The sequence below is a fragment of the Pelophylax lessonae genome, assembly GCF_965119305.1.
Source record: "Pelophylax lessonae genome assembly, chromosome: 9".
In the NCBI taxonomy this organism is placed as follows: domain Eukaryota; kingdom Metazoa; phylum Chordata; class Amphibia; order Anura; family Ranidae; genus Pelophylax; species Pelophylax lessonae.
Genome location: NC_138776.1, coordinates 236,440,983 through 236,585,161, shown reverse-complemented (window position 1 = coordinate 236,585,161; position 144,179 = coordinate 236,440,983). Strand labels below are relative to the sequence as shown.

Below are 144,179 nucleotides of genomic sequence, written 5' to 3'. Positions count from 1 at the left end.
ATTATTTTGTTCAAGTCCGCTTGTAAGGTTTCCACATCCTGCTTCGAAGATATTGGCATGCTTAGTTTAGTATCATCTGCAAAAACCGAGATTGTACTAGATATCCCCTCCTCTAGGTCGTTTATGAATAAATTAAACAGGATTGGTCCCAGGACAGAACCTTGGGGGACCCCACTTTCCACACCCGCCCAATCCGAGTACTCCCCATTTATCACCACCCTCTGTACTCTCCCCTGGAGCCAGTTCTTTATCCAGGTACTCACCCTATGGTCCATACCTACGTACCTTAGTTTGTACAGTAATCGTTTGTGGGGAACTGTGACAAAGGCCTTTGCAAAGTCCAGATACACCACATTCACAGGCCTTCCTTTATCTAGATGGCAGCTCACTTCATCATAGAAGGTTAATAGATTAGTCTGGCAAGAACAGTCTGGCAAGAACGGTTTTTCATGAATCCATGCTGATTACTACTAATAATACCGTTTTCCTTACTAAAGTCTTTTAAGTAATCTCTTAACATCCCCTCCAAAATCTTGCAGACTACTGATGTTTAGGGATGATCAAACGGTTCGGGTCGACCATCGATTCGACCCGAACATTGACTGTTCGAGGTTCGGCCGAATTTAGAACTTTTTGCTGAAAAAGTTCGGAATTCGGCAACCAGAACCGACCAAAATGCAATGGGACAGGAACTGGGCTTTAAAAGCCCATGATTGGACCAGAACCATTAGTAAAAGACAATTGAGGGGGCAGGAGAATGCTTGGAATGTGATTGGAGTGACTAGGGGGTCCCTAGGCCAATCATTAGTGAATACGCCCCCCAGTATATAAGATAGCCCCCGCCAAATTCCTAGCAATGTAATACAGGGACATGGAAGAGAGTGGAAGCAGTTCTGTTAATTTTGCTTCAAAAGTGTCATTTAGCATTTATTAGTGTGAGGAAAGGGATAGTACATATAATACATATAAGTGTGTGTGTATATATACCACCAAAACAGAAGTTCAGATGTTTTGCCTGCCTCCAAAGACCCCAAAAAAATGCCTAAAAACCGCCTGCTGCAAAAACACACCTGGGCTTTTTTTTTTTGGCGCTGGTGTTTTCTTTGGGCATTTTTTTGGGTTCTTTGGAGGCAGGCAAAACATCTGAACTTCTGTATAGGGGTATATATACACACATACTTATATGTATTTTACACATACACATATATAGGTGTGATAGGAGCGTAACCATATTGGTGTTAATTATTTAATTAGCGCAAGTATAGTGTTCTGCTACTTTCACACCTATATATGTGTATGGGTATATATACATATAAGTGTGTGTGTGTATATATATACCCCTACACAGAAGTTCTGATGTTATGCCTGCCTCCAATAACCCCCAAAAAATGCCCAAAAAAACGCTTGCTACAAAACCGACAAGGTGTGAAAATAGCGGAGCCATATCCCTGTTCTATAAGTGACCTAATACAAACAATCTTTTTTTTATGGTTCTGGACATGCTACAGAGCTGAAACTTCACAGGTACACTTTCTAGACCCCCCAGACACTAAATCCAAAGTCAAAATAAAAAAATCTCTTTTTTTTTTTCAATAATTGGCTCTCTATCAAAAATGACAATTTTTAAGAACTTTTTTTTGTGTGATTAATAGTCCCTGGGGCATGACCCAGAACCCTAGGCACTTTTTAGGGGCATTTATTGGGGTTTAGGGCTTCAAAATGGTGATTTTTGATTACCGAAGTTCGGGTCCCATTGATTTCAATGGGGTTCTGAAATCCGGGCCAAACTTTTGGGAAGTTCGGGTGTTCTGGTCGAACCGAACTTTTCAAAAGTTCGATCATCCCTACTGATGTTAGGTTGACCGGCCTATAGTTACCCGGGATATATCTCGGCCCTTTTTTAAATATTGGTACCACGTTGGCTTTTTTCCAATCAGCTGGCACAAATCCCGTCTGTAAACTATCCTTAAAGATCATGAATAATGGTCTGGCTATCACTTGAGCTCTTTTGGGAACCCTCGGGTGCAAGCCATCCGGTCCCGATGATTTATTTATGTTAAGTTTCTCTAGTTTAGTTCTAAGTCTATCTTCTGTTAGCCATGGGGGTACTTCCTGAGGTGTATTATTTTGTTTAGCATTACAAGCTGGGTTAGTGTAGCCCCCCAATTCTTTTGTGAAGACTGAAGAGAAGAAATTATTTAACACTTTCGCCTTCTCTCTGTCCTCTGTGGCCAGATTTCCTTAGTCGTCTTTTATGGGGCCAATGTGTTCTGGCCTCGCTTTCTTTCTATTTATATACTTAAAGAATTTCTTGGGGTTTTTTTTTTACTCTCTTCCGCTATATGTCTCTCGTGTAGAGTCAGTGGACAGGGGCTAGCATGCATGGGAAGTGAGAAAGGGGTGCCAAGTCAGCCCTGAAAAGAAATTCAGTCAGGAACCAATTTTCTACTTTACTTCAGTGGCATGGTAAAGAAGCGGCCTTGCCGCACTCATTACAGCTAGTGTCCTCGGCAATTGTGCATAGTTCAAGTTGGAGTATCCCACTCATCCCTTCTCCGTCCAAGTTCTAAAATAAAACATAAAAACCAAATCCCCTGGACTGTTCATTGTCTGAGCCATGTCTTAAAGCGAAAATTTGACGGACTGTTACCCCAGGGGAATCCACACTCAGCAGCTCCCAAGTAGGGATGATCGAACTTTTGAAAAGTTTGGCTCGACCAGAACACCCGAACTTCCTGAAAGTTCGGCCCGGATTTCAGAACCCCATTGAAATCAATGGGACCCGAACTTCGGTAATCAAAAAACACCAATTTGAAGCCATAAAACCCAATAAATGCCCCTAAAAAGTGCATAGGGTTCTGGGTCATGCCCCAGGGACTATTAATCACACAAAAAAAAGTTATTAAAAATTGTGAGAAGCCAAAATAGAGAGCCAATTATTGGAATAATTATTGAAAAAAAAAAATTAGATTTCTTTGGATTTAGTGTCTGGGGGGTCTAAAAAGTGTACCTGTGAAGTTTCAGCTCTGTAGCATGTCCAGAACCAGAAAAAAAAAAGATTGTTTGTATTAGAATTGCAGTAGAGCAGGCATAGGGCTCCGCTATTTTCACACCTGGCCGTTTTTGTTGCAGGCGTTTATTGGGCTTTTTTGTGGACGTCTTTGGAGGCAGGCATGACATCTGAATCAGATGTTATGCCTGCCTCCAAAGACGCCTAGAAAATGCCCAAAAAAATGCCTGCAACAACACACCTGGGCGTTTTTGTTGCAGGCGTTTTTTTGGGCATTTTTTGTATAGGGGTATATATACACACTAGAGATTTGGCTGGGCTATCTTATATACTGGGGGGCGTATTCACTACTGATTAACCTCTGGACCCCCTTGTCACTCCAATCACATTCCTAGCATCCTCCTGCCCCCTCAATTGGCTTTTTTTTTTTAACCAAACAAACGTTTATTGAGTTAAGCACCTTATGTAAACGTACAGAAAAGAAAAAGGGCATCGTTAGACAGTTGCACAAGTACAGTAGCACATAGCCAAATACTGCAAGCATTACACCGGGCAGAAAGCAAAAGAGAATCATAGCATAGGAAAAATAATTATAATGAAATATAATACAGCGAGGTACTTGACATGTTAAAATCAGAACAGGACCACGTGACCCAACCAGGGCCGGACTGGGTATGAAAACCAGCCCTGGAAAAAATTACATACCAGCCCCATAGCATTGCGTCGTCACACCAGCACAACGTCATCAAGTATTCATATATGAAACATAATTTAACCACTTCTGGACTGGCCCTTTTTCCAACACGTTGTTTACAATTTCAAATCTTTTTTTTTTTTTTTGGCTTCAAAATTTCTTAGAACCCCCAAACATTATAGATTTTCTTTTAGCAGAGACCCTAGAGAATAAAATCGCGATTGTTGCAATATTTATCACACTGAATTTGTGCAGCGGTCTCACAAACGCAATTTTTTTTGGAAAAAATTCACTTTTTTTAAATTAAAAAAATAAGAAAACAGTTAAGTTAGCCTAATTATTTTCCATAATGTGAAAGATAATGTTACGCCACAAGTAAATAGATTCCCAACATTTCATGCTTCAAAATTGTACAAGCTCGTGGAATGGCGACAAACATTGGTACCTAAAAATCCCCATCGGCAACACTTTAAAAATTTCTAAAGGTTACCAGTTTAGAGTTACAGTTCCCCCTGATACAATGCTGTCCCCCCCACCCTAATACAATGTTGACTCCCACTCCCCCTGCCCCTAATACAATGCCTGTTCCCCCCCCCCGCCCCGGCCCCCTTTCCCTAATACAGAGCTGTTTGGGGGGGGTCAGCATTGTATTAGGGGGAGGGGGTCGGGGGAACAGCATTGTATTAGAAGGGTCAGCATTGTATTAGGGGAGGGGGATCGGCATTGTATCAGGGGCCCTAATACAATTCTGATCCCCCCTCCCCCTAATACAATGCAGTTCCCCCCCTAGCCCCCTCCTCCTAATACAATGCTGACCCCCCTCCCCTAATAAAATGCTGACCCCCCCGGCCCTCTCCCCCTAATACAAGGCTAATCCCCCCATCCCCCTACTACAATGCTGATCCCCCTCCCCCTAATACAATTCTGTTCCCCTTAAGCCCCCTCCCCCTAATACAATGCTGATCACCCTAATACAATGCTGTTTCCCCCCAGCCCCCTCCTCCTAATACAATGCTGACCCCCCTCCCCATAATACAATGCTGTTCCCCCTAGCCCCCTCCCCCTAATACAATGCTGATCCCCCCTTTCCCTAAATTTTGGGGGGGGGGGGATCAGCATTGTATTAGGGGGAGGGGGCCAGGGGGAACAGCATTGTATTAGGGGCCCTAATGCAAGGCTAATCCCCCCCATCCCCCTAATACAATGCTGCCCCCCCCAATAAAATGCTGAACCCCCACCCCTCCCCCTAATACAATGATGATCCCCCTCCTCCTAAATTTAGGGGGGGTCAGCATTGTATTAGGGGGAGGGGGCCAGGGGGAACAGCATTGTATTAAGGGGGAGGGGGGCGGATAAGCATTGTATAAGGGGCCCTAATACAGGACTGACAGCCAGCAGCCTGTGTATAGGGCCCAGGGCTGCCATTGGAGTTGATTTAGGAATGTGGCACCTAGGGGAGAGACAAAAAGTTGCTGCTGATCCCGGGACTTTGCTGTGGCCTGGGATACATGCTGGTAAACCCAGGGCACACTTGCTACAAAGTACTTTACAAATTTCTGTTGCATTGGAAGCCCCAAGGCAATGTTTTCTTTGAGCCCCGGTTCACACTTATGTGATGCGGGAAGGTTGCGAATTCGCAGCGTGTTCCTGCATTGCAAACGCACCCCCGGCAGTTCACACTGCCATATGCGATACGCTGGGGGTGTCAATGTAATCTTAACGACACCCCCAGTTTGATAGCATATCGCAGTGTGATCTTGCAGTTCGCACAGGATGGGATCGCACAAGTGTGAACCGCTGTGCGATCCGATCCTGATGCGGCTGCAAAAAAGGGTCCTGTGCGTGTTTGCTCCGGGTGCGGTGCGAATTTAGCCATACAAAGTGTATGGCTAAACTCGCACCGCACAGCCGATCGCATGTAATGAAGGAGCAGTGCGCTCCGACATTACATGCAAACGCCGCAGCCACGAGAGCCGGTTCACACTGATGCGTGTGCGGGGTTCGCATGTAATGTCGGAGCGCACTGCTCCTTCATTACATGCGATCGGCTGTGCGGTGCGAGTTTAGCCATACACTTTGTATGGCTAAATTCGCACTGCACCCGGAGCAAACTCGCACAGGACCCTTTTTTGCAGCCGCATCAGGATCGGATCGCACAGCGGTTCACACTTGTGCGATCCGATCCTGTGCGAACTGCACGATCGCACTGCGATATGCGATCAAACTGGGGGTGTCGTTAAGATTTCATTGACACCCCCAGCGTATCGCATATGGCAGTGTGAACTGCCGGGGGTGCGTTTGCAATGCGGGAACATGCTGCGAATTCGCAGCCTTCCCGCATCGCCTAAGTGTGACCCGGGGCTCAGTGTGAACCGCCTCTGAAAGACCATATGCCGTATGTGCTATTGCTACAGTGGGAGAAAAGTCAGAGTGTTCCCGGCTAGCCAGTCTTCCCTGGTTTCAGCTATAATGTGATCTAGTATTGCAGTCATCACCAGCTGCTGCAGGTGCTGAAAGCTGGCTTGAGACAGGGACCATTTTGCTGGCCCCTGGGGGACCTCTTGAGACATGGATCAGTGGACACCAGTGGTGGGAGACCTTTGGCCACCATTTTGTTCATCTCATTGTATTAGGGGCCCTAATACAATGCTGACTCCCCCCCCCCCCCCCCCAGCCAGTTTACTCTTACCTGGCTGAACAGGGCAACATAGGGCAGGCTCTGCTTCGCTCACTTGTGTGTCTCAGACGACCTCCCGCTGCCGGCTGCTGTCCGTGTGGGAGGAAAGGGAGAGATGGATGGCGCGGCCCGTCATGCAGGAGAGGAGATCCGCCGCCGCGCAGCTGTCCGCCGGATATGACGTCATGCCGCTCACAGCGGCTGGTGTAGGCATTTGAAAAGAATCCGGCGGCGGCGTTCGAGTGCAGCGGGCCGGCAGCGGCCGGGCAGCGGCCGTCCGTCCCTATCTCAAATCGGCCCCATCTCAAAGCGGCCCCAGGGCCGACGGCCCACCGGGGAAATTCCCGCTATCCTGGTTGGCCAGTCCGGCCCTGGACCCAACCAAGGCCAAAGGGAGGCCAAGGGCATCGACTCAGTGGGCATCCACCACAGCGGGGCATAGGCATAAGGTATCCACCTGACCCTAAGTTTCCCAAGTGTCAGAGGCCTCTAGCCATCTGTCCCATATTTTGTTGTAGCGTTTTGGGCAGCCCCTGTTAGCATACATAACCTTCTTAAAGGGGAGAGTGGCTCCCACAGCCGCTTTCCAGGCCGAAAGGGAAGGGGGTAAAGACTGCATCCATGTCAGGGCTATCATTTTTCTAGCAGCGAATAGAGTCTCCCGGAGAAATTGAATCGCGTGTTTGTCCATGTCAACCTCAGGGAATATCCCAAGGAGACACAGCTTGGGGTCCAGGGTAGTTGGGCATCCCATGCGGTCATGCAGGAAGCGGACGACCTGCGTCCAAAATCTCTGCACGCCCGAGCAGGACCAAATCATGTGTCCGAAGGTGCCCGGAGAGTGAGAACACCTTGGGCACGCCGAGGAGCGGGAGGAGTCAAAGCGGGCCAGCCTCACGGGAGTCAGATATGATCTATGAACAATGTAGATTTGTGTCAGCCGATCCGACAGTTTGGGAGAAACCAGTGTACAGGCCTCCAGGGCCTCATCCCACTCCTCGTCCCCCAGCTCCCCAACATCACCCACCCAGGAGTCCCGCACCCCGTATGCCAGTGCAGTCACCCGCCTGGTGCCCAGCATTTCATATAGCAACGATATGAGTTTACGATGTTCTTGACCCCTAATCACATCAAGGATATCAACTGACTGTAACACAGGGACCGCCTGAGCAAATTGACCTCTCAGGGCATGGGATAGTTGCAGGTAATAGAAGTGCATGGAAGCCGGGAGTTGAAATTCCTCCCGTAGTAGGCTAAAGGGTTTAATAGAACCGTCAGAAACAACATGAGACAATAAATACACGTCCTTCCGGATCCATATCCCCGGGTTGGGAATATGAAGGAGTTCCGGCAGCTGACGATTGAACCACAGGGGAGTCATGGAATGTAAACTCGCGTCACCGGTCCTAGATAGTGCCAGGTCCCAGACCCGTCTGTGATGGAATGAGAGGCTGCCCCGAGGAGCCGTCGATACCGACCCCGTAACTCCTCTAACTAGATCACAGAGCGGGTGGAGGAGCCGCGACTCCACACCCCTGCAGACCAATGCCATATACCTGGTCGAGTCCTGTTTGTCCAGGTGAAAGAAGTGTGAAAGTTGGGCAGCCAAGTAATATCTTGCCAGCTCCGGAACTGCCATGCCTCCCATTTTGGTGGGTTTTTGAGTGTGTTTCCAGGACAGCTTGTGCCGGGAGGAGCCCCAGATAAATGAACGCAACAAGCTCTCCAGAGTCATGAAGTACCTATATGGAATATAGACAGGGGAATGCCACAGCAGGTATAGGATCTTGGGGAGCAGGATCATTTTCACCAGGCCCACCCTGCCCATTACGCCCAATGGCAACCGAGCCCAAACCTGTGTCTTGTCCTTCACCAAGTCAAAGAGAGGTTCAATGTTCAGGGGAATATAGTCAGTAAGGGAGCTAGTCACCCGGACACCAAGATGTTTAAAGTCCGACACCCGCGACAGGGGGAGCGACGCCTGATCCGCTTCCGGGGGGAAACTGTCCAGAGGAAGGATGAGGGACTTATCCCAATTGACCGTTAGGCCAGAGAATCTCCCGAACCGCTGTATGACCTCCAGGGCACACCGCAACGAGGGCCCCGAGTCAGCCAGGTACAGGAGCATATCGTCTGCGTACAATCCAACACGCTCCTCCAGGTCACCACGACGGAGACCACAAATGCCAGCGTCTGTCCGGAGGGCCATCGCAAGAGGCTCGACCGCCAGGGCATACAGCAGCGGGGAGATAGGGCATCCCTGACGCGTGCCTCGGGATAGAGGAAATGACCTGGAGGTCCAGCCATTAGCCACCACCTGGGCCCGAGGTTGACTATATAAGACTGTAAGCCATCTAATAAACCGTGGGCCAAACCCAAACCTGCGTAGACACTGCCAAAGGTACGACCACTCGACAGAGTCGAAGGCCTTAGCAGCATCCAAGGTCACGACCACCCTGGTACCGACACAGTCATGAGAGGCTTGCATGTTTATGAACAAGCGTCTGGTGTTGAAGGCCGTATTCTTGGCTGGCATGAACCCCGTCTGATCTGGGTGCACGAGGGAAAGAATCACCTTATTGAGTCTGAGGGCAAGCACTTTGGCCAGGATTTTGACATCACACTGTAACAGTGAGATGGGCCTGTAGGAATCCGGAAACCGAGGGTCCTTGCCAGGCTTGGGAAGTAAAATGATCAAAGCCTCACACATTGAGGCAGGGAGAGAGCCCGACTTAAAAGCCGCCTCAAACACCGCGAGCAGACGGGGGGCCAGGGTTTCAGAATACTGCGAGTAAAACTCGATGGGGAGGCCGTCAGAACCAGGCGCTTTAGCCTTGGCAAAGGAGGAGATGGCAGAAACTATTTCACCTTGAGCGATCGGAGCCTCGAGCGCCGTGATGTGTTCAAGGGTCAGTGCAGGAAACTCCAGGGTGTCCAGCAGTCCAGTCAGATCCGAGGGATCATAATCCACCTTGGAGGAATAAACCTCACTAAAATAAGAGGCAAATAATTCCGCCACAGCTGTGGGGTCCGAGGAGTCGCCCAACACTGAAGAACGAAGCGTGATCACCACCGGTGGTCTGGCGTCCATATGAGCCAAATACGCCAGCAATTTGCCCGATCGCTCCCCGTGCTCAAATATACGTTGTCTACTAAAAAATTGTTTTTGGTTGGCGTGTTCCTGGAACATATGATCTAGGGCCCTAGACCTCAGCTTAAGTTGGGAAAGTGCATCTGGCGTCGGGGAGCTAGCATATTTAGCCTCCATTTCAGCCAGTTGGCGTTCGGCAGTATGCAAGTCAGTACGCGACATCTTCCGATGTCGAGCTATCCGTGACGATAAAAGTAGGCGCGAATGGCCCTTAAAGGCCTCCCATACAGTCAGTGTGGACGTCGAGTCAGAGTTGGAGCTGAAAAAAAAGTCCCATTCCTTCGTCAAGGAGTCGATGTCTGGGATAGTCCTAAGCCAAAAGGGGTTTAAACGCCAATGTCGCTGGGGAGGGGCAGTGAACGGGGACATGGTAACCACATATGGGGCGTGATCCGAGAGCAATCTCGGGCCAAAGCGGGCACCCAATAGCCTGGACAGGAGGGCCTTGGAGATCCAAATACCATCAATCCTAGACATGGTGGAGTGAGAGGTCGAAAAGCACGAGTAGGCCCGTGCAGTGGGATTCAGGCAGCGCCAGGAGTCAAGGAGGTGGCAGCTAGTGAGTAGTCTATGAAAACAGGTGAACCTATCCGGGTAAGGCTGGGAGCCCGGAGCCCCCGCCCTATCCAGAAAGGGGTTGGAGATTGTGTTAAAGTCCCCCAACCACACCGCTGGAATCGAGGGGTATCTCGCCAAAAACGCCATACCCTCAGTCAGAAGGGCGTCACTAAACGGAGGGGGAAAATACCATGCCAATAGAAGTATGTCATGCCCCCCTATGGCACCCGCCACAATGTAAGATTCTGGTACCTTTGGTACCCTTATTGCCCATTTTCCTTTTCATATTGCGTCCCACCTTTTTAGTTAGGTGGAACGCATATACCTTTAAGCCGGATGACATCATCGCTGAGCGCCGCTCTGAGCGGCTATTTCAATCGCCGGCTTTCTCTCTCACATTGTTCGTTCAAGCCATCTGTAAAGCAGCCATACCTGATGTCACTCGCTCTTGTATCTCGCTACCTGAACTTGTTTCACTATCTGATCCTGTATCTCGCTACCCGATCACTCTTGGCATACTGCTTTCACTCTTGGCTTACTGCATGCTTACAAGCCTTGTCTTATGCTGCCGGAGCCTCCAGCTATTCTCCTTTACCTGGAACAGACCGGAACCTCGCTACTGATCTCGTATCTCGCTACCGGATCACTCCCTCACTACTGGACCACTCTACTTACTAACCTTACTAGTGATCAGTACCCCACAGGGGATTCCTCCATAACTAACTTACACTATCTACTTCTGCACATTAAGGACTGTTACTATCTATGCATACTAATTCTATCATCTGCACTGTTACATAGATTGCTAGCTCTTGAGTCTGCTACCATACATGATTACTAACCTATCTGCATTCTACCTATTACCATCTACTACTCTCCTGAACATTACTATCAAGTGCTTATCATTGCTGTCACTGCTCACACCTGTCCCTTCAGCACATCACCTCCATACTGTCATATACATCCTATCACTCCAGGAACATCTTATTGAGTGTGTGTATATCTGTATGCTGAAGCAGACAGGCCCACAGTGATGAGTCTGGAGAGTTGGATCTGGTATTTCAACACATCTCTACATGACTACTGAGTGGAGATTCTGCAGCTGCAAATCCAGCTTACTATAAAAACGCAGGAGCGTTACACACAAACACATGCCCAGGGGGTCCGTCACCACTTCCCGCACCGCAAAGGCCACAGACCGGGAGATCAGTAGCGACACACCCCTCGAGTGTGAGGAATGTGACGCATGAAAGGACCAACCGACTCACGGTCTGCGCAGGGCCCCCAGCAGGTTGCCCTCGGAATGCGTCTCCACCTAGTGCGATCACATCCCTCTGCTCCTTCAGATAGGACAGGATAACAGTGCGCTTGACCTTGTCACGGATACCTCGCACATTCCACGTAAAAAGGTCAGCCCCGCCATATCAACAAGGAGGAGAAAGTAGTTTGCGGCACAGGATGGTAACGGAGCGCCCGGTCATGCCGATAGCACAACCACTGTCCATGACCCGGAGCCCAGAAGCTCAACCAATTAAAGTATATAGACAATGCAGTGCAATCATAAGGCTGTACATAGGATACATAGCAAAACTCAATAAACATAAACCCCCACCCCCCACCCAGCCCAACACACACCCCAACTCGTGTGAGCATCAACCCCAAAACCAAACAGTTCACGGGCAGCCGTGACCAGCGGCCCCGGGCAGTACCACCAAATGGGGAGGCCCCCCAGGGCCAGCCAGCACACCGCACACCCATGAGGGCGAACAATCTCCGAAGAGGAGCCCCATTACTGGGACAGAACAGTGAGCACAAATCGTGTTTCCAAAGGTTCATAGTACCCATGATGGGCGTAGAGGCCTCCCGGCTAGAAGGCAAAAGAAAAGAAAAATGGGTCCATAGCGGTAAAACAAACGTGAAAAGCAAAAAGTATGGGGCAGTCTTCTCAGGGGGGAGGGGGAGGGGGAAAGCATGGGGGAGGACATCAAGTGGCTAGAAAGGGGCAAAAGGACTGGGAAGTTCATCCAGGCAGCTCTAAGCGGGTTGCAAGCCAAAGTCACCGATGTACCCTCGATTGGCTTTTACTGATGGCTCTGGTCCAATCACTAGGGATGATCAAACTTTTCAAAAGTTCGGTTCGGCCAGAACATCCAAACTTCCCGAAAGTTCGGCCCGGATTTCAGAACCCCATTGAAATCAATGGGACCCGAACTTCGGTAATCAAAAAACACCATTTTGAAGCCCTAAAACCCAATAAATGCCCCTAAAAAGTGCCTAGAGTTTTGGGTCATACCCCAGGGACTATTAATCACACAAAAAAAAAGTTCTTAAAAATTGTCATTTTTGATAGAGAGACAATTATTGAAAAAATTAAAAAAAAAAAAAATTCTTTGGATTTAGTATCTGGGGGGTCTAAAAGGTGTACCTGTGAAGTTTCAGCTCTGTAGCATGTCCAGAACTATAAAAAAAAGATCGTTTGTATTAGGTCACTTATAGAACAGGTTAGTGGCTTCTCTCTTTTCACACCTTGCCGGTTTAGTAGCAAGCATTTTTTTGGGCATTTTTTGGGGTCTTTTGAGGCAGGCAAAACATCTGAACTTGTGTAAACGGGTATATATACACACATACTTGTATGTATATATACACCTAGACATATATAGGTGTGATAGTAGCAGAAATATATGCTTGCGCTAATGAAATCATTTACACTAATATGGCTCCGCTCCTATAACACCTATATATGTCTAAGTGTAAAATACATATAAGTATGTGTGTATATATACCACTATACACAAGTTCAGATGTTTTGCCTTCCTCCAAAGAACCCAAAAAAATGCCCAAAAAACGCTAGCGCCAAAAAAAAAAAAAAAAAACGCCCAGGTGTGTTGTTGCAGGCATTTTTTGGGGGTTTTTGGAGGCAGGCAAATCATCTGAACTTGTGTATAGTGGTATATATACACACATACTTATATGTATTTTACACTTACACATATATAGGTGTTATAGGAGCGGAGCCATATTAGTGTAAATGATTTCATTAGCGCAAGCATATATTTCTGCTACTATCACACCTATATATGTCTAGGTGTATATATACATATAAGTATGTGTGTATATATACCCGTATACACAAGTTCAGATGTTTTGCCTGCCTCCAAAAACCCCCAAAAAATGCCTGCAACAACACACCTGGGCGTTTTTTTTTTGGCGCTAGCGATTTTTTGGCCATTTTTTGGGGTTATTTGGAGGCAGGCAAAACATCTGAACTTCTGTATACGGGTATATATACACACATACTTATATGTATATATACACCTAGACATATATAGGTGTGATAGTAGCAGAAATATATGCTTGCGCTAATGAAATCATTTACACTAATATGGCTCCGCTCCTATAACACCTATATATGTCTAAGTGTAAAATACATATAAGTATGTGTGTATATATACCACTATACACAAGTTCAGATGTTTTGCCTGCCTCCAAAAACCCCAAAAAAATGCCTGCAACAACACACCTGGGCGTTTTTTTTTTGACGCTAGCGTATTTTTGGGCATTTTCTTGGGTTCTTTGGAGGCAGGCAAAACATCTGAACTTGTGTATAGTGGTATATATACACACATACTTATATGTATTTTACACATACACATATATAGGTGTGATAGGAGCGTAACTATATTGGTGTTAATTATTTCTTTAGCGCAAGTAGTGTTTTCTGCTCCTTTCACACCTATATATGTGCAGGTGTATATATACTGTGACAGGAAGTCAGGTAAATCTGTGGATGTAGTCACAGACAGGAGATACATTTCCACCTGGTTTAGAAAATTCACCAATTACTATAGGGTGTCGGCTGCAGAGATAGCCGGGACGGCTTAAGGAAGTTGAAAGGCCTTCAGCTGTTCAGAATGAGGAAGTTAAGGCCTCTATAATTTGTCCAAAGGAAGTCTAAGGATTGCTGCCTCCTGACGCTGTGTGAGCTGGGGAGAGGAGGACAGACAGATGTGTGCCTCCCGACGATGTGTGAAGCATGGGAGAAGGATTGCTGCCTCCTGACGCTGTGTGAAGCTGGGGAGAGGAGGACAGTCAGATGTGTGCCTCCCGACGCTGTGTGAGCATGGGAGAAGACCTCCTGAAGCGATGTGCGCTGAGGGGGGTAACAAGTGTGAAGACTACTCAAGGTGAAGTCTGGACTATTTCTATGTGAAAAGAAATAAATGAACTGTTTGCTATGTGAAGAGACAAGAAAAGGAATGGTTGCTATGTGAAGAGACAAACAAAGGAATGTGTTCTATGTGAAGAGTAAAGGGACATGTTCAATGGACATTTGTTGTGTGAAGAGAAAAACATGGACTATTGAGTGTCTGCTGTAGGATCAACATAGTCTGCCCAACAGTAGGTTGGAGACAGACTTCTTTAGGTAGGTTCCTGTGTGTGAGAAGGTAGCCGCCCACAGTGGCAAGGATTTATTTTGTGTTTTTATTTTATTTTGGATGTTTTTGACGCTTGCAGTCTGGTGAAGAAAATTACATGAATAAACCAAACTGTTGTTTGCAACCACTTCTCGGCTATCTCCCTGTGTAACTAACCCCCCCAAGGGGTCATCCACACCCGCCACCGAGCTAATCAATCTCACATATGGTGGAGGTATGCATTGGGCAGAAGCAGAGATCCCTGCAAAGAAGTGCATATGTTCTATGAACTTTGTCTGGTGCATGAGATTGAACAATCTGTGTGTTCAGGAGAGAAGATCCTGAAAGAGAGGAAAAACTACTTGTTTTAAAGAGACAGTGGTCTCAAAATTTTTTATGGACTTTGTTGTGTCTGGTGCATGAGACTGCACAAACTGTGTCTGCAGGAAAGGAGATCCTGCAAGAGAGAGAAAAGCTACTGGCTTTAAAGAGACAGTGGTCTCAAATTTTTTTGCTGGACTGTGAAAAATTTATTGTGGAGTAATTGAAGATGGGGCAGTCAAAACGCCTGAAAGATGCAAAGATAGCTGAAATGAGAGACCGGATTCTATGGATGGAGGGGATGTTACCGCCTGAACGAGCCCCATCCATGCCTGAACAGAGTCTGCTAAAGAGAAAGGTTGTTGTCCCTAGCAACACTGAGGCAAATGCGGATTTTCAGCGGAGCTTTGCAGCTCAACAAAAGGCTCACCAAGAGAGCATGGCAGGCTGGAAACAGAGACGCCAGCAGCCAATGGAGGCCATCGGTTTGGAGGAAACCGAGTATGTGTGCAGGGCTTAGTTGGATGCCTTGCAACGGAAAATGGAAGAAAAGGAACACGCCCTGGAGTTGCTTAGGGTGGAGCATAGAAACTTGCAGGCTCAGGTGTTTCAGTGGGAAGAATCCTCTGCTCTTCTTTTTTCCGAGTTACAAAAACGTGGAGAGACTATAATGGAGAAAGATACCATCCTCATGAAAAAGAAAAGTGAAATTCAGACTTTGAAGGAGCAAAGTAAGGGTGAAATGTTGGAGTTGCGTAATCAGCTGACAAAAAGTCTTCAGTCTTTGGAAGCTACAAAAATAGACCTGCAGGATGTGCAGGAACAGAATGTCGCTCTGAAAACGAGAAAAATGAGAGAGAGGCTAAATTACTGAGTACTGTGTGTGAGCTCACCACTTTGAGCAATGTGGTAGATGAATTGCGTACGGACTGTGAAAGTTGGAAAGATGAAGCCCAACGTGTCCAGCAGCAGGTAAAGGAGAAAGAAGCCTGTGTGGCAGAATTACAGTCTCATTCCCAGAAACTAGCCAATGAGGTGAAGGCTCTTATGCAGGGAAAAGGAGATTGTGAACATAAGAGGGAAAAAGTAGAGGCACAGCTTCTGGAATCGCAAGTCAAGGTGTCAGAAGGTGACCGATTGTGTGCTAAGCTGTCAGAGAAGGCATACCGAATGCAGGTTGAGTTGGACAATGTTACAAATCAGCTTTCTCAGCAGACAGCAAATCTAGAGAAATTGCCAAAGATTTCTCTATCTTGGAATCACAGCTGCAAGACACTCAGGAACTCTTACAGGAAGAGAGGTGTCAAAGGCTGAGTTTTAGCACAAAACTAAAACAAATGGAAGTTGAGAAAAATGGTGTCATGGAACAATTAAAAGAGGAGGAGGAAGCAAAGAAAAACCTATCAGAGCAAGTCGCAACATTGCAAGCTCAGATAGCGGATATGAAAAAACGCATGGAAGAAAGCGTTCGTTCATTAGAAAATGTTGAAAATGTGAAAAAGAAGTTGGATCAGATGCTTGGTGAGGAGAAGACTGTGTCTGCAAAATATGCAGAAGAACGCGACCGTGCAGAAGTGGAGGCGCGTGATAAAGAGAGCAAAGCCCTGTTCTTGGCTCGCTCTTTGGAGGAAGCTCTAGAGTGTAAGGCTGAACTAGAAAGAGTTAACAAACAGATGTGTACAGAGATGGAAGATTTGGTCAGCTCCAAGGATGCTGTTGGGAAAAGCGTTCAGGAGCTAGAAAAGTCTAAGCGAGCCTTAGAACAGCAAGTAGAAGAGATGAAGATTCCGTTGCTTGAAGAGGAATTACAGGCAACAGAGGATCTGTCCCAAAGAGGGGATAGTGTGCCTGATGCAGTTTATAAAAGGATCAGTGTTTTGGGGTCTGTCCTGAGTGAGCATCAGAAATTTGATGACATGTTGTTTGAATCACCCCTCTGGAATAAACAGTTTCTTCAAAAACTTCAAGCACTGGAAAATGTATCATTAGAACTTCAGCAAACAAAAGAGCTGTGTAAGAAATGTGATGATTTCTCAGTTCAGGCTGAAAACCTAGTGGATAAAACTAAAGCAAGTGATATAAAGCTTGGAGAAAAAGACAAACACCACCTAGTGGAGAAAACTAAGGCTGTTGGGGAAAACGTGAAGCAAATAAATTTCAAGTGCCTTTCAGGGAATATTTCCAAAATGGAACTGGTGAAAGACAGGTGGCAGAAGTTTGAGCGTGATCTTGAGATACATTCCATGTGGAGTTCAGATAGAGAAAAGGAGCTACAATGGAAAAGTAATGCAATAGCAGAAAGTGCATTGAAGAAACCTGTAATAGACTGTGTTGTTGCTTTTGACCCATGTGTTGGTGGAAGGAAAGTTGAGGATGTCTCTGGAAAAAGGAACAGGGGTCACTTTGAAGAAATGTGTGACCGCCTGTTGTCGCAAATGGAAGGCCCTCTGCACAGCATCTTAGAGCAAGCTAAGCTCAAGAAAGAAGATCATTCCCTTTTACAACAAAGAGTCAATGATTGTGTACAGCTATGTGGAGAGGCAACTCAAGTCACAGAGGGACGTCCAGAGTCACTACTTGGAACAAAGCTAAGTGAAGCAGAGGTCCTCAAAGTTTTGTGGAAAACATTTATTGATTGCAGAGAAAGGCGGCTCAAGAATGTTAAAGACTTTAAGACTAGCACAATTGAGTTGCCTATGGATCACGGTCCTCCTTGGTGGATAGGACAGATGGTTATGCAGGACAAACCTGAGAAGGAGCAAAATGATGCCAAAAATGCAGTTGAAGAATGTGTATATGAGATAAGAGACAAACTGTGTGGCATTTATGAGAAATCTGTCAATGAAGATGACAGAAACAGTTTCATCCTGAAGCTTGAAGATACTAGGAGACTTATCAGTGAGAGTCAAGAGCAGTGCCTGACACATGCGTGCCTGGAAAACTGTGTCCCAACCCTAGGGTTGAAACAAGAGGGGGGGGGGTATGTGACAGGAAGTCAGGTAAATCTGTGGATGTAGTCACAGACAGGAGATACATTTCCACCTGGTTTAGAAAATTCACCCATTACTATAGGGTGTTGGCTGCAGAGATAGTCAGGACGGCTTAAGGAAGTTGAAAAGCCTTCAGCTGTTCAGAATGAGGAAGTTAAGGCCTCTATAATTTGTCCAAAGGAAGTCTAAGGATTGCTGCCTCCCGACGCTGTGTGAGCTGGGGAGAGGAGGACAGTCAGATGTGTGCCTCCCGACGCTGTGTGAAGCATGGGAGAAGGATTGCTGCCTCCTGACGCTGTGTGAAGCTGGGGAGAGGAGGACAGTCAGATGTGTGCCTCCCGACGCTGTGTGAGCATGGGAGAAGAGCTCCTGAAGCGATGTGCGCTGAGGAGGGTAACAAGTGTGAAGACTACTCAAGGTGAGGTCTGGACTATTTCTATGTGAAAAGAAATAAATTAACTGTTTGCTATGTGAAGAGACAAGAAAAGGAATGGTTGCTATGTGAAGAGACAAACAAAGGAATGTGTTCTATGTGAAGAGAAAAGGGACATGTTCAATGGACATTTGTTGTGTGAAGAGAAAAACATGGACTATTGAGTGTCTGCTTTAGGATCAGCAAAGTCTGCCCAACAGTAGGTTGGAGACAGACTTCTTTAGGTAGGTTCCTGTGTGTGAGAAGGTAGCCGCCCACAGTGGCAAGGATTTATTTTGTGTTTTATTTTATTTTGGATGTTTTTGACGCTTGCAGTCTGGTGAAGAAAATTGCATGAATAAACCAAACTGTTGTTTGCAACCACTTCTCGGCTATCTCCCTGTGTAACTTACCCCCCCAAGGGGTCATCCACACCCGCCACCGAGCTAATCAATCTCACAATACATACATGGGTGTGTATATATACCCCCTATACACATGTTCAGAGGTCATGCCTGACTCCAAACATGTGCTCAAAAAATCCCTATAGACGCCTGCAGCCAAAAAGCAAGCTGACAGGGGCGAAGCCATATTACTGCAACAAAAGAAACTAGCTTTTCTCTATTCCCTGATATGGAAGGGTTTGGTCACCCTGCCATAGCAGTCAGTGTCAGTTCACCCTACACTACATTACGGTCACCCTGATATGGAAGGGTTTGGTCACCCTGCCATAGCAGTCAGTTCACCCTACACTACATTACGGTCACCTTGACACTTCACACTTTCCCTACAGAAACTAAATTTTTGCATCTAACTAAAGTGTAAAAGAGCACTCTAACTACACTAGATATCCCTTTCCTCACACTAATAAATGCTAAATGACACTTTTAAAGTAAAATTAACAGAACTGCTTCCACTCTCTTACATGTCCCTGTATAACAATGCTAGGAATTTGGCGGGGGCTATCTTATATACTGGGGGGCGTATTCACTAACCTAGTCACTCCAATCACATTCCTAGCATTCTCCTGCCCCCTCAATTGGCTTTTGCTAATGGTTCTGGTCCAATCACAGGCTTTTAAAGCCCATTTCCTGGCCCATTGCATTTTGGTCGGTTCTGGTTGCCGAATTCCGAACTTTTTCAGCAAAAAGTTCTAAATTCGGCCGAACCTCGAACACCCAATGTTCGGGTCGAACCGATGGTCGACCTGAACCGTTCGATCATCCCTACCAATCACAGGCTTTTAAAGCCCAGTTCCTGTCCCATTGCATTTTGGTCGGTTCTGGTTGCCGAATTCCGAACTTTTTCAGCAAAAAGTTCGGAATTCGGCCGAATTTCGAACAGTCAATGTTCGGGTTGAACCGATGGTCGACCCGAACCGTTCGATCATCCCTACTCCCAAGGGGGCAGTGCTACAATAACATTCTTGAGTATATGCAAATTGCCATCATAAAAAAAAAACTGAGGCATCATAAAAACTTTGTGAAAATTTATTTTTGCGTCATTCTCAAAACTTTTGGCCACGGCTGTAGTTCTTGGCTATGTTCGTAAATGTGTGACACAGATCAGCCCCTGTTATACCACCTCACCTTGTGGCTTGCTAGCAAATTTACAATGTACAGTCTGATCATTGACAGAGAGAAGAATGAGATATGATTGCAGCGGACTGGACTGAAACTCAAGGACTGTTTTTTTTTTTTTTTTTGTCTTTTGTTTTTTTTTTATGATAAAGGGTATAGCTTTTTATGTTGTTGTATGTTGTGCCATGTCGGGATATTTTCAGATTAGTAAATATGTTACATTTTATAAAGTCTTCCATTTTATTTTTCAGTTCTAACTAAAGTTGGCAGCTATAGGGTAGAAAGGATGAACCAGTAACTATGATCAGTTAATACTGCATAGAGAATGAGTTCAATGTGTACAGGGTGAATGCAGGAGGCCAGGTGAGGGGGAGGAAGAACGAGTGTGCAGATCAGGCCAAAAAAGGAATGTAATGGAAAACTTAGGATACTTTGGAACACAAACCACTTCCTGCTGCAGGCACAGCTCACAAACGTAAGCCACACACAGATATCTGACCCAGGCGAATTTAATTGAACTAGGTGATTGATTGCAGGTAAGCAGTATATCAGTATATATTAGAAGATTAATAACATTCAGTAACTGATAGCCACCTGTAAAGCAACTGGAATAGGCAGCATGCATTTATTAACCACATTAAGACCGGAAGGATTTGCTCCCTTCCTGACCAGGCCCTATTTTGCAATTCGGCACTGCGTTACTTTAACCACTTTACCATCGGAGGATTTTGCTGTCTTCCGTCCAGGCCACTTTTTGCGATTCGGCGCTGTGCGACTTCAACTGACAATTGCGCGGTCATGCGACGACGTACCCAAACGAAATTTACGTCCTTTTTTTCCCACAAACAGAGCTTTCTTTTGGTGGTATTTGATCACCTGTGCGATTTTTACTTTTTGCGCTATAAACAAAAAAAGAGCGTTTATTTTGAAAAAATAACAATATTTTTAACATTTTTTATATGAAATTCCCCCCAAAAAAGATGTAAAAACCAATTTTTTTAAAAATTTTTGGCCAATTTGTTTTATGCTACATATGTTTGGTAAAAAAAATCGCAATAAGCGTATTTTGATTGGTTTGCGCAAAAGTTATTGCGTTTACTAACAAAGGGAAAGATTTCTGTCATTTTTGGTGTTTTTTTTTTAACGCGTAATGGCGGCGATCTGCGATTTTTTTTGCGGGACTGCGACATTGCGGCGGACAGATCGGACCCTTGACTGACATTTTTGACACTTTTGGGGGTACCAGTGACATTACTGCAGTAATCAGTGCTATATATATGCACTGTTACTGTAAAAATGACACTGGCAGGGAAGGGGTTAATTTTATTGGAGAGGGAGGGGTTAATGTATGCCTGGTGCTTACTGACGTGTAGGGGGGGGAGGTGACTGTGTGAGTCATGGACAGATCGGATGTCCAGCTATGCTGAACAGTCCGATCTGTAACTCCCTGTCACTATGGAGATCCGCCCGCTGTGTTTACACACAGCGGGCGGATCTCCAGACTCGATCCCCGACGATCGGGTAAGAGCAGCGGCAATCGACGCTGCTCCTCCCCTGGCCCGACTCCCGCTGTGAATGAAAACAGCGGGAGCGAGCCTCCGGCGGCGCGCAAGCGCCGCCCAGAAGGGGGAGTGTCTGACGACGTAGTACTACGTCATCAGACGATAACGAGCCACTCTGCCGCAGTAATATTACTGTGAGCAGAGGTAAAGTGGTTAATGGACAATTGCGTGGTCTTGCGACGCTGTACTCAAATAAAATTGATGTACTTTTTTTCCCACAAATAGATCTTTCTTTTGGTGATATTTGATCACCTGTACGTATTTTATTTTTTGCGCTATAAACAAAAAAAGAGCGACAATTTTGGAAAAAAAAATATATATTTTTCACATTATGCTATAGGACATTCTCAAAAAAAAAAAAAATGTAAAAATCAAAGTTTTTTTTACATTTTAGGCCAATTTGTTTTCTGCTACATATTTTTGGTAAAAAAAAAAAAAAAATCGCAATAAGCGTATTTTGATTGGTTTGCGCAAAAGTTATCGCGTCTACTAACTACGGGAAAGATTTATGTCATTTTTATTGTATTTTTTACTAGTAATGGTGACGATCTGCGATTTTTTGCGGGACTTCGACATTGCGACGGACAGATCGGACCCCTGACTGACATTTTTGACACTTTTGGGGGGGATCAGTGACATTATTACAGTAATCAGTGCTAAAAATATGCACTGCTTCTGTAATAATGACACTGGCAGGGAAGGGGTTAACATTATGGGTGATCAAGGGGATAAATGGGAGCCTAGGGGAGTGATTCTAACTGTGGGGGGGGGCGTGGCTTCTGAAATGACCATAGAGACATGTGATCCTATATAGAATGATCACATGGGCTCTATGATGATTGCAGGGAGAAGAACGGTCAGCTGTGTTTACAACAGCCGACCGTCCTTCTCTCTCAGCGGGGAACGATCGCGGGTGTCAGGCGGCAATCGGAGCCGCCTTCCCCCGTGCATCGGCTTCCCCGCTGATGAGTGGGGGCCGGCCGGTGGCGCGCCCTCGCTCCCTAGCTGTGTGTACGAGAGCAACGTACAGCTACGGCGATTTGCCTGGGAGCAACTGCCTGCCGCCGTATAACTGCGGCAGGCAGTCGGCAACCAGTTAAAGAGGACTAACCATGTTAATATTAGCCTGGTGTATCTAGTAAAAATTATTTTGCCTTACACATCAAAAAGCAGTCAAAGGGAATCAGTGAAAACTTATAAAGCCTGTTTCGAATGGGTTTCAGCTTGTATAAGAGCAATGTGAACAGCAAACCTTTACAAAGCTTTCAGCTAAATTTAATAAAACTTTTAATGTACCTTCAACTCCAGTTTGTAAATGTGGAACACAGATTCTAATGGCAGTGCTGATTGCCACTTTAAGCAAGCTGCTAGCACCCTTCAGCACTACTGGAAGCTTGTTAAAAGCCTGCTAGCAACTTGTTTAAAGTGACAATCAGCACTCCTTTTATGATCTATCTCAGTTTTTCCCAACCTTTTTTCAGTCAAGGGACCTTTTAAAAATTATGGACAATCTCAATGCATCCTTTAAAAATTATGGACAGTCTCGAGGCATTCCATTCTAAATTGTTAAAGCTATTCTAGTTTTACATAATGCAGCAACATCCACAAGACCAAGTAGGACACCCAAAGTTAGAGGTTATTTATTCTTCCTAAGCAAATATACTTTTGCAAACTGGTACTGCCTCAGTTTTTCTCTATCACTCAGCTAATGTGATCCCAACACTGATGGAGAGGGGCAGAGGAGGGTCTAACAAGGATGCTATGCAGACGACTGACATCCTCCTATTCAACTGATGATGCCATTGGTCATTAGGATGCTGGCAGCTAGAAGGTTGTAATGGTGCATAATGAAAACCTGTGACTTAGTGTAACTAAAAAGGCAGCCTTCATCAACACGCCATCTTGTATACAATTTTGGGGCAATTTTTAGGCATTTTGCCAAGGCATCCCTGAAGAAGCCTCAAAGCACCCCAGGGTTGCCAAGGCACCCCTGAAGAAGCCTCAAAGCACCCCAGGGTGCCTGGGCACCCTGGTTGAAAAAGGCTGATCTATCTATAACATTTCCTTAACATTTCCTTTAACCTTCCTAGCGGTATTCCCGAGTGTGGCTCAGGGTTAAATTTCAGTGCCGAAAGCGGTAACCCCGAGCCACACTTTAGGGGTACCGCTAGGAAGATCGCTGGATCCTGGTAGAGGGGTTACTTACCTTGTCACCGGGATCCAGCGATGTATCTCGGCAGTGTGTGGCGGCGGATCTTCCTCCCGCTCCTCTGTGAGCCCTGGCTTCCGTCTCCTGCGATGCGACGTTCGCAGGGGGGTGGAACCGGCGGCAAATTCAAAAGTAAAACACACCAAACACACTGATACATTGCAAAATAAAATAAATTCACATTAGTTTGCCCCCCAGTGCCCTTTCCTGCAGTTTTACTGTACTTTTTATGTATATATATATATATATATATATATATATATATATATATATATATATATATATATATATATATACACACACATACATATATTAACTTATTTATAGTTATTTATTATATTATAATTTATGACTTTGTGTTTCAAACTTTATCATACCCGAGATCTTATAAAGAAGAACACACAGTAAAAAAAAAATCATATGTAAATAGTTGGTTTGGGCTGCTCATTCTTAAGAATTACATGCAAAATAATGGTACCGCTTTCAGCACCTAAAATCCGAAAAAGAATCATACCGCCAGGGAGGTTAAAGGCTTGGAGAAAGCTGCTGGAAGCTTGCCGAAAGCTTTGCAAAAACTTGCTGACAATTTCATAAAGGTTGCTGTATTGCTGTTCACATTGCTCTTATAGAAAGTGAATCCCAATAGAAACAATCAGAGGAAAAGGTCACAAGAAGAGGTCCCCTTCCTCCTTTCTAAATATAATCTATATTACAACTTTCCTTTAGCTCTTCATTCACAGTAATGATTTTCCTGACCTGTTCGTCCAAACTGGCTACCCTGAGAAAACTACTGAGCCACAGCTTCCCAGAGTCACTAAAGGTGAGCAGAAATTTGTGGGATTTGTGTTATAATATCTTTGTACAGCACAGAATCATCACAGTTTCCATCCTGCAGGTTTATGGAGCATTGCATTATGTGATCGACAAAAACCCATTCAGACTGCAGGTTCTGGTGGACCAGTGGCCAGACTTTACTTCTGTCATTTGCCGCCCCTTCCTGGAGGTACGTTCCTCGGTGGACGAGAGCAGTTAAAAGGCATTGTATACATTTTTAACCTGACCTTTCACCCCTGTTTTGTAAGATTGATAATGTTTAATAAAAGACCACAGAAAGTTTTTGCTAGAAAACAATATTTTAAGCAATAGTCAGCCCAGATTCACTAAAGACTGAAGTTGTCAAACAAATTTGATTTGTCTTTATGAGGAAGTAAGAAAAACGTAGACAAAGGAGTAGCCGTGCACATAATATACTTGGATTTTGCAAATGCATTTGACACAGTTCCCCCCACACAGCTAATGGGCAATTAAAGTCTTCAGGCTTAGAAAATTCAGTTTATAAATGGAAATGTAGCCGAGTGCTCTGCGGATTGTCGGCCCGCTCTCCCTGCTCACTCTCCACCCACTGCTCTAAGCAAGTACAGATCAGTTGGAGGAGCGGGCTGGGTTCCTCTCTCACCTCCTTACCATTCCATGCAGTGACAGAGCAGGAGATGTGGGCTGGAAGCGGCTGTGCTGAGGGACTCTCTGCTTTCACTTCCCTGTGCCAGAGCAGCTCCATGTGAAGATTCCCCCGCTCCCCCTCCCTACTGGCAAGCAGCGACAGTGGACCAATCAGAGGAGGCAGAAGCAGAATCATGGGACCTGTAGTCCCCTTTGGAGCAGTACAGTCTAAAGTAATTGGAGCTTGTACTACAGCCCCCACCAAACAAATGCCAGGAGAAAGAAGGCCGGTTCCCAGGCAAATTGTCCAGTGAGAGGCAATGCGGGCAGAAAGACAGAGTGGAACAAGCTGTGGGGACCACTCCAGAGGAAGGAGAGAGAGACTGTGCCACTAGAAAGCCCTCTGCTGTGCTGCGGACCGGAGATTGCAGAGATGTGATCCGTGTGCCGGGGGACCGAATCATCACCATCACACTGTGCTGAGGACCGCAGTTGCCATAGGCAATCCAGAATGAGCAGACACCTAACCAGAGAGAGCTGACTGTTCTCATGCACGCCAACAGTACCATTGGACTCCAACATTAGCCAGATAAAGATTTAGGACTAAAGACTGTCCATTACAGTTATAGTACAGGGTGGTACCTCTCAAGAGACATTGCAATTGGACTCTTTTTTTTGGGTGCACTCTAACCCAGTTGTAGTATTAATAATCACATTGCAGTTAATGTTTATATCCACCATTTATTGCTGAATTTGCTGATTCCTGTGTTGATTCCAATGGTACAGAACCTTATTCTAAAGCCCCGTACACACGTACCGATGGTCGGCATACAAATGTTCCTCTTTTCTCCCCGGGATGTCGGTGTCTGTTGAAAAGTGCAAAGACAGCACAAGGACAGCACAAGAATTTTGTCTGCAGACTTCAGCTGACTGCAGAAGTGATGTCATGTAATGGTTAACTTTCCCTGTGTTTTTAATTTTCTGAGCATGCCCAGTCTTGCAAATCTGCGGTCTGTCGGCCGAATTTTGTACTGACAGGCGAACAATCGTCCGTTCTGGTGTCAGCATACAAAAATTTTCATGTTTGCAAGAAAGACTCTTGTCCGCGGATTGTGCGCAGACGTCTGTCGGAGGCACCATACTAACACGCGTACAATCGGCAGATCCTTCGTCCACCGACGTTTGTATGCCGACGATCGGTACGTGTGTACGGGCCTTAAGTTACTTCGGCATACCTATTTCAGTGTGTGAATCTATTTTCTGTGTGCTCATTTATGCTCAAACCACCCTTTATTCTAACCTGTACCATTGGTCTTGTGTCTATTTTCTGGTAGTAATTCACAGCAAAGTTAAAGGTATCTATACTCGTGTCCTTATATCTGCTTGCAGTAACTTTCATTCAACCAGGGGCGTCTGGGGGCTGAGGTTGTTCTTGGAATCAAGGCGCTGAAGAGACAACCAAAAATTACCAAGCAGCTCCTTTGGGGTAGTGCTACAGATAGAAAACTGACTAAAAACTGTATTCAGAGAGTAGTGATTCATGATTCATGCTCTGATTGGTCTGAGTTTATTAGTGGTGTACCCCAAGGTTCAGTGTTTGAACCCGTACTTTTCGTTTCACTATTTTTTTTTTAAGGCTTTTGAGTGTTAATTGAACGTATAAAAGGCATTCACATAAAGAAAAGAATGCAACAACAGTAATAGTAGAGTGCCAAATAAAAACAACATAAATAGGATCACCGATTGGAGCTGGAGGTGATACTGCAAGTGACATCACAAACTGTACATATTCAACGTAAATAGAGACTGGGAGAAGTTCCATCGGTAACATTACCATATGAGAGGTATGCCCTGATGGGGGCAGTAGAGGGAATATGGCACTCTAAAGCCCAAGACAGAGGTGAAAGGTGGGAGAGAAAAGTTAAGCATGCAAAGAAGACGCTCAACATCCAAGTCTGGCGGCAAAGAGGAAGAAGAGCAACAGAAGAAAAATTACCTGAGAAGTAAAGAGGGGAGGGGAGGAGAGTCCTGTGCGGGTCAGTCGGTTACAAAATACAAAAAATGCCCTTAACAAATGGTCAAATTAAGAGTAAAAAATGGTCTAAAATTAAGTGGCCATTATAGGCTATCCATGGATCCCAAATCTTCAGAAATTTGGTGTGGGTGTCAGTAGGCTGTGAGCTTATCGTAGACCATGGTTCCCAGGAACCACTGCTTAACTTTAGTGAAATGAAGGAATGGTTGTTGCCAAGCTCTGACCAGGGTCTGCCAGGCTGCCAAGAACACAAACCCCACCTGCTTCCTCTGAGCTTTAGTCAAGGATGGGATCGACTTATATAGCAACGCTTCCCAGGGATTGCGTGCGAGAGAAACATATGGGACCACGTGATTTAGAACATTGACCCGGGACCAAATTTGTAGGGCTTTGGGGCATGTCCACTAAATATAAAGGAGGGTGCCCAATTCCCTGCATCCCTAAAAACATAGAGGAGAAGCAGAGGGGACAATTTGGCTACCTGTATCGGAGTCATGTACTAACGTGAGAGCAGTTTATAGGAGTTCTCCTGGGTGAATATCTTAGGAGAACATTTAGAAAAGTCCAGCCATATTTGGTTCCAGTCAGGTTGGTCTAAGGTCTTGCCTAGGTCTGCTTCCCACTTTGAAATGTATAGAAGCGTGCAAGATCACATAGTTTCCGTTAATAGTAAACCGCTAGGTGATATATTTTTTTTTTCTCTGACCTGAAGGGTAAAGCCATAATGTGCTAGTATGCAATATGGAGAAGGAGACATTGCCTTTTATTCTTCTCTCCCTCTTCTGAGATATTGATATTATCATGAACCATTCTCCTCTGGCCAGTAGGGAGAGTGCTATTGCCAACCAAGCCAAAAGACTTAAATGCAGGGCACTGAGAATCATGGGAGTTATAGTTTAACCACTTCCCGCCCGCCGTATGTAGAATGACAGCCATGGGGTGGTTGCATTATCCTGACCGGGCGTCATATGACGTCCAGCAGGATAAGCCGCTCGTGCGCTCCCCGGGGGCACGCAGCGCGGCGATCAGTTTTTGTGTCGATCCGACACCCCACATTTCTGATCTAGGCAATGAGCCTATGACGTAGTCTCTTTACCATATGATCAGCTGTGTCCAATCTGATCACATGGTAACCAGGGAGTCCCATGTATCAGCCTTCTTCCATTCGCGCTGACAGGGCGTGTGTAGAGGAGAGCCACTCAGCGGCTCTCCTGACAGGGGAGCTGCGCTGCGCTGGGGGATCTGCGCTGCGCTGGGGGGGTCTGCGCATTGATTATAAGTGAAGATCCATCAGCGATGCCCGCCAGTGATGCCCACCTGTATCCATAAAGGATGCCAATCAGTGCCCACCTTTACCCATAAAGGATGACAATCAACGCCCATAAAGGATGCCAATCAGTGCCCATTAGTAATGCCAGTTAGTGCCCATCAGTAATGCCTGTCAGTGCCTCCTCATCAGTGCTGCCTATCAGTGCCATCTATCAGTTCCGCCCATCAGTGCCCATCATTGACGCCCATCAGTGCCCATCATTGCTGCCTATCAGTGCCCATCAGTGATGCCTATCAGTGCCCATCAGTGCCACCTATCAGTGCCCATCAGTTCTGTGTATCAGTGCTGCCTATCAGTGCTGCATATTAGTGCTGCCTATCAGTGCCCATCAATACCACCTCATCTGTGCTCCCTCATCAGTGCTGCCTCATCAGTGCTCATCAATGCTGCCTCAATGGTGCCCGTCAGTGAAGGTGAAAAGGTACTTATTTACACAATTTTAAAAGAAAAACAAAGAAAAAATTGTTTTTTTTTTCAAAATTTTCTGTCGTTTTTTTATTTGTATCGCAAAAAAATAAACAAGCCAATGGTGATCAAATACCACCAAAAGAAAGCTCTATTTGGGGGGAAAAAAGGTATAAAAAATTTCATATGGGTACAGTGTCCCATGACCACGCAATTGTCATTCAAAGTGCGACAGCCTTGAAAGCTGAAAGTTGGCCTGGGCAGGAAGGGGGTAAAAGTGCCCAGTATTGAAGTTGTTGGGATGGCAGCCATATAATGGGGCAGATTGACTCCTTACACTACAGATCCTGATAGGCACTGTGCAGTAGAAGGAGCGAGAGATGATTTTTATTAAACTGCCCAGGAAAGTTCTTCCTGAGGGAGTTAGAGAAAAAGAGCACCTGAACATCCGCCTGCCAGTGGGAGATCTGAGCCTGAGACTGGGAGTGAGGACACCGAGGGACAATGCAGCACCACCCACATCAAAGCACCTGCACCACTGCCACAGGGAGCATTCACTCACCCTTTGCTTTCCACTTCTGATGACTGGAGGCCTTCAGAGAGAGACTGGGGGGCCCCCCTTCTACAGTGAAATGTCACTGCAGCATCCCAGGGACTAATGCAAGGGCTATTTGCTGTCACTGTGCACCAACACTCCTAAAGGACCCCAATGATAGCTAGCAGAAGAACTTATTAAAGAGCTCCCCTCCTGTAATAATTATTCTGCAAGTCCCCTGTGCTCCCCTGCTCCTCCCCTACTCTACCATCCTCTATATATTTTGCACAGTGCATACCCAGTCAGTCTAGGACAAGCGTCTCTGGCATAAATGTGCTCAGGCAGTATAATTCCAGCACTTGGTAAAGTTAACTTTACTACTGCTAATTGCTGCACTTGAGGTGGCCTTGCCACTGTTTATGCTGATCTGGACGCCAAGGTTTATCTCATGCCTAGTCCCTACTGTAACTTATTGTCACTTTGTATGCTAAATTGTGTTATTACCATTGGTAATCCAGTTTATGCTTGCCTAATCACCAAACATATTGGGTGACAGTATATTAAGTTTGCCTTTACACCTGGTTTGGTGCCTGCTTTCTTTGATATAGTGCTACTACTGGATACTAAGTATTACTTTCAGTGATTACCTGTGATTTTTTATACTTGTACACTCACCCTAGTGTGCCACAGGGCGGAGGTTTTTGGAAAAGTGTGAGGCAAAATATGGAGAACCCATCCTAATCAGCAGCTTCTATGGGAGTAGCTCTACATGTGGTGGCGCATCTGAGGATTTCTCTGTTCCAGTAACCTAGATAACCAAAAAGTGAACATGGACCCAGATGCAGCTGTCGAATAGAGCCAAGAGCAAATGGTCGACCAGAATTATGTGTAGTGCTTAATGTGCCGGGAGATGAATGGACTGAGGAGCGGATACACCAAGAGGTAAAGAAGCTAACCCCAGAGTAGACATGAAAGTGGATCCAGCTTCTGCTTTTCCCTATGTGGTACTTGGTTTGGTGCCTATTTTCTTTGATATAGCGCTACCACTGGGTACTGAGTATTATTTTCAGTGAGTTTCTGTAATATTGCATGTTTGTACACTCAGCCTGGAATATGCAGTTCAGTTTTGGGCACCACTTCACAAAAAGAATATTGGAGAACTGGAGAAAGTGCAGAGAAGAACAACCACACTGATAAGAGGCATGGAGAATCTCAGCTATGAGAAAAGACTAGCTGAACTGAATGTATTCTTTCTTCAGAAGAGGCTCTAAAGGGGATATGAATATCATACACTGTTCAAGAAAATTAAAGGAACACGTTGAAAACACATCAGATCTCAATGGGGAAAAATATCATGCTGAATATCTATACTGATATGGACTGGGTAATGTGTTAGGAATGAAAGGATGCCACATCGTTTGATGTAAATTAAAATTATCAACTTACAGAGGGGTGAACTCAGACACTCCCAAAAAAATCAAAGTAAAAAAATGATGCAGCAGTCCATTTTGCTGAAATTTCATTGCAGCAAATCATAATGGTACTCAGAGTTTGTATGGCACCCACGTGCTTATATGAATGCCTGACAACGTTGGGGCATGCTCCTAATGAGATGACGGATGGTGTCCTGGGGTATTTCCACCCAGATCTGGACCAGGGCATCACTGAGCTCCTAAACAGACTAAGGTGCAACCTGGCTGCGTTAGATGGATCGAAACATAATGTCCCAGAGGTGTTCTATTGAATTTAGGTCAGGCAAGCGTGGGGGCCATTCAATGGCATGAATTCCTTCATTCTCCAGGAACTGGCTGCATATTCTCCCCACGTAAGGCCGGGCATTGTCATGCACCAGGAGGAACCTAGTACCCACTGCACCAGCATAGGGTTTGACAATGTGTCCAAGGGTTTCATCTGGATTCCTACTGGCAGTCAGGGTGCCATTGTCTGGCCTGTAGAGGTCTGTGCATTCCTCCATGGATATGCCTCCCCTGACCATCACTGAACCACCACCAAACCAATCGTGCTGAATGATGTTACAGGCAGCATAACCTTCTCCACCGCTTCTCCAGACCCTTTCACATCTGACACATGTGCAGGTTCAAGGTGAACCTGTTTTCATCTGTGAAAAGCACAGGGCGCCAGTGGCAGACCTGTCAATTCTGGTGTTCAATGGCAAATGCCAATCGAGCTCCACGGTGCTGGACAGTGAACACAGGGCCCACTACAGGACGTCGGGCCCTCAGGCAACCCTCATGAATTTGGTTTCTGATTGTTTGGCTAGGGAAATTTACACCAGTGTCCTGCTGGAAGTCATTTTGTAGGCATCTGGCAGTGCTCATTTGGCTCCTCTGTGCACAAATGAACAGATACCAGTCCTGCTGATCGGTTAAGGACCTTCTACGGCCCTATCCAGCTCTCCTAGAGTAACTGCCTGTCTCCTGGAATCTCCTCCATGTTCTTGAGACTGTGGTGGGAGACACAGCAAACCTTCTGCCAATGGCACTTATTGATGTGCTATCCTGGAGGAGTCGGACTGCCTCTGCAACCTTTATAGGGTCCAGGTATTGCCTCATGCTACCAGTAGTGACACTGACTCTAGCCAAATGCAAAACTAGCAAAAAACAGTCAGAGAAAATGAGTAGAGAAAAAAAATTTCAGTGGCCTCCACCTGTAAAACAATTCCTGTTTTGGGGGGTTGTCTTATTGTTGCCCATCTAGTGCACCTGTTGTTAATTTCATTAACACCAAAGCATCTGAAACTCATTAACAAGCCCCTTCACTACTTAACTGACCAGATCAATATCCCAGGAGTTTAATTAACTTGATGCTTTATTCTGATTAAAAAGTACTTCTTTAATTTTTCTGAGCAGTGTATATAAACACATAGGGGGTCCATATAGCGAACTTTGCGTAGAGTGGTTCACTTTAAGGTCATCACAAAGAACAGGGAGGCACTCTTTACGTCTGTAGGAAAAGCGATCCATCTACGAAAAAGCTTCTTTATGGTAAAAGTTGTGAAAATCTGTAAAACATGAAAAGGATCTTAAGGCAGCTTTTGCGTTTGATGTGGATAAGGGAATCCTTACCTCTGAGTTATTGTATTCTAACAGTGGGGAGACTTCCTCGTCATCAGAATACACTGATCAGATGGTAGTAGATAGCAGGCAGCACTGATCAATTGGGAAAAATTAAACAGGGTGGTTGTACAGAAGTCGATTGGTAGATTGGCCTATGCATGGATCGAAATTTGATCAGTCTCTGCTGAACCAGTGGAACTTTGATCCATGTATGGCTGGCTTAAAGCCTTCCCTGCTGGCTAGGTATGAACTCACGCACTTGAGAAAATCAGGGTGCTTTTCCATCCTCCTCTCTCGCGTATGCGCACATCAATGCCTGAATCATGCGGAGCTGCATGTGAAAAGTCAACATTAAGATGGTACCCCTGCTTAGAGATAAGCTGTTCACTGTGTGCAGTAATGTTCATACAGAGTTCCATTGTGAAACGTTCCAACCCATGTCACTACACGCATTCTGCTGTTTAATGTTGCAATTAGGAGGGACACTGCAGAGCTCATGCCCTCTCCACCAGTCCATTATGACTCTGCCGCCTCACTTCCAGTGACCGAATGGGGTTACACTCTGCACTAGCACATACCTCATGCATGCACATAATTAGCTCCTTCTCTCTTTCATACTATGTAGTTAAATACATGGGGTCTACATACCGTGGGTTCAGTCTCAGTTACTTTTGGGGGAACTAGGGAAGGAGGCAGTATACCGTCCCCCTCTCTACCTGAGGACCTGTCACCCGAGCCTGTCTGGCTGCTATTCACGGCCCACTAGTTCTTGGTTACCTGTGATAACTATTCTCCTCCTCCAACTTTCCTGCTGTGTTAACCCTTTGTGGTGGCTTTTGTCCTGTACCCCTTGTGTGCTTTAGGGGCCCTGTTATTCTGACACGCCATGTACCACCATGCACTCCTATTAATAACTTCAGACCAGGCTTAGAACAGTTAAAATACTTTACTAAAGTCCTAATGGCATCACAAACTCATAGTACGAGGACAACAGTCTCATAAATAAGGTTCACAGCATTTTGCTAAATAATCTTGAGCTGCCCAGGATTATCTTTGCAGGTAGAGGTCCATAACTGTCAAAAGATCCTGTAGGTAGATTCCCTTAGGATGGTAGTCGAGAGTTGCTCCAGGCTACATCTTTTGCTTCTTCCCACGCAGTCCCGTGGGCTCCCTGAGCCTGGCCTTCCCCCTGGTTTATAGGCTGAACAGGGTGGAGGTCTTAATGCAAAAAGCCTGCAAAAACAGCAGACCCAGAATTAACCCCTCCCTACCTGGTTGGCCCAGAAACAAACTAAAACAGCAGCACACCAAGTAGGTACTTCCCTACAAACATGCGTTATTATTGGTGTAGCACCCTCCTAGGTAGGTGCTAGGTAGGTAAAGCCTAGTGTCTCCATCTGCTTATCAGGGGAGCCTGATTAATAGTTATGCCTGTTGCATGTGTCCAGGGTGTGATTCATCTGGGCTAAGGGAGTGTCCCCACTGTATCCAATAGGGGAGCATGTTGGACAGTGGAGGAAACACAGCCAATGACACACAGGCTTTTGTAACTATCCCAGTGGGTTGGCACAAACAGTGGTGCATCCTGGGATATGTTATAAAAGCCAAGGACACATGTAACAGGGTGTCTTTGGGGGGGGAAGCCAGGTCCCAGAAGGAGGGTGACATTTGTCTCTCCTTCTGCTGCTGTGGATGGTGGTCACAGGCGGTCGGCCTTGTGAGCCAGGAGTGTGGAGCTGAGTCAGGAGGTCCAGGAAAGCTGACTGGTGGAGTTGAAGGCAGAGCAACCTTGGGAAAAACAGTGTCCGTGAGTACCGGGAAGCTTGCCGGGGGTCTGCCCAGGAAGGGGACCACTCCAGTGGAGAGTCAGTGGACAGGTATCATCACACACAGCAAGTGAGAAAGGGAGTGTCAAGTTAGAACCCTGAAGAGTAATTCAAGCAGGAACAAATTATCTATCTTCACTTCAGTGGCAGGGTGAAGCAGCGGCCTTGCCGCACACTACAGCTAGCTGTCCTCAAGATTGTGCATAGTTCATAGTTGGAGTATCCCACTCATCCCCTCTCCTATCCCAGTTCCAAATTAAAAACACGAAAACCAACATCCCCTGGATTGATTATTGACTGAGCCAAGGACTTTCAATTTAATTATCTGCTATAAGTTGCTAAGGGTAACCCAGGGGAATCCAAAAGGTGTAATTTTCAGCAGTCCTCTAGAGGGCAGTGCTACATTGGCATTTAGTGTTGGCCCTTCTCTCTATTTGCCTGCTGGTGTGCAGAGGAGCATATAAGGTTGATAAAATGTCAAATTCGGCTACTTACACTAGTTTTTTTAAAATACACCTAATAATTTTCTTAATAAATACCAAACTTTATTAGCTGTTTTTTAAAACTGTTTGGAGTTTAGCTTCAAATTGTCTTAAAACAAAGGTGAAATGTAAATTTTTATTCCAGTCATCCAATCATTGAACTAGTTTTTATTTCCAGCTGGTTTATATTTTTACTGAAATTTCATTTTTATCATAAAGATGGTGAGATGCCCCAAAAAGGTGGAGAAGATGTCTTTAGGTCCTTTTATGTGGATTTTCTTTGCCTCTAGGAGATGAAAAACCCATTAGATCCTTACACCAATACCTACTTTGTGTTCAGTAAAGACCCACAGATCCTAAGTCACATGCTGCAAGATCCACAGACTGTGAACTGGAGTCAGAGGTTTCAGATACAAGGTGAGAACTATACAAGGTATTCAGGAATAAATATAAACCGGCTTGTGTTGTATTGTTAAATTGTATATCTAGGCCAATAAATTCTCTGGAAATCATGCACATTTTCCAATGTGTTGCCTATTTAAGGGCCAGTGCAAGAAACCTGCATTGAGCGCATTTCCCACACCACGTTCAAAACGTACCGCAGTTGCGATCTGCAACGGTTGTCAATGTTAAATTAATGACCCCTCAAATGCAGGTCGCAATCGCAATGCAGATTGCATGGTACAGAAATACCATGAGGTCCTGTAGCCCTGCGGTTCTTAAAGTAGTGCATGCACTACTTTTGCTGCTGTCTGGTGCGATTTCAGCTCATTCACTCAATTAATCAGCTCAAATTGCATCACACTGAACTGCATGTGAATTGCACAGGGATGCAGAGTGTGTTCTTGCTCTGCCTGTGTTTTGCTATGTTGGTCTATGTGGCGGGAGTCACTTTGGTTGGATGGCCCGTGGAACACAGCTTACCTTGGAGAGGTTGGGAAATCCCTCTCTCTGCCCCCTAGGCCCCTCTTATGTGTAAGTCACCCTGTGTCTATTAGGTACACAGGGTGACCAAGAAAATGATGGACAGCTACTTAATGGACACTGAAAATATGGTTTGGATTGCTTCAAATGGGACAGTTATATTTATCAACCATATATCTCAAGAAACATATGAAGACACACTTCACACAGTCAGACTCATAGCGAATGCTAATATCATCAGCTCAACCACCTGTCTTCCACACAATGGTGAATTATGCTGATTTACTCACCTGTTATCTACTGTGGGTTCTGTGTTTACACTTATGATAATGTGTATTGTTCTTCAGGAGCTTGAGGAGGGCAGTCTGTTAGTTAATTGGCTCAGGTTGATTGAGTCACTGTCATCTGTTAGTTACTGGTGGAAGTAGAATACTGTTTGTGTTGGTGGCTCCTTAGATAATTCAGGTTAATTATATTTCTGTACACAATTTCATCTGCATATGATATAGTAATCAGGCACCTGACCTGGTGGGATAATTTAATCAGGAGGGTGATATTTCCCTGTGCTGTATATATTCTGTGTGAGACTGTTCAATAAAGTTGTAGGTTCCAGATCCATACAAGCTATTCTCGGCTAGTTCTGTATGGAGGCGCTGTAATATCTAATATCTATGCTCAAGACTGGAGGAAGATGTATTCTGACAGAAGCTCACAAACACAGTGGGGGTAGCGGTTCTGTTACAGTCTACATTAATGGAGTGTTAGGAGGAAGCAGGGAGTTGTTGTATTTTACTCCCCCCCCCCCCCATTTGAGGCAAGCCACTATCACCTATGTTGCCTGTAAGAGTCACCCTTTTTCTGGTGATTGGAGAATATACTGTATATACAGAGGGTTGAGTGGAGTGGGTGGTCATAGGAAGTAGAGGGTTGCGGCAGTGCAGTACTCTGGTGTAGCTGCAGCCCCCATGTGAGCTCTTGGAGCCCTTGACAGGAGACTGTTGCATTTGTTTAGATCACAGGTGTCAAACACAAGGCCCGCGGGCCGAATGTGGCCCCCCTGGCCATTTCATGTGGCCCTCGCACCTCTCCTGCAGCTTCGGCACCCCCCTTGTCTCTGCCCCCACCTTGTCTCTGTAGTCGGCAGCAGAGAGGACAGAGCTCCTTTGCCATATCCTGCACTCCTCTGTGCAGCTGCAGAAAGGCTCATCTTTGCCTACCACCCCTTCTCAGCAGTCCGCAGCAGAGAGGAGGGCAGAACTCTCTGTGCAGCCACAGCACCACCTTGCATTTTCCTCCCCTGGTCTCAGCATTCAGACTTTGGAAGCTGACTCTAGCCCTCCTCTGGTTCTTCTCCAGACACTGCACTTCTTCCCAGATCCATCCGCATCTTCCTGGCAGCAGCACAAGGTGGTGCATTGTGATATAAGAAAGGGTGGGTGACTCTCGACTTCTGATGGTGGGGGGGGGTTCTTGACATCCCATGTAAGGGGACGTGGGGTGCTCTGGATATCTAATCCTACACATATAACCGGCCCTTTGAGGGACACCATAATGCTGATGCGGCCTGCGTTGAAATTGAGTTTGACACCCCTGATTTAGATGATCTTTCTTAGGTGGGAGATGCCATGCCACCCTTTTTGGTAGACTAGCAAGGCCTGCTATTATAGTAAAAAAATGATTTAAGTAAAATCTCTGTTTATACAGCATCTGTTATCTACACCCAGATAAGTGAATACACACCTGACAGAGCCAGAAAGATGCTGGGAAAATGTGAGGCATCAATAGCTTGGTCACAGAATGTATAGACATTTTCAAATGAGTTTGACATGTATTTGGGACTGTTTCTACATGTAAGCAGGTTGCTGATTTGCCACCAGCAATGGCCATTCTAATGGATGCTAAGGGCACCTCTTACCATCCTCTTGCAACAGGAACAGATTAAGAAACATTGAATTACCTATCTCACACCTGTAATAGGAGAAACTCTGTAGTTGGCTCTGCCTCTCTCAATTCCTGGGAGATCATCTAGTTGGGGTGTCCACATCTGCACTGCACCCCGGGCACCTGCATCTCCCTTGTCCCCATCATGCACTCAGTAGGAGCCACTCAGAAGATCAGAACTGTGGATGCAAATGGAAGACAAGCTGTCACTTGTAAACACAGAAGCTGGACTTCTGTGTTTACAAGTGATAGTGATGAGCAAGGAGCAGAGGGCTGAGCCAGAGGTGGTGGAACTGAGTTCCACCAAGTTCCAGCTGAAAAAAAAGCCCTGGGCAGAAGCATATTAACAGTTTCCTCGACCTTCACCTTCACCTCCTTCACTTCAGGTCAACAATTCACCATAATGCAGTCCCAGCATTAACATAGAATGACCTCCCACTCTTTCATCCTCCTTACTTCTGGTCTTTCATTGGTGGATTCTACACAAGAGTCTGTTGTGGCCCTACCCTAGAGGTTCCATTGACCCACGCTACAGGCTTACATCATAGTATGCCTTCGGTAGCCCTTTCCCATTACCCTCTGCCCCAGGCTCTTCCTGCTTTAGAATATACAGGGATGAACAACTCCAGCCACCATACCCACCCAGGTGAGGGACCTCTCTAAAAAGGATACTAACCCCTGCCTACATACAGTATTCCTTCTGGAAGTGAGGGACCACAGAAGAAAGGTTCGTTGTTGGAAGCTTGCTGGTGGTTCCCCACATGGGAACATTTGTACTTTGTTCACTTGGCCCCTTCGGCATACATAGGTAGGAGATTTTCTATAGCTCAGCAGATAACTGGCCAGGAATTAAAACACTTCTTAGAATTTCAGTATAGCAGAAGCAGAAAGTTTGTTGTTGGCTAATTACAGAAAGTAAGGAGATTAATAGGTTTATGGAGGCTGCAACTGCCAATATTCTCTTAAATATGCTAGTTGCCTGGCTGACTACAATACGTTCTCAGACACTGATTCAGAACACAAATAAAGCAAATTAGTTGTCACTATCTGCAACATTAGTAATAAAAAGTGATGAAGCCAAAAGATTAACATGACAACTGATATTTATGGAAAAATAAATCGGCCATGGCAGCCCTATTTCCAGCAAAACAGATTTACTTGACGCCACATTGACCATCTGTCTTAGTCAGAGCCAAGTTGTCTCAAAACATGCAGGCAGTGCTTCCTTACTATAAGGCCTAGCATGCTTTGGAAACTGAGCATCATTGATGAAAACTTTGCTAAAGGGAAACTCTAATGTTTTGGGGTCATTTTTATTTTACCTTTAAAGTAATATTAAAGGCCCTTTTTTTTTTTTTTTTCAAAATAACAAACGTTATAGTTTACCTGCTATTTGCAATAGTTTTGGTTAGAGCAGCCCAATCCTCCTGTTCTTGGGTCCCCCTGCTGGCGCTGGTACCCCCGGCTCCCTTCCCTGCCAAGTGCCCCAATAGCAAGCCTATGGGGGCACTCAGGCATGCTCACTCCCGAGCTGTGCTCTGTGTTTCCACAAGACCCCACCCCCTGCTCACTCATCACTGGCTTTGATTGAGAGCAAAGTTGCCAATGGCTCCTGCTGCTCTATCTGAGCCAATGAGGAGGCAGAGAGCCTCGGCTCTCATGCACATTGCTGGATCTGAATTGGGCTCAGGTATGTATTTGAGAGGGAGGGCTGTAAGGAGAAGCTGCATGCATACGTTTTTTTCACCTCACTGCATAGAAATACAGTAAGATAAAAAAAAACTTCTGCTTTGACAACCACTTTAGGTGGATCAGCTTTTACCCTATGTTCACATCTTTGCACGTGGCTACGGATGGAGGAATTACAGCAATTCCCCCTCCCGCAGTGAAAACGCACTGCTCTGTGGAAACGCGTGGTGCTGAAATTAATTCTGAATTAAACCTCCACCCATGTAAAATCACAGTGCGGGAACTGCAAGGAAATCGCGTGGTCAAAAAGATCACACGAGTTCCTGGGGGCTGTGTTTTTGAGAAGGTGCATGCACCTTTTTATGGCAGCCCGCATAGAATGCAGATATGTGAACCTAGGGTTATAATATTTGTTTTCTCTTTTTTATTCCATTTACGCAATGTCTTAACTTACAGATAAACATTTAATACAAGTCATACCCATGACGTCTCACAGAGCCCTATGGGTTTGCAAAAGAGTAGCAACAGGTTGCTTTTAGATGTAAATTTGGTGGAGAGTAATTATCTATGAAAGAAAAATGCCGGCACAGTCCCCGGAGAATAAAATGGCCATTGAATTTTAGTTTGGTGTTTCTATTGAGGGTGTATTTATATATACTTTGAGAAAGCCTGTGACAAATCTGGATCCCGAGGAAGCCCAAAGTGTGCGTGAAACGCGTTGATCCATCACATTACAGGATGTGCTGCAATACACCTTCTAGATACTGTATTCTCGTATGATGTTTTTACTATCTTGCTTTCAATAAAATGTATATTTTTATAATCTACATTTTATCTAATTGATACTCCTGGGCACACTAAAATCCCCATCCACCTCCTCCACAGGGTCCACCTGTAAGACTTGGTTTACTTTTGCCAGGTTGCTTTTAGACTCTCTGTAATTGGTTATCTTTAGGCCTCTAAACAAAGCAGGCATGCAAAGAAAAAGTTACATAGTTAGTGAGGTTGAAAAAAGACACCAGTCCATCCAGTTCAACCTATGATGTGTGTGTGTGTTTGCTTTTAACCGTACATTGTATACCCCTGTATGTTGTGGTCTCTAAGGTGCCCATCTAACAGTTTTTTGAAACTATCAATGCTCCCTGCTGATACGACTGCTTGTGGAAGAGAATTCCACATCCTTACTGCTCTTACAGTGAAGAACCCCTTACGCATTTTAAGGTTAAACCGCCTTTCCTCTAGTTTTAGTGAGTGGCCACGTGTCTTATTGCATCTCCTTTCTCTGAATAGTTTGTTCCTTATACTAGGGTCGCCAGTACAGTATTTGAACATTGATATCATATCCCCCCTCAGTCGTCTCTTCTCCAGAGAGAATAAGTTCAGTGCTTGTAGTCTTTCCTCATAGCTGATGTCCTCCATTCCCCTAATTATTTTTGTTGCCCTTCTCTGGACTCTTTCCAGTTCCAGCACATCCTTCCTGAGGACCGGTGCCCAGAACTGGACAGCATACTCCAGATGTGGCCGGACCAGAGTCTTGTAGAGTGGGAGAATAATCTCTTTATTTCTGGAGTGAATCCCCTTTTTTATACATCCCAGTATTCTGTTGGCTTTACTTGCAGCGGCTTGGCATTGCATGCCACTGCCAAGCCTGTTGTCTACCAGTACCCCCAGGTCCTTTTCCATCCTAGACTCACTCAGAGGCTCCCCCCCTAGTGAGTAGCTTGCTTTCTGGTTTTTGGCCCCCAAGTGCATTACTTTACATTTTTCAACATTAAACCTCATCTGCCATGTAGTTGCCCACCCCGTTATTTTGTTCAGGTCCGCTTGTAAGGTTTCCACATCCTGCATAGAAGATATTGGCATGCTTAGTTTAGTATCATCTGCAAATACTGAGATTGTACTAGATATCCCCTCCTCTAGATCATTTATGAATAAATTAAACAGGATTGGTCCCAGGACAGAACCCTGGGGGACCCCACTTTCCACACCCGCCCAATCCGAGTACTCCCCATTAATCACCACCCTCTGGACTCTCCCCTGGAGCCAGTTCTCTATCCAGGTACTCACCTTATGGTCCATACCTACCTTCCTTAGTTTGTACAGTAAGCGTTTGTGGGGAACGGTGTCAAAGGCCTTTGCAAAGTCCAGATACACCACATCCACAGGCTTACCTTTATCTAGGTGGCAGCTCACTTCATCGTAGAAGGTTAATAGATTGATTTGGCAAGAACGATTTTTCATAAATCCATGCTGATTGCTACTAATAATACAGTTTTCATTACTAAGTCTTGTATGTGGTCCCTTAACATCCCCTCCAAAATCTTGCAGACTACAGATGTTAGGCTGACCGGCCTATAGTTCCCCGGGATACACCTCGGCCCCTTTTTAAATATTGGTACCACGTTGGCTTTTTTCCAATCAGCTGGCACCATACCCGTCTGTAAACTATCCTTAAAGATCAAGAATAATGGTCTGGCAATCACCTGGCTGAGCTCTTTAAGAACCCTCGGGTGCAAGCCATCTGGTCCCGGTGATTTATTTATGTTAAGTTTCTCTAGTTTAGTTCTAAGTCTATCTTCTGTTAGCCATGGCGGCATTTCCTGAGGTGTATTATTTAGTCCGGCCTTACAAGCTAGGTCCGTGTAGCCCTCCGATTCTTTTGTGAAGACTGAAGAGAAGAAATGATTTAACACTTCCGCCTTTTCTCTGTCCTCAGTGGCCATATTTCCTTTGTCATCTTTTATGGGGCCAATGTGTTCTGGCCTCGCTTTCTTACTGTTTATATACTTAAAGAACTTCTTGGGGTTCTTTTTACTCTCTTCCGCTATATGTCTCTCGTGTTCTATTTTAGCCGCCCTGATTTCGTCTTTACATTTATTATTACACTCTTTGTAATGCTTAAATGCGGCCAATGACCCCTCAGTCTTGTATTTTTTGAAGGCCTTTTCTTTAGCACTAATATACATTTTTATGTTGGAGTTTAGCCACCCAGGGTTTAGTTTTGCTCTTTTAAATTTATTTCCTTTTGGAATGCACTGGTCAATCCCCTTGTTAAGTATGCTCTTGAAGCACTCCCATTTTTCCTCCGTGTTCTTTGTTCCCAGGGTTCTATCCCAATTGATATTTTCTAGCAGCGAGCGCAGTTTTGGGAAATTGGCTCTTTTGAAATTCAGTGTCCTTATATTACCCCTCTGCTTCCTATAACTGTAATTAATACTGAAACTTATTGACCTATGGTCACTGTTTCCTAAGTTGTCCCATATTTCTATATCCGTGAGCAGGTCTGTATTGTTGGTAATCAGTAGGTCAAGTACCGCATTTTTCCTCGTCGGTGCATTCACCATCTGACCCATGAAATTGTCCTGCAAAACATTTAGGAACTGCCTAGCCTTGGCTGAGTGTGCGGTTCCTTCTGCCCAGTCTATATCTGGATAATTAAAGTCCCCCATTATAATGACATTTCCCATCCTGGCTGCCAATCCTATCTGTAAAATGAGGTCCGCCTCCCCCTCCTCCCTCAGGTTGGGGGGCCTATAGCATACGCCCAATATTACCTTCCCCACCGTGCCTTCCCTTTGAAGTTCTACCCATAGGGATTCTGCCTCATCCATAGCTCCATTATTAATATCATCCCTCATATTTACCTGTATACTGTTTTTAATATACAGACATACCCCTCCCCCTTTTTTACCCTTTCTATCTCTGCGATAAAGGGAATACCCCTGAATGGTCGCCATCCAATCATGAGAGCTGTCAAACCAAGTCTCAGTTATCCCCACAAAATCTAAGTCCTCCTCAAACATCAGCAGCTCCAGCTCTCCCATCTTGTTGGCCAGGCTTCTGGCATTGGTATACAAACCTCTTAATTTTGATCGGTTACATATATCCTCGTTTGATGTTTTTAGGCTGCTCTCCTGATTTTGCCCCATACCCACCCTGGGTATAGGAGCTCCGAGCTAAAAGTAACTATGAGCTATTGAGCTTTTCCTAACAGGCTTTTCAAAAAGCAGCTAATAATAAACAGGTGAAAGGGATCATAGATCTCCAACTTTTGGTATTTTTTTTCATTAGTAAAAAACAATAATACATCACAGTAATGACTTTTTGTTACATCCCTATCATAGGTTGTCAGGCAGCATTGGGGGACGTCATTCACACAGCCTTCTCCAAGCATGGAGGCCATATGATGACTCTGAGTAACGTGTTATACATCAGAGACAGGAAGATAAGTTCGGATGAAGTGGAAGCAGGCTGCAATACAAGGTAGCTTGATGGCACATATCTGCTAAAAGCTGAATTCTGATTGCTTCTTATTGGTTACGCTAAGAACTGTTATTTGCCCACAAAATAAATACACATTATGCATCACCTACCTTTGAAGGAGAACACGGTGACAGCTGTTATCTTACAGAGCCAATTTGGCCACATCATTCTTGAATATTTAGCTGAAGGAAAAATATCGGAAACCAATGCAGTAAGAATATATGTATGCTATTATTACTGACCTGTCCTGAAAACGCTACTTCTTTGGTTATCATGCTCAGGGCCCCTGATAGGGGGGGACCACCAGCCCTCTTGTAGGGGGCCTGAGCACACAGGGGGGCCCACACAGAGAGGGGGATTAGTGATGGACAACAAATACAGAAATCTTTCTCCAGCACCTGAATCTGATCTGTCCCCCTCCCTGCTATCAGCTTTTATCTGCTGAGAAAGAGACAGTTGTCCCTCACTAATCCCCCTCCCTGTGTGGGCCCCCCGCCCAGCACTTGCTCTAATGTTATCTCTACTCAGGAGTTTATTTGTAACTTTGTTTCTCTATCTCTGTCTCTTTGATCACTGAGCTCCAACTGCCCAGCCTGTGTATTTTTCTCATCTCGTCTTCATTTTTATTTAACATAGTTTTTTTTTTTTTTAGATTTAGCAGGAATTATGTGAGTTATGTTATATTTGTGTCTGCAAATAGTGATTTTGTTGTAATTTTAGCTAAATATATCTATAATATTTTCTTGGGGTGGGGGGTCCTGCCAGGTAGTCTGTACGGGGCCCCGCAATTTCTAACAGCAGCCCTGATCATGCTGATCCAATGACATTCCTAAGCTGTATTTTTAGTTCCAGGTCAGGCCTTAAATCATTTAAGCCAGAGACATAGAGGGAACTATCATTTTCAGATGGAAGTGAACCATGGATGTCTCTATATTTCTCTCAGCATAGATTTATGTTAACCCTGAACAATGAAGAGAGATAACACCGTTCAGGCTAGTCAAAGTCCATGAATCAAGGTGGGTGCTGAACATCGGCTCGCCACCAGGAGAAGCATGAAAGAAGAAAATGGTTGCACACCACCACGGAATCCAATGAAGAAAAGTTCATTTATTCACCTAAGTGGTGCAAGGTACAGCAGGGTAGGACAGGTACAGCAGGGTAGGACAGTAGACACGTTTCACACGACTGCTACGTGCTTGTTCACTGTGAACAAGCACGTAGCAGTCGTGTGAAACGCGTATACTGTCCTACCCTGCTGTACCTTGTACCACTTATGTGAATAAAGGAACTTTTCTTCATTGGATTCCGTGGTGGTGTGCAACCATTTTCTTCTTTTATGTTAACCCTGCCATTGTTATTCTGTCTCATAGCCAGTTGAGCACTAGCTGAGACTACATTTCAGGCTGACTATTGTAATGCCTCCTCAGGTTACTGAAAAAAGAAAGCAAGTTTTAATTGACACAAAGCATTTCATTTACTTGAAGTTTAGATGTCATATTACATGTAATAGAGATCGGGGCTGTGGCTGGATAAAAAAGAGAGGTCCTAAGGTCAGGATGCAGTTAGCCTCAAAGTAGAACTATAGGCAAAACTTTTTTTTTTTTCATTTTGGATACAGTAAGGGATGCGTATAACCTGTGTAAGGTTTATTTTTGCCCTCTTTGTCCCATTAGAGAGATTGAGAAGAAATATCTGCATATTAAGGGAATGTCTTGGGGAACCCCAGGTCACCAGAACTAGTGACCCCAAACCCCTCCTCGGCACTGAAAAGCATTCAAAACGCCAAGTTTGGCTGGTTTAAATGCTGTCAGTTTTTTGAATTTGGCACCGAGTACCCGGAAGTGATGTCATGACATCACTTCCGGGTTTTTTACATGGAGACCCAATCAGAGTCAAATGCGGCTTTGATTGGGTCTTCTCTTCGGCGGCGGTGGCGATGGAGGTAGGATGCCCGGGTCTCCTGGTGGGACGGGAGACCCAGGCGAGCTGCGGAAGGCGTCGGGAGGGGGGGGGATGTCCCCTCCCGCTCCTTGTAATGAAAGCCGAGCGGCTTCTCAGCCGCATCGGTTGTCATTACAAGTCAGTCGACTGTCGGCTATGGACACCGGTACCGGGGTGATGCCTCTAGCTGCAGGCATCACCCCGGTACATGCACTTCCCCTAAAATATCTGCAATATCGGCAAATCCAAATGCCAATACAGATATATCGGGGAAAGTGCATATCGGCACCCGATATATCGATGTTGCTGATAATCGGTCGATCTCTAATAAATAGAGAGGGTAAATCTCTTTAATGGGGGGGGCACAGACTGCAATAAAAACTGTCAGGGATTCTAATCATTCTCCACTCTATCCAAAACTAAAATAAAGTTTTGCCTTTAGTTCTATTTTAAAACTGAACTCTGGGGGAAAGAAAAAAAAACCCTTAAAATGGGGCTTCCCCCCCACACTGCAAGGGTTAAATGCTAATTTTTGCCTAGGGTACCAGGAAAAAGGTATTTTTCTTATCTTATTCCCCACCCCACCTGCAACCCGTACTCACCACTTTTCTTGGACACTCCTGGTTGTAGCAGGCCTTCAGTGTCCTCATATATACAGGGCCGCTGCTAGACTATTTTCTGCCCTAGGCAAGACCAGCTACTTGTGCCCCCCCCAACAGTGGTGGAAAGCCAGGGCCTGGTAGTTCCGCCACTGCCCAAGACACCTGGCATATTCCTCTGTCCCTTCTTTCTCCCCCACTGCCATCCCTCCCCTCAGCTCACAAGGATCATTTATGATGGAGAGAGAGTGCTGACTCATGGCTGCGCCCCTAGGTGGCAATACGCCCTAGGCGGCTGCCTAGTTTGCCTAGTGGAAGCACCGGCCCTGCATATATAGTACAGTACAATGGAGGACTACTGGTCCTGCTTTGTAGTTGATGAACTAAGAGCTGCAATCGCAGGACAGATCACCATTGAGAAAAGACCTTGGGAAACAAGTCACATGGAAGAAGGTAAGTTAAAGTCCTTTTATTTCTCACCCCAGGCAAAAGATATTTAGTCCTTGAAGTGAAGGGGCAGCACTACAGGGGCATTTTTTCATTTCTAAAGTTCATCTCTAAAATATTTGCCCATGAGGATCAAGGGGATATATAGCGCATTTTTCTGTAAAGTGTTTCCACCCATTTTAATCTCACCCTATTTTGGTGGACTCCAAAAGAAGCAAGAAGAAGCCATTGTAATTTCTTACAATTATTTTCTGTTTAAACTGAATTTTCCCAATTAATGTCCACTCTCTGCTTCCTCCAGCTACAAACTAAGTGACCTGCAGTTCTCGCCATTGAACCCAGATGAAGCACCCCTTGTAAATGCACAGTGGGCAATGGGCGGTAATGAACTAAGTGAAAATTATATCAGACGATGTATCCAGACATTTTCCACCTTGTGTGTCAGATTACCTGGAGTGCCGCAGCCTTTAGGCTGGACGCTGAGCGAGCAGTCAGCAGAAATACGCATGGGGTACATTGAAAGTTCCTACCGTAGTCAGAGACTGTTTGGGAATATAGCAACAAGACTGATGGCTATACAAGAGTCAAGAGGGGCCCCAATCTACTGCCATGTGTCACCCGACAACAAGAAGAGCCAATCTGCATGTATGGCAGTTGGATATGTTCCAGTGGGAAGATGGCAACAGTGGAGCTTTCAGCCCAGCTAATTAAATATTTAATTGATTCCATGTATATTGACTTAAACATTGCTAGCCATCAAACTGTGGAAATTGTCTTTAGTAGCCATATTTGTTAATGCTGTACTCTGCCAAAGATCTGCTTTTTATTAGTTATTCAAAGAAACTTTGTCACCTTGCTTATTCAGGACAAAGTGGCAGGATCTCTTTAAAGTCCACCCCCTGACTTACCTATACAGCTCTATACTGTTGCCCCTTGCTCTGTCACAGCCGCCCCAAAATGCCTACTGTCTTCTGTTGACAGAACTTACACTGGGCAAATATGTCTTGGCCTTTGTCACATTGACACTGTTCAGGCCTAGCATTTGACCACTGGACCCAAGCACTGCTACATGGGTGGCAATCCTTGCTCCTACCCAAAAGTACTGGTCATTTTTTGCTTATTTCAGTTGAAGGTGGGGTCAGAGAGCGCTGTAATGTTAACTATAGAAGACCAGGCAGTGCTCTTCAAAGAGACCCTGTCACTTTGCCCTAAATACTCAAGTTGGCAGGGTCTTAATAAGATCAGTTTAACAATGCCAAACACAGAGAATAAAACCACTGTGTTTAGTTGTTAATTAATTTGATTTCATGTGACCATCTTTTTGAAAAATTAACCTGGAAGACACCAAATGTATAAGACTAAACACTAGATAAACTTGTCTCTATATTACCGTTGGTAGTGCTTCATGTAAACCTTTCCTAAAAGCCACCTTGCCCATTTAGGTGGTGTTGGACACCAAGGGAAACTGTGACATCACTCTGTCATGTGCCTAGCAACTGGCTACTAGACCAGAGTACTGTCACATGGTAGGTGGTCATATGCCCTCCTATTGCAGGTATAGGGGAACATATGACCTACATTGTTCTTGAACCAACCTGTATACTAGTACCCCTCACCCCAAGTTCTTACATACCTCTGTACCAGCTAGGGGTGGACAGAGTTTCTATGGGGCCCCTGTGCAACATCAATATGTGGACCCTTGCCATTTAACCACTGGCCAAGTAAAGTGTCCACCACATAGGTCGCATAATAGGACACTTTGGTTTATCAAAAAACAGCTTTATTTGAAAAAAATAAAATAAAATATATATATATATATATATACAAATTTAAATTGCAGAAATGCATAAGCCTTCACCGCACCAATGTTAAAATAATGACAACGTTGTCAAAAAGGGGATAAGCAGCTGCGCATGCAATGCATAGTACATAACTCCTCTCTTTACTCGAGTAAGCCCGTCTATCTCTGTTACCCTCTACTACATCCATCATCCATGACTGGCTCTCTTAGCTGAAACATAATCTAGTTACTCACTCAGCTGTTGAATGTAACTTTTTTCTTTTTAAAGCGGTTGTATCCTCAAAAAACAAAAAAAAAAAACAAACCTTGCAGGACAAAGGCATAATGACCTAGTAAGCATCGCATACTAGCACATTATGAAATACTTACCTTAGAATGAAGCCCCTACACTAGGGATTGACCGATTATCAGCAAGGCCGATATATCGAGGGTCGATATGCACTTTCCCCGATATATCGGAATCGGCCCCAGAGGTTACCGATATTGCGGTGACGTCATTGCGTATGTTGCGCCACACACCTCCCCGCACTGGGACAGCTTCTGCCTTCTTAGGCCACCTCCTCGTCTGGAGTCGGGGAGTCTCGGGACAGTAAGTGTACAGTGCACACAGTGTGTTTAACACAGCTGCCATACATACACCCACCCACAGTTGCCCGGAGCCAGACAGCCACAGACCCTGCCTGTACCAGCTAGCCAGCCACAGGCCCTGGGCCTGTACCAGCCAGCCACCCACTACACAGGGTGTCAGCCAGCCACCCACCAAAGGGTGCCAGCCAGCCAGCCACCCACCACAGGGTACCAGCCAGCCACCCATCACAGGATGCCAGCCAGTCATCCACCTACCACAGGGTGCCAGCCAGCCACCCATCAAAGGGTGCCAGACAGCCACCCACCACAGGGTGCCAGCCAGTCAGCCACCCACCACAGGGTGGCAGCCAGCCAGCCACCCACCAAAGGGTGCCAGCCAGCCACCCACCACAGGGTGCCAGCCAGCCACCCACCAAAGGGTGCCAGCCAGCCACCCACCACAGGGTGCCAGACAGCCAGCTACCCACCAAAGGGTGCCAGCCAGCCACCCACCACAGGGTGCCAGACAGCCAGCCACCCACCACAGGATGCCAGACAGCCAGCCACCCACCACAGGTTGCCAGACAGCCAGCCACCCACCACAGGATGCCAGCCAGCCACCCACCACAGGGTGCCAGACAGCCACTCACCCACCACAGGGTGCCAGCAAGCCAGCCATCAACCACAGGGTGCCAGCAAGCCAGCCACCCACCACAGGGTGCCAGTCAGCCACCCACCACAGGGTGCCAGCCAGCCACCCACCAAAGGGTGCCAGCCAGCCACCCACCACAGGGTGCCAGACAGCCAGCCACCCACCACAGGATTCCAGACAGCCAGCCACCCACCACAGGGTGCCAAACAGCCAGCCACCCACCACAGGGTTCCAGACAGCCAGCCATCCACCACAGGGTGCCAGCCAGCCAGCCATCCACCACAGGGTGCCAGCAAGCCAACCACCCACCACAGGGTGCCAGACAGCCACCCACCAACCACAGGGTGCCAGCCAGTCACCCACCCACCACAGGGTGCCAACCAGCCAGCCACCCACCACAGGGTGCCAGCAAGCCAGCCATTAAACATTAAACAAAAATGAACTTGTTTAGTACCAGATTTGTGTCAAAAATTGTCTTTATTTTTCAAAACGTTAAATGTACAAATTATCGGCCGATACCGATATGCGATGGCCAAAATATCGGTAATGGTATCAGCAACGAAAAACCGATATCGGTCAATCCCTATGCCACACAGTCGCCCAGACACCCATGAGACAGCTGACATGTTCCCTCGGCGGCTCCGGTGCTGTGAGTGGCCAGACCTGCGATGACATCACTCCCGCACATGCGCCCGAGAGTTCACTTTCCGGCAAGGAGCTCTGAACATCCGGCAAGATACACCTGACCTTCAGAGCGCATGTCAGTGGCTGCATACAGGGTGAATATCTCCTAAACCGTGGAGGTTTAGGAGATATTAATTTTACCTACAGGTAAGCCTTATTATAGGCTTACCTGTAGGTAAAAGTTAAAAAGCGGAGTATACTACAGCTTTAAATGTTTTGTCATTTAGTGATAAATGACATGAGGGTGAATGAGAACGCATTACTGGCCAAAAAATTTCATTACACTGACCAGACGTTATTTAACCACTTCTGGACCGGAAAATTTTCCCCCTTAATGACCAGACCATTTTTTTGTAATTCAAATCTGTGTTACTTTAATGGACACTTGAATGGTCATGCGGCGCTGTACCCAAATAAAATTGATCTCCTTTTTTTCCAACAAATAGAGCTTTCTTTTGGTGGTATTTGATCACCTGTGCAATTTTTATTTTTTGTGCTATAAACGAAAAAAAAGTGACAGTTTTGGAAAAAAAAAACAACAACAGTATTTTGTAGTTTTTGCTATATAAAATCAAATTTTTTCATCATTTTAGGCCAATTTGTATTCTGCCACATATTTTTGGTAAAAAAAGAATCCCAATAAGCGTATTTTGATTGGTTTGCGCTAAAGTTATTGCGTCTTCAAACTAGGGGAAAGATTTATGTCATTTTATTTTATTTTTTTTTACTTGTAATGGCGACGATCAGTGATTTTTAGCGGGACTGCGACATTGCAGCAGACAGATCGGACCCCTAACTGACATTTATGACACTTTTGGGGGGACCAGTGACATTACTACAGTAATCAGTGCTAAAAATATGCACTGTTACTGTAATAATGACACTGGCAGGGAAGGGTTTAACCCAGGGGCGATTAAAGGGTTAGGTGTGAGCCTAGGGGATGTTTTCTAACTGTGGGGGGGATGGACTTGTAATATCAACACAGAGACCTGTGTTCCTAAATAGGAGGAACACAGGGGCTCTGTGTTGATAGCAGAGAGAACAACAGTCTGCCGTGTTTACAACAGCAGACCACCGTTCTCTCTTCACGGGGAAAGATTGAGGGTGTCCGGTGGCAAGTGGGCACGTGCGCCCACAGGATTGCTCCTGCGAACCGCTATACAGGAACGGCAATTTGCGGGAACCTTTCCGACCTGCCGCTGTATAACTGCGGTGGCTGGTTGGCAAGTGGTTAAGCTGCTGTCTGCAAACCCCTCCTTGCTCTGAAGAAGTTAGCGCAGATTGGCTAACGAAACGTGTTAGCGTATCGTCATCACACACGTGATGCCCCTGTGGGGTTTGCAACTCTGAGCATGCGCAAATGCCGAATACTTGATACCGGACTAGTGGGATGCATGGAAGTTGGCGCGGAGTGGAAGTGAGTACACAGCTGGTCTCGAACGGTGGGAGATGTCTGCATGCACGAGGCAGTGAGCTTATCCACAGGTGTCATCCTCCCCTCTCTTAATCCCTGTGATGCTCAAAAGTTACCCAGCTTTCACCCATTCACCTGGCACCTAGATCTTGTCACCTTGTGTTCATCCTACATAGGAGTCCGGAAACCCAGCTGAGCATCATTGGGATTTGCTGTTTAGCATACCACACTACACTACATACTGAACTCTAGCTTGGGAACGGTAACAAAGAAGTCTCCCCAGTTTCACCCAACTGTCCATCCCACATTCAGCCCTCCTGTCCTTCCACAGACTATTACCCTGAGACCCCAGACTTTATTTCCTCTTAGGGCTAAACTCGAGGTTTAAATGGTATACCCTTGTCATGCCTATTTGGATATGGGCGTGTACTTGTCTGGTCTAGTGGTCTGAAATGGGTGACTGTGTATATGTACAGTTCTATGTATTTCATGCCAGTGGCAGCCGGTGCGTTGGGGGCGCAGCGGCGCCGCCCCCCCCCCCCCCCCCATCCATGTGTCCGACCCCCTAATCTACATGCGGGGCGCCGGACGCATGGAGTTCAATGGGGTTTTTTTTTTCTTCTGAAGCACGTGATTAGAGCCAGAGGCTCTAATAGGCTTCAGAAAAGGGTGGACCCTAGGGTCGGAGCAGTGCGCCCCGAGCCCACCCATTGTGTGACAATAGCGAATGAATATTCGCTATTGTCACACGGATCCTCCTCCTGGCCAATCAGGAAGCGGGTCCGAGACCTGTTTCCTGATTGGCCGAAAGGCGAACCTTTGCCATTGGCCAAGGAGGAGGAGGAGGGCACTCTACACTGTGGGCCCTCTACATTGATGGGGGCACACTGTGGTCACTCTGCATTGATGGGGGCACGCTGTGGTCACTCTACATTGAAGGGGGCACGCTGTGGTCACTCTGCATTGATGGGGGCATGCTGTGGTCACTCTACATTGAAGGGGTCACGCTGTGGTCACTCTACATTGATGGGGGCACGCTGTGGTCACTCTACATTGAAGGGGGCACGCTGTGGTCACTCTGCATTGATGGGGGCATGCTGTGGTCACTCTACATTGAAGGGGTCACGCTGTGGTCACTCTACATTGATGGGGGCACGCTGTGGTCACTCTGCATTGATGGGGGCACGCTGTGGTCACTCTGCATTGATGGGGGCACGCTGTAGTCACTCTGCATTGAAGGGGGCACGCTGTGGTCACTCTGCATTGAAGGGGGCACGCTGTGGTCACTCTGAATTGAAGGGGGCACACTATACTTTGATTACTGAAGGCCCCTTTCACACTTTTGTGACCTCAAAGTCATGCAATTTTTTGCTGCGATTTTTGCTGCAAAGCAATGCCTATTACATTTTTCTGTTTGCACCCCCCCCCCCCCAAAAAAAATTTTGAGCACCAGCCGCCACTGTTGCATGTGCAGCTGCTTATCAGCTTTTTAACAATGTTGTCCTTATTTTATGATGATGCGGTGAAGGCTTTTGCATTTCTGCAATTTATCTTTGAATTTATATATATAAATATTTTTCAAATAAAGCTGTTTTTTTGATAAACCGAAGTGTCCTATTATATGATCTACTTGGCGGACATTGTTCCTCCTTAAGCCCCGTACACACGTGCAGATCGTCGGCCGAACGATCGGCCGTCTTTTGTCCAGGGCTGTCGTGTCTGTTGAAAACTGCAAAAGACTGCACACTAATTTTGTCGGCCAACAACAGCCGACTGCAGAAGTGATGTCATGTGATGGTTAACTTTCCTTGTCTTTTTTCTTTTCTGAGCATGCCCAGTCTTGCAAATCTGCTGTCTGTCGGCCGAAATCTGTACTGACTGGCGAACAATCGGCCGTTCTGGTGTCGGCATGCAAAAATTTTAATGCTTGCACGACAGATTCTGTTCGCCCGAAAGTGTGCTGTCGGCTGTCGGAAGCATCACACTAACAAGCCGAAAATCAGCCGATCGGTCGTCGGCCGAATCTTTTCGGCCGACAATCTGCACGTGTGTACGGGGCTTTAATTTATTTTTGTTTTTGTCACGTGGACTGCACCACAATCTGGACCTTGATTGGTCGTGGGGAAAGGCTGATGAAGCTGCTGCAGATTTCACATTATCTGTCGGCTCTGTCTATACCTGCGGTTTGATCCAAGTTAGCTAATCTATTAATGGCTACTGGCCAAGTAAGAGGACTTGTTTAATATAGATCACAGATTGACAGCTTGAAAGAAGTGATCATTTCTACAGCCGGAGAAGCCCAGGGCTCATCTAACCCATGCCTAGTAAAAATGAACAGCGAAGTCCCAGAAGACCCCAGTGTACAGACTGCACAAGTGGTATGTACAGTTTTTCCCAATGGAATGTTTACTTGTCCTCTGGTACAACATTCTAGAGTCATATGAGGCCATCCTATACACTGGAGCTGCATGGGGTACAGAGGTAAGAACTTGAGATGAAGGGTTTTAGTGAAGGTTACTTCATAAAGGATGGGGGGATGGGTTAGGGGTGTAGTTTAAAACCACAATTGTAAAAGAAGAAAAATACTGCGCTTGTACAAATATTAATAAATCAAAGTGAGCTGCAACTATTTAGTGAGATATGCACAATATAAAAATAAGATAAGTTGCGCTAATAGTGAAGGTCCATAAGATCAGAAAACCGTCCATAGGTGAAGTATTAGAAAATCCTTGATGTGATGAACACCACTCTCCTTCACCATAGATGGGCTCTGATAGCACCGCCACCACCACCAAAGGCTAAAATGGTCTTGTAACGGCTACCCAGGTGGTGAGAGGGTATCAGCCGCTGGAGACGTCCTTTTTCCCGGCAAGTCCCTTTGTAGTAATGGAGTAGTATAATCCCAACCATAAGATCCAAGAGGAGAGTCAGGTTCAGCTGTTGAACGACCGGGTAATAATGCAGTAAAATCCCCCCTCCAGGAACGAGACGAAGCTACGTTTTGAAGGGTCAAGAAAAACAACTGTTTATTGAAACAAGAATACAGGCTTTTATACGCCTGGGGAGTATATCAGACACTACTTAAACAATGGCCTGACATCCACCCAGACAAATAGGTAAGGTCATTACCACACTTAACAAAAGCTGCCTCAGCCCAAATCAACATAATGTAGACAAAAGCGCATCGTTAATCAGCAGACATTCCATCTCTAGGCTGGCCATACCTTGACTTCATGGAATGTCCATATAAGGAGTCACTTCCTGGGGCTCACAATGCAAAGAGAGATATGATAGCAGGGAGTGTAAATAACCGAATGGTTGCTGGGAAATCCTTCACACACATGAACCAGGTAAGCACAAATATTCTCTGTCAAAGGTAAGGGTCTGTTACAGGTCTCTTACCAGCTCATACTGACCCCGTTTATGGAGGTCAATAACACTTCTGACTTAATACCCAGCCAGGGCCTGTAAGGCTCCATTCACACCTGAACGTATCGTTTTCAGGCGTTTTTTTGGGCGTTTTTCAAGCGTTTTTTCTGGCGGTTTTTGTAGGTGTTTGGAGGCAGGCATTGACATCCAACAAAAATGCCTGTAATCTGCTCATGTACCTTTTTTGAGCTTCAGGCGTTTTGCTTCAGGCGACAAAATGCTCAGATGTGAACAGTAGCCATTGAAATGAATGGGATTTTGCTTGTTGAGCATTTTGAGACTTCAGAGATGAGCATTTTACGAGCTGAAAAACACTCAGGTGTGAACAGGGCCTAAGAGATCCAGGGTCCTCTTATGACTCCACACATCGATAACCGAATAATACCATCAGAAATAAACCCAGAAATCTAAAAAGCTCCACATAGTGTAAGATCGTTTAACTACTTTATTTGAATCTAAAATATTGCACTTACATATGATGATAAAAACATTGCCTTATATTCAAAACAGCATGCAAACACAGCCCAGCCTTCCGGGCTCGCACTCGCAGTGACGTCAGCACGCCGCTCACCCTATGCGTTTCGTCATATGTTGACATCTTCCGGGGTACTATGAGTCACCGCAATATACAATACAAAACATAACCAAGCCTCGATCTGAGCCTCGCCACTGAACCCACATTCCAAACGGAAGGAAGCTGAACCATGCCTCCACTTAGATTATCTGAAACCCAATAACCTTGTATATTAAAAAAATGTATGTAGATAATGGAAAGCTAAAAACCATATCAACTATAGCGTTCATACTGCAAAATCTAAAACTAAATAATAAAGGAACATCCCTCATCTATCTTCCCCCTTTCTGGCCCGCATATATAAACATTTGCAAACGTCACCTAAATGAGTCAATATGGGACCCAACACTGTTATTATACTAATACCTCCCAAAGGACGTGTCCAAATAAATGAACCCCTGCCCTTATTTAAATATAAATCCACAGGAAACTTCATAAATTGATACAAAGGGGTCACCATATCACAAACTCCAAAAAGGTGACATCTAGTGGCCAAAAATTAGATTGACCTCCATCCCATCATTGGATCATCGTCTCATGACAAAATGACCCCACTGTTTTCAAATAATATATAATAGGTACAAATATTAATACAAATACATTTATTACTAAATAGATTCATACCAGCGCTTCCATCCACCCAGGGGCGGACTGAGAATCAAACCAAGATTCACAAGTGTCAAAGTATATCCCTTACAGGGCCTACTGCCCACAAATTTGTAATGCAGGTTAAGAGTTGTTGATAAATGCATTCACATCTACATCTACATTTAAACCATGTAGAACATAAGATTTGATTCTGTGTATCCAGGCCATTTCTAATTTCAAAATCTCTCTAACTAGAGAACTACCCCTCCAATGAGGCTTGTATTTGTCTATACCCAAAATAAAGTAAGTGTAGAATCTCTATTATGTACAGCTGCATAATGTTTTGATACCAAATGGTTTTAAAGCCCTTTCTGATATTGCTAATATGTTCATTTAGCCTCACCTGTAAGGCTCGTTTAGTCCTGCCCACATACTGAAGCCCACGTGGGCACTGCAACAAATATACTACCCCAGTACTGGAGCATGTTATAAATGGTTCGATCTCAAACGTACGTGAAGTGCTTGTAGAGACAAAATGATTAGTTCTCTTGTTTTTACATCCATTTAGGCCACATACCTGACACTTTCTACATTAATACCCAGAAAGGTTCTGAAAAAAAACTAAATTATTAATAGGAAGGTTGGGAACATTGGGAGCAATTTTATCTCTCAAGGAGGGGGCATCCTTACCTGTAGTCTACTGGGCAGAATCAACTTCAAAACTCCATCATTGCCCAACAAGTGCCAATGCTTATGTATGAGACATTTCCCATTTTGATGTTGAACAGAAAATGTTGTGATAAATGGAACAAAAGGAACATCCATATTATCACAATTTCTGTTAGGTTTATCCTTCAGTAGATCATTTCTATCAAGTTCTAACACTTGACCGAGGCAAGGCAGGGGAAATAAGGCAAGGGAAATAACTTATTATTTGCAATTTATTACATGAAAAGAAGTAAAAGTTTAAGAAATCTGAGAAATTAGGGGTCTTTTATGACATTGTTCCACTAGGGCAGTGCTTCAAGCCCCAACCCTGTGTTATGTCCCACCCCAGATTTTAGGCTCCACTCCTAACTATGGTGGCCATACCATACAAGAAGAAGCAGAGCAATGAAACAGATCTTGCATTACTACACAGGTTTTCCACTGTCCATGGGAGTAGGCTTGGAAGCAAGGAGAAAACCAAATCTCATCACACTGCTGGAGAGTGCCACCTGAAATAAGGTTATCAAATTGCTTTTTGGTAGGAAAAGCTGTGATTATAATGGTCTTCGTTGCTACTTTGTGTCCCAAGGTTGAGTTGGCTTGTATATGCACACAAATGGAAGCTTCTCACCACAGCTTAGTTGACTCCAAAAATTTCCACCTAGGAAAAAAAAAAAGAGTTTAGTGTGACGATGGGTCAGCTTTTAAGTAAAATCTGTGTGAGCCTTAAAGTGTATTTCCACGTTTGCAGCCAAAATTTGGATAACACCTACTTTATATTTGTAACATAGTATAATTTGAAAAAATATTAAGAAAAATTGCATCTTATTTTTTTTTTAAATGCTCTATTCGTGACCCTCCAGCAAGAAAAAATCCTTGCTGTGTGAATGGGAACATATATCAAACAAACAAATAGTTGGGTTTTCTCAAATTTGACTCTAAAAGTGGAAATACGCTTTAAAGAAAAGATTATAATGTTTTCAAACCCCATTGTGAATTTACTTCTCCACATCAAACAGTAAACAAAATCAAGACATTAAAGCGGAGTTCCACCTAAAAAAAAAAAATACATAAAAATACCCCCGGGACAGTGCATTCCACAATGGATAGCCTCTGAACTGTCCCGGGTTGCACTTACCTGCAAGAAGAAATACTTACCTTGAAAATGTCTTCTCCAGCGCTGCCATCTCAGGTGTGGGCAGCTTGAAGCCAGCGCGATCCTTTTCTGCGTCCTCTTCTGTCCTCTTTGGTCCCATGATGCACTGCGCCGGCCCCACCGTCACTTCTGGGGCTGCAGCGTCATCCCTGCACAGCTTCTGGGCATGCCCAGAAGCTGTTTAGCAAGGTATGACGGCGCCTGCACCGGAACTGACGTCAGGGCCGGTGCAGGCGCATTGATTCCTGGGAGCGATGACGTTCAGCTCCCAGGAATTATGGCAAGCCAGGAAGTGACGACGGGCCGTGGCCGCCGAGGGGAGGAAGAGGAAGTAAGGTGATTATACTTTCTTCTAAAATAAGGTAAGTAAAAAAAAAAAAAATTGCGATTATCCATTTGTGTTTCAGGTGACCCGGAGCAAGAAGATGGACGGAGCTTCAATATTAGGGTGGAACTCCACTTTAAGTTTTATATGTGAAAGGAGGGGGGTTGGTGTGAGCCACCAACTTAACCTGCGCAAATGAATGTGATAAATTATATACTACTGAATTAAATGTGGATTCGTGTGTTTTGTGAAATTACTTTCAACCTTGTGAGCTGCAACATAAACGTGGTACACAAGGATAAATGCAAAAATGTGTAAGGTATGGCGCTCAATAAATAATGAATCACAATAAAATGTAAAATTTAAATGAAACCACAAACGTGCTGATAGTGAATGTGTCAAACTTAAGTGCTCGATCAAATAAGAGTGACAATATATAAATCAAGTCTCTGGTGCTAAAAAACATCAAAATAATAGTCCAAATGACAGCAGCTGATGGAAAATCATGGACTTGATAGGAGTGTATTCCTTAAAGCCTCCACCTCCACACGTTCACCCAGTGCAAGCAAATATAACTGCTTACCAGAAATATAGGACCCCCTTGATTATAGGGGGTCATTAAAGCATATTTCTTTCCACATGTGATCCGACCAGACCATACATCAATAGTAAATGGCACTTGTTTGTAGAAAAAAACGCTCTCTCACCATAGAGAGTGCGTAGCCAGTCCAAGGGTTAGATCAGGACCATGACATGGGTAGAGAGAAACAGAAAGGCTCTCATGGCGCAGTATCTCATGATAAAACCATTTATTGTTTTAAAATCACACTTACTACAATCCAACTTGTATATAAGCCTTCAGTACAGGAATCTCGGTTACAAGGGGTAAGAACGCCGCTTCCGCGTTCCACCTGCGTTCCACTTGACCGGAAGTTACGATTGCACGTGCGATTGTAACTTCCGCTCAAGTGGAACGCAGGTGAAAGTGTGATTTTAAAACAATAAATGGTTTTATCATGAGATACTGCGCCATGAGAGCCTTTCTGTTTCTCTCTACCCATGTCATGGTCCTGATCTAACCCTTGGTCTGGCTATGCACTCTATGGTGAGAGAGCATTTTTTCTACAAACAAGTGCCATATACTATTGATGTATGGTCTGGTCGGATCACATGTGGATAGAAATATTCTTTAATGACCCCCTACAATCAAGGGGGGTCCTATATTTCTGGTAAGCAGTTATATTTGCTTGCACTGGGTGAACGTGTGGAGGTGGAGGCTTTAAGGAATACACTCCTATCAAGTCCATGATTTTCCATCAGCTGCTGTCATTTGGACTATCATTTTTATGTTTTTTAGCACCAGAGACTTGATTTATATATTGTCACTCTTATTTGATCGAGCACTTAAGACACATTCACTATCAGCACGTTTGTGGTTACATTTCAATTTTAAATTTTATTGTGATTCATTTTTTGTTGAGTGCCATACCTTATAATTTTTTGCATTACGTTTTATATACTTTACCTCTCCCTAAAAGAAACAAGCTAGCAACTTAAGTTGACCATAAACTGATCAAAATGTGTCTGGTTTAGCGTGGACTTGTCAAACTTCGACCAGCCACTGATAAGTATATTCTGACAGTGGTGGGTGCCATTGTCAGACTACAACGTCCCAGTGGGGGAATCCTCCATCCACTTTGTTTGGATGAATGAATCTGTTACATTTTTTTTTTTCACTCAGTCTGCTGACTGGATGAGAAAAAAAAAATAACCATGTGTGGTCAGCCTTTGTTGCTTGAAAAGATACAAAAAGAAATGTCATTAGGATGCATAAAATGAAACAAACATTTGTATTAAAAAACAGAATTAATTATATTAGGGCTCTTTCACACGGGCGATCCGATCAGATCCGCCTGTCAGTTTTTTAGGCGGATCTGATCGATCCTCCATGCAGCTCTATGGGGCAGCGGATGTCAGCGGAGACACCTCCGCTGACACCCGCTGCCATCCGCATCCGATCCTGTCCGTGAAATCTGGACGGATAGAAACCCTATTTTTCCATCCGTTCAGGGATCGGATGAGAGCGGACAGGCGGTCCGCTCTCATCCGATCCCCCATAGAGAGCAGCGGGATCTGTGACACCTCCCTCTCCGCACTGCAAGCGGAGACGGAGCTGTCATCCGCCGGCTCAGCGGGGATCGGCAGATCGATCCTCGCTGAGCAGCACGGATCCGCCTACGGAGGCGGACCGTGTGAAAGAGCCGTTACTCTTCCTGTCAGCTGTCATAGCACTAAGCAGGAAGGACTCCAGACAGTAACCTAGCATCCAAGGCCATACAGATATAGAATGTTTATTCGTTTTTTCTTTTGTGACCAGAATAAATACAAATGGGAGCCTTACATCCCAATGCTTCTCTTCTGTCAGAGAGAAATTACAAGCAAATAATAAAAAAAAATCAAGCAACCTCCGAGGGTCAGTTCACACCTATGCATTTCATTGCTTATAGTTGTAAAGTATACGTCACTTTGCCTGCACGGGGCTGACCGCCGCAGTATATGTACTTGCGGCGGTCGGCAAGTGGTCAATGCATAAATTGTGATCTGCCATTCTTTTTATGAAGCTTGTTCACATCTGTGTGATGCGTTAACATTACTTAGCCAAAACTGTTTTTTTTTTTTGTTTTTTTTTTTTGTTTTTTTTAATCATTGACACACATTATTAGGGCTTTTGCTGGAATGGTAGTGTATGTCAAGCACTTGTCCAAATAATTTTTTTTTAAAATGCAAAAAAATGTAGATGCATTGATAGAAATCCAGACTTCAGAAGCAAGACTGCCCATTAGGAAAATTCAAGAGTGGAGATCCAGATTATTACAGACATTTCATTTTTTTTTCACCTTAATATACAGGTAAAAACATCTTTTCTGAATCAATTATAAACAGAGTATAGAGTTATATTTACCGCCATGGCAGATGCTCAAACACAACTTTCCACCAAATATTTTGTTTAAAAGGTTGCCCGGTAATTTTAGAAATTTCAATGGAGATCCATCAGCCCAAGAATTTGATCCCTAAGAAAAAGTAACGACAGGTTAATAGCTCCAATATCCATCAGGTTACTACAAACAAGGCAGCCTCAATCCCTAAATGATTTTTCAGCATTTCTGGCACCATGTCTCACGTATACTTCTTAAAGATATGATTTTCTGTGAATTTGTTGCAAAGTTTTTTACCTGAAGATCCTGCCAATAATAGCACTTTCTGTTGTGGGGTGACAATGCCAAGCCCCTGCCTCACATTTAGCAGCAGCGCTGTAAACCTGCCATGTTCACTCCTTTAGTTTGCCATTGAACAGATAGGCAACCCAACAACCAACCGAAGGATTGCCCTTGCAATAGGCAGACATTGGCAGTAAAATCAGTCTGAAATGTATTGGTTTAAGTACAAATGCTTTTTTCATGTTCAGTTTTTCTACCTTAAGGTAATAGAAAAATACATACACAATACACCTACACATTTCCTTTGCCTGGAAGCAATGTTTCTTTATGATCTGGTTAGTCTGGATTGAGAAGTGAGACCTGTCTTACTAGACGCCTGCGTGGGCGGCTAGGTCTAGATTCACACCTTTGCGTTTTCGCTTAGTGTGTTTTCTATTGGAACACATAATTGCATTGGAATGTCATCACATACACAGCATTCTGGAGTTTGTGTCTGACCTGTGGGCATCCTTTAAACCAAGTCATGCAGCTTATCAGAGGACCCCATAGAATTTATGGTATCAGAATTAGAACTGTCTTGTAATTTTATCAAAATTTGGTCTTTAACCTCCCTGGCGGTCTGATTATGTCAGAATTTTTGTGCTAAAAGCGGTACATTTTTTTGCATGGAAATATGTTGTTTTATATTTTAGGCCTGTAATTCTTAGGAATAACTCACTTAAATCTGTACAAACAAGAGTCTAGTAGACATCCCGGGTATGATAAAGTTTGAAACACAAAATCATAAATTATAATGTAATAATAATAAATTTCATCAAATTCTTCATTGTTTTCAAAGTGGAGATATTTCATTATGAGGGAGAATCTGTATTCTGACTGAGCCAAAGAATGGAGTAGCAAGTAATGCATTGGTTGTCCAATACCACTTCTGCAGGGGGTTCCCACACCACTCCCTGAAGAATTATTAGGCGCAGAAATTGCCAAATGTCATCTTTGGTCACTGGTTCCCACCACTTTCTGCATCTTGCAAACTTCCGATGCGTAGCGCATTGTTGCTCTTTGTACCGGTTTTTCTCTGTAACTATCGGCCTCATATCGACCTCATCGGTCAGAAATAATTGTAGGTATGCCAAGGGGTTGTCATGGTCAACATCAACTTTCATACCAGGTGCTCTAGTAAAATGGAATCTTGGGGGCGCTGTCTCATCCGTACCGCAGTCAATAGAGCACCAAGTTCGCACATCACTGAGCTCAGTCGCAGAATCGTCGCTGTTGTCACTTTTAGTACCGGATGACGAATTTTCCCACGAATCGCTATTGCTCAGTTCTTCAAATATTCCTGATTCACCGTCGCTGTTTTCCAGTTCGTCCAAAAACGCTTTTGAGCTGAAAGAATGCTTTTTGGACGACATGGACGTTACCAAATTTCCAGCCACAAAGTACTGCAAAAAGTACAGGCAGGGCACTGGAAAAGCCACTAGGCAAAATGGCATGATACAAAGTTGTAATCCTAACAGATTACACTGTATCATGTCATTTGTTTTTTTTAATCTCCCGCTGGTTCCACCCCCCTGCGATGTGGCGCTCGCAGGAAAGGGGACCGGAAGAAGGTGCCGGCATTGGCCGAACACACAGCGGGAGGACAGCGGGAGAATGGTGGGAGGATGGCTGGAGGATAGCTGGGGAGGATGGCGGGGGTTCGCAGGGGAAGGTGAGTTTGATTCTGGGGTAATCCAGAGTGTGGCTCTGGGTTACCACTTTTGGCACTGAATATTACCCCACACTCGGGAATACCGCTAGGGAGGTTAAAGCAAGGTTACATGCACAGTTTTAATCAGTAATGTGCTGGGCCCCAAACAGGGCTGGACTGAGCGGTAGGCAGAAGAGGGGGCTTCTTGGGTGCTTCAGCAGGAGCAGGGATGTGGTGCTCATGAAGTGGGGGGCACTTGACCGTTTTCACCTTGATTGCTAAAGGGCCTTTTTTCAGCATTTGTTCCAAAATACCTCTACATGTTCTGGGGCCCGATAGTTAGTTTGCTGTTTTCTTTGGCCCTGAGAGAACCCCATAGAATTTTTGTGAGGATTATTGTATGTGTTAACAAGTTGGGTTTGGTGGGTTTAAAAAAAAAAAAAAGACTGTAGTGCTCACTTAGAATCTTTATTCACAGGATGCATACCTTGGGGTTGGACTATGAACAGAATCCGTTATAAAGGAAACATAAATGCTGCATTAACTCTGCTCATTTTCTGAAGATACAAGCTGTCTAGCTGCCAGACTTGGGGTTTATGACATATATGGGGCCAGCAGAGGTGTAACTAGGGGGTCCAGGGCAATGTTTTATGGGACAACTTCAGCCTTAGCACCGGTGGTCAACCTATGATGCACCCTATTTAGCTACAGTGTATACTACCACTGGTGATCACTATTATTGAACAAGTTGTAGCCAGGCACTATGAATAGTTTACCGCACAGCTTGTGGGCTGGGCAGAGCTGCTCAGAGATGTTTCTTCTTCTTTTTGGGCCACGGCCATACTGTCTTTGTGCTGTATGCTATAGAAGAGGATCTTCTGGGGGGCTGGCTTGGTGGGCGGCTAATATGGCTGCTTTCTGAAGGAGCTCTGAGCCTGCAGTGGCTCACAGCTCAGTTCCCTACTTCTTCTGACTGTAATTATAGGCAGTGACCAGGCACACCGACCTTCTGTACTAACAGCCACCCGCAGCATATCAGATTTGTTTTTTTCTCAGGCATCTTCCCGGAGCAGCCTACATGGAGAAAGAATACAGCAAGGACTCACAGTCTGCCACATATGAGTCAGTAATAAATGAATATGCTGCGGACTTACATTTGTGGCTATGACCAAGATAGCTGACAACATAAAAGCCACCTTTTGCACTCCCATTACAGATCTCAAGGCAGATATTTTAGTCCACACTGAACAACTTAGCTCTGCTGAACATGCTGGCAAGCAGAGGGACAAGGATATCAAGAGGTTGGAATAAGTGAATTACACTCACTCTCAACATTTGATCAATGTGAACAGACACCTAGAGGATTTAGATAATAGGGGTATATGTAACAATCTAAGGGTGAGAGGGATTCCTAAGTCCATCAACGATGTTTAAATCCAACAGGCTCTGCGAAAAGTGTTAAATGAATTATTGAAAAGATCGGTTTATATATCTATTGAGCTCACAGGGCCCTAAGAGAAAGGGGTTCGGACATTGCCCCACCATGGGACGTTATATGCTACCGACAGAACTTTCCACTGAAAGAGGAGATACTCTTTAAAGCTAGGCAGAATTCTCAAATAACAATCAATGGTGAGACTATTTTGCTTTTACAGGACCTGTCTCAAATAACACTTAAAAACAGGAGAGCTCTACGCCTCTTGCTAAACACTCTGAGGGAAAAAAAACTTGCCTTACACATGGAAATTCCCTTTTGCACTTTTGCACAAGTGTCACGCAGAATGGCAAGAAATTTATACTACGCACACCTGAGGACCTACCAGAATTCTGTGTCAACTTACAGATCCCCTTTGTAGAATTACCGAGGGGGGGGGGGTAGCAAGAATTTAAGCTCCCTCCGCACACACCAGGAGCCCACCCAGCTCTGCTCTGACATCTCCTGACAAGCGACCCAACAAGAAGAGTAGATGTAACCACCATGGAAGCTTAGGACCACACAATCCTGCGATCCGTTTGAAACCTGCTAGAATGGATGATGACACCTGAACTAACACGTGTACCTCTCGTTCTGTTGCCAACTATCTACTTAGTTACATAGTTAAATAGAGGTTGAATATAGACATCAGTCCATCCAGTTCAACCTGTAGAGGCATGTGTGTGTGTGTTTGTGTGTGTGTGTGTGTGTATGTATGTGTGTCAGTGGCCAGCTCATTTCCCATAACCCTGAATGTTGTGATCTGTGAGATGCAAGAGTCTTTTAAAAGTACTCTCCGCAGCTACCACCAATTGTGGAAGAGAGTTCCACATTCTCACCGCCCTTACAGTGAAGAACCCCTTATGCAGCTTAAGGTTAAACCGCCTCTCCTCTAATATCATTGTGTGGCCACGTGTCTTCTTGCACTCTTTGGGACTAAATAGTTTTCTGTTTTACTGTTTGAGGTATATTCCTCTAACTATTCTGTTGCCCTTTGTAGTGGTCCTTTACTCAGATTGATTAGACCATTTTCTCAACTAGCTCTTTCTGACACAGACATGGTTTAACCTCCTTCCAGTTAGAAGGGGAGTGTTTTCTATATTCCCTTTAGGATCCATGCGTCAGGTGCAGGTTTGACCTTACTCTGCACAAGAAACGATTGAATGGAATTACTCTGCTATTACCGGTTAAGATGTGATTTAAAAGTTCATGGTACTCTTCTTATGCATATGGTTTAGTTTGTTTGGTTATACCGGTTAACCTATTTGATTACTTCATATGCTAATCTTATACACAGGATCCTATGTCTCTATGTAACCAATGGGGTGCCACTTTGGAACATTTTTGAATACATGACTGCAGCTGGCTATTTTTTCTTTTCTTTTGCTTTTTTCTCCTCACTTGGCTGCACACGGGATCTTGTCAAGATCTTTTAATTGTGCCAATATTCTTTCGTTAGGCATCCCGGGGGTTACACTACAGTGTGTGTTTCTAATATCTGTTTTTGAACACTTGTTCTCAATGTAGATCTCTCTAATGTAGTCCTGCCGATGCACATCAATGAAGAGGGGGTTAGTTGCCTATACATGGGCATTTCTTGGCAGATAGTTTTCTCTTCCTTATGATTCAATGGCACCTAATATAATTATGCCCACACAAGGTAGGGCAACCACACACTCTTACTTTAACTTCTAGGTGAGCCATAAGCCTTACATCTCCGCTCATTGCTTAATCTTCCTACACATAAGTGATATTCACTTTGGTTCAGAGCCATTTCTCTGGTGATTCTCCTATTACGTTTGCCTCTATTTACATTAGTGAGCCTAATAGGTTTTATCTTTAGGTGCTTACTGTAGTATGGTAAGCAACGGGTTAAGTTGCTGTCTGCAAAATGTTACAATTATGTATATGTCTGGGAGCTGGGTGTGGCTGAAGTTTAGTTGCATGCGTGATGTTCAGTGAATAAAGAAGCAACCTGTACAGCCTGGTCTGTGGTAATATACTACATTTTGGCGACGAGGATGGCTAGCTTTCTGGATTTACCGGCTATCGGACCGTTTGATGTGTCTGGAGACCACACTAGTCTCTCACAGCGCTGGGACAAGTGGAAGAAGGGATTTCAGCTCTATGTTATAGCCACAGGAGTGACTGCACCTGCTCAGAAGAGAGCCATGCTGCTGCATCTAGCTGGACCTCAAGTTCAGGACATTTTTGAAACCCTGGGAGCAACAGGGGATGATTCAGACTATGAGACAGCCATGAATAGACTGAGTGATTACTTTGAGCCAAAGAAAAATATTCCCTATGAAAGATATAAGTTTAGACAGGCTGTGCAAGAACCGGGAGAAACCACAGACAGTTATGTGACTAGGCTGAAATATCTGGCAAAGTCTTGTGATTTTGGGACTGTAACTGAGGAGATAATCAGAGATCAGGTCATAGAGAAATGCACATCTGTGCACCTCAGGAGGAGATTATTGAGAGAACCTAGTCTCACACTTACTAGTCTGCAGGAGATTGCAAGAGCCATTGAACTGTCTGAGCTCCAGGCTCTGCATATTGAAACCAAGGACACTGCATCTGTCAATACAGTCTCCAAACCTACCTATAATAATAGGAATATCTGGAGTAGGAAAGAGTTTTCCAAAGAGGACTTTACATATAACCTGCAGTAAATGTGGCAGAGAGGGACACACAAGTCAGGACTGCACTGTGGTACAGAATAAAATGTGCTATGCTTGTGGAAAGACAGGTCATTTTGCAGCTGTGTGTAGAAGTACAACCAGAGATAACAAAATCAAAGGACCATCAGCACAAGTAAATGTTATAGTTGAGGATAAAGAGAGTGCTCCTGACTGTGAATTTATATTCTCCCTGTGTTCTCTGCAAGCTGGGACATTAACCATTAAGATTGGAAATACAGATGTGTCAGTGTTTATTGACTCTGGAGCTACATGCAATGTTATGGACTTAGCTTCTTGGCACAGTCTTAATAGCAGAGAAAACCACCTTAAATTGTGTAACACCACTAAACAGATTTATACTTATGGCTCCAGTACACCACTACAACTTAAAGGCAAATTTTATACCTCTGTTCAAACACATGAGACTGGTCCTCCATTGCAGACTGAATTCTATGTTGTAGATGGCACAGGGTCGCCTCTGCTTGGTCGTCAAACCGCAATGGCACTAGGGGTGTTAAAGATTGGCCGTGATGTAGGCAGCGCAAGAGTGAATATGCTGTCTCCTGCTATTTCTGCATTGAAAGAGGAATTTAAAGATTGCTTCTCTGGGTTTGGAAAATTAAAGGATTTTCAGTTGGAGCTTCACATTGATCCACATGTAAAGCCTATTGCACAGCCAGTACGCAGACTTCCTTATAGCCTGAGATCACCTGTTGAGCGCAAACTGGCAGAGCTGCTAGACCTTGACATTATTGAACCTGTGGAAGGACCCACTCCATGGGTATCGCCGTTAGTTGTTGTACCAAAGGGCACAGATATTCGGATTTGTGTGGACATGAGATGTGCTAACCAAGCTGTGCAGAGAGAGAGACATCCAATTCCCACTATTGAAGATGTTCTACATGCAATGAATGGGGCAAGTGTCTTCAGTAAACTGGATTTGAAATGGGGTTATCATCAGATTGAATTGACCCCAGCATCTAGAGTCATCACTACATTTGCAAGCCATAAAGGTCTTTTTAGATACAAGAGGTTGATGTTTGGCGTATCGTCTGCACCGGAGGCCTATCAACATGTGATTCAGCAAGTGCTACATGGTTGTGAAGGCACGCATAACATTTCTGATGATATAATTGTGTGGGGAACAAACACACAGGAGCACGATGAACGTCTCCGTGCAGTGCTAAATCGCTTGAAGGAGAAAGGGTTAACATTAAATGAGAAGAAGTGCACATTTCAAATGAATAAAATGACTTTTATGGGCCATGTGCTGTCTGACAGGGGCATTGGTCCGGAGGACTGTAAAATTAAAGCTGTGTCTGATGCCAGAAATCCTGAAAACCCTGCAGAAGTACGCAGTTTTCTTGGGCTAGTGAATTACTGTGCCAAGTTTATTCCAGATATGGCGACTGTCAGTGAACCTCTGAGGTTGTTAACTCGCAAAGCAGTCCCTTGGAAGTGGGGCCTTTTGGAACCAGGTGCATTTGATGAACTTAAGAGACGGCTGACTTGCGCCACAACTTTGGCTTATTTCAATCCTACTGCACACACCCAAGTTATTGTCGATGCTAGCCCTGTGGAGTTAGGCGCCATCTTGGTTCAGAGACAATGCACAGGCGATTACAGGCCTATTCAGTATGCAAGCAGATCCCTTACTGATGTAGAGAGACGTTATTCTCAGACCGAGAAAGAGGCTTTGGCTGTTGTTTGGGGATGTGAAAGGCCTTGATTTTGAAATCATCACAGACCACAAGCCTCTGGAAGTGATATATTCGCCACGCTCAAAACCATCCGCCAGAATTGAAAGATAGGTTCTCAGATTGTTACCGTACCGATTTACAGTGCGGTACAGACCTGGACCGACTAATGCGGCAGATGCACTTTCCAGATTGCCTCAGTCTTCGGCACCTGTTCATAACCTAGCAGAAGAGTACATTCGTTTTGTGGCTACTAACGCCATGCCTCAGGCATTGACATGGCGGGAGGTTAAAGAATTGTCATCTGTGGATCCGGACATTGCTCGAATGAGAAAATGTGTAAGACAAGGGGTTTGGGTGGATTGTGACCCAAGTTATCACAGAATCAAACATGAGCTGAGTATTGCTGGACAACTAGTTTTACGTGGCAATCGTATTGTGATGCCTAGAGACTTACGGAAACGTACATTACATTTAGCCCATGAGGGCCATCAAGGCATTGTACGCACCAAACAAAGTGTCAGGGCCCAGATTCGAACCCAGGTCCTCAGTTGCTTCTGACAGTGCTTCTTCTTGCTGAGCTATCCAGCAGCTGATATCTATGCATACTAGATCTATGTGGTGACCTAGACCTTGTCCAGTTTCCTGCCTAGTTCCTTGCCCAGCCTCCTGTGAACTCTGAACCTTTGGCCACTCCTTTGTACTTCCTATTTAAGCCTGATCTGGAAACTTCCTGATGCCAGATTATTGTGCTTTGCCAAGATCTAGCTTTGTGTGCTTCATCCTCCTGAATCTTCCACTTGTGTACCGACCTCCAGCTACGTTCCAGGACTACGCCTCTGCCTGCTGCCATTTTGCCCTTCACTGCTTGTGTACCGACCTTCGGCTAAAGACTACGACTACTCTTCTGCTTGCTCCCTCACTCCGGCTGATCTCTTGTGTACCAGACCCTGCTTGTTGACCACGGTTGTGCTGCTGCTTCCTGCGACTGGACTCTGAGCCTGACCCAGTAATCGTGACAGAATAATCTGGCCACAATGGAGTCCGCAGTAGCAGCTACCCTTGCCAATATCACTCAGCAAATTTCTGAATTACAAGAGTTTGGTGTCACTTATCAGGCAAAATTTAAAGAACTGCAAAATGTGGTGAAAGATCAACAAGAGGCAATTCAGGACTTAGAGAAACAGGTGTTGGATCTTAGTTCCCTAAATGGCGCAAGTCCTGAGCCCAGTGTTCGAATGCCTCTTCCACAAAAATTCAATGGAGACCGAAGGCTTTACAGAGGATTCCTTAATCAGTGTCGCATTTATTTTCAAATGCAGCCTGCTGCATTTTTTCCTGAAAAAAAGAAGGTACTGTTTATTATCAATCTCCTGACAGAGGAAGCTTTATCTTGGGCCTCTCCCTATGTGGAAAAGGATGACATAATTTTAAATAACCTCCACACCTTTACTAAAGCTATGGACCAAGTTTTTGACGATCCAAATCGATGTGCTACTGCTGAGGCCAAACTGCATAATTTGCGTCAAGGACGACGCTCCGTGGCAGAATACACTACTGAATTCAGGCGCTGGATCGCAGATACAACCTGGAATCCAGCAGCACAAAGAAGCCAATTTCGTCAGGGGCTTTCTGAGCAAATAAAGGATGAACTGGCTAGAGGTGATACCCCTGATGATCTGGAGAACTTTATCCAATTGTGCATCCGTATTGACCAGAGACTCTCTGAAAGGAGAAAAGAAAGACTGGGAATACTGGGAAATACTGAGGGTATGCGTTTTTCTTTTAGTCAACCTCCTCGGAAGAGTTCTCAGGTTTTTCATGATTCCAGTAACCCTGAACCTATGCAGATTGATTCCGTTAGAAGGGGTATCACTATTCAGGAAAAGGAAAGACGTCGGAGTGAAAATTTATGCCTTTATTGTGGGGACTCTGGACATTATGCTATTAACTGTCCAAATAAGCTAAGGAGAACAGTTGCTGCAACTGATGTGAAAGACATTGAACAAATTAGTTCCATCGCTCAGTCAGTTTCTCCAATACTTGAAGAAAGCAATCCTATACAAGCTCCGCCCACTCACTTTATAATTCCCATTCGACTCTCTGATGGGGCTAATGACATCTCCTGCTCTGCCATGTTGGACTCTGGAGCGGGGGGAAATTTTATGGATATTGGATTTGCTCAAGACCATCATATTGAATTAAGGAATAAATCCTTACCTGTAGATATGGAGACTGTTGATGGTTCCCCTCTATCCTCCGGGCCAGTTACCCATGAGACTGCTCCTCTTAGTCTGTTTTTTGAGCCTGATCACCAGGAGACCATATGTTTTCAGTTGATTTCATCACCAAAGTTTCCTATCATTCTAGGTATCCCCTGGTTCTCGATTCATAACCCCTCTGTCAATTGGGAAACACGTGTTTTAACTTTTGCCTCAGAGTACTGTAAAGGACATTGTCAACCTGATTCCTCCCATATCGAGAATCTCCGGGTAGAGGAACACATGGTTCCTGGATATGAAGGCCTGCCACCTCAATACAGGGAATTTCATGATGTGTGTGATAAGAAGAATGCTGATCAGCTACCCCCACATCGCCCTTATGACTGTCCTATTGAACTTTTACCTGGGGCAGAGATTCCTTTTGGCCGCCTCTATTCTATGTCTGAACCTGAATTAAAGGTGTTAAGGGAGTGGTTGGATGAAAACCTGGCAAAGGGGTTCATAAGACACTCAACCTCTCCTGCTGGGGCAGGTCTCTTCTTTGTTGAAAAGAAGGATAAGACATTGAGACCATGTGTTGATTATAGGGAATTAAATAAAATCACAATCAAAAATCGCTATCCCCTCCCACTAATCCCCGAGCTTTTGGAAAGACTTTGTTCTGCAAAGATCTTTACTAAATTGGATTTACGGGGTGCATATAACCTCATTCGCATTCGTAAGGGTGATGAATGGAAGACTGCATTCAGAACCAGATATGGACATTTTGAGTCTTTGGTCATGCCTTTCGGTCTTTGCAATGCTCCAGCAACCTTTCAACACTTTATAAATGATGTGCTGCGAGATCTATTGGATCAATTTGTGATTGCTTATTTAGATGATATTCTTATCTTTTCAGATTCTCTACAGGAACATCGCAAACACGTATCCATTATTTTCGACCGCCTGAGGAAGAATCAGCTGTACATCAAATTGGAGAAATGCGAATTTGAACAGACCAAGATTCAGTTCCTGGGGTACATAATCTCCCCTGAAGGGTTGAGCATGGACCCTGATAAGATTAAAGCAGTGGTGGAGTGGCCTGCCCCTAGGAATGTTAAAGAAATTCAACGATTTCTGGGATTTGCCAACTTTTACAGAAAGTTTATAAGGGACTTTTCCAAGGTGGTTGCACCAATTACCCAGTTAACCAAGAAGGGATGTCCCTTCACATGGGGACCAGAGGCACAAGCTGCTTTCTGTAAACTAAAGACACTCTTTACCTCTGCACCAATTCTAGTACATCCTGACCCTGAACTGCCCTTTGTTGTAGAAGTTGATGCCTCAGATTCTGCTGTTGGAGCTATCCTTTCTCAGCGTACAGGTGAAAAGATGCAGCTTCATCCCTGTGCTTACTTTTCCCGGTTGATGTCCTCTGCTGAAAGGAACTACGACATTGGTAATAAAGAACTGCTGGCGATAAAGGAAGCTTTCTCTGAATGGAGGCATCTGTTGGAAGGGGCTGAGCATTTAGTGACTGTTCTTACCGATCATCGGAACTTAGAGTTCATCCGTTCTGTAAAGAGACTGTCCTCCCGACAAGCACGCTGGTCTTTATTCTTCTCCAGGTTTAATTTCATTGTTTCTTATAGACCTGGCTCAAGAAATGGCAAGGCTGATGCCCTGTCACGGAGTTTGTCTGAATCCCCTCAAGAAAGCAACTCTGACTGCACCATTCTTTCTCAAAAGAACTTTTTAGGAGCCACTAATCCCAAAGAATTTTTGACCTTGCTTAAAGATGGCTACTCTTCTGATCCCCTCCTTAAACATCCACCCAAGGACCTGAGTCTCACCTTCAGGAATGGCTTTTGGATTCAGAACCATTGCCTCTATGTCCCTCAAAGTGCGCGGCTAGAAGTCCTCAGACTGGTTCATGACTCTAAGCTTGCAGGACATTTTGGGGCCTTTAAAACTGCTGAACTGTTGTCTCGTTCATTCTGGTGGCCTAGTTACAAGAAAGATGTTAAGAACTATGTTGCTTCTTGTCCAACTTGTGCACGTCATAAGACACCCCGATCTTCCCCTGTCGGACTGCTTCAACCTCTTCCAATTCCATCATGGCCTTGGGGATCAATCTCTATGGATTTTGTGGTTGAACTCCCTCCTTCGAAGGAAATGACCACCATCTTGGTAGTGGTCGACCGCTTCACCAAGATGGCTCACTTCATCCCAACTAAGGGGGTACCCAATGCGGAACTAACTGCTGAATTAATGATCCGGGAAGTATTTAAACTACATGGAATCCCGGATGATGTGGTCTCAGATAGGGGGGTTCAATTTACTTCCAAACTCTGGAGAAGTTTCTGCATGTCCCTGGGTGTCACAGTCAATCTTTCCTCTGCATTTCATCCTCAATCCAATGGCCAAACAGAAAGAACAAATCAGACTTTGGAACAATATCTTCGCTGTTTTGTTAGCTATTTGCAGGATGATTGGGTAGATTATCTGCCAACAGCAGAATTTTCCTACAATAATTCTAAGCACAGCTCCACATCTCTTAGTCCTTTTTATGTGAATACAGGGTACCATCCAGTTTGCATTCCTGACCTCCCTATTGCTACACCAATTCCTGCTGTTAATGAGAGGTTATCTCTTTTACAGGAAACTCGAAGAAAATTGCTTGAAACATTGAAGGTGGCACAGGAGGCTTACAAGAAAGCATCTGATAGACGTCGAAGAGAAATACCGTCCTTCCGTGTTGGAGACAAGGTCTGGTTATCCACAAAGAATCTCAGGACTCAGGTACCATCTGTTAAGTTGGGGCCAAAGTATATAGGACCTTTTCAAATCTTGGCACAAGTTAATGCAGTTACTTTCCGCTTGAAACTTCCTGACAGTATGAGAGTCCATCCTGTTTTTCATGTTTCTTTACTTAAACCTTTCCATGAAAATTCCTTCCCTGGGAGAGTCCTTCCTCCTCCCCTGCCTGTGGTTGTTGAGGGTGAAGAGGAATTTATTGTAGAAGGAATAATTGACTCCAGGATCCACAGGAACAAGTTGCAGTACCTGGTGAGATGGGAAGGATACGGACCTGAAGAAAATTCTTGGGAACCTGCTGAGCATGTCCATGCTCCTAGACTGGTTCGGGAGTTCCATCAAAGGTTTCCACTTAAGCCTGGTCCTGAGATGCCCTGTGGTCATCCTAGAAGGAGGGGCATACTGTCAGGGCCCAGATTCGAACCCAGGTCCTCAGTTGCTTCTGACAGTGCTTCTTCTTGCTGAGCTATCCAGCAGCTGATATCTATGCATACTAGATCTATGTGGTGACCTAGACCTTGTCCAGTTTCCTGCCTAGTTCCTTGCCCAGCCTCCTGTGAACTCTGAACCTTTGGCCACTCCTTTGTACTTCCTATTTAAGCCTGATCTGGAAACTTCCTGATGCCAGATTATTGTGCTTTGCCAAGATCTAGCTTTGTGTGCTTCATCCTCCTGAATCTTCCACTTGTGTACCGACCTCCAGCTACGTTCCAGGACTACGCCTCTGCCTGCTGCCATTTTGCCCTTCACTGCTTGTGTACCGACCTTCGGCTAAAGACTACGACTACTCTTCTGCTTGCTCCCTCACTCCGGCTGATCTCTTGTGTACCAGACCCTGCTTGTTGACCACGGTTGTGCTGCTGCTTCCTGCGACTGGACTCTGAGCCTGACCCAGTAATCGTGACACAAAGATTACGTGAGAAAGTCTGGTGGCCAGGAATTGACAAGGATGTGGAATGTTTGGTTTCTTCATGTCGAGCATGTCAGTTGGTGGGCAGCAAACCTAAACCAGAACCAGTAACTCACACTGTTCTACCTGAGGGACCATGGGAAGATTTAGCCATTGATCTGTGTGACATTCCATCTGGACACCATCTTTTAGTTGTTGTGGACTATTATTCAAGGTGGCAAGAGGTGATAGTTCTCACTAAAGTTACATCATCAACTGTAATTGAGGGGTTGGAGAGCATTTTTGCGTCTCATGGATTGCCTAAACGGATTGTGAGTGATAATGGTGCCCAATTTACTTCTCAGGAATTTCAGGACTATCTGAAATCAAATGCTATTGAACATCATCGTACAACTCCATACTGGCCACAGGCTAACGGGGAAGTGGAACGCCAGAATCGAACCTTGCTGAAAGCTTTGTGGATTGCTCATTTAGAGAGAAGAGACTGGAAAAAGGAACTGTGGCGTTTTCTTTTGGCTTATAGCACAACTCCACATACTGTCACTGGAGTTAGTCCTGCGGAACTTCTTTGTGGTAGCAAATTCAGGACAAAATTGCCAGACATTGGGGGCCCTCCTACGAGTCAGAAACCTTTTCGGCATATTGATGAGGAAAGGAAGATCCGGGCTGAACAGTATGCAAACCACCGCCGCCATTGTCAACCTAGTGGCCTTCGACAGGGTGATAAGGTGTTGCTTCAAAATGATCGGTTTAACAAACTGGCTCCGTCCTTTGAACCTGAGCCTTATGTTGTAAAGGAGAAAAGAGGTACTCAAGTGTTTTTAGAGGATTTAGATGGACACACAAAAGTGCGTAATTCCTCATTTGTGAAGAAATTTATTGAGTCAGAAGGTCAAGTATCGGACGACGGCGAACAGGCAAAGAGTAGTGATGATACTGCCAGTGATCCAGACTTCAATCCACAACCATCCACATCGGAATGGCCAAGAGAGAAACGAGCAACTAATCCACCGGCCTACCTTAAGGACTATGTGTATAGTCAGGAGTTTATAGTTTAAATTTCTAGTTGTTCATCCATGCATTTTGTTAATCTTATTAATACGTTGTGCATGTTATCTTTTATTCAAAGAGAGGAGGGAATGTAGTATGGTAAGCAACGGGTTAAGTTGCTGTCTGCAAAATGTTACAATTATGTACATGTCTGGGAGCTGGGTGTGGCTGAAGTTTAGTTGCATGCGTGATGTTCAGTGAATAAAGAAGCAACCTGTACAGCCTGGTCTGTGTTAATATACTACACTTACTTACATCTTTTTTGCCATTACCCTAAGTTTGGGATTTCTTCCTTTCTAAATCTCATTCTTTCTTCCCCCTTTCTCTCATCCAACCCCCAAATACATATCGGGGGGTTGGGTGGCAAAAGCTGAGGGGCCAAACACAAGAGGGAGAGAGAGTCTAAGGTCGCAGATTTATCAGCAAAAATTGCGCTCTTGGAAGCATCTTACAAACAATCTTTTTCTGTCCACTCTGCCACGGAGTTACTGGAGATTAAAAAAGAATTACAATTTCTCTCAGATTCCAAAGCCAAGTGAATACTGTTTTTCCAAAAAAGCATTTATTATGAGCAGGGTGACAAAAGCAATTCATTTTTGGCACAAGCCCTGCGTGATCCCAAACTTTCCTCTACCATCCCCTGCATGAGAATTAAGGCAGGCATACTGGAATACACTAATGAGCAAATTGCAGCCCGATTCCATGCCTTCTACTCCGCACTCTATAATCTCCATTCACAACATAAACCCCAAGGTTTACCTGGAAATTGAGCTACATATATAGATTCCTACCTGTCACAGAGTCACCTACCTAAACTAGGCAGAAAAGAAATCGATCAACTGGAGAGACCCATCCAGGAGGAGGAACTCTTGCTGGCAACCAATGGATTCAAAATGTGGGAGAAGTCCTGGTCCAGATGGATTCTCATCTCCCTACTATAAAACTTTGACTAATATTCTCAAAACACCTCTTCTGCAGGCTTTGAACTCTGTTATGATTTAGGAGTTTCAACTGCGTTTCTGCAAGCTCATATCACAGTGTTACCAAAACCTAGCAAGGACCCCACAGACTGTGCTAGCTACAGGCCCATATCCTTATTGAATCGTGACCTGAAATTAATAGCAAAAATCCTGGCTAAGCGCTTAAGACCATTGATAGTATGGCTAATTAGCCCTAAACAATCAGGATTTATGCCACATAGGGAAGCTAAAGACAATGTCACAGAGGCTCTAAATTTAATTCACTCTACACATCTACAAAGAGCGAGGGTCTTCTCTTTACTGATGCAGAGAAGGCCTTCAACTGAGTAGCATGGGATTTCCTAAGGGCTACTTGTAAGCTTTGAATCTAAATCTTTCTTGGATTGGAGCCATGTACAAGAACCCTACAGCATTGATTTAAGTCAAAAACTCATTCGCAGAGGAGGTGCAAATAAAAAAATAGCACTAGGCAGGGTTTCCCTTTTTTCCCCTTACTCTTTATGTTAACGTTGGAGCCCTTCATTCATATAGTTAATGCTGATCTATCTATACAGCGATTCTGGGTAGATGCTAAGAAAGTGGCCGCATATGCAGGTGATTTTTTTTTTTTCTTGTCACAGCCTCCCATCTCAATTCCTAACCTTACAAGGGCCTTTAGTATCTACAGCTTTGTTTCTAATCTGAAGATCAATTTTTCAAAATCTGAGGCCCTAAATCTCACAATACCAGAAGAGACTACAGGAAAATTGTCCTTTCAAATGGGAAGTTAGGGCTTTAAAATATGTAGGAACTTGGTTAACTGCTCATTTATCCTCCCTCTTTGACAATAACCACATACCCCTCTTGAGAACTATTGAGGGTGAGTTGAAGGTTTGGAATTTGAAACATTTCTCTTGGTTTGGCAGGGCCGCCATTTTGAAAATGTCAATCTTACCTAAATTGCTGTATATTATGGATGCATTACTAATTCCAATCCCTCTCATAAACGACGCTCCCTGCAGATAACTTCCAGTCATATTATTTTGCCACCCTTTTGACTAGAGTTATTGACTGCATTGTCATGGTCAGTGCCATCTTAAGAGCATTAAAGGGCCCTCGGCAATGCAGTGCACTGGGGCCTTGCCTACACAATCACCCACCAGAATAAAAATGCAAATTATTGATAAGGCTATATTTATTGGTACAGCAGTGCCAGGCTAATAACAGCTTCCAAGTTAGGCGGCTGGGTCCGGTGAACACACACATGGACGGGAGTCAGACTCGACTGTCCTGTGTGTTCCTGTTCCCGTGGAGGTGGACAGGCATTCCTGCAGTTGTGGGCTCCCCCTCCATGGCCCAAGTGGCCTGACAGCAGCGCAGGGTCATCAAGTGCTTGCTACCTGCTAAGTTTGGCGGTGGGATGCACACGGGAATTGGGACTAATGCTTGGCTGGGGCTGGGTCGCTGTGCAGGTGGGGCCTCCCAGGCAAGTGGGGCCCCCGAGCAATTGCCCAGCGTGCCCATTCGGTAAGATGGCCCTGGTCATGGTGCATATAAAGACTGGGTACAGCTGGAATCTGATATTGTTGCTTCATTCCTGCACTTTATTCCGTGGGTTTCCTGGGCTAGCTGTTCTCCTTCTCTGAAAGTTTATCCAATAATAGGGAACACAGAATTTTCCTCAACATGACAGACACTCACAAATTATATACTATACCAGGCCCTCTGCCTCCTTTGTCTAACAATCCAGATTTCCCACCAGTGTAGGACAACCCTTACGTTTGCCTCCCTAACAAAATAACGGGGTGGGCAACTACATGGCAGATGAGGTTTAATGTTGAAAAATGTAAAGTAATGCACTTGGGTGCCAGAAACCAGAAAGCAAGCTACTCACTAGGGGGGGGAACCTCTGGGTGAGTCTAGGATGGAAAAGGACTTGGGGGTACTGGTAGACAACAGGCTTGGCAGTGGCATGCAATGCCAAGCCGCTGCAAGCAAAGCCAACAGAATACTGGGATGTATAAAAAAGGGGATTCACTCCAGAAATAAAGAGATTATTCTCCCACTCTACAAGACTCTGGTCCGGCCACATCTGGAGTATGCTGTCCAGTTCTGGGCACCGGTCCTCAGGAAGGATGTGCTGGAATTGGAAAGAGTCCAGAGAAGGGCAACAAAAATAATTAGGGGAATGGAGGACATCAGCTATGAGGAAAGACTACAAGCACTGAACTTGTTCTCTCTGGAGAAGAGACGATTGAGGGGGGATATGATATCAATGTACAAATACTGTACTGGTGACCCTAGCATAAGGAACAAACTATTCAGAGAGAGGAGATACAATAAGACACATGGCCACTCACTAAAACTAGAGGAAAGACGGTTTAACCTTAAAATGCCTAAGGGGTTCTTCACTGTAAGAGCGGTAAGGATGTGGAATTCTCTTCCACAAGCAGTCGTATCAGCCGGGAGCATTGATAGTTTCAAAAGACTATTAGATGGGCACCTTGGAGACCACAACATACAGGGGTATACAATGTACGGTTAAAAGCAAACACACACACATCATAGGTTAAACTGGATGGACTGGTGTCTTTTTTCAACCTCACTAACTATGTAACTATGTAACTATGTAATGACAGACCCATGCTTGCTTTTCTTATTTTTAAAAAAGGGGCAATCAAAACCTTAACTGATACTGAGGCAGAAGGAAACCACCGTACCATGCCTTCTGGACATACCTGCAGGTTCATGCCTACTTGACTGAAAAGAAGCGCAAATTTTTATTCTGCCGGAAGCTTGCGAAACTGTAGATCATTTGTCAGAAAGGAGAGGAGTGCAGGAGGCCAACGTTGCTGTCCTACGCCTGGCTATAACAAAATCTTACTTAGGAGCAGATCACTCTCAAAAGGTAAGTGGGAATCGGCTTTTCAACAAGATATCTCTGAAAAACAATGGCAGAAAGCCTATATTCTGGCTCATAAGTGCTCTATCAGTACTAGGACACAAGAAACTGCCTACAAATTGCTTACTCGCTGGTACGCGACACCTGTCAAGGTTAAGAAGTGGTACCCCCTTTCCTCTGACTTATGCTGGTGATGTGGGGAGGACCTTGGTTCCCTATTTCATATATGGCGGCAATGTCCTGGCATAGCACCTTTCTGGGCTCAGATAAGTGACCTTATATGTAAGATCATTTGCACAGCGATTCAGTTAACACCTGAATGTTGCCTCTTACATATCAGTCTAGTATCACTCCGGGTATATAAAAAATTCTTAGTTAAGACACTTGCTAAATGCGGCGAAAGACCTGATCCCCTTGCTCTGGAAATCCAGTTACACCCCAACTGTTAAGGACTGGCTACATAAGGTAAACAGACTTTTTGATATGGAAGAATCACTAGCCATTGCTACCATTGCTACTAAAAGTCTGGACAACTTATACTAAGTCTGGCATACTTGGTTTACTTTTCAGCATTAGTTGACTACAGTAGTATCAAGTGAACATGTGTGTGTCTCATTTCTATATCAAACTTCTGCGGTATATAGTACCTGTCTGTAGTCACGCTACTCTTCCTCCATCTGTAGACATCACTCTAGGTGATACGCCCATGAATGGCTGGGTTCATGCGGTGTCATTGACAAAGATGATGACCTTTTTTCCTCCTGTGTTTCCTCTGGGACCTTTATTTATTGCTTTCACTTCTTGTTTTTCCCTTTTCTTCTCATCAATACCTATCAACACCACTACAGATCGTCTATAACATACTTCAGTTTTCCCTCTTTTTCTTTCCATTATTTATTAAATCACCACGTTGCTTAACCTATGAGCCCTTTATAAGTTTCTATTGGCGCTTTTGCACTGCATGGTACAGCCTGGTTTGGCTCAGTTTGGCGCTTTTCCACTGCATGGTACCGCATGGTACGTGTTAGTATGGTTCGGTACGGTCTGGTACAGCGGCGCTTTTCCACTACATGGTAGGGCTCGGTACGGCTCGCTTAAACGGTACCACCTCGATTGGGGTTCCAAGTGGTACTTATACCATATCCCACAATCCTTTGCATGCAGCCTTGATTGTTTGTCACTGCTAGCCACTGATTGGTCAGAGAATCGTTGTAATCCCACCCACTTACTACTTTAGTGGAAAAGCAAACCGAGCTGAGTAGAGCCTATACAGTGCTGAAACGTGCCGACTTGTACCACGCAGTGGAAAAGCAAACTGAGCCGAGCTGGGCCAAGCAGTGCCATGTGGAGCCGAGCCGGTACTTGCAGTGGAAAAGTGCCATATGTTACAATGTATAATTTTCCCTGAATATCATGCTTCGGGTTATCCTATACCACATGCTGTTTCCAGAAGTCATTCTGTTTGTATTACCTTGTGATATGGCTCTAAATTGCTGACATAGGGTTTTTTATTTCGTTCCTGAATATTGCATTTATTACTTATCATTGCATTTGTATATAACTAAAGTCCTTCTTCATATTATTTACATATGTACTTCTAAACCATTTATGTGCTAATGTTCTGTATAATCTGGAATGAGAACTATGCCTCGTATTATTCAATGTTCCTGAAAAACTCTAATGTGAAAGAAGAGGATCTGCTGCTTTGTGGTCACCCAGAACTAATCTGGCTTAGGCAGATGAATCAATGCACAAAAAAACTGTGTTTCTTCTCCATAGCAGTCGCAGAATAAATGGTAGAACAAGGTGCAAAGTATCACACATAAGAGATAGTGACTTCACGAAATATCCATTAATTTGCATTTGGCGTGTAAATATCAATGGAGTAAAAGCAATGTGTTATTGGGGTGCAGCACCATCATCTAGCATAGGAAGTTTTGGGGATAGGATGACATTTCTCTATAGATTCCCATTATAGAGACTGAATAGCATTGCATCATGTTAGTCATACTACCCATTTAATGCACTTTTAGTGAACCTGTATTTTATGTTTCCCACCCTCTAAAAGTCAATTTATATATTTTTTAAATTGCAGTGTATTTGGCATGGTATCACTATCCTGCAGTCCTTCGACAGCAGAGCGCAAATGGGAGAGGACTGTATCAAAAGAAGCCAATCAGTTAATATGCTGACAGGGAGCATACTGATAGGAGGGGGGAGCAGTGTGATAGAGAGATGAGCTATTTCTCCTTCATGGTCCACTCAGAGGACAGGAGGACCCAGAAGAGTGTGGAAATCTTGTGACTGCTCCCCAACTTTCACAGTTACGACCCAACCACCATGATTTAAATATACAAAAATCTCAACCACCTAACCCTACCGTAAACACATAGAGGTACAAAACCAGCCCATTTATGCCAGTACTTTATTTGTCAAGAGCTTGGGAGAATGTTTACCTTCTCGGTGTTGGCTCCAGTCCAGAACTTGTCATTAAGGGAGCCTTGTGATTCTCCAAGAGCCATGAGGAACAGGTTGTGGTTCTCATTCAGGACGCTGGTCAGGTGGGCACGGCTGAAGAGAGACTGGCAGTGACTCTAGGTGGAGTAGAGATAACTTTGAGTACAATAAGGCATTACCAAAAGATTGTTGAATTAAACTTGTGATTTTTGCTATCTTTATTATCTTTTCTCAGCCAATAGCCTACTCTATTGTCTCAGTTAAGTTCATTTTAGCCTTGATGGCTGAAAGACTGTAGAAAGAAGCTGAATTCAAACTATGTTTTTAGTAAAGGAGACCTATTTATCCATACACTGCTCAAAAAAGTTAAAGGAACACTTTGAAAACACACCAGATCTCAATGGGTAAAACTATCATGCTGGATATCTATACTGATATGGACTGGGTAATGTGTTAGGAATGAAAGGATGCCACATCATTTGATGGAAATGAAAATGATCAACCTACAGAGGGCTGAACTCAAAGACACCTCCAAAAATCAAAGTGAAAATATTATGCAGCAGGCTAGTCCATTTTGCTGAAATTTCATTGCAGCAACTCAAAATGGTACTCCTTTGTAGACCACGTGCTTGTATGCATGCCTGACAACGTCAAGGAATGCTCCTAATGAGACGACGGATGGTGTCTTGGGGTATTTCCTCCCACATCTGGACCAGGGCATCATTGAGCTCCTAAACAGACTGAGGTGCAACCTGGCGGCGTCGAAGGAACCGAAACATAATGTTCCAGAGGTGTTCTATTGGATTTACTGTAGTTCAGGCGAGCGTGGGGGGGGGGGGGGGGGGATTCAATGGTATCAATTTCCTAATTCTCCAGGAACTGGCTGCATACTCTCACCACATAAGGCTAAGCATTGTCGTGCACCAGGAGGAACCCAGGACCCACTACACCAGCGTAGGGTTTGACAACGGGCCCAAGGATTTCATCCAAATACCTAGCGGTAGTCAGGGTGCCGTTTCTAGCCTGTAAATGTTTGTGCGTCCCTCCATGGATATACCTCCCCAGACCATCACTGACCCACCACCAATGATGTTACAGGCAGCATAACACTCTCCACAGCTTCTCCAGATCCTTTTATGTCTGTCACATGTGCTCAGGGTGAACCTGCTCTCATCTGTGAAGAGCACAGGGTACCAGTGGTGGACCTGCCAATTCCGGTGTTTAATGCCAATAGCCAATTGAGCTCCATGGTGCCAGGCAGTGAGCACAAGTCTCACTAGAGGACGCCGGGCCCTCAGGCCACCCTCATGAAGTCTGTTTCTGATTGTTTGGTCAGAGACATTCACACCAGTGGCCTGCTAGAGGTAATTTTGTAGGGCTCTGGCAGTGCTCATCCTGTTCCTCAGTGCATAAAGGAACAGATACCAGTCCTGTTGATGGGTTAAGGACCTTCTACGGCCCCGTCCAGCTCTCCTAGAGTAACTGCCTGTTTCCTGGAATCTCCTCCATGCTCTTGAGACTGTACAGGGAGACACAGCAAACCTTCTGGCAATGGCACGTATTGATGTACCATCCTGGAGGAGTTGGACTGCCTGTGCAACCTCTGTAGGGTCCAGGTATCGCCTCATGCTACCAGTAGTGACACTGACCCTAGCCAAATGCAAAACTAGTGAAAAACAGTCAGTAAAAAATGAGTAGAGAAAAAAAATTTCAGTGGCCTCCACCTGTAAAACCATTCCTGTTTTGGGGGTTGTCTCATTGTTGCCCATCGAGTGCACCCGTTTGTAATTTCAATAACACCAAAGCAGCTGAAACTGATTAACAACCCCCTCTGCTGCTTAACTGACCAGATCAATATCCTAGTTAAAGTTAAGTTGAATTGATGCTGTACTCTGATTAAAAAGTGTTCCTTTAATTTTTTTGAGCACTGTAGATATGTTGACGTTGTTGACCTCCTTTTGAAAAAGCTAGGATCATCTCTACGACTAGAGAAATTGTAAGAGGGGGAGGCACTCAGCTTCTTTCCACATGGCTGACACGCACAGCTGGGCCCCACCTGCATACAGGTTCTTCAGGGCATCACCCTCGTGTTCTGCCCAAACCCACATACAGTATTGTTTATGTGCTAGTCCTCTTGGTCACTGCACACTTAACCCCTTACATAGGCCTATGTTTTCTGTGGTCCAGTTAGAAGCTCCAGAAGTCCAACTGACCACCCAGGGCCCATGAGACACAAGGGAGCCAGGTCTCCTGACGTATAAATGAGGGGGTGTACTCTTACATCACACAGAGGCTTCTGGCTGTAAAATTAACTCTTTTACTTGTATAACAGAAACAGAACAGTCCAAATCCATGGCTCCCTCTTTCATAAATTGATAATAAACATTGGCTTCAGCAGACAAAACATAGCTTGTTAATAGCTGGGAAAGAGCATGGCAGTACTCACACACTAAATCTCAGTCCATATCTCAATTCCCACTCTCAGGCCTTACAGTGGAGCATTTCTTTGTCCCCGGACCCTCTGATATTCTCTCCTTGGTGGTGCCAAACTCCATCCAAGATCCAGCCCCTCCTACCTATATATTGGGTCATCCCAATGTCACCACTCCACCTCTGAGGAGCTAAAATAACAGGGGACCTTACCTCTGCCTACAAACTAGTATTTCCTGAAAGTTTGGCTAGCAATATTTCTTAATGACCATGATGGGTTGTGGCTAGTAGGCAATTATAGGGGGAACTGAATCCCTCTTCGTCGTGCCACAACTATGCGCATTCACTTCTATGGGGCGTGATGGCAAGCAGTACACGTGCCTACAACATACCCAATTTTTTTGCTGTGCTACGAAGCCCTTCCAAACCACCTTACTGGGATCCTTTGAACCCCTGGCATCCAGGATGGAGAGCCAGCAAGGGAGAGAGTTAAAGTACCACCTACCTGCCTCCTATAGGAAATGAGAAGGTTGTTATCCCCTCCCTGGTGAGCTAGATTTAGTACCTTCCAGGTTCCAGATTTTTCCAAAAGGTGTCCTACAGCATCCTATCCAGTATCGGCAGGTCAGAGAAAGGAGAAGCACAAGTCCCCCCTTACTCACTACTCAAACTTTGTTCCCACCACTGGCATGATTTATAGTGCCCTTAGAACCCTGAGGAGGCAGACATCACTGCCCATATCCGGGAGTCCAGGTGGGGGGGGACTCCTTACCTGGAGTCAGGGGCGTAACTACAGGGGTTGCAGGGGTTGCAATCGCTACCGGGCCCCATGCTCCAGGGGGCCCGGTAGCAAACCAGTGGGTGAACTTCCAGGATCGCAAAGGTCACACTTGCGACCGGACCCTGGCATTGCACCACTGTGGGGATGCCCCAAGATTGCAGGAAGGGGGCCCACTGCAGAACTTGTGAAAGAATCCTGCTGCGGGACCGTAATAAAAGGCCATGCAACGCGTGTAAAGAGCCCCAGGATTAGTGGGAAGAGCCCTGGGCTTGAAGGTAAGGGCCCCGGCCAGGGGTCTGGGGGGCCCTTCATGGTTTCTTGCATCAGGGCCCTGAAGGTTCTAGTTACGCCTCTGCCTGGAGTGTACTATATACATTATGTAGTTTAAGAGCACCCTACTAAAAAATACGCTATTAGTCTATATCTCACTGTTGATTGGGGGGTCAAATCGAAACCCTGTAACTCACAGGGGAAAGGTTGTTGTAGGCTTACAAATTTAGTTCAAACATGAAACGGTTGTTAAAATAATACTGTAATTGTAGGTGGGAGATAATTTTTAACACACAGCTGCTTTAAAGTAATTTTACCCCTCATTTTTTAAGGGCTTCATTTAGGCTTGGTGCCATGACCACTGCCTCAGGTTTCCTGTTTTTCGGGTGGCTCCTTTCTCTTGCAGCATCCTATAGAGCCACCCTTACATGTAGGGATTAGGGCTGTGCCTCCCTACAGTGTGTGCAACAATAGAAACACACAGTCCTGTAGTCTAGGATGGCAAAGTACTCCCCTGCCCCCCCTCCCTTTTCCAAGCTAACAGACTGACATAGACTGCACTGTCCACTGTTAACTCTTGCCTGTGAAGACCAGAAGTTAAGGGAAGCAGCAAAGAAAAGCAGGAGGACTGGGGTAAAAAATGTAACAAATTAACAAATAGTTTACTAGGTAAAATTTATTTTATTATGCTCACTGTGTTAAGCTCAAAAAACACTGAGGGTTTACTTTAACCACTTGCTGCCCGCCCTATAACAGATTGACAGCGGCAAAGTGGTTGTACAATCCTGACTGCCCGTCATATGACGTCCAGCAGAGCGGCGATCGGTGCTGCGGTGTGTCACTCTTACACACCGCATCTCCGATATCGGTAAAGAGCCTAATGACGTAGGCTCTTTACCATGTGATCAGCTGTGTCCAGTCACAGCTGGTCACATAGAAAATAGTAAATGCGGTTGATTGGCTTTTGCTCAGTTTGTGCCTGACAGGCACGAGTAGAGGAGAGCCGATCTGCGTCTCTCCTGATGGGGGGGGGGGGGGGGGTCTGAGCTGGTAATCAGAGCATTGATTACCAGTGCAGACCCTTGGGGGGGTGCCACTAGAGCCACCAGAGATTGCCCCCCCCCATGGCCACCAGGGATGCCCACCCATGACCACCAGGGATGCCCACCCATGGCCACCAGGAATGCCCACCCATGACCACCAGTGATGCCCACCCATGGCCACTAGGGATGGCAATCAGGGTCCAGGGACCCTTTCAGTGCCCTCCCCATCAGAGCTGCCCATGATTGCCATCTATCAGTGCTGCCCACCAGTGCCCATCATTGCAATCTATCAGTGCCGCCCACCAGTGCCCATTATTGCCCACCAGTGCCGCCTATCAGTGCCCATCAGTGCCGCCTATCAGTGCCCATCAGTGCCACCTATCAGTGCCCATCAGTGCCCATCAATGCCACCTATCAGTGCCGCCTATGAATGCCCACCAATGCTGCATATCAGTGCTACCTATCAGTGCCATATATCAGTGCCCATCAGTGCTGCATATTAGTGCCCATCAGTGCTGCATATTAGTGCCACTCCATCAGTGCCTCCTCATCGGTGCCTGTCAGTGCGGCCTCATCAGTGCTCATCAGTGCAGGAAAAAACGTATCTATTTACAAAATTTTATAACATAAACAAAAAACTTTTTTTTCTTTTTCAAACTTTTTGGTCTTTTTTCTTATTTGTGTAGTATAAAATAAAAAACCTTGCGGTGATCAAATACCACCATAAGAAATCTCTATTTGTGGGGGAAAAATGACATAAGTTTGGTTTAGGTACAGTGTTGCATGACCGTGCAATTGTCATTCAAAATGCAACAGCCCTAAAAGCTGAAAATTGGCCTGGGCAGGAAGGGGGTGAAAGTGCCCGCTATTGAAGTGGTTAAGCTGCATACACACTATATGAATGAAGAATTGAAGGAGCTAGGTAGAAAAGTGTCTGCTGAACAGTGTTTGCATCTAGTCAGAAGTAGCTGCTATTGGGGTGTTCTGATGGGCACTGACTGCGGCTTCCAGAATACAATTGTCACAGTGGGGAATCCTCACCATCCACGCTGTAGAACATGAATAGAGTGCCAGTTTTATGCCTGGTAATGTGACACATTTACAGCTACTGCAGGCAAGCCTGGCTGATAACGTAGAACAATCAGCTGCATAAAAAAAAATGTTATATAAAACAAAATCTCAGTTTCTGTACAAGGGTAGGATTACCGGCTCTTTATTGAGCGTACAGGATTTATGTGGGCAAGCCTTATAATGTCATGTAGGTGTGTATCTCAATTATTTTTACAAGGCCTATAAAAACAGTTGCACATGTCGCTGTATTGCTGTACACTTTCACCCGCTAACCAGTTTAAAGTGAGTAATCAGCAGCTGACTTAATCACTTACTGAGTATGCAGCTTCTTTATCCTTATTAATCCTTGCCTATGTTCCAGTTTAAGCTGGTGCCATGACCACTGACCCAGATTTCTTGTTTCCTCGCAGTATTCCATGAAGTCACCCAGTGGCGGCCCGGCCATTGGGGGTGCAGGGGCGCCACCCCCCTATCCATGCGTTCAGCCCCCTGATCTACATGCAGGGCGCCGGACGCATGGATTCCAATGGGGTTTTTTTTTTTTGAAGCACGTGATTAGAGCCAGAGGCTCTAATAGGCTTCAAAAAAAGGGTGGGCTTGGGGCGCAGAGCACTGCACCCTAAGCCCACCCAGTTGTGTGACAATATTCGCTATTGTCACACTGATTCTCCTCCTGGCCAGTCAGGAAGCGGGTCCCGTTTCCCGATTGGCCGAAAAGGAAGCCATGCTAATGGCCAAGGAGGAGGGAGGAGACGCAGGGGAAGCCTGACCCATGGAGGGGACTAAGGGGGAAGCCGCCCCCACTGTCGCTGCTTGCCAGGGTGAGTGAGTCGGAGACCAGGGGGGGGGGGTGGTATGGTGTGTGGACTGGAGCTGGTGTGGTCCGGGGGGGGTAAGGTGTGGTCCGTCTGCCGCCCCCCCGGCTCATGGAGCACCAGCCGCCACTGAAGTCACCCATGCCACCCACTTTATAGTCACACTAAACTCTGATTTGAATTTAAAAAAAAGTGCCGCGCTACATTTAGTGATATCAAGTGACTTACATCAGAACCATAATATTGAAACAATGTGTGTATAAATTAATAATATATCACACAATCCTATAAATGTCCTCACTATTCAGTGAATGCGAATGAAATTGAATAAAATGAATTGAAATAAAGAAGAGTGCATGAGTGACATCAACAAAGAAATCTTTTAAAGTTATGTTCATAAAAGTGTTTAACTTCAATTTTGATTGAAGAAAAGCAGGCCAGTCCAAAACAAGACACCCTGGTGTGTAAGCAGCCAACGAAGAGAGGGTTTAAATGCGCTTACCAGATTATATGGACTCAGATCCTAACACTGAGTCAAACAGGCATCAGGAGAATGAACTTCCCCCAAACCTAACACTGTATGGCAGGTCTCCAATTCCAGGTTGCACATATAGGACCTTGGAGAGGGTGTACGATTGACCTACTGAGAGAGAGAGAAGTTTCCCCTATCTGATGTGAAATTAAATTGGTGACCTACCATACAGCGTTAAGTTTTGGGGAGCTCATTTGACATATGAGACCATCAAATCTAGTAAGCGCATTTAAACACTCTCTACGGTGGCGGCTTACACACCGGGGTGCCTTGTTTTGGACTGGCTTGGTTTTCTTCTATCAAAATTTAAGTAAAACACTTTTATGACCTTCTTTGTTGATGTCACTCATGGACTCTTGTTTATTTCAGTTCATTTTATTCAATTTCCTTCACATTCACTGAATAGTGTGGACATTTAGGAGGATCGTGTGATATATTTGTAGCACCCTCCTAGGTAGGTGCTGGTGAGAGAGTGTAGTTTGGCTCTGTCTACCTGTCACGATCACTCAAGGGTAGGTCAGGGGATGGATCGTCAGCTGCAGATACCACTCAGAAATATGCTTAGAGATAGTTTAAGTCAGGGAACTTTAGCATCTCTTAACCCATCATAGTTGTAGACACACCAGCAACTGTACTAGCATTAACACATACTCTGAATCCGCACACTAGCATGTAGTAGTGTAGCTGAGTAGATGTTAAATGGACTGACGCTACACAGCAGTAGTAGCAGAGTACAGGGAATGAGCAAGTAGATGGCCAAATGTTAGTAGACTGTTCCTTAGGGTAAATTGGAATTGAATGTGAATTAACCAGAGTCCCGTAGGGGGTACTTATCAGTCCCAGCGGCAACTTCAAGACAGGGGAATTGTAGTCATCAGTATGAGGGGAGGAAGCAGGCTCAGCAGCGGTCCATTCCGGTGAGAAGAGGGGAAGTGCAGGTATGCTTCGGCAGTCTCCGTTAGTGAACGGGAGCAGGGAAGAGGTTCAAGGAATCCAGGTGAGTGGATGCGGTTGCACGAACAACGGTATGGGAAGCACCGTTGTTTTAAATAGCCGTTCGGAATGGTGCTGGAAGTGACGTCACACGTGACGTCATCACGCGACGTATGCGTTCCACCGGACCGAGTGGTGGAACGCAAACGGGTAAGTATGTGATTTCTTACACTACCTATCAGATGAGCAGCAGGGAAATCTATATTGCTTTCTGCCTACCAGAGCAGGGTCTGTGAGTTAGGTCTGCTCAGAATGCTCAGTGTGTTCTTCATTGGGTCTAGAGAGTGTTTCACACTGGTCCAATAGGGAGACATATTGGACAGTTGGAGGAAACCTGACCAATGGGTACACAGGCTTTGATACAGTCCCAGTGATTGGTAGAGACTGGCTGTCTTGGTGCATCATGGGATACTGTATAAAACCCAGGAGCACATGTGCTGCGGAGTCTGTGGCTGGTGAACAGAGTCCCAGAGGGAGGGTGGCGGCTGCTTCCTCCTCTGTAGTAATGGGATGTGGTCACAGGCAGTCGGTCTAGTGACCAGAGGAAAGGAACTGAGCCCAGAGGTCCAGGAGAACTGACTAGAGGGGTAGAGACACTGGAGACCCTAGAAAAACAGTATTGTGAGTACAGGGGATCATGTCTAGGGGTCTGACCTAAGGGGGACCACCCAGGTGTAGGATAGTCAGAGGACGGGTGTCAGTCTGTGGAGTGAAAGGGGATACTAGGCGATATCCTGAAGATAATTTACCCAACTAAGTCGTCTGTACAGAGACTTAACCTAAATTCATCTAGTGGCAAGGTGAATCTGCAGCCTGGCTGGATCTTTAGACAGGAGTCCTCATCCATTGTGAATAGTTTGATTTGGAGCATCCCACTTGTCCCTTCTCCCATCCCTATTTAAAATAAAACACCAAAAAACAACTACATACCCCTGGACTGATCATTGACTGAGCCTAGAAGTAAAGTGTTAACCACTTCCCGCCCGCCCTATTACAGATTGACGGCGGGAATGTGGTTGTGTTATCCTGACCGGACGTCATATGACGGCGGCAGGATAACACAGCTCTGGGCACCCCCCGGGGGCGCGCAGAGCGGCGATCGGTGATGCAAGGTGTCAGTCTGACACCCTGCATCTCCGATCTCGGTAAAGAGCCTCTGACGGAGGCTCTTTACCATGTGATCAGCCGTGTCCAATCACGGCTGGTCACATAGTAAATAGGAACAGCCGGGGGGGGGGGGTCGGCAGTGGTAATCAGATCATTGATTACCAGTGCAGACCCTCGGGGGGGGGGGATGCCACTAGATCCACCAGGGATGCCCACTATGACCCCAGGGATGCCCACTATGACCCCAGGGATGCCCACTATGGCCACCAGGGATGGCAATCAGGGCTCAGGGAGCCCCCCATTGCCCTCCCTATCAGTGATGCCCACCAGTGTCCTCCCTATCAGTGCTGCCCACAAGTGCCCATCATTGCCATCCTTTAGTGTCGCCCACCAGTGCCCATTATTGCCCACCAGTGCCGCCTATCAGTGCCCATTAGTGCCCATCAGTGCCGCCCGTCAGTGCCGCCCATCAGTGCCCACCAGTGCCACCTATCAGTGCCCATTAGTGCCCGTCAGTGCCACCTATCAGTGCCCGTCAGTGCCACCCATCAGTGTCCATCAATGCCGCCTATCAGTGCCCAGCAGTGCCGCCTATCAGTGTCCACCAATGCTGCATATCTGTGCTACCTATCAGTGCCTATCAGTGCCGCATATCAGTGCCGCCTATCAGTGGCGCCTATCAGTGCCACCCCATCAGTGCCACCCCATCAGTGCCTCCTCATCAGTCTCTCCTCATCAGTGCCTGTCAGTGCAGTCTCATCAGTGCTCATCAGTGCAGGAAAAAACTTATTTATTTACAAAATTGTATAACATAAACAGAAAAACTTTTTTTTTTTTTTCAAACTTTTTGGTCTTTTTTTATTTGTTTAGCAAAAAGTAAAAATCGCACAGGTGATCAAATACCACCAAAAGAAAGCTCTATTTGTGGGGGGAAAATGACATAAATTTGGTGTAAGTACAGTGTTGCATGACCGCGCAATTGTCATTCAAAATGCAACAGCGCTAAAAGGGGAAAATTGGCCTGGGCAGGAAGGGAGGGAAGTGCCCTGTATTAAAGTGGTTAATCTGTGAATGCCAGTTTTGCTAACGGTAACCCAGGGGGACCCGAGAGTGTAATATCCAGCAGCCCTCAGGGGGGCAGTGCTACATATTATTCCTTTATACACACATTGTTTCAGTATCATGGTTCAGATATAAGTCACTTGATATCACTAAATGTAGCGCAGTACTTTTTATTTTTTATATGATTGAACAATGCTTTGTCAAATTGTGGTTTCTGCAGCTGTTCAGTTTAAAGGTTAAGCGCAGTATATTAATAGAGATTATTACTGTATATCCTTAACTCAAAAAGTCCCTTCTATTGCGCCCAGCCTCCTCCAAATCTCCACGATTCTTTTTTTTGCAGCTGTGATCTGACTTCCTCTAAGAGGAAGACTATGTTCATTTTCCATGGTCTCACAGTATATAGGAACATAACCACCCTCTCTTGCTCACTCCAGAGAGGCACTAGGGGCTATGGACCACAGGATTTGTAGGGTGCATAGAGCACTGCACATGACTGCAACTATTGGGCACTGCTTGTTTCACACAAGCAGAAATGAGATAGAAAAAGTAGAGGTTTGGAAGCTCACAAAATGCAGTACAAGGGGGCAGAAAAACACAATTGAATGAAAAATTGATTGCAGGGTCGTGGATTTGTATAGATTATTTTTGAAGTATAGGTACATCATTTAGTGATCACAAACTGTAAAAATTTACCTCAGCATCCTTCCAGGTGAGTTTCTTAGAGACGTAATTGTGACAGTAGCCAAGGTAGGAAACCCATCCATCTTTACATGGGCCCTGACAAAAATACTTTGGGTTCAGGTCATCTGGGACCGATGGCTTTTGTGGTTTTTCATGCTTTTCTTCTGATGAAGAACTCTTCCCGAAGTGGAAGAAAGGCAAATGGATTTCCTTTGACTTAGAACCTTTTTGGCTCCCATTCTTTTCTTCTGATGAGGAACTCTTCCCGTGCTTCCCAAATATGAAGCCTACAAAAAGGGTTTTTGGGTTAATAGTCTGAAAGGGAATGTAGAGAGTTTTTTAAATGTTTTCTTTATAAAGATCTAAAAATCATTTATATACATGTTTCAGAGTGGAATTAAACTGAAAAATAATGTTTCTTGATGGTGACAACAATAGTCTATCATGAACGCTGCTGCCAGGTAGAGATGTATAGAACTGTTCGCCGGCGAACAGTTCCCGGCGAACTTAGCATGTTCACGTTCGCCGCTGCCGGCGAACATATGCGATGTTCGGTCCGCCCCCCATAAGACATCATTGAGGCAAACTTTGACCCTGAACTTTACAGTCAGCAGACACATTTCCAGCCATTCAGCATACCTCCCTCCCACACCCTCCCACCTCCTATAAATAAGCAAGGGCAGCATCCATCTTAGATCATTCTGAAGCAGTGTGTGTAGTGAGAGTAGGGAGAGCTGCTGCTGCTGCTGCTGCTGCTGCTGTTAAGCTAGGGACAGTTAGTCAGTGTTCCTGGTCTTGCAGTGTTCTTGGTCCACTACTGCTGTAATATCAGCACCCCAAAAAGCCCTTCTAAGGGCTGGTATTTGTGGTTTTTTTTTTTATATATATATATATATATATATATATATATATATATATATATATATACCTAGCGTCCCCAAAAGCCCTTTTAAGGGCTGGTAATTGAGTTGTTTCTTCTTATATATATATATCTATATCTATCTAGTGTCCCCAAAAGCCCTTTTAAGGGCTGGTAATTGAGGATTTTTTTTATTTATATATATACATATATATATATATATATAGTGTCCCCAAAAGCCCTTTTAAGGGCTGGTAAGGTAATAGAGTTTTTTCTTTATATATATATATCTATATATATCTATTGTACACTGCAGTTGCCTGCCCGCTGTGTGTGAGAGGCCACAGACCTACCACAGACTGTACTGTGTGCACACCACACTCATTTCGGGTGGCACAGGCACAGTACCTTGCATTTTAAAAAATATTTTTTTTTTCCTCTGTCATAATTGCAGTGAGTGCTGTGTCAGGTCCACAGAGTGCACTGTACCCACTGCAGTGCACTGCCCACCACTGATATATATACGGTGGCACAGCATCTTGTTGCAATAAATTGAAAAAAAAAAAAAATATTTTTTATTATTGCAGTTGCCTGGGCTGCCAGTTACTGTCAGGTCCACAGAGTGTACTGTGTCCACTGCAGTGCCACTGTGTGCCCACCCACCACTGATATATAAGGTGGCACAGCAGCTTGCAAAGTAAAAAAAAATATATATATTTTTTAATTGCAGTTGCCTGGGTGCCAGTGACTGCTGTCAGGTCCACAGAGAGTGTACTGTGCCACTGCCCACCCACCACTGATATATAAGGTGGCACAGCAGCTTGCAAAGTAAAATAAAATATATTTTTTTTAAATTGCAGTTGCCTGGGTGCCAGTGACTGCTGTCAGGTCCACAGAGAGTGTACTGTGCCACTGCCCACCCACCACTGATATATAAAGTGGCACAGCAGCTTGCAAAGTAAAAAAATATATATATATTTTTTAAATTGCAGTTGCCTGGGTGCCAGTGACTGCTGTCAGGTCCACAGAGAGTGTACTGTGCCACTGCCCACCCACCACTGATATATAAAGTGGCACAGCAGCTTGCAAAGTAAAAAAAAAAATATATATATTTTTTAAATTGCAGTTGCCTGGGTGCCAGTGACTGCTGTCAGGTCCACAGAGAGTGTACTGTGCCACTGCCCACCCACCACTGATATATATGCCTGCAAGAGAAAAAGCCAGCCGCAGAGAAGCCGTATTCCTGAAAATATAAGAAAAATGCTGTTTTTTAGGGGTTCTGGACATGCTACAGAGCTGAAACTTGACAGGTACACTTTTTAGACCCCCCAGACACTAAATACAAAAAATGACATGCCTGCCTAAAAAAATGCCCGCTAAATGCCTGCAAGAAAAAAAGCCAGCCGCAGAGAAGCCGTATTCCTGAAAATATAAGAAAAATGCTGTTTTTTAGGGGTTCTGGACATGCTACAGAGCTGAAACTTGACAGGTACACTTTTTAGACCCCCCAGACACTAAATACAAAAAATGACATGCCTGCCTAAAAAAATGCCCGCTAAATGCCTGCAAGAGAAAAAGCCAGCCGCAGAGAAGCCGTATTCCTGAAAATATAAGAAAAATGCTGTTTTTTAGGGGTTCTGGACATGCTACAGAGCTGAAACTTGACAGGTACACTTTTTAGACCCCCCAGACACTGAATACAAAAAATTACATGCCTGCCTAAAAAAATGCCCGCTAAATGCCTGCAAGAAAAAAAGCCAGCCGCAGAGAAGCCGTATTCCTGAAAATATAAGAAAAATACTGTTTTTTAGGGGTTCTGGACATGCTACAGAGCTGAAACTTGACAGGTACACTTTTTAGACCCCCCAGACACTTAATACAAAAAATGACATGCCTGCCTAAAAAAATGCCCGCTAAATGCCTGCAAGAAAAAAAGCCAGCCGCAGAGAAGCCGTATTCCTGAAAATATAAGAAAAATGCTGTTTTTTAGGGGTTCTGGACATGCTACAGAGCTGAAACTTGACAGGTACACTTTTTAGACCCCCCAGACACTAAATACAAAAAATGACATGCCTGCCTAAAAAAATGCCCGCTAAATGCCTGCAAGAGAAAAAGCCAGCCGCAGAGAAGCCGTATTCCTGAAAATATAAGAAAAATGCTGTTTTTTAGGGGTTCTGGACATGCTACAGAGCTGAAACTTGACAGGTACACTTTTTAGACCCCCCAGACACTAAATACAAAAAATGACATGCCTGCCTAAAAAAATGCCCGATAAATGCCTGCAAGAGAAAAAGCCAGCCGCAGAGAAGCCGTATTACTGAAAATATAATAAAAATGCTGTTTTTTAGGGGTTCTGGACATGCTACAGAGCTGAAACTTGACAGGTACACTTTTTAGACCCCCCAGACACTAAATACAAAAAATGACATGCCTGCCTAAAAAAATGCCCGCTAAATGCCTGCAAGAGAAAAAGCCAGCCGCAGAGAAGCCATATTCCTGAAAATATAAGAAAAATGCTGTTTTTTAGGGGTTCTGGACATGCTACAGAGCTGAAACTTGACAGGTACACTTTTTAGACCCCCCAGACACTAAATACAAAAAATGACATGCCTGCCTAAAAAAATGCCCGATAAATGCCTGCAAGAGAAAAAGCCAGCCGCAGAGAAGCCATATTCCTGAAAATATAAGACAAATGCTGTTTTTTAGGGGTTCTGGACATGCTACAGAGCTGAAACTTAACAGGTACACTTTTTAGACCCCCCAGATGCTAAATCCAAAGAAATTTTTTATTTTTATTTTTTTTTAATTTTTCCAATAATTGGCTCTCTATCAAAAAATTATAATTTTTAAGAACTTTTTTTTTGCGTGATCCCTCTCCGGCATGCCACAGTCCAGGTGTTAGTCCCCTTGAAACAACTTTTCCATCACTATTGTGGCCAGAAAGAGTCCCTGTGTGTTTTAAAATTCGCCTGCCTATTGAAGTCTATGGCGGTTCGCCCGGTTCGCCGGTTCGCGAACATTTGCCGATGTTCGCGTTCGCCGTTCGCGAACGGCGAATTTTAGGTTCGCGACATCACTACTGCCAGGCTTATCCACCTTACCAACCGCTCAGCGTCTGCCTCCCCTCTCTGCCAATCCCTACACTGGCTCCCGATTGCCCAGCGAGTTAAATTCAAAATACTAACCACAACATACAAAGCCATTCACAACTCTGCCCCGAGCTACATCACCAATCTTGTCTCCAAATATCACCCAAACCTCCGCTCCTCTCAAGACCTCCTACTCTCCAGCTCCCTTGTCTCCTCCTCCCATGCTCGTCTCCAGAATTTCTCCAGGGCCTCTCCCATCCTCTGGAACGCTCTACCTCAACCCGTATGGCTATCTCCTACTCTAGCTGCTTTCAGGCGATCCCTGAAAACTCATCTCTTAAGGGAAGCCTATCACACCACCAACTAATCCTCCATCAGCTCATTCCCTACTCTTACAACCTCTTGTAACACTTGCCCCCCCCCCCATTAGATTGTAAGCTCTTCTGAGCCGGGCCCTCTTAATCCTCTTGTATTTTATTGTATTGTAAATGTACTGTCTCCCTCTAATATTGTAAAGCGCTGCGTAAACTGCTGACGCTATAGAAATCCTTAATAATAATAATAATAGTTAATGCTTGTGCTATGTAATCGCATTAGAAATAGTAATACTTGTAATCTTCATTAGAAGACCATGTAACAGGGTGCCAGTGCAGGAGATCAATTTGGGGGACAGGACCGGCTTAAACAGGAACTTTCATGGAACTAGGTATTCTTTAAATGAAAACTTTAGATTTAAAAGATTTTGAAAATAGCTTTTGCCGTGACGTGAAAATACTAGATTAGTGACTAAGTTTGCATATACTTGAGTTATTTTCTACAAATGCGAATTGCAAAATATGAACTTTAAATAAACATCCTAGAAAAAATGTCACAAAGGCATCATGTCCACAGCTCCTTGCTAACTGGAGCAAGAAAAGGAAGGAGCTAAAAAACAGGGACACGAAACAGTAATTGAAGCCTGCAACACCACCTGCCACCACTAGAGGGAGACTAACCCAAATCTACCTGGCTAGACAAACACAGGCAGATGCTAGCCTTGCATACAATCTGGTGTGCTTTAAAAGCTAACAGGAAGTTGTAAATGAAAATACTACAAGTCCCATCTAGCAACATGGCAGAGGGACTGTAGTTCTGAATGCAAGGTCCAGTGTTGGGACCCTTATCTCTAAATCCATTTAAAAATGATATAGAGACTGGCATTAAAAGTACCATTTCAGTGTGTTTGCAGATGACATCAAGCTATACACTGGAATTACGTCCTTACAGGATGTCTCCAATTTACAAGCCAACCTCAATGCACTGTTTAATTTGGCAACTATGTGATAAATGAGGCTTAAATGGAAATGTATACACTTGGGGGCTGAAACATGCACACATCATATATACATAGGAGAACAGCTTGCGGAGTCAAGTGTGGAGAAGGATCTGGGTGTTCTGGTATATCATGGATTTTAATATTAGATGCAATCCCAAACTGCAGGTTCTAAAGAGAGCAAAATACTTTCTTGGATTAATAGAGGTATAGACTTCAGAGGGGGAGAGAGGGAGAGGAGAGAGAGAGGGGGGAGAGAGAGAGGGGGGGAGAGGGGAGAGAGAGAGAGGGGGGGAGAGGGGAGGGGGGCAAGGGGAGAGGGAGAGAGAGAGAGGGGGGAGAGGGGAGGGGGGCGAGGGGAGAGGGAGAGGAGAGAGAGGGGGAGAGGGGAGGGGGGCGAGGGGAGAGGGAGAGGAGAGAGAGAGAGAGAGGGGAGAGAGAGAGGGAGAGAGAGGGGGGAGAAAGAGAGGGAGAGGGGAGAGAGAGAGGGGAGAAAGAGAGGGAGAGGGGAGAGGGAGAGAGAGGGGGGGAAGGGGGAGAGAGAGGGAGAGAGGGAGAGAGAGAGAGGAGAGGGAGACAGAGAGGGAGGAGAGGGAGAGGAAGAGGGAGAGAGGGGGGAGAGAGAGAGGGAGAAAGAGAGGGGAGAGAAAGAGGGGGAAGGGGGAGAGAGGGAGAGAGAGAGAGAGGGGGGGAGAGGGAGAGAGAGGGGGGAGAGAGGGGGAAAGAGAGGGAGAGGGGAGAGAGAGAGAGAGGAGGGAGAGAGAAGGAGAGAGAGGAGAGAGAGAGATGGAGGAAAGAGGGGAGAGGGGAGAGAGAGCAGGAGAGGGGAGAGAGGAGAGAGGGAGAGAGAGAGAGAGGGGAGAGAGAGAGAGGGAGGAAGAGGGGAGAGAGAGAGGGAGAGAGAGGAGAGAGAGAGAGAGATGGAGGAAGAGGGGAGAGAGAGCAGGAGAGGGAGAGAGGAGAGGGAGGGAGAGAGAGAGGAGAGAGAGAGAGGGAGGAAGAGGGGAGAGAGAGAGGGAGAGAGAGGAGAGAGAGGAGAGAGAGAGATGGAGGAAGAGGGGAGAGGGGAGAGAGAGCAGGAGAGGGGAGAGAGGAGAGAGGGAGAGAGAGAGAGAGGAGAGAGAGAGAGGGAGGAAGAGGGGAGAGAGAGAGGGAGAGAGAGGAGAGAGAGAGATGGAGGAAGAGGGGAGAGGGGAGAGAGAGCAGGAGAGGGGAGAGAGGAGAGAGGGAGGGAGAGAGAGAGGAGAGAGAGAGGGAGGAAGAGGGGAGAGAGAGAGGGAGAGAGAGGAGAGAGAGAGATGGAGGAAGAGGGGAGAGGGGAGAGAGAGCAGGAGAGGGGAGAGAGGAGAGAGGGAGAGAGAGAGAGAGGAGAGAGAGAGAGAGAAGGAGAGGGAGAGGGGAGAGAGCGAGAGATCCTTTTGCCTCTGTACAAATCATTATTAAGACCTCATCTGGAATAAACAGTTCAGTTTTGGGCACCAGGCATGGAGGAGCTCAGCTATGAGGAAAGATTAGAGGAACTGAATTTATTCTCTCTTGAGAAGAAGCAATAAGGGGAGATATGATCAACATGTATAGATATACTGTAAGTGGTCCATATAGTGAACTTAGTGAAGAGTTATTGACTTTAGGTCACTGCAGAGGACAAGAAGGCACTCTTTACATCTGGAAGAAAAAAAAAAAAAACCCCCAAACACAGAAAGGCTTCTTCACTGTAAGAGTTGTAAAAATGCAGAATAGACTCCCTCAAGAATAGTTCTGGCCAGCTCCGTAGATTGTTTAAAAAAAAGAGTTGGATGCCTTCCTAAATGTACAAAACATAACTAGATATTAACATTTATAGGCAATAACACCAGGGATTGTGAATCCAGGGAATATCCAAATTGCCTCCTGGGGATCAGGAAGGTATTTATTTATCCCTCACTGGAGCAAATTGGATCATGCTTTATAGTGGAGTTTTGCTTTTCTCTGAATCAAATGTGGGTATATGATTCTGTATATGGTGGTTTGCTATTTATTTATTCTTTTTATTTATTAAATTTTTATCGGTTGAACTAGATGGATTCTTTTTTCAAGCTGACCAACTAAATGTAACTATGGCTGAGCTAGTTCTGATGGCTGGGTTGCAGTTTCTGACCAATGCATCATCTTGATCACAATAATTCAAAACACAACATGTGATAAGAGACCGTAAAATTGTTAGTAAGTCCCAAGGTTTTTCTATAAGGCCAAGACATATCATTTACATACGCATGCAGCTCATAGCTCTTACTTTCAGACGGAATAACTTTCTTCTCCCCATGATTAGTATTTTGGGTTTTATGAGAGATGGAACATATGATCTGAGAACATATACAGTGCCTTGCGAAAGTATTCGGCCCCCTTGAACTTTGTGACCTTTTGCCACATTTCAGGCTTCAAACATAAAGATATAAAACTGTAATTTTTTGTAAAGAATCAACAACAAGTGGGACACAATCATGAAGTGGAATGAAATTTATTGGATATTTCAAACTCTGTTAACAAATAATAAACTGAAAAATTGGGCGTGCAAAACTATTCAGCCCCTTTACTTTCAGTGCAGCAAACTCTCTCCAGAAGTTCAGTGAGGATCTCTAAATGATCCACTGTTGGCCTAAATGACTAATGATGATAAATAGAATCCACCTGTGTGTAATCAAGTCTCCGTATAAATGCACCTGCACTGTGATAGTCTCAGAGGTCCGTTTAAAGCGCAGAGAGCATCATGAAGAACAAGGAACACACCAGGCAGGTCCAAGATACTGTTGTGGAGAAGTTTAAAGCTGCATTTGGATACAAAAAGATTTCCCAAGCTTTAAAAATCCCAAGGAGCACTGTGCAAGCGATAATATTGAAATGGAAGGAGTATCAGACCACTGCAAATCTACGAAGACCTGGCCGTCCCTCTAAACTTTCAGCTCATACAAGGAGAAGACTGATCAGAGATGCAGCCAAGAGGCCCATGATCACTCTGGATGAACTGCAGAGATCTACAGCTGAGGTGGGAGACTCTGTCCATAGGACAACAATCAGTCATATACTGCACAAATCTGGCCTTTATGGAAGAGTGGCAAGAAGAAAGCCATTTCTTAAAGATATCCATAAAAAGTGTTGTTTAAAGTTTGCCACAAGCCACCTGGGAGACACCAAACATGTGGAAGAAGGTGCTCTGGTCAGATGAAACCAAAATCAAACTTTTTGGCAACAATGCAAAACGTTATGTTTGGCGTAAAAGCAACACAGCTCATCACCCTGAACACACCATCCCCACTGTCAAACATGGTGGTGGCAGCATCATGGTTTGGGCCTGCTTTTCTTCAGCAGGGACAGGGAAGATGGTTAAAATTGATGGGAAGATGGATGGAGCCAAATACAGGACCATTCTGGAAGAAAACCTGATGGAGTCTGCAAAAGACCTGAGACTGGAACAGAGATTTGTCTTCCAACAAGACAATGATCCAAAACATAAAGCAAAATCTACAATGGAATGGTTCACAAATAAACATATCCAGGTGTTAGAATGGCCAAGTCAAAGTCCAGACCTGAATCCAATCGAGAATCCGTGGAAAGAACTGAAAACTGCTGTTCACAAACGCTCTCCATCCAACCTCACTGAGCTCGAGCTGTTTTGCAAGGAGGAATGGGCAAAAATTTCAGTCTCTCGATGTGCAAAACTGATAGAGACATACCCAAGCGACTTACAGCTGTAATCGCAGCAAAAGGTGGCGCTACAAAGTATTAACTTAAGGGGGCTGAATAATTTTGCACGCCCAATTTTTCAGTTTTTTATTTGTTAAAAAAGTTTGAAATATCCAATAAATTTAGTTCCACTTCATGATTGTGTCCCACTTGTTGTTGATTCTTCACAAAAAATTACAGTTTTATATCTTTAGGTTTGAAGCCTAAAATGTGGCAAAAGGTCGAAAAGTTCAAGGGGGCCGAATACTTTCGCAAAGCACTGTATAAAGAACTCTCTGTATGCAGTCATCAAATATGGGGGATTCTTATGGCGTTCTTATGACACAGCTACCCTCCCAGAATAGCACTTAAGACTTTGAAACTATCAAATCATTTGGCAGGACTAGCATTTTCTAAACTTCTACTTACATCGTTACATAGTTAGTCAGATTGAAAAAAGACACAAGTCCATCTGGCTCAACCAATAAAAAACAAAACACAGTAAAGAAAACCCAACCATACAATCCCATATACACAATCCTATACCTGCAGTTGATCCAGAGGAAGGCGAAAAACCCCAGCAAAGTATGATTCAATTTGCTACAGCGGGGGAAAAAATTCCTCCCTGATCCCCCCGAGAGGCAATCGGATATTCCCTGGATCAACTTTACCTATAAATATTTGTACCCATTTATATTATGTACACCCAGGAAAGAATCCAGGCCTTTTTAAAGCAATCTACTGAGCTAGCCAAAACCACCTCTGGAGGGAGTCTATTCCACATTTTCACAGCTCTTATGATGAAGAAACCTTTCCGTATTTGGAGATGAAATCTGTTTTCCTCTAGACGTAAAGAGTGCCCCCTTTTTCTCTGTATTGACCTTAAAGTGAATAGCTTAACACCAAGTTCACTATATGGACCCCTTATGTATTTATACATGTTGATCAAATCCCCCTTATCTCCTCTTCTCAAGAGAGAATAAATTCAGTTCCTCTAATCTTTCCTCACATCTGAGCCCCTCTATGCCTCTTATCGGTTTGGTTGCCCTTCTCTGCACTTTCTCCAGTTCCCCAATATCCTTTTTAAAAACTGGCACCCAAAACTGAACTGCATATTCCAGATGAGGTCTTACTAATGATTTGTACAGGGGCAGAATTATATCTCTCTCTCTGGAGTCCATGCCTCTGTTAATATGCATGCTATTATTAAGCTTAGGATCTACCAGAATACCCAGATCCTTCTCTGCTATGGATTCCCCAGTTCTACCCCCCTAGTATGTATGATGCATGCATATTCTTAGCCCCCAAATGCATAACTATACATTTATCAACATTAAACCTCTTTTGCCACATAGTTGCCCAATGAAACAGTGCATTGAGGTTGGCTTAAGTTGGAGACATTCTGTAAGGAAGTTATTCCACTGCAAACCTTGGTGTCATCTGCAAAGACTGAAATGGTACTTTTAATCCCAGACCCTATATTATTTATACTTATACTATTTAGCCTCACAGTTGGTCCATGTCCATGACTGGCTGCATCCCTTTTCAGCTAATGCATGTACTACCATGGAGGCGGCCATTGCCTCCTCCTTCGAGGCCCTACACAATATTATTTACAGGCGTTGTGTGTCGGCTCGTTTGGGCAGTTCCATTTTACATACCTTACTTTCCCTATTTAAAATGATAGTGATGCGAATTTCCACTGATGTATGGTCGTCATCCCCTAATAATCCCCTGTGGTTTAATCCTACTCTTTCTGAATTGCACTCCCTGCCTGACGCACAAAGATGCACCTCTAAAGGGGTTAAATACTTATGTCACCTGTATGATACACAAGGCTTTAAGTCCTTCCACCAGCTACAGTACGACTGGACTTTAATTTGCCTCCCCCACTATATATTTTACTACTACCAACTTCTCATTGCTCGATGAGCACAATTTGGCTCCCTAGATAAGAGGAAGCGGTATACTGACAGAAGAACACAAGCACAGTGTGGGTCGGTTCCGTCACACCGCCAATTTACATTTTAACATAATGACCACCTTTAAGGACTTTGAACCCCGCCAGCTGCTATGAATATGTATCGACCTGAAACAATCCACGCCAGAAGGACAAGAATTATCAACTAAACTTAAGTGGGGAGAGAGAGTGGGAGGATTGTCCAGTGTCAGCTGTCTTCTGAATAAAGACCCTACAAGCACCTCCCCAGAAACTCCTGTTTCTGTCTGACCACCAATCAGGTAAGCATCATGGTTACATGTTTACTTTTTATTTACCAAAACTCTGTTTTAATCCAGTCATGTAGTCCCTGTGTCTTTTGCTTGAATCTGGGCCTAACCCTATTTTCTATATTTATCCATGCGTCCGGCCCCCTAATCTACATGCGGGGCGCCGGACGCATGGAGTACAATGGGATTTTTTTTTTTTTTTTAGCCATGTGATTAGAGCCAGAGGCTCTCACACTCTAAAAAAAAGGGTGGACCCGGGGCGCCGAGCAGTGCGTCCCGAGCCCACCCATTGTGTGACAATAGCGAATGAAAATTCGCTATTGTCACACGGATCCTCCTCCTGGCCAATCAGGAAGCGCGTCCGATACGCGCTTCCTGATTGGCCGAAAGGCAAACCCCATGCCATTGGCTGGGGAGGAGGCGGGAGCCGGAAGGACAGAGGACTCGCCGCCACACCAGAGAAGCCACGAGCCGCCACTGCCCGACCCGCTCCTCCGAGAACATCGGGCGGTGTGCTGCGGGGGATGTGATCGGAGGGAGGGATCCGATACTGGACGGAGTACGGAGAGAAACCTGATCCCCGAGGTGTAGAGCTGTGAGCACCGGACACCCCCGACACCGAGGTGAGTCCCGGGACCCACACTGCTCAACTCAGCCCTCTGTCACTGTGTGTGTTTATGGGGGGATCTAATACCGACCGATCGCCGGGATCGGACTGGTGGGGTGTCTGGTGTGCGCTGTATGCTGCCTCCCCCTCTCTGCTAGACGTAGCCGGGCTCCCTCCCTACACGTGGGCCGGATGGAGGGAGCAGGGAGCTGCAGAGGAGCTGGGACTGGTATTGGTGGGATGGATGGAGGAGATCACACTTCCCCACACCCTCTACACGGTGTATTGTCACCATCATCATAAAGGGCCACATCCGGCCCCCGACACCTCCAGAGGGCCGCACTATAGCACCTCCAATATCAGTGGCTGCAATAGTAATCCCGATCATTGGTGTCAGTGTCCATAATAATAACCCCCATCATTGGTTTGTTTGCGCCACCCCAAAATTTTTGAGCACCAGCCACCACTGCTTCTAAATCTTCTTCCTCGGTTTACCAATGTCACACTACCACAATGATAAGGTCTACAATGCTACTCATTTCTTGTAAACTGGATCCCAGTGCCTAAAAACATGTTTGCCAGCAGTGACAGGCTGGGAGGTAGTCAGAAAAGGCATCTACCTTGGGTGCTTTAGCAGTAAGGGGTGCAAAAAGAACCGGTTCTGAAACCTATGCGGTTGTATTAGCTCACAGCTCATGGAGAGAGGTGCACTTTGGCCTTTTCTCATTTGGTGCTAAAGAACCTTGTTCCACTCCTGCTTGCCAAGCAAAAAGTTTGATTGGCCCATAGTGTTGGTTCACCTCTAAGGCTGGCCATACACTTTACAATTTTCTTATTCAATTTCCATTAGATTTACCTTTAGCTATGTAGTGCAAGGGCCTGTCTGATTACATACACATTGAAAGTGTTTAGGTTTGACCCTATATTACATGGATTTGGTAAATCTAAAGCAAAGTTGAACAAGAAAATTGTATAGTGTATGGCCAGCCTTAGTCTGGGTTTTGGTGTGCAGAGTATTATAGGAAGGTAATGTAAAGATGCTTTTCACGTTCTTTTACCAGCATCAATGAAAAATAAATTGAATATTTTTTAGAATCACTTATCAGGATTGAAGGGGAATTTTATACAGTTGAGATATCATTCTTTCAAATGTATCAAAGGGTTTTTCATCTCAGTAAGTGTATCTGCCTTTACTATAAGGGGCCACAGGTGAGCTGAAAGCTTGTAGTGAAAGCTTCCAAATCTGTGCTTAATGAGTGGTGCGGGGGACTCTATCTGGGTCTCTGTCCTTGGCCCTTTGTAGGTTCATTGTGACATTTTAACCCACATTCTGCATTGACCCCTTATGTTTCCCAAAGGTAGGTGCAACCAAGAACTCAGGTCTGCTTGTTAATTTAAAATATGCATTTATTGTCTATGACCCCCTTCAATATGATATATTTTTCAGCATACGGAGCTACAAATGGAGAACATGTTTCTTACCTTGAGAATCAGGAAGTAAAGACAGTAAAGTCACCACTAAGACCAAAGATGGCAACCAAGACATTTTTAGACCTGCAGAGTGAAGAAACATAGTTATATAGGTAATCGGAATGAAAAAGATACACGTCCACCTAGTTCATCATGGAATCAAAAATAAAAATTCAAAAATAACAAAAGCATAAACCCTCAGTTTATCCCGAGGAAGGCACAAAAAAACCTTTAGACCACATTCATACTGAAGCGGCACGACTTCGGGGGCGACCTGTGAAGTCCTGTGCACCGCAACTTCGGCGCGACTTGCACAGACTTCACATAATGGAAGTCAATGCAAGTCGCCTCCAGGTCGCCCCGAAGTAGTACAGGACCCTTTTTCTAAGTCGGAGTGACTTGTGTCGCTCCTATTAGAACGGGTCCCGTACCAGTCAATGGACCGCGAGGGACCGCGACTTGTCAGGCTGACAAGTCGTCTGACAAGTCGCGGTAGTGTGAATGGAGCATTAAAGTAATAGTAAGCCCCGGTTCACATTAGGGCGACCCGTGATTGCGCGGTCGTGCGACGCTGTACCCAAATGAAATTGATGTCCTCTTTTCCCCACAAACAGAGCTTTCTTTTGGTGGTATTTGATCACCTGTGCGATTTTTATTTTTTGCGCTATAAACAAAAAAAGGGCGACAATTTTAAAAAAAAAACAATATTTTTCACTTTCTGCTATATAACATTCCCAAAAACAAAAGTTTAAAAACCAAAATGTTTTAACATTTTAGACCAATTGGTTTTCTGCTACATATTTTTGGTAAAAAAAAAAAAAAAAATCGCAATAAGCGTATTTTGATTGGTTTGCGCAAAAGTTATCGCGTCTACTAACTACGGGAAAGATTTCTGTCATTTTTATTGTTTTTTTTTTTTTTTACTAGTAATGGCGGCGATCTGCAATTTTTTGCGGGGCGGCGACATTGCGGCGGACAGATCGGACACCTAACTGACATTTTTGACACTTTTGGGGGGACCAGTGACACTACTACAGTAATCAGTGCTATAAATATGCACTGTTACTGTAATAATGACACTGGCAGGGAAAGTGTTAATACTGTTGGTGATCAAGGGTTTAAATGTGAGCCTAGGGGAGTGATTTTAACTGTGGGGGGGTGGGGCTTGCGAGATGATCATAGGGACATGCGATCCTATATATCATCCCAGAGAGAAGAACGGTCAGCTGTGTTTACATCAGCCGACCGTCCTTCTCTGTCAGCGGGGGAGAGATCGCCGGTGTCAGGCGGCTTCCCCGCTGCCGGGTGGGGGGCAGGTGTGCGCTGGTGGCGCGCGCTCGCTCGCCCCCTAGCCTCCCCAGAGCGAGCGCCATACATGTACGGGGGTTTTGCCTATGGGAGCCAGCCTGCCGCAGTACATCTGCGGCGGCTGGTCGGCAACCGGTTAAGTACTAGTCCAAGCTTGCGATAACTATGCGATAACTAGGGCAATGGTCAGACCCCCCAATAAATAATATCTTACAAAAAACGAATCTATGTGCAAATGAGCAAAATGATGCTGAGGGAAATGTGACACCAATTCTTTAGTATAAAAAATAAAGGTCCAGATACAATGCTATTCCATTACAAGTCAGGGGTACAAGTCAAAAAGTAACTAACATGTTTTGGGGGTCCAAGTGCCCCCTTCATTGGCATTGGAAGATTTCCATATCAATCTGATATCACTACATTATCCCCTCTATATTGGGACACTTGCCTTTTCAAGCACATGAACTTTAATGGCATCCCAGTCTTAGTCCGTAGGGTTCAATATTGAGTTGGCCCACCCTTTGCAGCTATAACAGCTTCAACTCTTCTGGGAAGGCTGTCCACAAGTTTTAGTAGTATGTCTATGGGAATGTTTGACCATTTTTCCAGAAGCGCATTTGTGAGGTCAGGCGTGATGTTGAATGAGAAGGCCTGGCTCGCAGTCTCCGCTCTAATTCATCCCAAAGGTGTTCTATCGGGTTGAGATCAGAATTCTGTGCAGGCCAGTCAAGTTCTTCCACCCCAAACACACTTATCCATGTCTTTATGGACCTAGCTTTGTGCACTGGTCCAAATCATTTGGTGGGGGGGGGGGGGGTTATGGTGTGGGGTTGTTTTTCAGGGGTTGGCCTTGGCCCCTTAGTTACAGTGAAAGGGTGAAAGGAACTCTTAATGCCTCAGCATACCAAGACATTTTGGATGATTTCCTGCTCCCAACTTTGTGGGAACAGTTTGGGGATGGCCTTTTCCTGTTCCAACATGACTGCACACCAGTGTTCCATAAAGGCCAAGCCCAACCTCTGATAAAAAAACCCACACCATAATCTCCCCTCCATCAAATTATTTAGACCAGTGCATAAAGCAAGGCCCATAAAGACATGGATGAGCGAGTTTGGGGTGGAGGAACTTGACTGGCCTGCACAGAGTCCTGACCTCAACCTGATAGAAACCCTTTTGGGGTGAATTTGAGCGGAGACTGCGAGCCAAGCCTTCTTGTCCAACATCAGTGCCTGACCTCACAAATGCGCTTCTGGAAGAATGGTCAAACATTCCTATAGACACACTTCTAAACCTTGTGGACAGCCTTCCCAGAAGAGTATAAGCTTTTATAGCGGCAGAGGGTGGGCCAACTCAATATTGAACCCTACAGACTAAGACTGGGATGCCATTAAAGTTCATGTAAGTGTAAAGGCAGGTGTCCCAATACTTTTGACAATATAGTTTATCAAATAGAGCCCCAACTATCACCAAAATGCCAAAAATGGATCTACCGTATATACTCGAGTATAAGCCGAGTTTTTCAGCATGTTTTTTCATGCTGAAAAAGCCCCCCTCGGCTTATACTCGAGTCACTGTCTTTTTAAAAATGGCGCCGTCCGGCGCCGACGTGTCACCGCGCATGCGCCGCATGCCCGGGAATAGCCGTACGTGTACGGGCTTTCCCGAGCATCAGCAGCGCATTTGCGGTAACATATTGGCGCCGGGCGGCGTGATTTTTAAATCGAAGGCGCCTCACCGACAGGTAAGTGAGACTCCTCCACAGCCCCTGCATTTCCTCATGCAGTGCTGCGGGCATGGTACAGGACATTCTCCTGTACCATGCCCGCAGCACTGCATCTCCTGTGCCATGCCTGTACATACTGTGCCATGCCTATACCTACTGTGCCATGCCTGTACATACGGTGCCATCCCTATACCTACTGTGCCATGCTGTACATACTGTGCCATGCCTATACCTACTGTGCCATGCTGTACATACTGTGCCATGCCTATACCTACTGTGCCATGCTGTACATACTGTCCCATGCCTATACCTACTGTGCCATGCCTGTACCATCACCTGTGCCATGCCTATACCATCTCCTGTACCATGACCTGTGCCATGCCTATGCCATCACCTGTGCCATGCCTATGCCATCATCTGTGCCATGCCTGTACCATGACCGGTGCCATGCCTGTACCATCACCTGTGCCATGCCCTTACCATGACCTGTGCCATGCCTATACCATGACCTGCGCCATCTCCTGTACCATGCCCGCAGCCCCTGATTTGTGTCTCGTGGTGGTCCAGTTGGGTCCAGTAGCTGCTGCATTTCCCACCCTGGGCTTATACTCGAGTCAATACGTTTTCCCACTTTTTTGTGGAAAAATTAGGGTCCTCTGCTTATATTCGGGTCGACTTATACTCAAGTATATACGGTAATCTAATCCCACTCTATTCAAAACTAAAATAAATTATTATTATTACTACTCTATCCAAAAACGAAAAAAAGGATTTGGTTTAAAAACACTTTAAAAGGGTTTTTGTTATATACCATGGTTTGAAAATTAGATCACTCCAGTATAGCAACCCAAACTAAGTTTAGATGGTCTACAATGAGGTCTTGTCCCGTATTCCTACACCTATGATAGCAATGAAGAGAGTTACGTACCTGTAGGTGTTGTCTCAATGCCTCCTCTCCAGTAGCAGGCAGGACCTTTTATATCTGCAGAACTGGTTGAAGGCGCAGTAAAATGCCAACAAATGAGATTTATGCTGTTTGTCCTCTGAAAATATAAGTGTAAAAAAAATTTACACACCCACTGTACAAACACAAGTGTGTAACAAGTCACCCCTCTCCCTGGTCACTGACACTTGTATGCGCATTCTGCAGGCACACAACTGGGAGCTGGGGTGGATATGTCATAACTGATTAGGATGCATATGACGATGCAAGGGGTGTAGTAGAGAGGGCACTCGAGTATGTGACTATAAAACGATTTAGCATTGCAGAAAAATCAAGCAGTGGGAACTCTAGTTAAATGTTTATGCAAAAAAAAACTAAAAATCACCTAATAAAAAGAATCCTTTAATTTACTAAAAAATTGGAGATGCAATGTTAGCCAAAACTACAGAAAAAAAAAATAGAAAAAAATAAATAAAGAAAAAAAATGTAATTGCGGGGTTCAGCAATGTGGCGGATGAGGTCTGATTCCATTGTATAGGACAGCCTTTCTCAACCTTTTCAACACAGAGAAACCCTTGAAATAAATTTCTGGTCTCGGGGAACCCCTGCTAAAAATTAAAAATCTACAACTTATGACACATTAGTGTGACAGTCAGTGGGAAGAATTCTCCTTACTCTTGTCATCATTGGGAAGAATCACCCCCCTTACAGATAGCTAAAAGGAACAATGGTGTCATTGGGAAGTTATCTGAGAGGCAGAAATTGCCCATTGCTCAAGGAACCCCTAGCAACCTCAGGAGGAAGTGTGCATAGACGATGAAGGACTGCACTCCAACATGAAATAATGAATGATTTATTGCTCAAAGTAACAGACAAATAAATTCAGAGACAGGAGCAAGGTTAACGCGTTTCACGGAATGAGATCCGCTTAGTCATAGCCACCTCGGAGGAACCCTAGGGTTCCACGGAACCATGGTTGAGAAACCCTGGTATAGAGCTTGAGCTATGTTGTAGATCCTACTGACAATACACTGCAAAGTTTTGGGGGACTCACTTACAAAAAAAGTATTGATAAACTAAAGTGAGTCCAGAGACTTGCATAAAAATGATACAAGGTCTGAGGGGTAACACATATGAGACTAGGGGAAAGTAATATGTACAGCTGGAAGGAAAGATGGGAAAGGGGGGAAAAGTTACAAATGTTGGGTTAGCAAAAAGTCAAATGGTCAAATTTGCTCCAACAGAAGCAAAATTCTTCCTTCCTGATTTCCTAAAGCTATTAGATATTCACTGGATCAACAATTTGTGCTATTATTAGTTATACCAATCAATATCAGGGTAAATTCTGTGCATTCAGCTTTTTTAACATTCAACTGAACTGGGATCCTGTGGGAGTCAGGGCACAGGGCACCATGGGCAACAGGGGTGCCGTGCGGCCATCACAGCTCGCAGGCAGTTACTCACAGGACGAGTCACAGCAGGCTGTGGCAGGGCATGTACCCCTGCCCTGCAGCTGGATGAAGATCAATGCACCGCGGCACCTTCACCTTTTTCCCGCAGCCGCTCGGGGAAGCCCGTACACGCTCGGCTATTCTCGGGCAGACAGCGCATGCGCGGTGACGTGTTGGTGCTGGGCGGTGCCATTTTTAAATGCAAGGCGCCTCACCAAATGGTAAGTGAGACCCCTCCACAGCCCCTGCATCTCCTCAGGAGATGCAGTGCTGAGGGCATGGTACAGGAGATTCTCCAGGAGAATAATCTGCACCATGCCCGCAGCACTGCATCTCCTGTACTATGCCCGCAGCACTGCCTCTCCTGTACCATGCCCACAGCTCTGCATGTACTATGCCCACAGCCCTGTATCATGCCTGCAGCCCTGCATCTCCTACACCATGCCTGCCGCCCTGCATCTCCTACACCATGCCCGCAGCCCCTGCATTTCCTACACCATGCCCGTGGCCCCTGCATCTCCTGCACCATGCCCGCAGCCCCTGCATCTCCTGCACCATGCCCACAGCCCCTGCATCATGCCCGCAGCCTCTGCATCTCCTGCACCATGCCGGCAGCCCCTTCATTTCCTGCACCATGCCCGCAGCCCCTGCATCTCCTGCATTATGCCCGCAGCCCCTGCAACTCCTGCACCATGCCCACAGCCCCTGCATCTCCTGCACCATGCCCGCAGCCTCTGCATCTCCTGCACCATGCCCACAGCCCCTGCATCTCCTGTACCATGCCCGCAGCCCCTGCATCTCCTGCACCATGCCCGCAGCCCCTGCATCTCCTGCACCATGCCTGCAGCCTCTGCATCTCCTGCACCATGCCCGCAGCCCCTTCATCACATCTGAATTTACATATGGATGAGCTGGTCACTGAATTTACATATGAATGAGCGGCCACTGAATTTACATATGGATGAGCGACCACTGAATTTACATATGGATGAGCGGCCACTGAATTTACATATGGATGAGCTGGTCACTGAATTTACATATTCAAAGCTGATGGAGGCTGCTCCTCAGCATTCGCAGCCATATAAAATTCAGGTCCCCCTTTTAGAACACACAAGCACAGCAGACGAGATCGCCGCACTAACATCACGTATGTTAGTACGGCAATCTGTCAGTATTTCTTTGTTCAACCCGTTGGGTACAAACCACTCCTGGTCCCTGCATTGTGTGTATTGCACACACCTGACCCTGGGCTCTGTGCCACAAGGACTTTGGAACCCCTGCACCCTGTGTGATATATACGAGTGAGCCCTGCACTACACACTCCTGACCCCTTTGCATTTGTTTTACACACTCCGGAATCTCAGGATGGGTTTTTCCTTTTTTTTTTTCTATTATTTTTTTGCTTCACAGATGCCTCTATCCCACAGTTAATGTCTTATAGATTTTGTGATCTGTCCTTACGAATTATACCTTTCTTTTTTTTTTTGAAAGCGTAACTCCACTTTTATATATAAAAATATATATATATATAAAAATCCGCGCTGGGGATAGACTAACCTGGCTGCGGCCTACCTTTTATATATAGTCCCACAAAGGGGGGAAGAATGGAAATAGGGTGAAGGTGTAAATGGGGTGGAGATGTATGGTGCTGCCTAAATATACAATAAATCAAAGCATATAACAAAAAAAAGTGTCTAGTGATAACACATATAACAAATCAAAGTGTCTAGTGATAACACATATAACAAATCACTTAAAAATAAATCAACAATATATGGTAAGTAATAAGATCAAAAGTGCCAAAGTGCAATAATAAACCTATTGTGATAGGAAATATATAATAATCAACACTTTTAAATAAATATTGTCAAATGTCCAAAAGTGACACACTGTGCATCAATTAGTGACATAAAATGAAATAATTACCACTACACGGTAGATCCTATACTTCTCAATAATACATCCAATGTATAACTAACAAAAAATAAAGTGACAAGTGCAAAGTGGCTCAGTGCAATTCAGACCATAGTCCATAAAAGTGAACAAAAAATGTATAAAAATTTGATAAAAATCCTGCTGTTCTCCAAACGTGACTTGTGCAGGTGAAGAAACTCTGGTGCTCCCCTCACTTTAAGGACCGCTCTCACCAGACATAAGTGCCCCCACAGGGGTGGTAAGCGTTGCTAGGCTCAAGAGGATGTATCTCATCCAATAACGGACATCAATAGCAGTGGATGGTATGCATGTATAAAAAATCCAGGACATATGGAAAGAAGAAATGGCTCACATAGTGAAGTACTATTAGGATAAACAAATCTATTGCCAGAAGAAATGTACTCACAAAATTAGCAGTGATAAAAGCAGTTTCAAAGCCGTTGGTTACAGGTCTGCAAATGGATAGCACGCTTCGCGTTCCAACAACCGAAAGTGCATTCCAATTCAATGGAAATGACGCGATGGCGCTCTACGCGTTTCGTCAATGTGACGTCATCAGGAGCCAAAGCGTAACTCCGCTTTTGCTGAGAAAAGAAAACAAACATTCTCCTCTAGGTGATCTATGTACAAACTTTGTTGCAGATTCCTGCCTTTTGTTATTCTAAATAAATCAATGTTTGTTCCTCTGTGCCCCTGTGCAGAGTGAATCTAATGGGAGTGGTTTCATAATTATCAATCAGAAAGAAATAGAAAATAAGTCATAGGATTTTTAGGGTGCATAAAACACAATACATTTTTAAAAATTCCAACATTTTATTAGAATATATTAAAATTTAATACAGATCCATGTATAGTTGATCTCTGCATATATATCAAGCAATTATTCCAGATCTAGTACGATCTTTCTCAACATGTTTCACTGTAAATAATTACACTTTATGGATTCCCCTGGGTTACCCTTAGCAACTGATAGCAGACAAACAGCATTGAAAGTTCTTGGCTCAGTCAATAATCAATCCAGGGGATTTGGTTTTTGTGGTTTTATTTAGAACTGGGATGGGACAAGGGATGAGTGGGATACTCTAACTATGAACTATGCACAAAGCTTGAGGACAACTCACTGTAGAATGAGAGCTTCACCCTGCCACTAAAGTGAAGATAGTTTTAAAGATTTCTGCTTGATTATCCTCTTCAGGGTTCTAAACTTGGCACCCCCTTTACTTTCACTGTCTGTGTGTGTGTGCGCTGACACTCGTCCACTGACTCTATCCACTGGAGTGGTCCCCTTCCTGGGCAGACCCCTGCAAGCTTTCCGGTACTCACGGACACTGTTTTTTCCCAAGGTTGCTCTGCCTTCACCTCCACCAGTCAGCTTTCCTGGACCTCCGGATTCAGCACCACACTCTTGGTCCACAAGGCCGACCGCCTTTGACCACCATCCTCAGCAAACAGACGGAGAGACAGCCGTCACCCTCCTTCCGGGACCTGGCTTCCCGCCCAAAGACCCCCTGCTACATGTGTCCTTGGCATTTATAGCCTATCCCAGGATGCACCACTCTCTGTACCCAACCCACTGGGACAGCTACAAGAGCCTATGTGTCACTGGTTGGGTTTCCTCTACTGTCCAACAGGCCTCCCTATTGGATTTAGTGGGGACACTCCCTCAGACCAGATGAATCACACCCTAGACACATGCAACAGGCCTGACTAGAAACCCTGCTCCCTGATAAGCAGACAGAGCAACTATGTTTTACCTACTACTAGCAAATTACACTCCCTGGAGAAAAATTGGTGTTAAGCCCCATTAATCCCGCGCAAAGGAGAAAAGGAAATTGGAAATATAGTAACTTAATCAAATCGAAAGGCAAATATGTGTACAATAACAAATGAAGGGAGCCCCAGCATAAACGTAAAAACGTGAAATGATAATAAAATTATATAGTGAAATATAATAGCTGCGCTCAAACCAATCAAATTATATAACAAAATAAATAATGCAATAACATGTGCTAGGAGTCTGTGTCCACAAACAATGAATAAAAAGCAACAATATATATTATAAGTGAGTTTGTGTGCACAAAACAATAGATCTATAACAATAAATGCAGATGAATATGGGTAAAACAAATCAATAACCCATGATAATAAATGTGAATTAATGGCAAAAAAATTGTGATAAATGTAATTGTGAAAATTAATCCAAACAAAGGAATGTATATAAATCACTGCAAATAGTCCATAAAAAGTCCTAGATAGTGCTTCTTCCAGCAGAAAGACACCTCCACCAAGTTCACAAGGTCAAACAAAAAGAGAGGTTTGGGACTTTATATGAGGCATCGCCTAATCAAGGCTGGATGCCTCCATCCCTGGTCATCAATGACAAATGGGGGAGGGGAATGTAGGTTAAAAGTACATAGGACAATCGGCATGTATGTATAACATATGGTAAAAACAGGTAAAGTGTGGACGAATCCATGACACGATAATATAGTACAAAAGCTGAAGGCCTAGCAGCCCTAGCACTAAGGGAACACAAGAAGGAGGGGGAACAAGTGGGACTTGGGACACTTGCATAATGGTTGGGGTGTATAACATGGCTTAAGTAGGTGAACAGATGGGTGCACAACCAGATAGCAAAAAGAACAACAATTTAATGATAATTGTCATCATCCGTACAGATATTCCCAAGAGGCATAGGTACATGTATATAATATCGGGTACAGTAATACAATTGAAGCAGCATAAATGTAAAATCATAAAAAACTTGTAAGGCCTAAACAGATGAAGCCATGGCTAATAATGGGCATATCAAGCCATATCGGTATTGTGTATGTCGAGTAATAAAAGGAATGCATAGTAACAGGCTCTACGCGTTTCGTGGAGTAAATTCCACTTATTCAGGAGCAAATGCATCCCATGTCACTGCAAAGAGAGAAGAAAAATCCTCCTTATAGACAGTAATATAATAGACATGGTAACAAGTATAGAAACATAGATAAGGGAGGAATATATCAACCCAACTTGAGCCAGCTTCACCCATTGTACTTACAGCTTAATGATGAGGTAAATCTATAATGGATGGGCAACAGTCCAAAAAGGGAAGAATGTCTAACCGGAAGCTGTGGGAGCCCGGTCTGTAGCCAGCAGGGAACGACGAGAGGACATCAAAGGAAGGAACTAGTGAACCCTGGTGTATTGGATAAGTGGCATATATGGATGACAGTCTCCAGCGGATACTGCATACAAATAATATGTGTAAAAATTTGGAATGAGAGATTGATGCTAGTATAAGATGTATGTTGTGGCCATACAGAGAGCCACATCCCAAGACAGAAACCTCTATTGCGGCCGTCACTAAATGGCGGCCCGCGGTGCATTGACGGCCCGCATGATGCTTTCACCCGGACCGCGAGGCCGCCTCCTGCATTCATTCAATGGTTTGCTGGGACCGCGGGTGTCCCAGCAACCAGTGACGTGCTGTGTGTGCGCTGCGGCTCCCGGCCGGTGTCCTGTCGGGCCGCGAGTAGGGGCGTGACGTCACGCGCGCGCCCCGCCCCCCGCTCCTGACTGTGGCTTCCATTCAGCCAGGCAGCGAGTTGGGGCATGACATTATGTGCGCGCCCCGCCCCCCTGCTCGCGGCTTCTGGCTCGGCTCCTGTCTCCAGGTATGTGGAGCACAAGGGGAGAAAGCAATGTGGTCATAGCTGCACTTAAAGCTGATGGGAGGTTTTTAAAGTCTGCAGATTGATGGGCATATTTTGTAGTGCTCATTAGAGTGCCCCATAAAAAAAAAAAAATGTGCCCATCAGAGTGCCCCCTAACATAAAATGTGCCCATCAGCATGCCCCTTATTTTATGTTAAGGGGCACTCTAATGGGCATATTTAATGTTAAGGGGCACTCTAATGGGCATATTTTATGTTAAGCACAACGCTGATTTACACATTTTGTTTTGCCCATCAGAGTGCCCCCTAACATAAAATGTGCCCTTCAGAGTGCCCCTAACATAAAATGTGCCCATCAGAGTGCCCCCTAACATAAAATATGCCCATCAGCGTGCCCCTTATTTTATGTTAAGGGTCACGCTGATGAGCAAATTTTATGCTAAGGGCATATTTTATGTTAGGGGGCACTCTGATGGGCACATTTTATGTTAAGGGGCACTCTGATGGGCATATTTTATGTTAGGGGGCACTCTAATGGGCATATTTAATGTTAAGGGGCACTCTAATGGGCATATTTTATGTTAAGCGCAACGCTGATTTACACGTTTTGTTTTGCCCATCAGAGTGCCCCCTAACATAAAATGTGCCCTTCAGAGTGCCCCCTAACATAAAATGTGCCCATCAGAGTGCCCCCTAACATAAAATATGCCCCTTATTTTATGTTAAGGGTCATGCTGATGGGCCTATTTTATGCGAAGGGGCACTCTGATGGGCATATTTTATGTTAGGGGGCACTCTGATGGGCACATTTTATGTTAGGGGGCACTCTGATGGGCACATTTTATGTTAGGGGGCACTCTGAAGGGCACATTTTATGTTAGGGGGCACTCTGATGGGCATATTTTATGCTAAGGGGCACACTGAGGGGCATATTTTATGTTAAGGGGCACTCTAATGGCCATATTTTATGTTAAGAGCAACGCTGATTTACACGTTTTGTTTTGCCCATCAGAGTGCAACCTAACATAAAATGTGCCTATCAGAGTGCCCCCTAACATAAAATGTGCCCATCAGAGTGCCCCCTAACATAAAATGTGTCCATTTGAGTGCCCCTAACATAAAATGTGTCCATCTGAGTTCCCCCTAACATAAAATGTGTCCATCTGAGTGCCCCCTAACATAAAATATGCCCATCACAGTGCCCCCTAACATAAAATATGCCCATCACAGTGCCCCCTAACATAAAATGTGCCCATCAGTGTGTCCCTTATTTTATGTTAAGGGTCACGCTGATGAGCAAATTTTATGCTAAGGGCATATTTTATGTTAGGGGGCACTCTGATGGGCACATTTTATGTTAGGGGGCACTCTGATGGGCATATTTTATGTTAGGGGGCACTCGGATGGGCATATTTTATGTTAAGAGCAACGCTGATGGACACGTTTTGTTTTGCCAATCTTTCTGAGTCATAGCAAAGACTTCAGATTCGGACCTCGGCCCAAAGAAAATTTTAGCAACCGGACCTCCTTGAATTTTAATTCATTACACCTGCTCTATTGCAAGGAATGTGAATAGGCCATAATAATAGAAAAAGGAGTGCAATAAATTATTACTAGCCTCAAAAAGGGTGCTGGAAATGAATAGATAGTATTGCCAATTGCCACAGAGAAAGTAGAACATAGACCCGATGGTAGTGTGTATTAACCCAGGAAAGATGACGAAACAAAACAGCCAAGTAAAAGGAAAGTAATACTGTACCCAATATTATATATATGTACCTATGCCTCTTGTGAATATCTGTACGGATGATGACAATTATCATTAAATTGTTGTTCTTTTTGCTATCTGATTGTGCACCCATCTGTTTATCTACTTAAGCCATGTTATACACCCCAACCATTATGCACTTCATATAAAGTCCCACTTGTTCCCCCTCCTTCTTATGTTCCCTAAGTGCTAGGGCTGCTAGGCCTTCGGCTTTTGTACTATATTATCATGTCATGGATTCGTCCACACTTTACCTGTTTTTACCATATGTTATACATACATGCCGATTGTCCTATGTACTTTTAACCTACATCCCCCTCCCCCATTTGTCAAGTTCACAAGGTCACCCAGTGAGTTAGGCTTCTTACCGGATTTGGTGGACCAATAAATTATAAGGGGTCAATAAGGACCTTTCTCATAGGTATAGACAGGGTTGGTAAGTTCCCACTATATCCGTCAGACCGAATCTTACAGCAGTCACCATATGGTATATACCAGATATATTAATCCAATATTCTTATGCATGAATAAAAAAAGGAGAACTTTATGGTGCAGTAAGTAGGTATAACAAACATTTATTGGTGAAACAAAACTTACGTTCACCCGGCGTTCGGTACTGGATTGTGTTTGATCTGCTCTGAGAAAGAAAATAGTTTGTAAGTTTTGTTTCACCAATAAATGTTTGTTATACCTACTTACTGCACCATAAAGTTCTCCTTTTTTTAATCATGCATAAGAATATTGGATTAATATATCTGGTATATACCATATGGTGGTGACTGCTGTAAGATTCGGTCTGACGGATATAGTGGGAACTTACCAACCCTGTCTATACCTATGAGAAAGGTTCTTATTGACCCCTTTATAATTTAGGGGTCCACCAAATCCGGTAAGAAGCCTGACTCACTGGGTGACCTTGTGAACTTGGTGGAGGTGTCTTTCTGCTGGAAGAAGCACTATCTAGGACTTTTTATTATCTCATTCATGTTGGACTATTTGCAGTGATTTATATACATTCCTTTGTTTGGATTAATTTTCACGATTACGTTTATCACAATTTTTTTTTGGCATTAATTCACATTTATTATCATGGGTTATTGATTTGTTTTACCCATATTCATCTGCATTTATTGTTATAGATCTATTGTTTTGTGCACACAAACTCACTTATATTCACTTGCATATATAAATTGTTGCTTTTTATTCATTGTTTGTGGACACAGACTCCTAGCACGTTATTGCATTATTTATTTTGTTATATAATTTGATTGGTTTGAGTGCAGCTATTATATTTCACTATATAATTTTATTATAAATTACACTCCCTACCTAGCACCTATCTTGGAGAATGCTACACATGCAAAAGTCATCAATTGTGAGTTCTAAAATGCAAAACATGCCAGAATGCATGCATCAGAGAAATTATATACCTGTGCTCAAATCTAGGGTTGAGCGGACACCTAGATGTCCGTGTTCGACGGGTTCGGCCGAACTTTAAAAAAAAGTCCGGGTCCGTGTCCCGGACTTTTACCGAACTTTTCCCGGACACCGAACCCCATTGAAGTCAATGGGGACCCGAACTTTAAGGCACTAAAATGGCTCTAAAACACCAAAGGAAAGGGCTAGAGTGCTGCAAATGGCAGCAAAACGTAATTAAGAGCATGGCAAGTGCTCTGCAAACAAATGTGGATAGGGAAATAACTTAAAACAACAAAAAAAACAGAAAAATAAAACAATGTTCTTCTTCATCTCTGAAGGACGAGGCCCATATGGAGTAGGAGGGAGGTTGAGGTGGTGGTGGATGTGGCGGTGACATAGGCGTGCGCACAGGGTGTGCTGGGTGTGCCTGGGCACACCCTAATCACCTAGGGCACATAGCATTGCCAGTGAGGAGATGGGAAAGATCTCCCTGGGACCTGCTCTGCTCTATTTCTCCTTGCCTACAGGTACATGGCCCCGATACATTACTCTCCCTGCTGGCAAACACATGCATGTGTATTTCAACTTTGGGGTGCACACCTTAATGCAATAGGCTGCGCACACCTATGGGCGGTGTAGGTGGAAGCGGCGGTGGAGGAGGACCAGGGCCGGATTAACAGCATCATGGGCTTGGTGCTGAGGATTTTGAAGGGCCTTAAGGGCCGTGCCTTGCCATGCACCCAGAGGAGGAAGGGTGCAGCCATGCATGCCTAATTCAACATGGGATGCTGTCTCTGAAGCCCATAAACACATCCATGCATCGCCAACTGTCCCTCCTTGTCCGGCCTTCACGCTGTGTGGGGAGGTTCTGAGGGTGCTGCCTGGGGAAGCGAGCATAGAAGCCAGACTTCTGTGTTTACAAGTGACAGAAGAGCGGTAACAGTGAATATGGCCAACCCGGGGCCTATATAAAAGGTAGGGGCCTGGAGCTGCAGCTCCAATAGCCCCTACATTAATCTGGCCCTGAGGAGGAGGACGAGGTAGCCAACACTGCTTCTTTTCAAAAATTTTAAATGAGGGTACACCCCAAAAGAGTGAGAAAGAGCAAAAATGGAACAATGGGTGGGTAAGGTCGGTATCCATTGCTATTCTGCATAAGGTACGGAAAAGTCCCGTGGGATCCATGCCTGGTTCATTTTAATGAACGTGAGCTTGTCCACATTGTCTCTGGACAGGCGGCTGCGCTTGTCTGTTATAACGCCCCCAGCCGTGCTAAATACCCGTTCAGATAATACACTGGCTGCAGGGCACGCCAGCACCTCCAAGGCGTAAAGGGCAAGCTCAGGCCATGTGCCCAATTTGGAGACCCAGAAGTTGAAGGGGGCAGACCCGTCATTCACTACATGTAGGCGTGTGCACACATACTGCTCCACCATGTTGGTAAAATGCTGCCTCCTGCTAAGACGTTCCATCTGAGCTGCTGGTGCTGCTGTTTGTTGTGGCGTGCTGACAAAGCTTTTCCACATTTCGGCCATGCTAACCCTGCCTTCTGAGGTGCTGGCGGTGCCCTGGTTGCGTTGGCGACCTCCTCCTCCTCCTCCTCTGCCTTGTGCTTCCACTGTGGCCCCGCTGTCAGATGGGAATGCCAGCAGCATGGCGTCTACCAGCGTGCGCTTGTACTCGCGCATCTTGCGATCGCGCTCCAGTGAGTGAATTAAGGACGGTACGTTGTCCTTGTAACGGGGATCCAGCAGCGTGGCCACCCAGTAATCAGCACAAGTTAGAATGTGGGCAACTCGGCGGTCGTTGTGGAGACACTGCAGCATGTAATCGCTCATGTGTGCCAGGCTGCCCAGAGGCGACGAAAGGCTGTCCTCTGTGGGAGGTGTATCGTCCGTGTCCTCTGTATCCCCCCAGCCACGCACCAGTGATGGCCATGAGCTGGCCTGGGTGCCACCCTGCTGTGAACATGGTTCCATCTCCTCCTCCAGCTCCTCCTCCTCCTCATCCTCCTCATCCTCCAGAACTGTGCCCCTGCTGGACAATTGCGTCCCTGGCGTTTGCGTGTGCAGGAACCCACCCTCGGAGCCCCTTGCGAATGACTGCCCTGAAAGCCTTGGAAATGTTACCTCTTCATCCTCCTCCTCCTCCTCATCCTGTGCCACATCCTCTTCCATCATCGCCCGAATTGTTTTTTCAAGGAGGCATAGAAGTGGGATAGTTAAGCTGAGAACGGCGTCATTGCCACTGGCCATGTTGGTGGAGTACTCAAAACAGCGCAACAAGGCACACAGGTCTCGCATGGAGGCCCAGTTATTGGTGGTGAAGTGGTGCTGTTCCGCAGAGCGACTCACGCGTGCGTGCTGCAGCTGAAACTCCACTATGGCCTGCTGCTGCTCGCACAGTCTTTCCAGCATGTGCAAGGTGGAGTTCCACCTTGTGGGCACGTCACATATGAGGCGGTGAGCGGGAAGGCCGAAGTTACGCTGCAGCGCTGCCAGGCGAGCAGCAGCAGGGTGAGAACGCCGAAAGTGCGCACAAACGGCCCGCACTTTCTGCAGCAGCTCTGACATATCGGGGTAGTTTTTAAGGAACCTCTGCACCACCAAATTCAGCACATGCGCCAGGCAAGGGATGTGCGTCAAACCGGCTAGGCCCAGAGCTGCTATGAGATTTCGCCCGTTATCGCACACCACCAGGCCGGGCTTGAGGCTCGCTGGCAGCAACCACTCATTTGTCTGCTGTTCCATGCTCCTCCACAACTCCTGCGCGGTGTGTGGTTTGTCCCCCAAACAGGCAAGTTGTAAAACTGCCTGCTGTCGTTTACCCCTGGCCGTGCTGAAGTTGGTGGTGAAGGTGTTACGCTGTCCGGATGAGGAGGCGGTAGAGGATGAGGAAGCGGAGTAGGAGGAGTTAGGAACAGGAGGCAAACTGAAGCGCCCTGCAATCCTCGGTGGTGGAAGGACATGCGCCAAATTGCTATCCGCCTCAGGCCCATCCGCCACTGCATTTACCCAGTGTGCCGTTAGGGAGATATAACGCCCCTGACCGTGCTTACTGGTCCACGTATCCGTAGTTAGGTGGACCTTGGCACAGATGGCGTTGCGCAGTGCACACCTGATATTTTCCCCCACTTGGTTGTGCAGGGAAGGGATGGCTTGCCTGGAAAAGTAGTGGCGGCTGGGCACGACGTACTGTGGGACAGCCACCGACATAAGGTTTTTAAAACTGTGCGTCTCCACCAGACGGAATGACAGCATTTCAAAGGCCAATAATTTTGAAATGCTGGCATTCAGGGCCAGGGATCGCGGGTGGGTAGGGGGGTACTTCCTCTTCCTCTCAAGTGTTTGGGAGATGGAAAGCTGAACGCTTCCACGGGACATTGTGGAGATGGTTGTTGGTGACCCAGGTGGTGGTGTTGCTGACAGATCGTCTGTTTGCGGGGTGGCAGGTGCCGGTATCACTACAGATGTGGCTGGAGCGGCCGAGACTGCAGCAGAAGAGGAAGCAGGATGAGCCAGAGACGTTTCTTGGTTTTGAAGGTGTGTACTCCACTGCAGCTCGTGCTTTGCACTTAGATGCCTGATCATGCAGGTTGTGCTCAGGTTGAGAAGGTTTATGCCTCGCTTCAAGCTCTGATTGCACAGGGTGCAAACCACTCGTGTCCTGTCATCAGCACATTTTCTAAAGAACTTCCACGCTAGAGAACTCCTTTGAGCTGACTTTGGTGCGCTCGTTCCCTTGCTGCGTTGGGCAGTAGCGGGCGTAGTGTCTAGGGCACGGCCGCTCCGCTTCTGCACCCTGCTCCCTCTTCTGCTGTGCTGGTGGCTCTGTGCGACCACCGCCTCTTCCTCCAAACTACTCAGGTCACCTGCATGACGTTCATTCCATGTGGGGTCGAGGACCTCATCGTCCTCCACATCATCTTCCACCCAGTCTTCACCCCTGCCCTCCTTGTCGGTCTCCACAATGCTGAACGCCGCAGCAGTTGGCACCTGCGTTTCGTCATCATCGGAGACGTGCTGCGATGATCCTTGCATGTACTCATCTTGAGAAATAAGTGGTTGGGCATCGCTGCACTCAATCTCTTCCACTTCTGGGGCAGGGCTAGGTGGATGGCCCTGGGAAACCCTGCTGACAGAGTCCTCAAAAAGAATAAGAGACTGCTGTATGGCTTGGGGCTCAGACTGCTGGCCTGATTTGCAAGGGGGTGAGGTGAAAGACGGTTGGACATTGGCTGCAGGTGCCAACTCTGACCTTTCTGCAGTAGACTGGGTGGGAGACAATGTGAAGGAACTGGAGGCACTGTCAGCAGCAAACCAATCTACTATCGCCTCAACTTGTTCTGGCCTCATCACTTCTAGGGGCGTTTGATGCCCTACCAAATACTGATGCAGGTTCTGTCGCCTACTCACACTTGAGGAAGGTGTTTCACTTGTGCGTGTAGCTGGCACAGATCGACCACGTCCTCTCCTTGCAACAGGAGCTCTACCAGCAGCACCACGACCCAGGCCACGGCCCTTATTTGACGGTCTCCTCATATTTCTGTAATTTAAGATCTTGCCCTAGAAAGGTTTTTATTGAATAGCGGAATAGGAAATATGATCCAAAAAAGTGTATGTATCTCGCACGTACAAAACCACACTAGGCCCCAATTACTATTGTTTCTACCCCTAAAAGGATGGATGAGGAGTAGGAGGAGTATGGAACAGACAGCACCCTCAAATCTTCAGAAGTATGAGATGAACCCCAAAAACTTGGAAAGGTGGATCTCTCTCACACGTACCAACACAGACTATCCCGCAATTCAATTGATCCTCAAAGGTTTTTATTGAATAGCGGAATAGGAAATATGATCAAAAAAAGTGTATGTATCTCGCACGTACACAACCACACTAGGCCCCAATTACTATTGTTTGTACCCCTAAAAGGATGGTTGAGCAGTAGGAGCAGGAGTATGGAACAGGCAGCACCCTCAAATCTTCAGAAGTATGAGATGAACCCCAACAACTTGGAAAGGTGGATCTCACACGTACCGACACAGACTATCTCGCAATTGAATTGATCCCCAAAGGTTTTAATTGAATAGCGGAATAGAAAATATGATCAAAAAGAAAGTGTATGTATCTCGCACGTACACCACCACACTAGGCCCCAACTACTATTGTTTGTACCCCTAAAAGGATGGTTGAGCAGAAGGAGGAGGAGTATGGAACAGGCAGCACCCTCAAATCTTCAGAAGTATGAGATGAACCCCAAAAACTTGGAAAGGTGGATCTCTCACACGTACCAACACAGACTATCCCCCAATTTAACTGATCCCCAAAGGTTTTTGATTAAATAGCGGAATAGAAAATATGATCCAAAAAAAGTGTATGTATATCACACGTACACAACCACACTAGGCCCCAATTACTATTGTTTGTACCCCTAAAAGGCTAGATGAGGAGTAGGGGGGGTATGGAACAGGCAGCACCCTCAAATCTTCAGAAGTATGAGATGAACCCCAAAAACTTGGAAAGGTGGATCTCTCTCACACGTACCAACACAGACTATCCCCCAATTTAACTGATCCCCAAAGGTTTTTGATTAAATAGCGGAATAGAAAATATGATCCAAAAAAAGTGTATGTATATCACACGTACACAACCACACTAGGCCCCAATTACTATTGTTTGTACCCCTAAAAGGCTAGATGAGGAGTAGGGGGGGTATGGAACAGGCAGCACCCTCAAATCTTCAGAAGTATGAGATGAACCCCAAAAACTTGGAAAGGTGGATCTCTCTCACACGTACCAACACAGACTATCCCCCAATTTAACTGATCCCCAAAGGTTTTTGATTAAATAGCGGAATAGAAAATATGATCCAAAAAAAGTGTATGTATATCACACGTACACAACCACACTAGGCCCCAATTACTATTGTTTGTACCCCTAAAAGGCTAGATGAGGAGTAGGGGGGGTATGGAACAGGCAGCACCCTCAAATCTTCAGAAGTATGAGATGAACCCCAAAAACTTGGAAAGGTGGATCTCTCTCACACGTACCAACACAGACTATCCCCCAATTTAACTGATCCCCAAAGGTTTTTGATTAAATAGCGGAATAGAAAATATGATCCAAAAAAAGTGTATGTATATCACACGTACACAACCACACTAGGCCCCAATTACTATTGTTTGTACCCCTAAAAGGCTAGATGAGGAGTAGGGGGGGTATGGAACAGGCAGCACCCTCAAACCTTCAGAAGTATGAGATGAACCCCAACAACTTGGAAAGGTGGATCTCTCTCACACGTACCAACACAGACTATCCCCCAATTTAACTGATCCCCAAAGGTTTTTGATTAAATAGCGGAATAGAAAATATGATCCAAAAAAAGTGTATGTATATCACACGTACACAACCACACTGGGCCCCAATTACTATTGTTTGTACCCCTAAAAGGCTAGATGAGGAGTAGGGGGAGTATGGAACAGGCAGCACCCTCAAACCTTCAGAAGTATGAGATGAACCCCAACAACTTGGAAAGGTGGATCTCTCTCACACGTACCAACACAGACTATCCCCAATTTAACTGATCCCCAAAGGTTTTTGATTAAATAGCGGAATAGAAAATATGATCCAAAAAAAGTGTATGTATATCACACGTACACAACCACACTAGGCCCCAATTACTATTGTTTGTACCCCTAAAAGGCTAGGAGTAGGGGGGGTATGGAACAGGCAGCACCCTCAAACCTTCAGAAGTATGAGATGAACCCCAACAACTTGGAAAGGTGGATCTCTCTCACACGTACCAACACAGACTATCCCCCAATTTAACTGATCCCCAAAGGTTTTTGATTAAATAGCGGAATAGAAAATATGATCCAAAAAAAGTGTATGTATATCACACGTACACAACCACACTAGGCCCCAATTACTATTGTTTGTACCCCTAAAAGGCTAGGAGTAGGGGGAGTATGGAACAGGCAGCACCCTCAAACCTTCAGAAGTATGAGATGAACCCCAACAACTTGGAAAGGTGGATCTCTCTCACACGTACCAACACAGACTATCCCCCAATTTAACTGATCCCCAAAGGTTTTTGATTAAATAGCGGAATAGAAAATATGATCCAAAAAAAGTGTATGTATATCACACGTACACAACCACACTAGGCCCCAATTACTATTGTTTGTACCCCTAAAAGGCTAGATGAGGAGTAGGGGGAGTATGGAACAGGCAGCACCCTCAAACCTTCAGAAGTATGAGATGAACCCCAACAACTTGGAAAGGTGGATCTCTCTCACACGTACCAACACAGACTATCCCCCAATTTAACTGATCCCCAAAGGTTTTTGATTAAATAGCGGAATAGAAAATATGATCCAAAAAAAGTGTATGTATATCACACGTACACAACCACACTAGGCCCCAATTACTATTGTTTGTACCCCTAAAAGGCTAGGAGTAGGGGGGGTATGGAACAGGCAGCACCCTCAAACCTTCAGAAGTATGAGATGAACCCCAACAACTTGGAAAGGTGGATCTCTCTCACACGTACCAACACAGACTATCCCCCAATTTAACTGATCCCCAAAGGTTTTTGATTAAATAGCGGAATAGAAAATATGATCCAAAAAAAGTGTATGTATATCACACGTACACAACCACACTGGGCCCCAATTACTATTGTTTGTACCCCTAAAAGGCTAGATGAGGAGTAGGGGGAGTATGGAACAGGCAGCACCCTCAAACCTTCAGAAGTATGAGATGAACCCCAACAACTTGGAAAGGTGGATCTCTCTCACACGTACCAACACAGACTATCCCCCAATTTAACTGATCCCCAAAGGTTTTTGATTAAATAGCGGAATAGAAAATATGATCCAAAAAAAGTGTATGTATATCACACGTACACAACCACACTAGGCCCCAATTACTATTGTTTGTACCCCTAAAAGGCTAGATGAGGAGTAGGGGGAGTATGGAACAGGCAGCACCCTCAAACCTTCAGAAGTATGAGATGAACCCCAACAACTTGGAAAGGTGGATCTCTCTCACACGTACCAACACAGACTATCCCCCAATTTAACTGATCCCCAAAGGTTTTTGATTAAATAGCGGAATAGAAAATATGATCCAAAAAAAGTGTATGTATATCACACGTACACAACCACACTAGGCCCCAATTACTATTGTTTGTACCCCTAAAAGGCTAGATGAGGAGTAGGGGGGGTATGGAACAGGCAGCACCCTCAAACCTTCAGAAGTATGAGATGAACCCCAACAACTTGGAAAGGTGGATCTCTCTCACACGTACCAACACAGACTATCCCCCAATTTAACTGATCCCCAAAGGTTTTTGATTAAATAGCGGAATAGAAAATATGATCCAAAAAAAGTGTATGTATATCACACGTACACAACCACACTGGGCCCCAATTACTATTGTTTGTACCCCTAAAAGGCTAGATGAGGAGTAGGGGGAGTATGGAACAGGCAGCACCCTCAAACCTTCAGAAGTATGAGATGAACCCCAACAACTTGGAAAGGTGGATCTCTCTCACACGTACCAACACAGACTATCCCCCAATTTAACTGATCCCCAAAGGTTTTTGATTAAATAGCGGAATAGAAAATATGATCCAAAAAAAGTGTATGTATATCACACGTACACAACCACACTAGGCCCCAATTACTATTGTTTGTACCCCTAAAAGGCTAGGAGTAGGGGGGGTATGGAACAGGCAGCACCCTCAAACCTTCAGAAGTATGAGATGAACCCCAACAACTTGGAAAGGTGGATCTCTCTCACACGTACCAACACAGACTATCCCCCAATTTAACTGATCCCCAAAGGTTTTTGATTAAATAGCGGAATAGAAAATATGATCCAAAAAAAGTGTATGTATATCACACGTACACAACCACACTAGGCCCCAATTACTATTGTTTGTACCCCTAAAAGGCTAGGAGTAGGGGGGGTATGGAACAGGCAGCACCCTCAAACCTTCAGAAGTATGAGATGAACCCCAACAACTTGGAAAGGTGGATCTCTCTCACACGTACCAACACAGACTATCCCCCAATTTAACTGATCCCCAAAGGTTTTTGATTAAATAGCGGAATAGAAAATATGATCCAAAAAAAGTGTATGTATATCACACGTACACAACCACACTAGGCCCCAATTACTATTGTTTGTACCCCTAAAAGGCTAGATGAGGAGTAGGGGGGGTATGGAACAGGCAGCACCCTCAAACCTTCAGAAGTATGAGATGAACCCCAACAACTTGGAAAGGTGGATCTCTCTCACACGTACCAACACAGACTATCCCCCAATTTAACTGATCCCCAAAGGTTTTTGATTAAATAGCGGAATAGAAAATATGATCCAAAAAAAGTGTATGTATATCACACGTACACAACCACACTAGGCCCCAATTACTATTGTTTGTACCCCTAAAAGGCTAGGAGTAGGGGGGGTATGGAACAGGCAGCACCCTCAAACCTTCAGAAGTATGAGATGAACCCCAACAACTTGGAAAGGTGGATCTCTCTCACACGTACCAACACAGACTATCCCCCAATTTAACTGATCCCCAAAGGTTTTTGATTAAATAGCGGAATAGAAAATATGATCCAAAAAAAGTGTATGTATATCACACGTACACAACCACACTAGGCCCCAATTACTATTGTTTGTACCCCTAAAAGGCTAGATGAGGAGTAGGGGGGGTATGGAACAGGCAGCACCCTCAAATCTTCAGAAGTATGAGATGAACCCCAACAACTTGGAAAGGTGGATCTCTCTCACACGTACCAACACAGACTATCCCCCAATTTAACTGATCCCCAAAGGTTTTTGATTAAATAGCGGAATAGAAAATATGATCCAAAAAAAGTGTATGTATATCACACGTACACAACCACACTAGGCCCCAATTACTATTGTTTGTACCCCTAAAAGGCTAGATGAGGAGTAGGGGGGGTATGGAACAGGCAGCACCCTCAAACCTTCAGAAGTATGAGATGAACCCCAACAACTTGGAAAGGTGGATCTCTCTCACACGTACCAACACAGACTATCCCCCAATTTAACTGATCCCCAAAGGTTTTTGATTAAATAGCGGAATAGAAAATATGATCCAAAAAAAGTGTATGTATATCACACGTACACAACCACACTGGGCCCCAATTACTATTGTTTGTACCCCTAAAAGGCTAGATGAGGAGTAGGGGGAGTATGGAACAGGCAGCACCCTCAAACCTTCAGAAGTATGAGATGAACCCCAACAACTTGGAAAGGTGGATCTCTCTCACACGTACCAACACAGACTATCCCCCAATTTAACTGATCCCCAAAGGTTTTTGATTAAATAGCGGAATAGAAAATATGATCCAAAAAAAGTGTATGTATATCACACGTACACAACCACACTAGGCCCCAATTACTATTGTTTGTACCCCTAAAAGGCTAGGAGTAGGGGGGGTATGGAACAGGCAGCACCCTCAAACCTTCAGAAGTATGAGATGAACCCCAACAACTTGGAAAGGTGGATCTCTCTCACACGTACCAACACAGACTATCCCCCAATTTAACTGATCCCCAAAGGTTTTTGATTAAATAGCGGAATAGAAAATATGATCCAAAAAAAGTGTATGTATATCACACGTACACAACCACACTAGGCCCCAATTACTATTGTTTGTACCCCTAAAAGGCTAGATGAGGAGTAGGGGGGTATGGAACAGGCAGCACCCTCAAACCTTCAGAAGTATGAGATGAACCCCAACAACTTGGAAAGGTGGATCTCTCTCACACGTACCAACACAGACTATCCCCCAATTTAACTGATCCCCAAAGGTTTTTGATTAAATAGCGGAATAGAAAATATGATCCAAAAAAAGTGTATGTATATCACACGTACACAACCACACTAGGCCCCAATTACTATTGTTTGTACCCCTAAAAGGCTAGGAGTAGGGGGGGTATGGAACAGGCAGCACCCTCAAACCTTCAGAAGTATGAGATGAACCCCAACAACTTGGAAAGGTGGATCTCTCTCACACGTACCAACACAGACTATCCCCCAATTTAACTGATCCCCAAAGGTTTTTGATTAAATAGCGGAATAGAAAATATGTTCCAAAAAAAGTGTATGTATATCACACGTACACAACCACACTAGGCCCCAATTACTATTGTTTGTACCCCTAAAAGGCTAGATGAGGAGTAGGGGGGGTATGGAACAGGCAGCACCCTCAAATCTTCAGAAGTATGAGATGAACCCCAAAAACTTGGAAAGGTGGATCTCTCTCACACGTACCAACACAGACTATCCCCCAATTTAACTGATCCCCAAAGGTTTTTGATTAAATAGCGGAATAGAAAATATGATCCAAAAAAAGTGTATGTATATCACACGTACACAACCACACTAGGCCCCAATTACTATTGTTTGTACCCCTAAAAGGCTAGATGAGGAGTAGGGGGGGTATGGAACAGGCAGCACCCTCAAACCTTCAGAAGTATGAGATGAACCCCAACAACTTGGAAAGGTGGATCTCTCTCACACGTACCAACACAGACTATCCCCCAATTTAACTGATCCCCAAAGGTTTTTGATTAAATAGCGGAATAGAAAATATGATCCAAAAAAAGTGTATGTATATCACACGTACACAACCACACTAGGCCCCAATTACTATTGTTTGTACCCCTAAAAGGCTAGATGAGGAGTAGGGGGGGTATGGAACAGGCAGCACCCTCAAACCTTCAGAAGTATGAGATGAACCCCAACAACTTGGAAAGGTGGATCTCTCTCACACGTACCAACACAGACTATCCCCCAATTTAACTGATCCCCAAAGGTTTTTGATTAAATAGCGGAATAGAAAATATGATCCAAAAAAAGTGTATGTACATCACACGTACACAACCACACTAGGCCCCAATTACTATTGTTTGTACCCCTAAAAGGCTAGATGAGGAGTAGGGGGGGTATGGAACAGGCAGCACCCTCAAACCTTCAGAAGTATGAGATGAACCCCAACAACTTGGAAAGGTGGATCTCTCTCACACGTACCAACACAGACTATCCCCCAATTTAACTGATCCCCAAAGGTTTTTGATTAAATAGCGGAATAGAAAATATGATCCAAAAAAAGTGTATGTATATCACACGTACACAACCACACTAGGCCCCAATTACTATTGTTTGTACCCCTAAAAGGCTAGGAGTAGGGGGAGTATGGAACAGGCAGCACCCTCAAACCTTCAGAAGTATGAGATGAACCCCAACAACTTGGAAAGGTGGATCTCTCTCACACGTACCAACACAGACTATCCCCCAATTTAACTGATCCCCAAAGGTTTTTGATTAAATAGCGGAATAGAAAATATGATCCAAAAAAAGTGTATGTATATCACACGTACACAACCACACTAGGCCCCAATTACTATTGTTTGTACCCCTAAAAGGCTAGATGAGGAGTAGGGGGAGTATGGAACAGGCAGCACCCTCAAATCTTCAGAAGTATGAGATTGTGTTCACTGTACCCCACAAAGATTGAGTTCACTGCACCCCACAAAGATTGTGTTCACTGCACCTCACAAAGATTGTGTTCACTGTACCCCCCAAAGATTGTGTTCACTGCACCCCACAAAGATTCTGTTCACTGTACCCCACAAAGATTGTGTTCACTGCACCCTAAAAGGATGTTGTTCACTGCACCCCACAAAGATTGTGTTCACTGCACCCTAAAAGGATGTTGTTCACTGCACCCCAAAAAGATTGTGTTCACTGTACCTCCCCAAAGATTGTGTTCACTGCACCCCACAAAGATTGTGTTCACTGCACCCCAAAAAGATTGTGTTCACTGTACCCCCCAAAGATTGTGTTCACTGCACCCCAAAAAAATTGTGTTCACTGTACCCCCCAAAGATTGTGTTCACTGCACCCCACAAAGATTCTGTTCACTGTACCCCACAAAGATTGTGTTCACTGCACCCCAAAAAGATTGTGTTCACTGTACCCCCCCCAAAGATTGTGTTCACTGCACCCCACAAAGATTCTGTTCACTGCACCCCACAAAGGATTTTGTTCACTGCACCCCAAAAAGATTGTGTTCACTGCACCCCAAAAAGGATTTTGATCACTGCACCCCAAAAAGGATGTTGTTCACTGCACCCCAAAAATGATTTTGTTCACTCCACCCCAAAAAGATTGTGTTCACTGCACCCCACAAAGATTGTGTTCACTGCACCCCAAAAAGATTGTGTTCACTGTACCCCCCAAAGATTGTGTTCACTGCACCCCACAAAGATTCTGTTCACTGTACCCCACAAAGATTGTGTTCACTGCACCCCAAAAAGATTGTGTTCACTGCACCCCAAAAAGGATGTTGTTCACTGCACCCCAAAAAGGATGTTGTTCACTCCACCCCAAAAAGATTGTGTTCACTGCACCCCACAAAGATTGTGTTCACTGCACCCCAAAAAGATTGTGTTCACTGCACCCCAAAAATGATTTTGTTCACTGCACCCCAAAAAGGATTTTGTTCACTGCACCCCAAAAAGGATGTTGTTCACTCCACCCCAAAAAGATTGTGTTCACTGCACCCCAAAAAGATTGTGTTCACTGCACCCCACAAAGGATTTTGTTCACTGCACCCCAAAAAGATTGTGTTCACTGCACCCCAAAAAGGATGTTGTTCACTGCACCCCAAAAAGGATTTTGTTCACTGCACACCAAAAAGATTGTGTTCACTGCACCCCAAAAAGGATTTTGTTCACTGCACCCCAAAAAGATTGTGTTCACTGCACCCCACAAAGGATTTTGTTCACTGCACCCCACAAAGATTGTGTTCACTGCACACCAAAAAGGATTGTGTTCACTGCACCCCAAAAAGATTTTGTTCACTGCACCCCAAAAAGATTGTGTTCACTGCAGCCCAAAAAGATTGTGTTCACTGCAGCCCAAAAAGATTGTGTTCACTGTACCCCACAAAGATTGTGTTCACTGCACCCCAAAAAGATTGTGTTCACTGTACCCCCCAAAGATTGTGTTCACTGCACCCCACAAAGATTCTGTTCACTGTACCCCACAAAGATTGTGTTCACTGCACCCCAAAAAGATTGTGTTCACTGCACCCCAAAAAGGATGTTGTTCACTGCACCCCAAAAAGGATGTTGTTCACTCCACCCCAAAAAGATTGTGTTCACTGCACCCCACAAAGATTGTGTTCACTGCACCCCAAAAAGATTGTGTTCACTGCACCCCAAAAATGATTTTGTTCACTGCACCCCAAAAAGGATTTTGTTCACTGCACCCCAAAAAGGATGTTGTTCACTCCACCCCAAAAAGATTGTGTTCACTGCACCCCAAAAAGATTGTGTTCACTGCACCCCACAAAGGATTTTGTTCACTGCACCCCAAAAAGATTGTGTTCACTGCACCCCAAAAAGGATGTTGTTCACTGCACCCCAAAAAGGATTTTGTTCACTGCACACCAAAAAGATTGTGTTCACTGCACCCCAAAAAGGATTTTGTTCACTGCACCCCAAAAAGATTGTGTTCACTGCACCCCACAAAGGATTTTGTTCACTGCACCCCACAAAGATTGTGTTCACTGCACACCAAAAAGGATTGTGTTCACTGCACCCCAAAAAGATTTTGTTCACTGCACCCCAAAAAGATTGTGTTCACTGCAGCCCAAAAAGATTGTGTTCACTGCAGCCCAAAAAGATTGTGTTCACTGCAGCCCAAAAAGATTGTGTTCACTGCAGCTCACACACAGAAAAATGGATGTGGATCACTGACACCTGCCTATCTCCAATCCCACACCACACAGCAATATCGATTGTAGTTTGTAGAACACAGTTTCCCTAAAATTCAGCAGACTCTGTCCCTAACAGGATTGAGAAGAGATCGTAGATCAGGATTGAGTGCAGATTCACCCCACCCCCCCACACAGCAATATCGATTGTAGTTTGTAGAAGACACTGACCCTATAATTCAGCAGACTCTATCCCTAAAATGCCTACAACTCGCCCTGCCTAAACACTCCGACCTGTCCCTCAATTCTATCCGGACACAAATGGTTTTTTCCTGCCTATCTTTCCCTAATCAGCAGCCAGCACGTTGATGTGTGCTCTGTCCCTGATATAAGCAGCATAATGACGCCGCTGCGGCTGCCTCGAACTTATAAAGACTTGGTCACATGCTTCAGACGGCCAATCACAGCTACTAAGACATTTGCAGGCATGGCTGGGATGGCTTAAGGCACACCAGTTAAACGATTGTTGATTGGCTGTTGAAAGCCCGCCATGAAAAGAGCGCCAAAGCATGCAAAACCCGGAAATAAAACGACCGAACACGGATTTTTACCCGAACATACAGTAAAGTGTCCGTGTCCGTGTTCGGGTACAAAAAATCCAATTATTCGGTACGAACACGAATAATACAGTCCGTGTTCGCTCAACACTACTCAAATCCCAATAGCTTGTACATGTATTTAAACTATCAGGTGCTAAAGGTGAAAAACGCATCAACCGCACCCACATAGATGTGAACCTAGCCTAAGCAATCTGCATCAAGATCACAAGCTACTGGTCGCTAACAGCCAAAGGTTCCACCACTTGATTTATCGAAGAGGGAAACGATTTATGTGTTTCTTTATTATAGAAATTTGGAGTATGCACTCAGCAATAGCATTTTTTATAACCATCCAAACTGGCAGGGGGCAGCAGGGAATAAATCAACATCAGGATCCTGGTAGCAAAAAAGCTATGTATGTGTTTTAAATTACAAATCAATTCCCTGCATAGTACTTAAATGGCTCAGCAACCCTGATTGAAAACATTACCCCCTTTCAGGCTGATAATCCGGCTAATTCTGAACATAGAGAAAAATAATACAAAAATGTTCCAGCTCCGCTGACCCAGTACAAGCATGCAGAAATTCAAAATGAAGACAGAATTCCTAATCTGTATATGTGGGTCATGATTGGGAATGGGTTGATGTCATTGGATCTGCATGACAGCCAGGCAATGGGCAATTGAACGAGTACAGCTATGGCAGCGGAAATATTATAGCACAGGTGTTCCTTAGCACTGATAAGCAGTCCCCCTGTCTTAGTGATATATGGACTAGGGTGTGATCTCCAGGCATATGTGCTGACTCCCTACCATTCAAACTCAATGTAACCAAATAGACCCACCTGTCCTTTATAACACGCATTCCACTAAAAGGAGAAATATTTGTTCAAATAATCCTGGGCGGGGGGGCCTCAGAATAAAAATAACACTGGGACTTCCTTTACAGGCAGGTAAATATAAGAAGAATGTGTGTGGGAAATCCCAACTTAACCTCTTCAGGACAAAGGTAAAACAAATCCTGAACACAATTTTGCAACTTCGACATGTGTTAGTAAAACTGTACATATCATCGAAACTACTTAGTGTATCCAGGTGACTTATACCATGTTTTTTGGAGGACAAAATGAAAGCAACTAAACATACCTAACCAGCACTACCAACGTGGTTCACCTGTAAAGTGTACCCCCAAAATATATTGCTGGTCCTTAACCACTTGCCGACTGCCTAACGCAGATCTACGTCGGCAGTCAGCCCCTCACAGGCAAATCGACGTAGGTCTACATCGCTAGCCTGTGAGGGTCTAGGGAGCGAGCGCGCGCCCCTGGATGTCCGCCGGTCACTCGGCGATCGGCGGGGGAGAGGGAGAAAGTCAGGCGGCTTGTGTAAACAAGCCGCCTGTCATTCTCCCCGGTGTATGAAGGATGATCATACGGTTCTACTATGTAGAACCGTCGATCACTCTTCATACATCTGAAGCCACAGCCAATCACAGTAGAAAGCACGCCCCTAGGGACACACACAGCCCCTCCCTCTCAAATAAAGTTAACCCCTTCACTACCAGTGTATTTTTACAGTAACAGTGCATATGTATAGCACTGATTACTGTAGAAATGTCACTGGTAACCCCAAAAGTGTCAAAAATGTCAGTCAAGGGTCCGATCTGTCCGCCGCAATGTCGCAGTCCCGCAAAAAAAAAAAAATCGCAGATCGCCGCCATTACTCGTTAAAAAAAAACCACCAAAAATGACAAAAATCTTTCCCTTTGTTAGTAAACGCAATAACTTTTGTGCAAACAAGTCAAAATACGCTTTTTGCGATTTTTTTTTACCAAACATATGTAGCATAAAACAAATTGGCCGAAAATGTTAAAAAATTTTGATTTTTACATTTTTTTGGGGGGGAATTTCATATAAAAAAATGTGAAAAATATTGTTATTTTTGCAAAATTTACGCTATTTTTTTGTTTATAGCGCATGATCAAAAAATCGCACAGGTGATCAAATACCACCAAAAGAAAGCTCTGTTTATGGGAAAAAAAGGACGTGAAATTCGTTTAGGTACAGCGTCAGACGACCGCGCAATTGTCCGTTAAAGTCACGCAGTAAAAAATCGCAAAAAAAGCCCTGGTTTTGTTCATTTTGTGCACCTATGTATAAATATATACCTAAATATATACCTATGTTTTGAATTTGAAAAAATCATATTTTATTTTTCCAATTAAGAAGGGTTCGGTGAATGCGCATATGAAACTGGTAGGGTTCAGTACCTCCAACAAGGTTAACCACTTTACCACTGGAGGATTTTGCTGTCTTACGTCCAGGCCACTTTTTGCGATTCGGCACTGTGCGATTTTAACTGACAATTGCGTGGTCGTGCGACGCCGTACCCAAACGAAATGTACGTCCTTTTTTTCCCACAAACAGAGCTTTCTTTTGGTGGTATTTGATCACCTGTGCGATTTTTACTTTTTGCGCTATAAACAAAAAAAAATAGCATTTATTTTGAAAAAATAACAATATTTTTAACATTTTTTTTATATGAAATTCCCCCCCAAAAAAATGTAAAAATCATTTTTTTTTTTAATTTTTGGCCAATTTGTTTTCTGCTACCTATGTTTGGTAAAAAAAAAAAATCGCAATAAGCGTATTTTGATTGGTTTGCGCAAAAGTTATTGCGTTTACTAACTAAGGGAAAGATTTCTGTCATTTTTGGTGTTTTTTTTTTTTAACGAGTAATGGCAGCAATCTGCGATTTTTTTTGTGGGACTGCGACATTGCGGCGGACAGATCGGACCCTTGACTGACATTTTTGACACTTTTGGGGGTACCAGTGACATTACTACAGTAATCAGTGCTATACATATGCACTGTTACTGTAAAAATGACACTGGCAGGGAAGGGGTTAATTTTATTGGAGAGGGAGGGGTTAATGTATGCCTGGTGCTTACTGACATGTGTGGGGGGAGGTGACTGAGTGACACAGGGACAGATCGCAGATTCAGCTATGCTGAACCCTGCAATCTGTCACTTTTTGTCACTTAGGAGATCTGCCCGCTTTGTTTACACAAGCGGGCGGATCTCCAGACTCGATTCCCCGACGATCGGGGAAGAGCGGCGGTGAGCACCGCCGCTCCTCCCCTGGCCCGACTCCCGCTGTGACTGAAAACAGCGGGAGCGAGCCTCCGGCGGCGCGCGAGCGCCGCCCACAAGGGGAGGAGTCCAGCAACGTAGGTCTACGTCGCTGGACGGGAACAAGCCACTTTGCCGCAGTACAGTCCCAGTGACTGGTCGGCAAATGGTTAAGAACCACTGGGCTAAATAATATATACTGATTTGGGTAATTTTCACTAAGGAAATGTAGCAGAATACATTTTGGCTTAAATTTATGAAGAAAGAATATTTATTTGCAAAATGTTATAACAGAAACAAAGAAAAACTTCATTCTTTTTTTGCTTATTTAGCAACAAAAGAAAAAACCCAGAGGTGCTTGAATAACTTCAAAAGAAAGCTCTATTTGTGTGAAAAAAATGCTAAAACTGTCATATGGGTACAGTGTTGCATACCCATGCAAATATCATTCAAAGTGTGACAACATTGAAAGCTGAAAGTTGGCCTGGGCAGGAAGGGGGTAAAAGTGTCTGGTATTGATGTGGTTAAAAACACAACCACAGGTGAACCACATGGTGTGTGGGCACCATGAGTTTCCACGTATGGAAAACCTCAGAGCATGTTCCAATGCAACACGCTTTTGCTGCGATTGCCTGCGGGTGCAGGAACACGTGTGATTTACACAGCTTCCCACACCTGCAATAGTGTGAGTGTCTATGCCCTTTTGTATTGTTTTTTTTTGTTGTATCTTCCATGTAATATTAGTTCTACATTACCTCTCTAATGACCAGATGTCTCCTATGTAACCTTCAAACATGCTTTAATCCTGTTTGACTCTCCACCCATATCTCATTGGTAACCAGCTATCAACACAACACAACACAACAAGGTCTACGGGAGACACAAGAACAGGTAGTTAAATATTTCATTCTATTGTCAGGATTTACTGCATATATTAATGTGTATTTTGTGTGCTTCTTTTTAATTATCTATAGAATCCTGGAGGTTTACACTAACATTTCTTAGCCATGGTAGATGTACTTCTGTAAGGTTCAAGAATTACATCTCCTTTTGTCACTTTATGAACTAAAATTTTAGTAAGCCACAAATGGTATATAAAGCAGATCTATGGCCAGAGGATAGGTACACGGTCTGTGCCACTTTCTACAAAATTGAGATTCTTAGTAAATCCTCTGCACACTGCTATACACCCTCGAATACAGTACTTCAAGCAAACAGTTGAAAAAAAAACGGCATGTAGGCTGGGGATATAGACCGTTCCTACACGTTTCATGTTAACTTGTTGGGCACCAAGTTCTGGGTCACATGGGAGGTCTACCCACCGGGGTTAGTTCTTTGGGCTATGCCAAGCGGGGTCCAGGGTCACTAATATTACCACAGGGGTAACACTTTGCAACAAGGCATGCTCACCAGTGCCCAGGACCAGGCGGGAGCCACAGTCATTTGAAAAATCAAACATTAACAATTAAGTGGGGTCCTCCAAGGTTCTGTCCTTGGGCCAATCCTGTTTAATTTATTCATAAATGATCTAGAGGAGGGGATATCTTGCACAATCACTGTATTTGCGGATGATACTAAACTAAGTATGCCAATATCCTTCTATGCAGGATGTGGAAACCTTACAAGCGGATCTGAACAGAATAATGGGGTGGGCAACTACATGGCAGATGAGGTTTAATGTTGAAAAATGTAAAGTAATGCACTTGGGGGCCAGAAACATGGAAGCAAGCTACTCACTAGGGGGGAAACCTCTGGGTGAATCTAAAATGGCAAAGGACCTGGGGGTACTGGTAGACAACAGGCTTGGCAGTGGCATGCAATGCCAAGCCGCTGCAAGCAAAGCCAACAGAATACTGGCATGTATAAAAAAGGGGATTCACTCCAGAAATAAAGAGATTATTCTCCCTCTCTACAAGACTCTGGTCCGGCCACATCTGGAGTATGCTGTCCAGTTCTGGGCACCGGTCCTCAGGAAGGATGTGCTGGAACTGGAGAAAGTCCAGAGAAGGGCAACAAAAATAATTAGGGGAATGGAGGGCATCGGCTATGAGGAAAGACTACAAGCACTGAACATATTCTCTCTGGAGAAGAGACGATTGAGGGGGGATATGATATCAATGTACAAATACTGTACTGGTGACCCTAGCATAAGGAACAAACTATTCAGAGAAAGGGAATACAATAAGACACGTGGCCACTCACTAAAACTAGAGGAAAAACGGTTTAACCATAAAATACGTAAGGGGTTCTTCACTGCCAGAGCAGTAAGGATGTGGAATTCTCTTCCACAAGCAGTCGTATCAGCAGGAAGCATCGATAGTTTCAAAAAACTATTAGATGGGCACCTTAAAGACCACAACATACAGGGGTATACAATGTACGGTTAGCAGCAAACACAAGCACATCATAGGTTGAACTGGATGGACTGATGTCTTTTTTCAACCTCACAAACTATGTAACTATGTAACTATTAATGGAATCCCCCCCCGCTCAAAGATTACTTGTGTAGTGTTATATGCGGAGTCACCCCAGAAGATGCCTTGTCCTACACAATTGTACAGGTGTATGTGTTGCATTAGGAGGGGCATGCAGAGCCTATACCCACTCACTAGTTAGTGTACCTCTGTTACCTTGCTCCCAGTAAAAGAATGGGGTCCTGCCGGCCATGCATGAACGATCGGCACTTGAGTGCGAATCTCATGTGTGCTCTTACTTAACTCTTAGAATGAAACAAAAAAAGGGAGACACCTCGAAGTGTAGGAGTAAAATGTGGTTTAATAAGAATAGTAAAATGGCAACTAGGATAGGAGTAAATCAGACACATCTATGTGGAGTGGTATTATCCCAAAAGGGTTCTCATCAGTGACCGTTAGGAAGTTGACCGTAAGGTGGAATGAGTTCCAAAACTAGGCTTGTGGCGCAGATGGAGGGCAGCATGGAGTGAGGACGCCACTGGGATGCGACACACGTTTCCTGGCAAATGACCCGGCAGTCGTGCTCCTTTTTCAAAGGGATTTGCCGGAAGTCGCCCTCCTTTTTGCAGGGATAAGAGATCGACTATATATAGCACCAAGGGGAATTGCCAACAATACAAACTAACAAATGTTAAAGCTATACACTACAAAAATTACTACACACATCTGCAAATATTGAGATTACACTCTGAGTGAAAAAAAACTGTACACAATAGATAAAAGACATACAGTGTATATGCACACACCATTCATTATAAAATTAATTTTGGTTAAGAAGCACACCTAAATAAAATATGATTAAAATAAAATAAACAACCGAAACCTATGTACTTTTTTAAATTAATTATATGATGACCATATGGAATGGATTGAACAATACTGATAGAGAATCATAATTACATGTTATTAGTAGAAATTAGCTTATGTTATTTTATTATAAGATGATGAACTTAATATTAATATTGAAGCCACATGTATGTACACACACATATATGTATATAGACATACATACGCAGCTATCGGGATGCGAATATTATTAAATAACTTGGCAAAGAGTTTTTTTATTTATTATAATAGAGGGAGAAAGATAAAAATTAAAAGATGTATAAATATATATGTGTGGCAACAGTACAAATTATTTCAATATTTTTATGTCTGACACTCAACGTGGTCCAAAAATCATTTTAAGATCAAAATTAATGGCATGATGACGAAAAATTATTTTTGAAAACTAATTATTAGAACTCATTATTAAAAAGTGCTACTTTATTACTGTACTCACTGAAACAGAAACCCCCAACCCCCTGCATGTACATGAAATAGTCAAGGTATACAGGAACCTGGAATAGGCAAAAAAAAAAAAAAGTATATTAGTGGTTATAAGTAAAAATTATTTTCACAACTGAATCTAAAAAAAATACACTTATTGGGATTTTTTTTACCAAAAATATGTAGCAGAATACATATACATATATACATATACAGTATGTGTGTGTACATACATGTGGTTTATTAGATCCTTATACTTGATGTAGCACCCTCCTAGGTAGGTGCTAGGAAAACCATAAGGGGGCCTTGTCTGCTTATCAGGGGGGCCTAATTGTTCAGCTAGGCTGTCATGTGTTTCCAGGTGTGCCTGTTGAGCTTGGGGAGTCTCCCCACTGTATCCAATGAGGGCTCTCATTGGACAGTGGAGGAAACCTGGCCAATAGCATACCAGGGCTTGTATCTATCCCAGAGGGCAGAATCTGCTGCAATGCATCCTGGGAGGGGATATAAGTCTGAGGGGAGCACATTACAGAGCGTCTTTGGCGGGAAACAGAGTCCCAGGAGGAGGGTGACAGCTGTCTCTCCTCCTGTCAGCGTCAGAAAAGGTGTCCTTGGCGGCCTAGAGGACAGAAGGTTGAGCTGAGCTGCAGAGAGGGATCCAGTGTGCTGAGGACCGAGTGGAGCTGCTGGGGCAGAAGTTTCCAGGAAAGCAGTGTCGTGAGTACTGAAAACTGCCCAGGGGTCTGCCTAGGATAGCAGACCACTCTGGAAGGTCAGAGGGATCCAGGAGCCTGCTAACCAGGAGGTAGCTTAGAAAGTGGGTGCCAGAGTCTAAGCCCTGAAGAGAAGTGTGTGTGTAAAGAGGGCGCCGGTGGCTGAGTACAAGTAACCTCAAAGGAAAGTGTTAAGGGAGCTTCTACAAGGACTTTGTGCTACAGTGACAGGAGTCAGTTCAGTGCTAACAGACCGCAAGTCAGCATTCATTAGCGCCAACTGGCTTTGACCAGCATTCAGCTAGCGTCAAGTCAGCGTCAGCAGGCATTTTTTCAGTTGCCCCCCTAATATTGTGCATAGTTGAGCCAGAAGAGTGTCCCACTCATCCCTTCTCCCATCCGAGTTCTCAATAAACCTAAAAACCCAAAGATACTGGACTGATTCTTGTCACAGAGCTCACACTTGGAGAATATGCCTAATTGTGCTAC

At 44.8% G+C, this 144,179-nt stretch overlaps 2 protein-coding genes and 1 long non-coding RNA gene across 3 annotated transcripts in view; 2 read left to right on the top strand and 1 right to left on the bottom strand.

Annotated features, from left to right (window-relative positions):
- The first annotated feature begins 24,264 nt into the window (after positions 1-24,264).
- Positions 24,265-47,314, top strand: LOC309564538 (glycine N-acyltransferase-like protein 2). Its single transcript, XM_082269179.1, has 5 exons — positions 24,265-24,399; positions 24,475-24,582; positions 35,000-35,126; positions 43,388-43,526; positions 46,815-47,314. Exons 1-5 carry the CDS (start codon positions 24,322-24,324, stop codon positions 47,218-47,220), a joined length of 858 nt encoding a protein of 285 aa, XP_082125305.1. The 5' UTR covers positions 24,265-24,321; the 3' UTR covers positions 47,221-47,314.
- A 10,000-nt stretch (positions 47,315-57,314) lies between these two features.
- Positions 57,315-110,580, bottom strand: LOC309564540 (dromaiocalcin-1-like). The gene is made up of 6 exons (XM_082269182.1): positions 110,483-110,580; positions 106,536-106,607; positions 93,271-93,545; positions 82,470-82,607; positions 61,374-61,482; positions 57,315-57,591 (listed from the first exon to the last, which is right to left on the bottom strand). The coding sequence occupies exons 2-6, from the start codon at positions 106,597-106,599 to the stop codon at positions 57,503-57,505; spliced, it is 675 nt and encodes a 224-aa protein (XP_082125308.1). The 5' UTR covers positions 106,600-106,607; positions 110,483-110,580; the 3' UTR covers positions 57,315-57,502.
- A 29,418-nt stretch (positions 110,581-139,998) lies between these two features.
- The window catches only part of LOC309564872, a 21,188-nt gene continuing 17,007 nt past the window's right edge, over positions 139,999-144,179 (top strand). Inside the window, exon 1 of the long non-coding RNA XR_014225765.1 lies at positions 139,999-140,125. This is a non-coding gene — a long non-coding RNA (uncharacterized lncRNA). The remainder of the gene's footprint in view (positions 140,126-144,179) is intronic.

What these genes read in the sequence shown, in the direction of transcription:
- LOC309564538 (XM_082269179.1), top strand. Translation starts at nt 24,322, where the DNA reads ATGATTTTCCTGACCTGTTCGTCCAAACTGGCTACCCTGAGAAAACTA. An exon ending in TTTGCCGCCCCTTCCTGGAG is followed by an intron (nt 24,583 to 34,999) that starts GTACGTTCCTCG and finishes CTTTGCCTCTAG; the next exon opens with GAGATGAAAAACCCATTAGA. An exon ending in GAAGCAGGCTGCAATACAAG is followed by an intron (nt 43,527 to 46,814) that starts GTAGCTTGATGG and finishes TGCTTCCTCCAG; the next exon opens with CTACAAACTAAGTGACCTGC.
- LOC309564540 (XM_082269182.1), bottom strand. Translation starts at nt 106,599, where the DNA reads ATGTCTTGGTTGCCATCTTTGGTCTTAGTGGTGACTTTACTGTCTTTA. An exon ending in TCACCTGGAAGGATGCTGAG is followed by an intron (nt 82,608 to 93,270) that starts GTAAATTTTTAC and finishes TACTCCACCTAG; the next exon opens with AGTCACTGCCAGTCTCTCTT. An exon ending in TTTGAGCATCTGCCATGGCG is followed by an intron (nt 57,592 to 61,373) that starts GTAAATATAACT and finishes TTTTTTTCCTAG; the next exon opens with GTGGAAATTTTTGGAGTCAA.